The 144179-nt window shown below is 46.5% G+C and overlaps 1 protein-coding gene across 1 annotated transcript; it reads right to left on the bottom strand.

Annotated features, from left to right (window-relative positions):
- Nucleotides 1-4177: 4177 nt before the first annotated feature.
- GABRA3 (gamma-aminobutyric acid type A receptor subunit alpha3) lies at nt 4178-117232 on the bottom strand. The gene is made up of 9 exons (XM_065411006.1): nt 117144-117232; nt 109256-109377; nt 56076-56143; nt 39022-39242; nt 28281-28363; nt 22251-22394; nt 19742-19894; nt 14802-15013; nt 4178-4510 (listed from the first exon to the last, which is right to left on the bottom strand). Exons 1-9 carry the CDS (start codon nt 117230-117232, stop codon nt 4178-4180), a joined length of 1425 nt encoding a protein of 474 aa, XP_065267078.1.
- Between the last annotated feature and the right edge of the window lie 26947 nt (nt 117233-144179).

Genomic DNA, 144179 nt, shown 5'->3' on the forward strand with positions numbered 1-144179 from the left:
GCACTACCATAATAAGCATGACTGCTAATAATCTATAAGCTAGTGTTAAGCACAGGCCTTATCTGGGGTTCCTTTAGAAAGGTAAATTGATGAACAATCTAGTGTTAACTGGAAGGACATGTCCTAATCTCAGCCTCCAATAGAAAAGAGCATTCTCTGTTCCCTGATGTCAGCTGGCAGGGAGTGTTAAACCATTTATTTATAACTATTTTTCCAAAACGCTTCCTTACTTGGAAGCAAAACTACAAATCCTGTTTGTTTTGTTGTTTTTTTAACCAAAGGATGCTGGTCTCTCTGCCTCCAGCTGGCATTCTGCAGCGCACATCAGTGCCAGGTTTTGGTGGGAACGCACTTGGCTTTTGCTTAGTGTTAACACACACGCGGGAAGTGAGCAATTTATCAGGCAGACATCTAAAATCTAAGAGTAACATGGTGGGGTGACCCATTATCACTTCACCATCACTAGCCACCTCTGTAAGAATAACCGCCCCAGAGTGAGAAAACAAGGGGTTGAAAGGCTTCATGCTAGATATGGGCATGAAACACACTCTGAAGGCTAAGGGTGAGACAGATGAGAACATCCATGTTGAATGAGAGTTTCCAAAAATCACCTTAAGAAAACACTCACTCAGAGAAACATCAAGGGCCTCTCCCATCTCTTACCTTGCCTAAGGCTTGGGCCTGGCCCAAATGTGGATAGAAGAGTTCCAAGGAATAGCCAGGCTGTGGCCCTGATAACTCAATAGGCAGCACACTTCCCTGCGTGTCAGTTCGGAATCAGTGTCCCAGTTAGGGGTAGGGGAGGTGAGGGATCACTCTACTGCTGGCCGCGGCATTTTTCAGAAGCCGTGTAGGGGCTAATGAGAGCTGCTGGCAGTTTTCGGTTGGTTTAACCTAGATGTTTGCTTTATAAATAATTTAGCGAGAGTTATAATAAACAGACATCAAAGAATATTTCCAGGAAGCAGGACTGTCAGCAGCAAGAACACGCCTAGTGAGACATTGGACAAAGGGATCTGTGCTTCCCATGGCGGAGCGGCTGAAGGGGATGAATGCGCATATCCAGTTGGAGCATGTTGCTTATCACTACTGAGGTCATTGTGACATTGCAGGGCCCATGTTTAAGTTTGCATTCGATAGAATACCTTTTGTAAACACCTGATATTCTTTAGTTACCATTTTATTGCATTTGCTTTCATAGGGTTTCTATTTCACTCACTTAGCTTGACTATGATAGCGACATGACTATTTTATGACATTCACTTTGTCTTGGCTAGTTAAGAAAATGACCTGGAAATACTTTCCAAAACACCCAACCAACCCTTGGCAAAGGGCTGCCCCCTGGTGGCCATGAAAGAGCCTGTCAGCAGTTAGCCCTTGTGGTGTTAGTCACGGAGTTTGGGGCAGAGATAATGTTAGCTCCAGGGGTGTTAAAATAGCAGTGCTTGGAATACTTAACGGTGTCAGTGCCCGGGGGGTTAGAGTAGCCTGTTTGCCACAGGGCTGGCTTTAGTGGTATATGGTAATTTAGAAAAAGGGTGTTTGTGACAGCAATGGTGTTAGAACACAGTGGTGTCAGAGTAGAGGAGGTTGCAAAAGCTGTGGGGTTAGCCCCTACATCCTGGCAAATTCCAACACTGGAAGGCCCTCTGCAGCCTCCCTGGTGTACCCTAGTTATCTTCACCTTTTCATTGTTTGTCATTGATGTAAAGTGACACAGCTGCCGTACCCCACCTCAGCGTCACTTCCTGCAGCGGCAGGTGAGGCGAGCCCTTGCTGGGAGCTGAGTCAGCTCTCTGGTATGACAGGCATTGAGGAAATGTCACATGCGTTCGGGGTCTGTGTGCTCCTCACTCGCCCCTGAGCGGAGGGGAGCACAAGCCTGTGGATGTCAGATTATCCCACATCTGCCTACTGTGGGGTTCTTGCACCTTTCTCTGGGGCTGGGAACAGTCAGAGACAGGATAGTGGAGCAGATGGAGCATGGGTTTGATCTAGTCTGGCCACTCCTAGGCTCCTGTCCCAGTGGCTGTGAGAGGACAGCCAGTGCAATGTTGCCATTGAGTCAGTGGAGGGATAAGAAGCTGTGGGAGCATGTCTGTGTAATAAGAGCTCATCCACATGAGTAACGGTTGCACAGTCTAGTCCTAAATTCCCTGTGCTTCCCTGCTTTGATCCTGCAGTCCCCGTGAATATTGCAGGAGGGCATGTACTGTTCTTAATAATCAATTAAGCCTTTGCCCACCAAGGGTGAAATTGATCTCTGAGGGCCAGCACCAGGCCAATGCACCATTTAAGTCCCACTGGTGCTAGTGCCCTGCACAGGTGTCTATTTCACCTGAAATGCACATGGGTGTACACAGAAAGGAGGCCACATGATGCTCGCAGGCAGTGAGCCGGGCTGCCAGCAGCCTCCTCGCAGAAGCCACATGACTGCATGGGGGCAGATGAAGGTGACACCAAAGAATCAGCACTGGCTGGGGGCAGGAGGGTGTACCAGATGCAGCATGTAATTCCCGATGTCTGGGCAGTGTGTCCGTATGTCCAGACTAGTGGGAAAGGGGACGGGAGGAGGAAAGGACAGCTGGGATCCCAGCATATCGGCACAACTGTTGGGAAAGGTGCGGCTGGCCCTGGCTGGTGGGAGGGGGTAAGAGCCTCTCTCAAAGGGAGCAGCCTGGGGATTCAGGTCTGGTTCTGACCTCGCTGGCCAAACTCCACTGGCTTCAATAGAGTCACTCCTGATTTACACGGGTCACAACTCCTTGTAGCCCCTGCCCCCAAGTCAGGATCTCCTCTCCCTCTTGTAAGGAGAGAGTCTTATTCTTTCATAGCCAAGGGCCAACATTGCCACTGCACTAGGGCTCCACCTTATCAGAGCAAAGATGCTTCCTGGGCCGGGCTCCAGTGGGACTGCACATCTTGGTGCCATGCTGCTGCTAACACTAAGGCCCTGTCCAGTTCCAGACACCTCCCTTGTCATGTTTCACCCTTAGACGGCGAGGTCTGTAAAAGCTTGTAGCTGGTGGCAGGAGAAAGGATGATTTTGGAGGAATGGGAGTGGGGAGGGGAAAAGTTAATGAAGAGGAGGAAGAGATGGAGGCAAGGAGATTGGAACAATAGGAAAAAAATAAAGCCACCCATCAGTCCACCCATTCCCTTCCAGCTTATAACTTTCCAAGGATTTGGAAACCTCTCCTCAGCTTCTGGTGCTCCTCAGGGAGGTCAATCACTGATTCACCCTGAGGACACTTATGTGTCTCTCTGTCTAATGGAAAGCACCATATGAAGTGCCCACTGGAGGCACGAATAACTAATGTTCTGCTTGTTTTCACTCCATTAGGAGAGGGTGGTAGAACTGCAGTGGAAGAGGATACTCTGACAGGGTGCTCGGTTCTGCCCAGAGAGAGGGAAGGTGGATGGAAGGCAGATGGTTGGGCGAAGATGGAGAATTGGCAGCCCTGAAGATGTCTACATGACACTGCAGCCAGTTACATGACAGCTACGGCCTCACCCATTGCGTTCAAACATGAAAGCTGCATGTGGCAGCTGACTATGGTAACACAGAGGTTGCCTTGCAGTGGAGGCTATGCAGCTCCCTCAACAGCTCACAAACCAGTCGCTGCTCTAAGAATAAAGCTACTGCAAAGAATAACACAGTAAGTCAGCCCAACTGGCAGGATGTCCACAGAGGTCATTGCATCCTTGAAGTCCCTATGCTTCCATGAGTCTCTAAGCAATAGGGATCCACAAAACCAGGGCAGTCTATCACAGGGTGGGAGTGAGGTTGAAAAACACACCAGCCAGCCTCAGTAAAGCTTAGCATGGAATGAAAACAGCATGCAAGCAGCTTTCATTTCACAGGGAGTGGAGGGGGAGAGACATGGGCCGGGGGGGGGGGGGGGGGGGGAGAACAGGACATCAGACCCACGATGTTAGAGGCACACTTTTTTTTCTAATCCTTTTTTATCATCAACAGCAAAAAATAAACTAAAATAAACCAAAAAGGAGTTAAATAAATATCACAGTTTTGTTTACATTAAAAATGTTCTAATAATAATCAAAATAGGTCAAATTAATATTATTAATAATAATAAATCAAACAAAGAAGAAGAAGAAAGCCCCGGAGAATTCCTGCCTGGATGGCATTCACAGATGGAAGGTTTGTGTGGCTGGGTTATTGTTTGGGGATCATGCCCTTGATGGCTGACTCCCGGTTTACATACGTGGCCCAGTAGACAAGGTTGAAAATGGCGAAGAGGACGGGAAAGACAATGCGTGACATCTTGTCCACCTTGCTGACGCTGTTGTAGGTCTTCTTGCTTTCCGGGGGCTTCTCCTCCACGCGGGGGCCTTTGGGAGGCATGGTGGCAGTGGCGGTGGCAGTGGCGGCAGCACTCTTGGAGATGGTGGGCAGGCCAGGATCCTTGGCGATGTTGAGGGCGTACGTCGTACCCACAATGTTGTAGGTGTTGTTGGCTTTCTTGGCCAGTGCCACCGGCTCTTTTTTCTAGGGAAGGGGGAAAATCTGTATCAGATCATGTAAAAGTGTAAGGAGAACATTCCCCCTCTCAACTGGCAGCTGTGTGGGTGGCAGCCGTACTACGACCCAAAGGAAAAGACGGTGGGGGGAGAAGACTAGTGTTCAGAAGCCTCGTCATCCCTGCTCTACTTGGACTGCTGGAGATGGGGAAGATAGCGTTCTGGATTCTCCTCTTGCTTACACCAGTTGGAAACAGGAGTCACCCCCTAGAAGTACAGCACACAGTGCCTAGCACTATGGGGTCATGGGACTCCTACATGCTACCGCGATACAAATAACCACCAAAGGTCAGGTGCTCAGTGCAGTGGTATCCCCTTAGCATTGCTCCAGTAGCACAATGGACACATAGCCAACATGCTGGCTCTGCTTGAATCCCTCCCTCTTCCATGTAGGTAAAACCAGCACCTGACGCTATGGGGAGGCACTTTTGTCTCCACCTCATCTGGGCTGAATCTTGCTCTGGCACATGTGAGGAGTCACACGGTAACCGTGGTGTATGTGGGAGGAGAATCAGACCCAATGAGCTCAGAGTCCTGGGAAAGAGCTCAAACAAACTATCTACCCCTGCTTCCTGGCTCATGTTGTGGTGAGGAGCATCACTGATATGGATTAGGGGTTGCCACGTGTTTGTATTTGTCCGGTGGGACAAAGTGAATTACCTTGAGATACCGGGTTATATCATCGCGACCTTTGTGTCTTCATGTCAGGATGCCTGTAACCATGCATGATGACACTGGATCGTGGTGCCATGATGCAACACCACGTGCTGCCTCCATGCCTCAAGGGCAGGTCATCCACCCTTTGCACTGCTGCGCTGCACAATATAATGTCATGAGGATCCAAATACGTCCAAGGGACCTTTTAAAGTGCCTCATGAGCTAGGCTGGCAGGATGAAGGACAGACCCTGGCAATCAGGCTGGCCCATGGATTTTGGGATGGTGGGCATGGCAGTCCCAGCACTGAGGGAAGTTTCCATCTCACCCTCCTGTCTAGGGAGTGCTGCTACTAGGTGAAACAAATCCAGGGAGATATATGCACCTTCCCCACACATATCCCCTCTTACCAGTCATTAGGCTTATATGACAACCAAACTGCTAGCAGAGTGAGCTGATGGGAAGGGAACTTTCTGCAGCACGTGAAGAAGCTAAATTGGCTGTGGGTTGGTCACGCTGCATGAAGTAGAGATGCAAAATGGACAACGTTGATGGCAGGTGGATGGCAGGCTCAGGTTTACCAATGGTGGAAATGGAGTGTATGTGTGTGTGGTGGGGGGGATTTGGGCTAGGAAAGGGGATAGAAGAGGAGATTGGATGTCTCGAGGATGAGACCAGACCCAGCGAAGGAAATCTGGTACGTATTACACAAGCTGACCTCATTCACGTAATGAAAAGCACAGGAAGACTCTGACAAATCGCCCATACATCCCACTCTACGCTCATTGCAGTTGCCACAGAGCAGATCCAGGTGCCAGAGGTGCAAGATGTGGCATCCTAGGGATTTATGCTCACAATGACACATAGGTGCAACGAGTGTTTGCAGCCTTAATGTGGACAACAGTTGCTAGCAGCAACTGCTTTACGAGGGGGAAAGCATTTCACAGATGTGCCTGCTATACCATGTAGGCAGCACTGCCGAACATTCTCTGGCTATGGCTGGAACAGACCAGCCGGAGCTGCTAGGACAACAGCCTGGGAGGCAAGAGCCACAAGAGAGGCACTAACCCACTGCGTAATCCCAGATCAAACCACTCTACTTGCTTGTGACTCAGTCACACCTGGCATGAAGGTCTGTAAAAGCAGAAACATCATTGCAATCCCTATGCTGCACCAGTGCTGAATAAACAGCCTGCCCAGTGGGAAGCCAGCCTTTGTGCCCAGTGGGAAGCCTGTAGGATTCTATTCAGCCCCAGCCTCCAGCCTGGTGAATTCGTATCAATCACTATCTTTAGGTATGGAGGGAGGGCTATCAGGCAATGGGAGCCCAATTCATCCCCCGCGTCCTCCATTAACTTCACTAGATTTCCACCAGGGACACAGCTGACCCTCTCACTGTATATCCCTGTCAAACATGGACATAATAGCCAGAGTGCTGACTGAATAATGTGATGCCATCAGAGCTTTGAACATCACATTACATCACCCACCTTTTCCAAGTGCCTGGCCTTTGAAGTGCCTGTCAGCAGAGCTGGCCCACCTCTTCATTGTGCATAGCACTAGTACAAACTTAGTTCCTTTTTTGGTTCACAAATTGTTCACTGAGCCAACCCGGCTTATCGCCTGGATGTTTTTCCTACTTCCTTTGACTGCTCACCATCCACTGTCCATGATTTGTCAGCTAAGTCACATTTGTCAGCTAAGTTCCTGCTCATAGGCTGGATGACTGCAACTTTTTAAACTGAAGGAGCCTCAACAAACCCACTGCACTTTCTGCTATGAATGTTCAAGACAAATATTAACCTTTGCTAAAGTCTGTGAAACCTTCAGGATGCATGGGTATTTCCAGGAAGATACTGCCAACTTCAAAAAACATGTCAACAACAAATATTAAGACCACAAGCATCAGAGCGAACCTGACTCAGTGATTATATTTGCAAAGGTTTTTTTCCCCAATTGCTTGTGCTCCGAAGGCGGCACGGTACAGCCAATCAAGCCCCTTCACTCCCATATGTACCTGGCTATGGCCATTAACCCTGCATCTCCCTCTCCTGCTAAGGGAAGATTCAGCAGTGTTCTTGCAATCTCCCGTACTAAAATGTGTCATTAATCAGATAGGGTGAAATAAAGCTCCAGTGGCTGGGTTTTGTGAAGGTCACTTAGCAGAGGCTGGGATAGGCCACCCCAGAACAGCAACACAGTCCTTTTCTAGCCGCTCTTCAACCTGTAGACTGCAATGGCGGCAGCTGCTCTTCTGCAACCCCTAGACTGGTTGGTAGGGCATGGTCCATATCCAAAGCTCCTCTGCATGCAAACTTAGTTGCAGGCACCCTCCTGCAGTACCTGGGGCATGGAGACTCCCCCACCTGTCTACTCTTTCTGCAGCCTCACAGTGCTGCTGAAGCACAGGTGAATTTTACCCCTAGTCAGTTACCTCAGGAAAATTTGACAGTCCACAATGCATGTTCAGTGGGATGCTACAGGCAGCAGCTGATCATTCTTTAAACCCGTATCCAATCAATACATTAAGTGATGGCAGTTCCAATAATAACTCCTGCAATTGCACAAATAGAACTGCAAGTGACAAAGTGCAAAGACTGATGAGACTAATGATCAGGCCACGATTGTAGTATTTTATTGAGAAGGTGGTAAGGATTGCTATTGTCTTCAGTGGTTAACTGAGCAACTGATTAATGATCAATTAATTTGATCAGAGGCATGATTAATTGTACATCCTCAAAGAAGGTGAGTTGTGTGAGCACGTTGCTAGCCATCAAGAGATACATAAAGGTTTGAAAATGTTTTACCATTTAAACACTACATATACTGTGATTACTTCTTACTGTAGCTACAGGGTGTAGTAAGATTATTAATACATAATAATGGATTGAAAGAATAGATCAATTACTGCTTGCAGAATTCTACTGAAAGTGCACTATGTTTTATTTTATTGTTAATCAGCCATGTTACTGACTGGAGATGAATGAGAGACGGCAACTGACATGACATTTCTCAGCCTGGACAGTGTTTCCCTCCAAGAGGTGACCTTGCCAGCCTGGTGTAAGCATGTGAAAAGCTGCTTGGCATCTTTTACTACTGGCACTCGCTATAACGAAGACATTGTAGCTAGTGAACTCACTCACTGAAGTGAGTGCCTTCCCGTTGGCTTCAATGGGCTTTGGATCAGGCCCTTAAGCCCTAAGGAAGGCAGGAAGTGCAGGAATGCTTGAAGCCTAATAGCCTTTGACTTTCAACTGCTTGGGAATGTGGTGTGTGATGACGCTTAGAGCGGTAAGGCTGTGCACACATTGTAATGAGTTTCCGAGGGTACCCTGGTAACCGAGGCTCAGAAGCTCAAGAAATCAGACTCTTGAGAGATTGGCACACATGGTCTGTCCTTAGGTTCCCTGGGCTGTGTTTTATATAGTTGATGATTCATGCAAGATTTCAACAAGGAAAAACATGTTTATTACAATCCGATACAAACCAGTCCTCTGACCTCCCGGCGTGTTTATTTGTGTGGGATTCCCTTTGCTAGCGAAATAGAAAGGAAAAGTGGAAAATCAAAAAGAGCAGAAAAACAACCCAGGTCCTTTAAAACCAGAACAGGTCTCACCATTGGGAGAGAATGTGCTGTCACCCTCCATCATTCATCACAAAGCTGACTTTACACACTGCATTCCTAATGGAGGAAATGCCGGGAAAGCTAGCGTGACAAGACATACATTTCTAGTGCATTATAGACCTCTCATCACATCATGTTCTTGAGACAAGCTTCCCTCCTCCCCCCGCCGTACACACACACACACTGGTTGGCAATGAGATTTTTGCTGAATCTGATTCTGTCTATATATAGCTGAGCCTTCTCCTTTGAGAAGCCATGACCCAGGAGAGGTGGATTTCATCCCCCACTCTGCCATTGACTTTCACTTACCTTCTCTGTGTCCCAGTTTCCCAGTCAGATAGTGATACCTACCTACCTCATAGAGGGCTGGGAGGATTAGTTCACTGCCATTTGTAAAGCACGTTTGGATCTTGGGCTGTGCTAAAGAAATGCAAAGGATCTGTCTTCTGCCATTATTTATAGATAGGGTATTTGTATGTTGTAGAACGTGGTTTGATTGCTCCCTGAAACATTTTCAGTTCAGGAAATTTTCAATCTTGGGTTTGGAAGGGCACAGTGGACTCTACTGCTTCAGCTATGCAGTGGGAAGAGGGTTGGAGGAGGGGCTACAGAGTTGGCATGAGGAGTGGATCAGAAGGGAAAATGTTTTCTGGAACAGTGGCTGGTGTGTTTCGAATGATAGGGCTCGCACACACTGGAGACTGGATCCCATACAATGAGGGTGTTGAATGTAGCACAGACAGGTGGCCAGGTAGCAAGTACTGAACAGGACAGGGAGCACAGAGAAATGCAACCTTGCATTAATGAGAATGACGCATGGCCACCAAGGGACTCCTGCCTATTAGCAAAAATGTAGCTAAGCACCTCATTCGTATGATGAGGATCATATTTATGTCCATGTGGCCTCTGACACGCTTATTCTTCATTGTCATCCATCCCACTCTTTCTTCACCCTGCATACCTGTAGGGGAGCAGATAGGCCAGGGGCCTCCAGCTTGCTTTTTCTCAAGGCAGAAGGCTTTGTTCAGTGCTTAACCCCCCTCGTGCCCATGTGTAGCCTCTCCTTTTGTTTGTGCTGGATGGAGCACAAAACCTTTGCAGGATCAAGGCCCGAAAGCAGGCAGGGCTGAGAGAAGGATGCAGCTAACCAGCTGGAGAAGGGAGAAGGAAGAGGCATGGCCAAGGAACTGCAAGTGGGCTATATCAATGGGCCTATGAAGTGAAGCCAATTTTAGGGCTAAAAGGAGCCAACGGGCAACAATGACTACCCAAGGTACAAGATAATGGAGACTTGGGCCTGAGGACAGCAAGTAGGTACGGGTGAGAGAGCTCAGCAAGCTCTTGTTTGCTCTCGGGGGGATGGGGAGAAGCAACTAGTAGAGATGGGCCCGAGCCATTAAGTTTGGATCTGGCGCATAACTTTCTCAAGGTTTGGCAGTGATCCGACTGGGGATTTGGTACCAGACCATCTCCTCTGGTGAGGGTGAGAACAAAATGAATGCACTGCGTACAGTAACAAAGGGGAAAGAAGAAACCATTCCCATATAAACCATTTTCAATATTTGAGTTTGCAGACTTGCTTTATGTGATGTTCACTGGTGAGCAGATGAGGCACACAAATCCCGCGTCATTCACTCACTCACTCACACACTGTTCATATCATTGGTCTCACAAACACAAGGGAGGGAACGAAGATCAGAGACTGAGTGAAAGAGTTTTGCTTATTTTTTGGGAATGTTCTTTGGTGACATTCACCCAGAGAAGACAGGAAGGAGAAGAAGCTGCCTGAGCTCAACCTCACAAGTGATTAGAACCATGGCCTGAGGACCAGATGAGAAAGGAGCGATATCCTCTCACCGCCTGACATGGGACTTTACACTGCTGCGTTTCCAGGTGTCTGGCTGCAGCTACTCCAATTGGGAGCTGTTTTGCTCCCAGACATTCAGGTGAGTGCAGAGCAGGCAAGGAGACAGAACTAAGTGCTGATGATTGTACAGACAATGATGCCATTGCAGGGAAGTGGCAGGTAGGCAGGCCCAGAGGACGATCCCCTGAAGATGCCCCACCCTCAGGGAGGGACATTGTTTCTGGGTGGGACAATCATTGGCAATTTTCATTCTCACAAGTTTGGCGGCCTTTCCAGAGTCTGGTGACAAAGGCCCATTAGAAGTGATCTCTCTGGATGCCAGTTGCAAAGATCACCATAAAGGTGGCCTGCATAGATTCCAGCGGTGACAATCTCACTGCAGTTGGTCCCTTGGGATTACAGTGTGGTCAGAATCCTCTCTAAGGCAGCCAATCTACCCATGAGTGGTGGGGAATCCCCTCAGACGTGGCACCTCCCTTCAGAGGCTGCATCACCAGAGTCCAGTAGCAACGCTCCCCTTAGATGCAAGCCATCTCCTTTCCAGCGACGAGGTTCTCTCACCACAGAGGCAGTCCCTCCAGGTTCCATTCGGGGGGACCTCCTTAGTGGGACCACTCTGGGGATTCCTGCGGTGAAGTGGATTGTCATGAAACCATTCATCTTTCATGAGCACCTCATCCTTTTCTCCTCTCTAATTTATTGCTGCATTCCAGCACACCACTGGAGATTGCTCTTCAAAATTGATCCCCTGCCCTCAAACAAAATAATGTCACTGGGCACCAGAGACCACTCTCCAGTTTGATCTATAGCCCCAGGTCCGTGGCAGCAGCTCTAACCTTGTGAAATAGAGCTACTGCAAGAAATTCTTTGATCCAACAGGGCGCAGCACACACCCCTCCCTCTTAGGAAGCAACTAGCGATGGTGAGACACAAAAGGCTTATCGGAGCTTTGGTTCCAAGAAGCATTAGTCAAACCATATCAGGATGTGGGCTGGGGCTGGGTGACTTTCTCATGAGATCTGTGGTGCTTCCTGATTTTGCTTGGATGTGAATTGCAAATAATGCAGCATTTCGGCATTTCCTAGGTAGGGCCCAACACAGATACCCTGTAGCTGGGCTGTAAATTACTGGACAGATGAAGGGTGAGGAAAAGGGGAAATAACACACCAGCAGAATGCACCACAATGTGCCTGGTCCTCTAGATCTTTGGCGGCTGTAGTGAGAGGGCAGATGTCCAGGTGGGGGAGGTCAGCAAGTTAGCAGATTCTACCGAAGTCCTGAAAAAGCAGGATGACTCCACGAAGTCAAGACACCCAGTCACCCTAATTGATGGGTTGTGTGGGAGAAGTTGCTGCTGGCCATGCCATAGATAAAGAGAGGATTTTAGCCTCAAGGGCTGTTAATCTGGCCCCTTTCACAAGTGCTAATAGTTACATCTTTTCTTCTTCTTCTTCTCCCTCATCAGGGACTGGGGCACTGGGTAAGCATCCACTACCTTCATTGGGCCGAGGCAGCTCTAGGGTTCACTTGCTTACCATCTTTGACACAATCCACCCACTGCTTCCTCAGCTTTCCTTCCGGTCTCTTTCCTATCCCCACTCCTGACATCCTGCCTTCACCAGGTCCTCTTCATTCATCTTCTGTATGAGACCAAACTAGCAAAGTCAAGCTTCCTGGAGTCTGTCAGCTACATCAAGGCCTCTGACTTCCACCCTAAAGCTTTCATTTCACAACCTGTCTCTTTGTGTAACTCCTTTTATTGTGCAAAGGCATCTCATGGTAAACACCTATAGGCGTTGAACCTGCTGCCTCTTTACTGCCCAGGCTTCTGCACCATACAGCACTGTGGGTGCACCATTGATCTAGACAACTGGGCTTTTAGTAAACAAGGGTGAATAACAAACCCTCTGGTTTCAGGGACAGCTTTCCAAAGACCAGAGCTCAGCTTGGGCATATCACTTGGGTATATCACTGTTAGTTTTACTGCTGGTACAAATACTTCTAACATTGCCAACATCCAGTCTTAAGCCAGTAGGGTGTTTTTGTTTTTTGTGGGTGTTTTTTTTCCAGATTCAACCACCTAACTTGTCATTTGTTTCAAGATCAGCTCATTGAAGGCTGAAACTGAGCCAGCGAGGAATCATCATGACACTCTGCCTGGAAACATGTCAGCAGGATAGAAAAGCAGAACAAACATGGGGATGTAGCTAATTCCCAAGCCCCATGAGCCCACCACTCTTCCTGGTGTGCTCTTTTAATAGTTGGTGTTAGACATGGTGGGAAAGAGAATAGAACATACGTCGGAGATGGAAGGAATCTGGTCAGCTTTCCTGATCTGTAACATGACCAGAAGTGGGTGAAGCTCATAAGGATGGATAAGCACCAGGTAGGTAAGCACCCAGAAATTTGGATGTTTATCTGACCGTCTTGAGCTGCAAATCTCACAGGAAAGGTTCCCCTTGTAAGATTTTGGGTACTTCATGTATCCGCACTGCATTACTGCAAGGACAAGATTTTTCATAGTATCTTCGTGCTATTTTAGCACCTCTGATTCAAAGAGAGCAACTCAGAAATAAAGGAGTTTAAAAAAAAAAAAAAGTTAACTGAAGGTTTTTTTTGTTTTTTTGTTTTTATTTAACTTCTGGAGTCATTTGAGCTGGGTTTGGTTTAAGTGATGGGTGAAGGGCCATATCTGTCCTTATTTTATCCACTCTGTTCTGCCCATTCCTAAATATGACCCAACCAATTTAGGATCTGATCCGACAGCCACTGATGTCAATTGGAGTCATTCAATTGACTTCACTGGGTCTTTAATCTTTATGGGCCAAATTCAGCCCTATCGTGTGAGGTTGATCTCAATGGCGTCGCACCTGCTTCCATCAGGTCTCAATTGGCCTTACAGAACCACTCTGCTAGGCCATCTCTTTTGAAGTGCAGACTCAATCTGTAGCATCACACTGGTGTAAAAAAGATCCAAGGACCCAGAAGAGGCAGGGAATCAACATTAGAGGTAACGAGGGCTGGGCTTGCTATGGCAGGGCTGATGTTGGCTCTAGTTCTTTAATCTGCCCCCCATTTGCATGTTGCCCCCCTCTTTGACCTTGTTTGCAATGCTGCTGCTCAGTCAAAATCAAAGGACTGAACTACTGAATTCCCTCTCCCCAGATCTTCTTTCAGTGATGCAAGATATTTGCACACGGTCCCTCAACAGTTCCAAGCAGCACATCATGCAAAAAAAAAAAAAAAAGTGCTCCAGAACCAAGAACAAGGACAAAGCTGATTTTGAAATTGATTCAATAAATATAAACAAGGGAGCAGCGTGCAACAAGCAATTCCTCTGACCAGCCCCAATTAGATCAGCATGGTGGGAGGAGGGTGTCAACGAAGGCCAGCGATGGCTGCCACAAAGGAAGCTGTCAGAGAAGCTGATCCGAAGCCAGAAGAGAAAACCTGGGTGATACCCACTTATTTTCCGCCAGTTGCTGCTTCGGATCACTCTCTACCCCCCCAGTGTAGCCATCTGCCAATGGCTGAGGGTAACACAGAGCACCTGTTAAAATCACCCTCCCTCTGATATGCCTGCTCTACACTGGGGGGAAAGCATGGGGCATCCACCGTGACAGGTGGTGAGGGAGCAAGAAGCGTGAGGCTGGCGGCTTCTCTTCTTCAATGGGGCCAGCATCCCACCAAGCACCTGGCTTTGGGACTTTATGCTCGCGCATCAGGGCAGCAACATGGTGCAAAATGCAGCAGGCAGTCAGCAAAGGAAGAGAGAAATTGAACCACACAGAGACGTGCACAGATGCAACCAGAGAGAGACAGACACACATACATGAGCGCACACACGCACAGAGGGAGGGACAGATGGAGACATGAGTGTTGTAGGGGTTTTTTCCCAGCTAACGATAAAGACAATATATTGCACCAGCCCTTTCTCCTTCCACCCCCAAGAACCGCTCCAGTCAAGACCTGAATTGATGACCCCAGTGAATAGCATCCAGCCTACTGGAATGTGCCGGGCTGCATGTTACCCACTCCTGGTCCCAATGCAGCTCTCTCGTGGGACGTTTCTTTGCCCTCCCGTGCTCCCTGGCCTTGCCTACAGGACTCACCTTCATCTCCTGGGCCTCCAGCACCTTCTTGCCATCCCAGGCCCAGCTCCGCTTGGTGAAGTAGTTGACAGTGGCAAACTCGATCAGCGCAGAAAACACAAAGGCGTAACAGACGGCTATGAACCAATCCATGGCCGTCGCGTACGCCACTTTCGGTAAGGAGTTTCTGGCGCTGATGCTCAGTGTGGTCATGGTGAGAACGGTGGTGACACCTGCGGGAACAAAGCAGGAGAGGACAGTGCTGTCAAAACATGCAACCATGTTTGTGTGCCTGGTCAATGAGCTCTCTCTTCCCACTCTCTCTTTGACCTCCCAGGAAGAGATGCCATCACACCCATGGACCAAATGCACCAAAGGCGCAGGTAGGGCCAGTCCCATTGATTTCACTGGGCCTGTGCCCACTTACCTCAGTAATGAGTTTGGCCAGATGCGGGATTCAGGAGGCCTGAGTTCCATTCCTGGCTCTGCTACTGGCCTTCTGGGTGACCTTGGGCACGTCACTTCACCGCTCTGTGCCTCAGTTTCCCCTCACATATCTTGTCTACTTAGGATGGCAAACTTTACGAGGCAGGGCTGATCTCACTATGTGTTTGTACAGAGTCTAGTACACTGGTGCTTCTGGTTGCTACCATATAAAATAGCAAACAGTGGTAGCAGTGGTAAGGTGAAGCCAGACAGGCAGATCTAACTGGACATTTGTGAAGGAGCTGCTATTAGGACATTTAAAATTGTGTTTTGTGGAGTATTAATACATATCTGTCTGTGCTCCCCTCCTTAATTCCTCCCACAAGAAAATAACTAACACTTAAGACTTATACAATCTTTTCCATCTGCTGACCTCAAAGAACCTTACAAAGGTGGGTGAACACAATTAACCCCATTTTACAGATGGGGAAACCGAGGCATGGAGTGGTGAAGTGTATTGCCCAAGATCACACAGAATGTCTCTGGCAGAGCTGGGAATAGAGTCCAGGTATCTGGACTTACAGGCTGGAGCTCTCACCACTGGACCACGCTATCAAGAATTTTTGCAATTATTCATTGCAAAATGGCCTTTTAAACAAATGACATTCTTCATGAAAAATTGTTAACAGTGTCAAAGCTTTTCAATTCATGTGACAACTCATGTCTTTTTCAAGTTCAATACGGCAACCTGTATTTCTTTTGTGGACACAGAATATCTCAGAAGTATCCCTAGCATACCATACCACTTCAACACGACAAATAAATATGCGTTTATGGTATTAGTGGAGTTTAGTGACCAGCCTGGAGAGTGGGCTCCCCTCCACAGCATGCAAGTTAGACATGGTTGGGAATTTGCCAATGAAACTTTTTTTTTCCCATCAGAAAACACTGATTAATTGAAACCGACACTGTTCCTGAGAAAGGCTGTGTTCCAATACATTTTTTGACTCAAAAATTCGTTTTTAAAAAAGTTTTGAAATTGTCAGAAGATTTCATTTTGATGTTTCCGAAATGAAAAGCTCTGGTTTTCCGGTTCAAAATAAGATTTCATTTTGAAATGTAAGCCATTTACATTTTTTTTTATACATATAGTTTTTATAAAATGGCAAAATTGAAATGAAATGTTTCAAAATTATTGAAACCTGAACAGAAAGGCTTTTTGCATTTTCAGTTTACAAAGATTTTCTGGATTTTGACTTTGTCCTGATTCAGGATGGGTTTTTTTATTTTTATTTTTAGATCTTGAAACTTTTTATGGGACAGGAAAAAACATTTCCCATCCAACTCTAATACAAGGCTACCCCACAGCTCCCTGCCCATCTGCCTCAAGCATGATCTGCAAAGAGGAACTCTGAAGGGATGCATCTCCATGGTCTGTTCAGTTTTGGCCTCCCTTCTTAGACTGCAAATACGGGTGCCAGCTCTGGGGCACCTGCCCCTGGGAAACTGGACTGAGATCAACCAATTCATTTCACACAGGCCAGCACACATGGAGATCTGGACCAGCAACCTGAAAGTGAAAGACTCCGTATCCTATTATCCATTCTCAGAGCCTCCAGCTTCCCATACATGTGCATTACCAGGAAATTAAACAGTTTTCCCCACTTCACTTTTCTGATATCACCCATCCGGGGAGGAAATTTCTACATTTCAAAGTTTTCTTTGCTTTGGACTCTTATAAATGGACCCACTTTTCTTTTCTTTTCTTTTCTTTTCTTTTCTTTTCTTTCAATTGCCAGATGTTCACTATTTAATGTTTTTATCAAGAACGTTATTGAAATCCTTCATCTATTAGAAACCTGGTGCGAGGCAAACGAACAAGGTCAAAAACTTGGTTGAAAGGGTTTCTGCTATTACTGAGTGTGACAATAGTTACTGTCTTCCCCACACCTCACTCAATCTAAGGTCACTATCACCTGCCATCATAGGTAGAAGATTAAAATATCATGGGGGACGGAGGGGCTGGTCCAGCTCTATCCCAGCCCAGTGCACAGGGCAGATCCAGGGGGTGGGGAGTGGGATGCTGGAGAGCAGGCCTGCCCCGAACTCACCCCAGCAGAGATGGCTCCACTCCTGTCCCATGGGGCTGGACCCAGGGGATGGAGAGTGAGCCCTCCCACCCTGCATTCATCCTGGCTCCATCCTGTCCCACGGTCTGGGCCCAGGGATTGGAGAACGAGCCTGGGCAGCGGCGGCTCCATTCTGACCTTTGGTGCTGGCCTGGGCCAGGCTCCTGCTCCGGCCAGTTGGCTCTCACCACTAGGGGAAGGCTCAAGGCGCCCCCTGCAGCATCACATGGCATGCATCGGGACTGTGACTGCAGAGATGGGCATGTGCACGGGGGCAGCCAGGCAGTTGGTGAGATGGTGAGGTGGATAGATTTTGGGGGGCTGAGCCCCCTCTAGCTCTAGCAGACTGCCACCTACACCTGTCATGCTTAAATGGAGCCCTCTCTAATACCAGCAATGTTGTAGAGGGAATGAGGAAACCCTGGTCTCAGGCCTTGGCAAGTAAGTGAAGGAGGAATTCATTTTAAAACAGTTTGTTAATATATTTGTAACTCTGGCCCGACCTTCTGCCTCTGACAGCGAAGTGAAAAGATATTGTGTAAAGAAACCAAAATAATTACAAACAATTTAAGGCTCAGTCCTATTGACTCAGCCCAGGGATCAGCACATGCACAGGTCGGACCAGGAGCGTAATCTGCAGTACAAGCTGTGTATGCAGACCCATAGCCCTCTTCCCCATAGACACCTGTTACATCCCGCAGCCAGTTCTGTGTAACTGGCTTATCAGTATCTAGATTCTTGTTATTACTCAGGAGAGCTGATCCGGAATTTGTTGACAGACAGTTTTTTGCTGAAGAATACTGATACTTTGAAACCCAAACTGTTTCCGTGAAACAGGGTCAGTTTCGATGAATGCACTGACTTGAAAAATTTGGGGGGGAAAAGTGTCAATATTGTCGAAATGGAAAATTTCAGTTTTTTGTGTTGAAAATCTTTTCATTGTTAAAAGAGGGAAAAGGTCAGAACTGAAACAAAACGTTTTGAAATTAACAAAACAAAACATTTTGACTGACCCAAATTGATTTTTTAAAACATTTTTGGTTCATGAAAATTGTCAGTATTCTGAGTTTTCATCCCCGTTGGGAGGAGAAAACTTTTTATGTCTTGAAAATCTTCATGGGAGGAGAAAACTGTTTGCTGCCCTGCTCTATTACTCAGCACTGATTTGGCATCACTTGGGGTTTTCTCACTGATTCCAATGGCTGCATTATGGGCTATTCTGAGGAACACTAATGGTGTGTAGGGTGCTGTGGGAAACACAGGGGAAGGAATGGAGCTCACAATCTAAATCAGTCATATTTCCAGTAAAAAACACTCCCCACCAAGCACAGTAAAATCTATTAAATAGCAGAGACAACAGAATGTTCTGTTTACGTGAGGGGCCACTGGACAATCAAATTACATTAATTTCTGCTGGGTTCTGCCAACAGATCAACAACATCCATGATCAGTCAGAGAGCTAACAGTGTTATCCAGGGCACCTGAACTCGGCCCACTGCCCAGAGAAAACCAGCAGCAATGCTGTCTCCAAGTTGCACCTAGGCCTCAGTCCTGACTAGAGGGAACACAAGGCTGAAGGTAGATTCTGCTAGCATTGTAAACCTTCTCAATGACCTTCCCCATGGAGGGCAGGTTTTAACCCAAGTGCTAGCTCCTAGGCTCACGGATTTCAGGTAACGACTGGCTAGCTACAGAAGAAAGGCTCCGACACCTGCTCCTTACTCATCCTGACTTCCTTCTTGCTTCTCAGCCATCCTCATCCTGTTCTGAGTTGCCTCCCTCCTTGCCTCTCCTGTTCTCAAGGTGCCTCTTTCCCCCTTGTGTCCCATGTGGCGCATAGACATAAGCGGTTAGGCTGATTAGAATCCAGGCCGGCAGTGCTTCGGAGATCAGGATTCTGGTTACTTCAACCTTGCTGCTTGCCCGCCAGATAGGCATTAATAAGAGGTTTGAGGAAGGATAAAACCCCCATCACGAACATTACTCCTTAGAAGTTAAAATGAGAGGTGGCAACAGACACAACATATGCCTGCCTATGCCCCCGGGGCTGGCATGCTTCAGCAGAGGGCAACGGTTCACGTGAATCCAAAGCACCTATTAATAGGTGAGAGAGAACAGACTTCACCGATCCCCAGCACTGCTCAGCAGCCCTGCACACTAAACTGATCCCCAAGCAGAGGGCTAGGGATACTTCGGAGATATGCTGTGTCCACAAAAGAAATACAAGGATCACAAATGAGACCTTCAGGTAGCACAGGGAGGAGCACCAGACAGATTAGAAGACACTGGCAGGCAGACAGACAGGTGTGCTGCCATCCCCTTCAGTACTATGGTTACCTAAGCAGCCATGGTTGCTCTTCCACTGAAATCCCTCACCCATCAGCATACTGCATGTCAGAAACTCACCGAATACAGTCCGGGCGGGAACAGACTCCCTGTTAAGCCAGAAGGAAACCTGTGATAGGATGACTGTCATAATGCAGGGCAGGTACGTCTGGATCACAAAGTACCCAATCTTCCGCTTGAGGTGAAAGTGCGTGGTCATGACGACATATTCCCCTGGAGGGACAGCAGGTTAGAGCAGAAAGCAGCAGAACAATTGTTACTTGCCAGGCCTGACCCAATAAATCCTCAGTCCAGATCTCACAGTAGCATTTTTATCCCCAGAGGGCATGAGTCGTGTGAACGTCCCGGTCCTGTAGGGCTGTATCACCTGATATGGCAGCATGTGTATAAATTACCATATGATGTATTATGATACCTCATGATAAAGTAGATCATACCACAATGGCATGAAACTGGTATATGTTTGTTGCAATACAAAATTGGGGTCTATGTCACTCTTGTATACAAACATAGAGATTGCTTTGTACAAACAGAGATTGCTTTGCATGTGGGTAGGTGGACGTTGGTGAGAACTGTCATCAGCCAGAGAAGTGATATAAAGATCCAAGCACTAGAGCCCCTTTCCTCAGGACTTGACAAAATGAAAGCAAACCAACTGAAAACCACTGAGCAACAATCTCCAGTGGCTTTCCCTGCTTCACCCAGCCCAGAAAGAGAGAAGACACACCCCTCCCACCTGCTTCTCTTCTGAACCAGCTTCCACTCAATTTTATACTCCCCCCCTCCCACGCAGCCATGTGATAGGAAGGGCCCAGTAACCCTTTACAGACTGCATCACCTTTACCTTGTCACAGTAGGAGTCTGGTACTCTCTATGGTTTGACAAAAGACGTTATGATCTGTCAATACCCAACTCCTCCCCCGTATCATTCATCTGGAAGATCGGGACAGGATGCTGGTCGTTCAAGGCCTGGGGTGTGAGCCAGTGAATTATGTCTATTTGCCATCTCTATTTTCCGTCCCCTCCCTCTGCCCCAGTGCTCAGGGTAATGCTGAAGCCTTCAGTTTGGCTTCATCACTGCTGGAACACGGTGTCCTTTTGTTTCGACTCTAGCTCTGTTAAGCCATTATGCATTGGTGTCTTTTGCAAATTTCATACCATTTCAGCCTGTTACTTTGTTATTATTTTTACTACAACTTGAGGGCAGAACTAGATTGAATATTATAACATTTAGTTCTCTGGACTCCCCACATGTCCTCAAGGGAGGTGATATGAGCTGTTAAAGACGGATACAATTAACATCAAGTGCAACAGAGAGGAAATATCCTAGAACTACTGGCGCACACACACACAGAAGGAGAAAGTTAGAAGAGACACACGTGGGGTAACTGCAGCTCTCTGTACCTGAATTCACAGAGGAAAGGGAGGAGCGGCAGATGGGGAGAGAGAGAGATGATTAGTATTGGTCATTAAACAGAAAACATTTGTTTGGGACACTCTTCTACAACTGATGTCATATTTGCCGAAGAAAATTCAGTGAAAATCAGAGTGAGCAACATCGGCATGGTGGCCTCTCTTCACCCATGACATTCTTCTGGGAGACTGAAAGTTCAGCCAATTCAACTGCACCCCCAGGTGATGAGAAGCAGCTGGGCAAGGCGAGAGAGTTCCAAAGGCACACGTGGCTGTTAGCTGTCTGAATTGGTTTTCAATGGGAGTGGGCAGAACGACGCCTGTCTGCCAATGGAAGTGAATGGCAGTTGGGCACCTAACTGCCATTTGTGCCTATGAAAACCTCCCCTGACACTTTCTCTCCTGCTCCATTGCCCAACAGAATATGAGCAGGTGTCTCTGCTGCTGCAGATGCTGTGTGGTACCTCATAGTGTGGATATGCTCCATCTACAAACACCCCAGCATAGGGAGATAAGCTCTGCAATGCTGGGGTAGGGTCCTGAAAAACCTGGATATATTCTATCCCCCAGTCTTCCTAGCTAGGCATTTTTATGGCACTCGGCACAATGGTACCTGAACACCAGCATCGTGTTATGGAGCTCTCCTTCATAGCATGGACATGCTGTGTCCACTCGAACAGCTGAGTGTCACATTAGGTGACCCTGTGCAGCTGGAGATTCCGTCCATCATAACCTAGGAATGTTCCCTCTCCCACCAGGCCAGCTTGTTCTTACGGGCTGCTGTGCTGCTTATCCTTCAAAACCTCCCTCTCCTCTGTCCAACAACAAGAACACAGCGTGGTGTTAAGGAGTGTTGTGATGCCCATGCATAGCCTGGACTGCTAGAATGGCTCCATCTCCCATCACCCCAGCTTGGATCTAAGGCTACTGTGATGCTGGCCATGCTATCCTTGGATATGATCCACTGCCTGCAAGTGTCACTGGTATCACTAGAAGTTCTGCCTTTGACTGAGATACCCCCTGTGGCTCCCATTTACTTTGCAGGCATGATGGATCCAACCACGACAAAAATATACATTCAAATCACATGGGAACACCCCACCTGACAGCGCACACAGCTCTTATGTCCACTTCCAGCCCCACCTCACTCCAGTACCTGTACTGGATCGGACTGTCTCTGTTCCGACCACATGGCCCAGGAGGTCATACTGATTCAGGCGAGATCCACCTTTGGCCACTTCCACTGATTTATCCTTCCCCAGCGTCCAGGAGTAGATCACCTCTGTCTTTGTGTAGGCATCTGCAGAGGAAGAGGAGGAAGGAGGTCATGCTTCTGACCAGCCTAAAACATATCAAAGATTTGGGGCCACATTCAGCCCCAGTGCGTCTTCAGAGGAGCCACAGCAAATAATATGGCCAGCTATGTCTAACCACCAAGACGACTTTAGAAACAGTTAATCATATAACCAAAGTCAGGGCTGCCTGCTGTATGTTTAGAGTTTAGGGAGGGGTCGAAGGACACTTTAAGGGGCAGCGCACTCCCCTTTAACATTCTGGCCTACCTGGCAGTGACTTGTCATTTCTGAACACATTGGAACATGTGTTCTCTCTGCTCTAGCATCTGCCTCAGATATCGGTTGGGCTGCGTCAGAAACAGAATCTGGATCTGGCAGACCTGGGTTTCCCAAATCACAGCTATTCTGCATACAGAAGCTCCTTTGCTCCTAACTCCGTCCATGCTTTTGAAAATCTGCCCCCTTTATTGAATGAGGCCCATGCCACCATACAAATGGCATGGACATTCTCCTCAAAGAGCTTCTGAGCTTCCTCCCTCTCCTCAGTCCTCCATCTTCCCTCCCCAGGCAGGCAGCTGAGCAATCAACTGGGCTCTACTCTGTCCTCTGTAGTGCTCAGCCTCCATGTAGTGCACACCTTCAACCCTCCCACCCCATTCATAAACATACTCACGTTCACACCATCCCCACCTGCACTCCCCCCTTACACTTGCACGCACAAACACCCCCACTCACACTTATACATACTCACATGCTTGCTTTCTCACTATTTCCGACACCGCAGCATTCAAAAATCATGAGTCAGGCTCCAAAGAACCATGAGATTGTCTTAAAAATCATGAGATTATACACAAAACAATACATTTTGGATTCTTTGCATTTGCCCTCTGGGGCGGGAGTGTTTTGAGAGTCACATTTTCAAGATTTTCACCTCAATCAGGTGGACTAGAAATGGCCTTATTGTAAAAAAATTATAGCTGAGGTTTTTTGCAAAATCACAGGACTCCAGGAGCTGGCACTTGAAGAAAAACACCAAATATCATGAGACTTGCAATATGCTGATAACTCTGCTCTCTTTTAACCTCCCACCTCCTTTCCCCCTGCAGTAAGCCAGCGAGTCCCCCAGCTCAGCAGGGGAATTGCTAGCTGTTTCACTGGAGGGTAAAGAGAAGTGGAGTCCCATGTACCTCACTGCCACCTGCTTCTCTTCCCCCACTAGGGAAAGAACTTGCAGCTCAAGTCTATCTCAAATCCCTGTCCCATCAAAAAAGACAGCTAATGGGCCTGAGTTCTCCTGGAAGTACAGCAGGGGTGGGGGGAGGTTGCAGACAATGAGGTGCATACCTTCAGACAGCTCCAAGGCACAGTCTGTGACGCAAGTTCCCTGACATGAGTGTTCAGAACCAGGGACCTTCCCAGCTAGCCAGAGGCCATTAGCTGTACCATAAGGGCTAGATGGCAAGATTCCTGCTTTAATCCACCGCTGACTGCAGCTCCCTGCAGTGATCACGTCCACCGTAGAAGCCTGCTAAACAGATGCTGGGAAAGGACACTGACAAGAGATTTTTAACTCTTCCCCTTTCCCTAGATTTCCCTAACAAGACCCAAAATGAGACCAGGATATTTTTCTCCAGGATCGATGATGGGTCAAATTCCAGCCTGTGAAGTTTTGTGGGACATTGTGGGTTGAAACTTCAATGATTTGTCTAATTAAAAAAGAAAAGCCATAACTGCATTTTCGCTTTTGGCAAACCTGTTAAGTGTTAAGGAATAAAAGGTGATTTTGATGAATGGGCGACGTTTCTCTGTGCATAACGGTGCTGTGTAAGCACTTCCAGTGCAGCTCGGCTAATGCATCTTCAACCTGACCGGCAGCGCTCTGCTTTTCCAAGCCTGCCCTTCTCCCACCTCTGCCAGTGCACCGGCATCCTGATCTGTAGCAACCCCTTTTATTCCAGTCCTGGATCCCCACAGTCAATGCACCTTAACCTTAGACTAGAAACCCTCCTGTTATTTCAGTGCTAGACATCCACACCCCCCCCTCCGTGTTATCCTGCATGCAAATAAGGTTGTCAACACTATAACAGTTGTCCTCTGGGACAAAGGCATTCCTTGTGTCGTGTAGCAGTGGCACAGATATTTTGGGTCCGTTTAAAGCCCTGAAGATATTTCTGGTCTGTTTAATATCTTCTTTGCACAATGTGGGGCAGCCCAGTCCAAATCAGGACCGTTAAGTGGCACAGCTCCTGTGGCATCCTCTGCTTCCCTAGTCTTGGGTGTCCCCGGCATAGATGTCCTACTTTGAGCCAGACTGCATGGTATTTTTCTGGTGTGTGTGATGCTGGCAGACCAGGTGCCAGCTCATGCCATGTCTCAACGGATCACTGACAAACACATGGCTGAAATCGGCCTGGCTCACCTGTGTGCTAGTGTTGTTAAAACAGGTGTTAGAGTTATAAGAATGTGTTTAGTGTTTAGACTTTATTGAATGCTTGTAAATTGCTGCATGCATTAATCTCATCTACAACATATATCCCCATATTGTAAGGCAATATTTGAGCCATTGTGTTGTAAGCCTCTGTGACTGTGTAAATCATCAGGCAGGAGACAGACATTAACCAGTGTGAAGCGCTGGTCTCCAACAGAAGGTGTTAAGTCCTGCCCAACAGGAAAGGTCCATGGACACCAGACAGACTATTGTGGAACATTAAAGAGGACCAAAGATGTTTGTTTTGCCCTTCCCCCCCATAAAGATGAGTCATGCAAATAGATTCCTCCTGTCAGCTGTGTTTGTCACTAAGAGCACAAATGAGGAGAGAGATAAAAACCTCTAACAAGACGGAACAGGATCTCTCTGCTGCTTGGACTCTTGGGGACAAGGTTTACTAGGCATAAGCTAGAGATCCCTAGCGTTTAGCCTGGGTTAGCCCTAAAGGTCACAAAGAGCTTGCTTATTATAGAAGCATCTATTACTTTTTGAAACTTAAGATTGTAACTCATTTGTGTTTATATATTTACCTGCTTTAACCTTGTAAATAACTCTCTTGTTTCCTTTTCCTATTTAATAAATCTTTATATATTGAGAGACAAGGTGGGTGACATTGGGCAAACTTTTGTTGGGGAGAGCGACAAGCTTTTGAGCTTACACAGAGCTCTTCTTTAGTTCTGGGAAACATACTCAGAGAGTAGTAGAGCAGGGGTGGGCAAACTTTTTGGCCTAAGGGCCATATCTGGGTATGGAAATGGTATGGCAGGCCATGTATGCCCAGTGGGGTGGGGGAAAGACTCTATGGGGTGTAGCATGGCGGGCTCTATAAGGGATGTTACCGAGGTGGAGGGAGGGGGGACTCATGGGGTGTGGCGCGGGGGTGGGGTGGAGGGCTCTACGGGGGTGTTACCGGGAACTGCTAGGGGCCCTGCCGGCAGTGACACCAAGACAGCTGCACCAGGCACTGCCACGGGCGGAGGCACCGTAGCTGGGACGGGTGTGGCCCCTGGCCGGTTTCGAGGCTCTCAAGCGTGGAGCTGTAGGAGACTGGGAGGGGATTGGGCGCACTGCCGTGTAGCGGGGGGCTGCCATGTAGGGGCGGGCTTCCAATCCCGGAAACAGCGTGGTGAAGTCGCGCCTGCGCAGTATGGCTCTGCGTGCTGGAAGTTGGTGCTCATCAAGGGAATTGTGAGTCGGGGGCTGGGGAGCGCTGGGTGGGTGGAGTAGGGCAAGCCCCCGACCCCGCTCCCTGGTGGGAGCTCAAGGGCTGGATAAAAACATCTGATGGGCCAGAAGCAGCCCGCGGGCCGTAGTTTGCCCACCCCTGTAGTAGAGTGTCCTGTGAGTACATTTCTCAGACTTGAAGAAGAGCTCTGAGTAAACTCGAAAGCTTGTCACTCACCCCAACAGAAGTTGGTCCAATAAAAGATATCACCTCACCCACCTTGTCTCTACAACAATACTGCATACAACAAATCTTTATACAGTTTATTATAGGATTGGCTATGAGACAGGTTAAGATTTTGTCATGGTTATTTTTAGTAAAAGTCAGGGACAGGTCATGGGAAATAAACAAAAATTCACGGAAGCCCATGACCTATCCCTGACTTCTACTAAAAATAACTGTGACAAAATGGAGCTGACAGGGGGGATGAGAGTTTGAGCCCTGCTGTGGGAGGGGCGGGGGGAGTCCGGCACCTGCCACCTCTGCAGCTGACAGCTTCAGGGTCCCCCCCACTGCCCGTGGCAGCTGAGAGCTGTAGAACTCACAACCAGTTTGAGGATTGTGCCCTGATTCCTAACAGTCTGCCCTGAGCTTGGCACTCATGCTCTTGAGTCACTGCAGCATGGCATGACAATGTGCACATACATCTCCTAGGGAGCACGGCGACACCTTCAAACTCATTTCACTTCTAGTCCTTGGAACAATGTGCACACAGGGGTTGGTTGGTTGGTGAAAAGTGAAAGCTGCTGTGCAAAGCTTGGCTCCCTGCTTTCGAGGGAGCGCTCTGCCCTGCAGCCACTGGGAAGGCTGCCACCGCTAAGAAGTGGCATAGGAACAAGAGATTGGCAATGATCCATCCAGCTTGCCAGGATCCTCAGAAACCTGAGCTGAGTTCTGCTGAGTCTTTAAAGAATATTTCTGGTGAGTTAAAGGGACACTGCAGAAGCCCTTTAAGCCTCAGATCTGACTAAGCCTAAACTCCTTACAACTACGTGGTGACCAGCTTCCTGGTCTGTGGGGGGATTTGCTGAGGGTGCACTCCTCATGGCGGTATAGGTGAGGTTTTGATGCCATTCTATTGAAAGTATGAGCCGTGTGCTCAGACACTGTACTGATGAGTGCCGTATGGATACTGATCATAATCACGGCCACTTTTACAAGCTCTCAGCTTCTTATTTCAACACTCCCATCATTCAGATACTGAAATATTAAAAAAAAACAAAAATGACACTCCGCCACCGCGGGGGCCTGTCAAAAATGTGTGCGAGAGTCTCCTTCCTCTGCCCTCTCTCTCCAGGCCTGCGATGGGATCTGAGCTGCAGAGCGGATTCCAGGCTTTGCTAGTGTAGGAGCAGATGCAGGGTTAGCTACCCTTGCCCAGAGCAAGCTGCTCTTCCTCTGGGACTCTTTTCTCCTGGAGTGTCCATCCAGGACACTGTTTTGCTTAGTTGGGAATAGGTAACCCTCAAAGGTTAAAGTAGATTGAACCAGACGGGCAGCTCTCTGCTCACTAGGCAAGCAGGTGGTGGCTATGTGTAGAGCTGTGCAGAGGAAGGTGATTCTGTTTCATGGAGGATTTAGATATTTCAGAATTTGGTTTTGTTCTGATTGGGAATGAAAACAACCAATTTCAGAATTCTCCGCAAGAGGGAACAGAGCCCCAGCTCCAGGACAGCTCAGCTGGCAGGTACTTTGGAGCTGGGGACCCTGCCAAAGAGCCCCGAGTCTGACAGCTTGGGAGTTCAATAGTTCAATAAATCCTATGGACAAAGGTTTCATCAGAGAAATGCCACCAGCTCCAGCTCTGTGGGACAGAGAGCTGTGGGGGGAGCACTGCTTACCCAAGCCAGAGAGAGGTGAGTGAAGCTGTTTGTCCCCGTACTAGCTTGGTAACCTTACAGTGAGACCCAGGGTCACTTACCCATCCCTGGAGTCCAAATTACCTGCAGATGCACACACACAGCTCCTATGGACCACAGTGGGAACTGCTGCACAGCACAGTTTGATTTCATTATATGGAGCACCTGGCAAATGTGTGGGCGCTGTATGATTAATAATAATGCCATCTAAAATACCTGACTGAAGGGTTCCATTAAATAAATAAGCTACCAGCATATGGGCACACAAAACTGTACTGTGTGCCCTTCCCCCTTTAAGAAGGTTGAACTAGGCACTTACAGCTCCCAAATTTCAGCGGGCAGGCATGCACGTCCATTGGGAAGTCCTCCAGGTGCATGGGGCACTCAGCATGAATGGTTAACCTACAAGACAAACATAGGTCGTCATTGTAAATGCTCATCTGCTAAGGATCCAGCATGGAGCTGCTGCTGCATATCCACCAAAGTCTACACAGTTTTAAAATGCTGACTACTAGCAGATCTCTTGGCAGCAGGGCCTTGGGTATGAAGAGAACAGGTTGCACTCAATTCTTGCCACCTTCCCCATTTTGCAAACTGAGTCCTACTGGCCAAGTTCACCTTTATCCACTAATTGCCATCTAGAAAATCTATCAAAATCCTGTACATTTGTTTGCCTATGCATTATGTGCAGAGAGATCATTAACACCTCGTTCTAGCAATGCCAGGGGTTGCATCATGGACCTTATTGCAAAGCTGATGGATTATACATTCAGAGTCTCCACATGCTATATGGTTACTAGGGTTAGACAAACCATCAAAGCACTTCAGAGAGTAAAAGCCTGGGAAGAACTGGGCACAGCTCTTCATTACCTTCCTGAGCTCCCTGGAATCCAGGGCAATGTGCCTTCTACTACAGCAGGGTACAATGTACGCCCCTAAGCATGCCGGCCAGACGGACTGGCTGATGAAGTAGGGGTATCTTTAGGCCACAGTTCCACTTCTTCCTACTCCCTTATGGCCCCCCGAGAGGGTGCAGAGATACAGACCCTGCACTTTGGGAAGGGCAGCGACTGTGATTGTGTCTTGCTGCTGTGCAGAGGAGGGGATTGTGTGTCAGGGACTCCTCGAGTGCACTCCCCCACTCTCTCCACACACACATCCTTGTGAATCCATGGAGCAGCAGGACATAATGTGGTCCTATCATCATTTCACCTCCACATTAACATGCAGCTGATTCAAGGGTGGGGCACAGCAACCATTATAACAGCACCAATGACACTAAAGTACTTGGGGCACACATGGAGGGGACTGATAATAAAAGGATTCAAGAAAGTGTTTTTATTCAGTCTAGAAGCTTATGCTCATTGTTGAACTATTGCAACTGGTGGTGAAAGTCTGCAGCTGTTTAATATACACAGAAGGGAGCCAGAACAGAAGGGGCTTTAGAGACACCAAATAACACTGTTGAGAATTCAGATGGTCAAGAAAGGTTCCTATGGCTTCGCTAGAAGGCATGGCTGATGGACACTGCAGGTAATGGAGCTAGACCAAGGCTAACGTTGTCTTAAGAAGAACCTAGATCACAAAGACTAGCTGAACATTTTCCATTGCAATATTTTTTGATGAAGAATGGCTTTCACCAAACTGGAATTTTTCACCAAAACAAAATGTACTTGTTCATTGAAAATGTTCAGGTTTTTGTAAAAAAACAAAACAAAACAAACAAACAAAACCAAAGAACCCTGAAAAGTTTTTGTCTTTCAGATACCAAAAAGAAAAAAATATAATTTGGGAGTTTTAGACAAAACCCCAAAAAATTCAAAGAAAATTTCTGATGAAAATGGAAAAAAAAAAAAAAGATTTTGTTGAAATTTTGTGTAGGACAAAAATAAACTTTTCTCAAGCAGGTTTGCAGGTCATTGTTGTGAAGCAAACCAGAAACAATGCACTTGGGAACCACTAGATCCAGGTATATGGATCTACTGAGGTCGACACAATTGATCAGTTTCTGGTACGACATTCCCTCGGCAGCCTCACTGAAATCACTGGGATAGAGTGACCAAATGTCCCGATTTTATAGGGACAATCCCAAAATTCAGGCTTTGTCTTATATAGGCACCAATTACCCCCCCCCCATCCTGATTTTTCACACTTGCCATCTGGTCACCCTACACTAAGATTGCATGGAGTGTATGTTTGTGCAACATTATTGTGAGTCAGTAGATGGAGCTGCTACAGATAGCACTGAGTTCTGTTCAACTGAATATAAAAGTGGATAGGTCTTGCAGAAATGCTTATTGTCAGCTAGCTGTTCACTGAACAAATTTTGTTAGAAAATTGCTCTGATGCAACGTGTTGTCATGTTTGTCCTGCCGGGTTAGCAAATAAATCTTGTAGTGTTGGAACTGGATATCACTTCCAGTTAGAGGGGTCTGGTGACTTTATAATTCCCACAAATCCTCACACTCCCATCATCTAGAAACACACACTATAAGAACAACACATTCTCTAAACTTTACAGGTCCCTACTTCTGCAATTCTTCTGATTGCCTTTCTATAGATTCTTGCAAGGCCCAAGAGGCAAGAGAAATGTAAGTCTGGCACTTTTAACAACATGCCTTTTTGCTTTTATGCCTTTCACAATCCCATGTCTGAATGAAATGCAGATTTATATTTTTCTTGTAATTATATCCACAGGACCTAACAGGCTGTGCAGAGCTGCCATTCCCAGTTCCTGCTCCACCTCCCAACCCCCATGCTGTAGAGGAAGGGGCAAGAACAGGGAGTGGCAGGGAAGGGCCATGGCTAGAGGCCAGGGCACATTGGGCATACAATCCCTGTAGGACTGCTGCCAGCTGGGCCCAGACTGGTGCAGAGAACCCACTCTCCTGGGCAGGGTAGTTCTTAGTGAGGGCCTTTAACTTGTTAGGCAAATGACTGAAGTATAGTGAAGAGTAATTTCCTTCTGTGACAGTTAATGGGAAAGGCAAACAGGACCGCTTGTACCCTACATTGGCCTGCTAGCGTCCCAAAGTCTCTCTCATCTCCACCCCCGTGTTCCAGTTCTACACCACTTTCTCTTCATGTAACAGGAGCACGTTTTCACTTGTATGTTTCTTCAGCAACTACGGATACTGGGGCACTTCTGCCAGTTTCCGTGATCCTATTTACATTATTGATATTAATCCTATATGGAGCATGGGAGACTTGTTTTTGTGCCCTACACACAGATGTGAGCAGGGCTATAAAACACCAGCTCTCTCACTAGGGACAGGTCCTGCATATTTACTGTGCACCCGACTGAATCCTGTATTCCCAGTGGGGATCGGTTAAATGGAAGTCAATGGGACTAGTCATGTAATGGCTCCCCTTTGGGAGTGAGGGGCTCCCAATCCAGCCCACAGCTGGTGAGGTGCTTCATACTCCTGGCTGAGTGTGATCTGCTGCCCAGGCCTCTCTGACCCCAGCTCCGGCTTTTTGGCCTGGTACAGAAATATTGAGCGATTTGAAGTAACATCCCCAAGCAACAAAACCACACATGCTGCCCCCAGTTTGCTGATGTCCTCTTCACTCCTCATGCGCGGACTGGACAACAGGGCACGTAGGCAGAGGTATCTTTCAGTGCCTGATCCAAAACTCACTGACATCAATGGAAATACTGCCATGGGCTCTGTATCTGGTCTGATGTTTGCAGTCCATTTCCTTCGTTGGGTTCACATACTAACACTGCATGCACTACTTATTCCAGCTTCAGTTCCTATGTCTTAATTCTAGATTTCTGATCCCAAATACAAAAGGCAGACAAGCTCCCAAAATGATTGGGGACGAACACCCAGAAAATCAGATACACTTGCTACTTCTCTTTGGTTTCTTAAGTGAAGCGTCTCTCTCTCAGCTACAAATTTGTTTGGGGAACTTAGCATTTTGTTAGCTCTTCTGTCAGGTCTGCATAGTTCTTATCACTCCGTCCTTGAGGGAGACATATGTCTTTCTGGGCTTCAAATGTCTCTTCTCCAGCTAGAATGGATTTTTTTTGGTAACACCCTTCAATGTTATTGGCATAAAAATACTGTTGGGACCTTGATGCATGCATGGGACTGTTGGTGCATGAACTTCAAACTTCCTCGCTGTTTTCATCCATGTGGAAATTGCCCGTTTTACCATCCATGGCCTGTTTTACCCTTTCTTTTAGCCGTCTTCTTCGGCCCAGATCCTTCTTGCTTCACTGATGACCTTATCATTTCAAAAGTACCCCAGCGAGTTGATTCCAAAGTCATCCCGCCCAAAGGATAAACTCTCATCATTAGTGCTTTTCTAATAAGCCAAATCTGCCTTTTTAATTAACTATACTGGGCAAGATGCTCAGCTGCCATCAGTGTCCCCTGGGAGTGGCTGAGTCACGGAGGGTACAAAGATGCTGGTTACAGACCCCAGATTTTGGGGTCCCTGCCACCATGGTCCTAGTGTACTTTAGAGCAGCACCAAGGCAGTCTCTCCCACAGCTGCACCTTATCATTAGCAATGACAGTATCCACCTGGCCCTCAGCCTCAAACTCCTCAATCTGGCTGCCCATAGATCAGAGCAATCAGTCTTTTTGACTTGGGTGTGAAGGATCCAGCACAAAGTGTTCCACATCTGTAGGTGGAATCAGTATTGTTGGTCTCTGGACACTTCCGATCTGCTTGACCTTGTCTGCATCTGTCTCTGTGTATCACAGATGTTTGCATGCCTCTGGGCATTCTGCACAAGCCAGAATGGCCAGAGACGGCTGCCATGGCCACTTCATGTGAAATTGCAAATGTATGGAACGGATGGAATTTCAAGCTCAAAGAGAATTTTACTAGCTGATACCAAACCAAAAGGAGCCCATCCCCCTCACCACAAAACAACAGCTTCTCCCCATCCCATAAACTGGGGGAATATGGGGGTCCCTGAAATTATACAGAAAACTAAACATTGAGGTCTTGAAAAACCATGGGAAATGAAATGGCTAAAATGTTCAGGCAAAATCTCACCTGAAACTTTTCAGCTTTTTCAACCAGCCAAAAAGTTAATGCCTCAGAACATGACCAATGGTAGCATTTTCTCGCTGTAGGGAAAAGGGGAATAGGCCTTAGAACTCTCTCTCTCACACGCAAGGGCACACAGGGGCAGGCATGTGCTCTCTCTCACACACACATGCATTCTCACACATTCTCACACACACATATTCTCACATGCAACTGTATGTGCTTTCACATACTTTCTCTCTCTCTCACACACACACACACACACACACACACACACACACACACTGTGCTCTTCCACGTACACACACTCCATGGCTTTCACACATGTGATCTCTCTCACACACACTTCCTCTCTCTTGCACACGTGTGTGCACACTCTCACACATGTGATCTCTCGCTCTCTCATACCCCAGCATGCTCACTCTCTCATCCTGCTGTGCACTAATTAGCTAAAATATTGATGTGGACTCTGAAATCAATCACAGCTCAGGAGGGGAGACATCCCTCCCTTTCCCCTCTCCCCCCAGATGGCCTCTCCTGCTGAGCCCTGTTCCTGGCCCAAGGACTCTTCAGGACCATATGCTTTGCCTAATGAAATGTCAAAATGTCAGACTAAGAGGAATATGTCTCATTTCTCAGGCAATTACCACAGCCTCTGCAGCACTTGTGCAAAAAGACTTGTTGCAGAGCTATCCATATTTACAGCAACACTACAGCGAGCAGAGACGACAGTCCTAGCTCAGAGGTGCAATGCCATCTTGGGGCTCAGATAGTTTAGCTGTGAAATATCCCTACGAATCCCAAACAGCACATGATGATTGGCTGAGGTACCTCTGACCTGGCCCTGGGCAAATAACGGATTTTTCAGTTCAGTGACAGAAATGAAAACCCTGGGGAAAAATTCATTTTGGGTCAACCTGAAATAAACATTTTTTCAATTTTTTTCACCACAATGAAAAATGGATTTTTTTTTGTTTAGGGTCAAATAATATGTTTAATTTAACTCAAAACAGGATATTTCATTTTATTTTGTTTTTTTTTTAAATCCTTTGTTTTGTTTTTAAATAAAATGAACTAGGTTTCACAACAAAACCTCATTTCACAACAAAGAGCTGAAACGTTCTGTTTCAAAAATGTTGCACTGAAATGTTTTGATGTAAAAAAAAAAAGTCTTTTTTTTTCTTGGCTGAAACTATTCACTGAATCTGACCCAAACTCATAAACAGTTTCAGTCAACTCAAAACTGCAGTTTTCAGCAAATAAATTATTGGTCCAAAACATTTCACCCAGCTCTAGTTGATCTCATAATCCTACCATTCTACCCTCTAATCAGTAATCTTCTCTGTCCCACCCACCTACAATACACTTTTTGTTTATAGTGGTCTTGAAATCACCCTGCAAGCTCTAAGTTTTCTCCTCTCCTGCTCCACCCCCAGCAGGAACAATCTGACAAAAATTAGACACACAGAAAGAAATTATGTTTTCCTTCATACAATCAGTTGAGTTCCTTTAAACAGCTAAATCCAATGGCAAGAAGTGTGTATCAGGCTAAATACACCTCTCTGGGGCTGATGGTACTACAAACCACTTCAGCTTCAGTTCTCATGGTTACCATGAGATTATCAAAACCTTTGATGTGTCATTATCGCTCATGCAGTTACCTGTGTAGTGCTAGCGGATGAGCTATAGACTCATTCCAATTTCTTGGAGTTAAATGTGATAATCCCTTGGTCTATATATGGCACAAAAGCATTATAGAACCCTGTACAGCACCAGAGACTCTGTTTATGCCAGTTATATCATGTTGGCTTTGTCCTTTCCTATACCTCACTTTGCTGTCCCAGGCTATTCCTTAATAATCACAGGTAGGCTGAACAGGTGGGGTTCAGCTCTGAGTTGGGTTTAGGCTCCAGTCTGGGGTTTGGGTTCGAGGCTGAGTCACTTCTAGGATTCAGAGTTTGGATCTGCCAGCACTGAAATCTCATTATTTGTTTTCAGGAAATTTCATCCCCAAATGGCAGTATTTCAGCCCAAGATGGGGATCAGCTGGTCTTATGAGATTTCTGCCATCTAAGACTCGTCCTTGCAACAGTTCAGCTGCACACAAACTGAGCAGGAAAATAGGCCTCTTCTGCTTTTGGATCCAACATGGAAGCTTAATTGTAGAGACAAATTTGGCTCTTGGGACTCAGATCTCAGGCTTAATGTTCCAGCTTTTGGTCCCTCTCTGTTAATAACAACTATGGAATCTGTGACACCTTTAGCAAGGGCAGAACTCAGGCTGTGTCTATGGTGAGCTTTCTCTGTAACTTCCTCACTGTTCCACCACCAATGGTAGCCACAACAGTTTACTAGTTTTGAGTCAATGTACACATGCAGTCCCTTTGAAGACAAGGGAGCTGCACGTATTTCACTAAGGAGATAATTTGGTCCCCTGAACCTTTATTGCTTGAAGATGGTGCCTGAAAACAAAAGAGCCCAGCTTGCCTTTCAGGTCCCCAGTTGAGTTTGCAGGGCTGGCAATCAAAGAAAACATCTTTTCCCGTTTACCTGAGCACATATAATTTGGAAATCACAGAAACAATACATGTGTAAACCCCACAATGCCTTTTTTGAGTTGCTTTGCAGAGCAGAAGGGCTCTTTAAGGGCTAGGTTCTCAAAGTGTTGTGCTCTATGCACAGAATTAGGCATGTGATATTTTCATACATTTTAAGGCCAGGAGGAGGAATCATTATGATCATCTAGGCTGACCTGAATAAAACAGCCCACAGATTTCACCCTGACGTTTCTGCATCAAGCCCATTGCTTCTGGCTGAGCTATTTTCACACCCTGTGCAGATCCACATACACTCGTTAGTCAATCTGGGCTCCAGAGCTACATTTGGACTGTGGGATGCTGAATGTGGCTTTTGTGAGCTACATGCACCTGAGACTTGCTCTACAAACTGCGGCTGGCCTCAGACAAGACAGCAGAGGGAGCACTGCATAACAGGACTAAAGCCCCTGTGTTCTACTGCTGTTCCTCCAAGCAGGTGGGAAAGTAGGGAACGGTAACACTGATCACTATAACTCAGCAGCCAGGAAGAGGAGAACAGAGAGAGGAGATATTTGTGCTGGAGCCGGGAAGGCCATAAAACAATAGATGCGATGCCCTGACACCGTGTGCTGATGTCTGCTTTGTGACGCTGCGTGAGAAGGTTGCGTTGTGATGCTATGATATCTCTGGATACTAAGCTGCAGTTGGTTTGCGCAGTTCAGTGATGAAGGGGCCTCTCTCCAGGAGCTATGAATACTGTCACACGATGCTGGATGCATGTGTCAGAATTGCTGTTCCAGCAGAGCGGCTACAGATGAATGCAAACTCTTGGCGAAGAGAAGTTTGGTTTCCTAACAGTATAAATAGCAGTGGAAATGCCTCTATTTGCTTATTTTAGCATTTGATGCCTCTAGGGGGCTGGACTAGGAGGGACCCACTGCAAGCTTAGGGAGGAGGGATAGCTCAGTGGTTTGAGCATTGGCCTGTTAAACCCAGAGTTGTGAGTTTAATTCTTGAGGGGGGCCACTTAGGGATCTGGGGCAAAATCAGTACTTGGTCCTGCTAGTGAAGGCAGGGGGCTGGACTCAATGACCTTTCAAGGTCTCTTCTAGTTCTAGGGAGATAGGATATCTCCATTTATATATATATATATATAAAAAAGAAGGCAGTATCTCATGTGTCCAATTGCATAGTGCCATACTGAGCTTGACTGAACACATTGAGTAGAGGGAGTGCAGAGTGACACCTTCCCAAGGGAGCTCAGAGAGGTACAATCAGTTCCCAGCCTCCCCACTGCATAGGTCTGGGGATGTGTGCATGCACCACCATGCTATCAGGACTGTGCAGCCCCATCCCCTCTAGTGTGACTAGGCTGGGCCAGTTCTGAGGGGGGGAGGGGATCAGGGCATGGATCTGCCCCCTCACTGCTCCTTTTAGAAAGCTGCACACACCTGGGGGTCATGGAAAGAGCCGTCTCTGCACCCCTAAGGGGCAGGATGCATGAGGTGAGGGGAGGCTCCTTACACTGGCCCTGATTCTGAGCACCCCTACAAAGGTGCTGTCACAAATCCAGTCTGGCCCACAGCAGGTATTTCCTTTGGGGCCATGGGGAAGAAGTCATGTTAGATACATATGGGACAAAAAGCCATGCTGAATTTCTGGAAATGGGGCAAACCCTGAGGTAGTAGGCTTGAAATGGGCACTTTCCTACACAGAGCACTGGCCATTTCTTTGTTACTAGAGCTGTGTGGAAAACAGATTTGCTATTTCATAGGAAATTCTGCGATATCGGCCTTTTCGTGTATTATGAAATGGAACCCAAAACATTCTCACAATTCCCTTGGAAATAAAATTCCATTTCTTCGTTTGCTGGTGGTTGATTGCAATGCTTCGTTTTGAGAAAATCAAAACATTTCAATCCAATTTCAACTGTGATTAATCATGTTATATTATACAAATTGGAAACAATACGTCATTTTGAAATGAAAAATCAAATCGTTCTGTTTCAGAAGGGACACTGCCCCTAAGAAGTGCAGAGGCTGCTCTTTCACCCTTATCACAGTGTTCTGTTCTGATTAGTTTTTACAAATGAAATTTCATCAAAACTGACATTTCGATTTCAATGAAATGGCATTGTCAGTTGGAAAATTTCCAACCTGCTGTGTTTGTTACCCTGTTCTTTCTAAACTTTTCGACTACATTGTCCAGGGTCATCTCTTACAAAGCCTCCAACTTCAGCGTGACCCGCTGCAGCCAAAGTTCCAAGCCAGATGTTCAAGCAATGCTACTTTCATAAAGAGTTGGAATGACTTTGCAGTGACTAACTCAGCTGGATGTGGAAAGTTTGGATTGCAGCAGAGCTACTGGCGGGATCTCGGCTATGGGCTGCTTTTGGTATCCAGTGCCAGGCGGTCTCTTGGGAGTAAATCCTGAGAGATGGTGAACCACTGCAGGGATTCAGCATCTCTCAGGATGTGGGGTCTTTGCTTTGGGCCAGATCTGTTGGATCATTCATTGTGGTGGCTTGTCGCTCTCTTCTCTTATATCCTTGTAATAGACTATTTGAGGCCAACTATTTTTCAATCTTTGGGCTCTGATGACCCTTGGGCTTCATTCTTATGGCCTCTCATTCCACTTCCATGTAGATACTCTACACATCTATAACTCCTTATCAGCGTTTTCAGATTCCCTTCATCTCTGTGTTCCATGTTGTCTTGTGATGTCTCAAGCTGGGTGCAAGCTAACCTTTAATTAATGCAGAAAAATCCAGAAATGATTTTGGGGGGTCCTATTACTCATTCTCCCAGGCATGTAGAGACAACAAATGCATTCAAGATAGCGAGGCACTCAGATACTTATGATAATGGAGGCCAGATAAATACCTAAGACAGACAGATATGATCCCTTCTGACCTTCAAGTCTATGAGTCTATGAGATTGATCTTTCTCTTACTTGCATTAATTTAAAACCAGTGTAACTCCACTGAGTACAATGGAATCACTCCTGATTTAAAGTGAGTGCAGTATAGTGTAAATGCAACTTCCATCCTGATGCAGCAGCACTTTATACTCACTTTTCACAGGTTTAAATGAGTCCACAGTGGTGTGAGGCAGTGGAGCATCAAGCCCAGTATTTTCACCTCTTTACTCAGGGACACCCTGTCATTTAGCCTCTGTGCCTCAGTTTCCTCATTGGAAACAGGAGCATATTGATCCTGAGAGACCTACGTCCCAGGACCGCAGTGAGGATTAATGAATGTTTGAAACGTGCTACCGAAATGTTAAGCATTGTTTTCCAGTTGTAGGCGTGATAGCTTGTTGACACTATGCAGATTAATCTGCAGCTCAACTGTCAAGAGATTAAACTCATTTTGGTCCTTAAAAAGTGGGAAGCTTGCACAGCCCTGGACAGAGCATGCCATAGGATCACCTCAGCTTGGGCCCCGCCAGGGCCTAGGGCTTTCGCAGAACCATGGGCTCAGGTTCTGTCCATGCCCAGGAGAGGCACACCTACCTCATGGTGTACAGAAGGGTGCCATTGTCCACCAGGCGCAGCAGCTTGTTGGGTGTGGTCATGTTGTGGGCCACTGATTTCTTGCCATTGTGAAAGAAGGTGTCAGGAGTCCAGATCTTACTGGCCAGCAAGTTGTTAAGGGGGAGGACCTTCATGGGGCCATCAAACTTAAGCCGCTCATCTCTCCAGGACTGCCGGAAAAATACATCAATGGTGTATTCCTAGGGAGAGAGAGGAGAGCAAATCAGACCTGATTTTATCTAGTTCTTCATTGCAAGCCACCCCGTAAGCTCCAGAGAATGAAAACTGCTCCCTTCATTGAGTGCAATGGGGTTTTGGGTGCACTGCACTCATGACTGTGGACTGGAGTGGCATTTCAATCATTGGAGTGGGAACAAGAGGTATTTAGCAGGGTGACATTCTCCAGGATTGATAAGACCCTAAGGTAAGCTTGAATTGCTACCTCTGGTATAATGACTTTACATGAATACCCCATAGTATTCATCTACATCTTTCATCTCAAAGTGCCCTATACACTGTACATATGCCATTGGGATCATACACCAACCAATGAAATGCAACCACCCCTAGGGTGGCACTGCTCAGCCATTCTGTATCAGCAACATTGCATAGCAGTTTCAGGATAACAGGAAGCAGAGGATGCAACTGACACCACAGGCAGATCCTAATGATTTCAACTCATGTGCTTAAATATGGATTCAGATGCCTAACTTTATGCAACCATGTTTGAAACATCAGGACAATACTCTAAGTCACTTTCAGTCCTAAATTGTTTTGCAGTGCTGCCAAGCACCATCAAACAGCTACCACTTTTCACCCCAGAGGTGGCTGCATTTCAGTGATGTGTGTAACGGTTCCCACATATGAAAGGTCAGGACTCGGGGATCCTGCAGGCATGCCATTAGCACTGAATTAATAATATAGAAATCAATTTTATTCACTGGGAGAACAGAAATGAACTTTCCCAAGAACGAGGAACCCAGAAATGCAGGAAATGTGTTTAAACCTGGATAAAATTAGAATTAGGATAGGGCACATGGGGCCAAATTAATCTTGGTGTAAGTCTTTTTGAAACCAGTGGGGTTACACTAAGGCTGAATTTGGCCCCTTAGAGGCTTGGGCTCAGGTCTTCAGCTGAAGTAAATTGATTAGAGCTGAGTGAAATTTGTCACACACTTTTTTCGTTGAAAAATTCAGATTTGGTGACACCAAAATGTTTCATAAATTTCTGTCAGTTTTGCCAAATTTTTCATTTGCGGAAAAACGTTCTGAAAAGAACAAAATGTTTCATTTTGACATTTTCAAAATGCAACTTTCCAATTTTTTCAGTTTAAAATGACTTTTCATCCTTTAATTTTTAAAATAAAGTTCAAAAACATTTTAAAATGGTGGAAGCAAAACATTTCATTCACACAAAAACAATTTTTTTCCAGCTTTTCACTTCACCCATAATTTTCAGTCCAACCTGAAATGATTTTTTTTCTGACTTTTTGAAATTGCCAACAAACTGAAAAATCTGTTATTTGTCCAGCTCTAAAATTGATGTTATTCCATTACAATCAATGGAATGATGTGGATCTACTACAGCTGTGTGTCTATGCCTTCATTTTTTTCTTATGCTGAATCAAACAAAACTCTGACACATGACATCATAGAATCATAGAATCATAGAATATCAGTGTTGGAAGGGACCTCAGGAGGTCATCTAGTCCAAGCCTCTGCTCAAAGCAGGACCAATTCCCAACTAAATCATCCCAGCCAGGGCTTTGTCAAGCCGGGCCTTAAAAACCTCCAAGGAAGGAGACTCCACCACCTCCCTAGGTAACGCATTCCAGTGCTTCACCACCCTCCTAGTGAAATAGTGTTTCCTAATATCCAACCTAGACCTCCCCCACTGCAACTTGAGACCATTGCTCCTTGTTCTGTCATCTGCCACCATTGAGAACAGCCGAGTTCCATCCTCTTTGGAACCCCCCTTCAGGTAGTTGAAGGCTGCTATCAAATCCCCCCTCATTCTTCTCTTCTGGAGACTAAACAATCCCAGTTCCCTCAGCCTCTCCTCATAAGTCATGCGCTCCAGACCCCTAATCATTTTTGTTGCCCTCCGCTGGACTCTTTCCAATTTTTCCACATCCTTCTTGTAGTGTGGGGCCCAAAACTGGACACAGTACTCCAGATGAGGCCTCACCAATGTCGAATAAAGGGGAACGATCACGTCCCTCGATCTGCTGGCAATGCCCCTACTTATACAGCCCAAAATGCCGTTAGCCTTCTTGGCAACAAGAGCACACTGTTGACTCATATCCAGCTTCTCGTCCACTGTGACCCCTAGGTCCTTTTCTGCAGAACTGCAACCTAGCCATTCAGTCCCTAGTCTGTAGCTGTGCATGGGATTCTTCCGTCCTAAGTGCATGACTCTGCACTTGTCCTTGTTGAACCTCATCAGGTTTCTTTTGGCCCAATCCTCTAATTTGTCTAGGTCCCTCTGTATCCGATCCCTACCCTCTAGTGTATCTACCACGCCTCCTAGTTTAGTGTCATCGGCAAACTTGCTGAGAGTGCAGTCCACACCATCCTCCAGATCATTAATAAAGATATTAAACAAAACCGGCCCCAGGACCGACCCTTGGGGCACTCCGCTTGAAACTGGCTGCCAACTAGACATGGAGCCATTGATCACTACCCGTTGAGCCCGACGATCTAGCCAGCTTTCTATCCACCTTACAGTCCATTCATCCAGCCCATACTTCTTTAACTTGGCAGCAAGAATACTGTGGGAGACCGTATCAAAAGCTTCGCTAAAGTCAAGGAATAACACATCCACTGCTTTCCCCTCATCCACAGAGCCAGTTATCTCCTTATAGAAGGCAATTAGGTTAGTCAGGCACGACTTCCCCTTGGTGAATCCATGCTGACTGTTCCTGATCACTTTCCTCTCCTCTAAGTGTTTCATAATTGATTCCTTGAGGACCTGCTCCATGATTTTTCCAGGGACTGAGGTGAGGCTGACTGGCCTGTAGTTCCCTGGATCCTCCTTCTTCCCTTTTTTAAAGATGGGCACTACATTAGCCTTTTTCCAGTCATCCGGGACCTCCCCCGATCGCCATGAGTTTTCAAAAATAATGGCTAATGGCTCTGCAATCTCATCCGCCAACTCCTTTAGCACCCTCGGATGCAGCGCATCCGGCCCCATGGACTTGTGCACATCCAGTTTTTCTAAATAGTCCCGAACCACTTCTTTCTCCACAGAGGGCTGGTCACCTTCTCCCCATATTGTGCTGCCCAGTGCAGCAGTCTGGGAGCTGACCTTGTTTGTGAAGACAGAGGCAAAAAAAGCATTGAGTACATTAGCTTTTTCCACATCCTCGGTCACTAGGTTGCCTCCCTCATTCAGTAAGGGGCCCACACTTTCCTTGACTTTCTTCTTGTTGCTAACATACCTGAAGAAACCCTTCTTGTTACTCTTAACATCTCTTGCTAGCTGCAACTCCAAGTGTGATTTGGCCTTCCTGATTTCACTCCTGCATGCCTGAGCAATATTTTTATACTCCTCCCTGGTCATTTGTCCAATCTTCCACTTCTTGTAAGCTTCTTCTTTGCGTTTAAGATCATCTTCGTCCAGATGCTGCTGACCACAAGGTATAAATTCCTAGCATCAAATTCTGCCCTGCTGTATGAGGAATGCAATCCAAGCTAAACAAACAGGAACACAAGAGTGTGCCAGGCCAGGGGCATTTGTTCCCATGATTTCTCCTCTCTGAAATCCCCTGTACATTTTAACCCGCAGTTTGTAGTTTGACCGTGGTCCCTTTGGGAGCCTGTAAACAACCATCTTTAACAGAGAGTGCAGCAATCTCTCTCCAAGGCCCCCTGAATGATTCTTTGGCAGCGTGGGGACAAGAGGCCCAGCAACAAGTACAGTGAAACAAAGCCCTCTGCTCCTTGCCATGTCAGGAGAGAAAGAGTCCTTGTCAGAGGGAGAAGAGAAATCTAGTTCAGGACCTTCACTCTGATGAACAATTTCCAAACTACACCACAGAGAACACAAACTCAGCTCCTCCTTTTCTCCTTCTGTACTAAGAGTCTTATCCTCAGAAGAAGAGAAACCATGGCCAGGGTCTCTTTCCTCTGGCCCCCAGTGTTCTTCCCATGTGAGCGCAGTCCCCCAGTTCAGATTCACCTCCTCCCAGTGCCTGCACCTACACACCATTCCAGGTGAACCAAGAATTGTAGGTCACATTCTTCTCCATCCAGGGCTGTGACTAAAATCTATGCCAGAGAACCACAGAAACATGGCTCAGGTTCTTCTCCGCTGCAGGGCCCCTCTCCAGAGTCTCATCTTTGTTCCAGTTAACAAGCTGAGGGACAGCTGGAATACCCAATATCTGACATTAGTGTGGACCTTATCAGCCAATGCTTTTCATGTTGAATAGCTCGTGAGGCTGGAGTCCCCTCGCCCCCACACGTCAGACAGAAGCAAACAACACTCCTCTGTAGTTAGTAATCAGCTGCTCTCCGCTCTCAACAGCAAACATTATTTGCCTCACCTCCCAGATCCCTCATCATCATTATAATCTGTCTGAATCTGGATGCACAAGGCAGACTTTCAATTGCAGATAATGATGGCTGGGTACGCACAGGGGCTGGATCATCAGACAGATGCCAATGTGGAAGGAGTGACTTCCTCACTTTTCTATCTAAGATAGGAAAACAATCCTGAGAAAGGTGCAAGTTCATCCTCCTTTCCCTGTGTGGTTCTCTCTTGAACACCCATTTCAAAGTGTGCTCAGCACCAGAATTGCACGCAGTAGCACATCTGCTATGTATGGGCAAAATCTATGGAACTAAAGCATACAAGGGGAGAGAAAATTTATTATTCTTTAACTGTCTTTCTAATTTTAAATTCATTTTGTCAAATCACACAGCGGAGAATAGTTTCCTCTTTTCAATACCTCATATTTCTTCTTCACAGTTCATTATCCATGCTCCCTTAATCAAATATGCTCCACCTTGGAAGTAATTATCAGATACTCCCTAAGGGCTGGGATTGCTGAATATATTATTGGTCTTTGGTGCGGTGTGAAAGAGAACAAGATGGATAGTGAGAACTCAGATGAGATTAATACTCTCAGCTAGAGTGACATTAACTTAACTTTTAACCCTGCCGGGAGTGGTCCTTCCAAAGCAAGGCAGACTCCTCTGATGGGGGGAGGCATCAAAATGAAATTCAGAGATTTAATTCTCCTCTAATCCTCTGATCACCAGTGCTAATAGTCTGTGGGGGGGCCCGCTGGTAGAGCAGCAGGAGAGATGTCCGTGGCTGAATGAACATGGAGAATGAAATCCTCTAGGGTCCAGAGGTTTGGAGGAAGGTTGTTTCAGGACACTGATCCTGCCCAAGCCTGCTTGGATTCAATTCTTGTCCCCCTGCTAGGGAGAACCTTCAAGCCAAAGTGAGCATCCAGCAGTGTGGGGAAATCCAAGACGAAATGACACTCAGAGATGAGGCACACACCAGGGTGTCGGTCCCCACTAATGATGCCAGCATGTAATTTAAAAATAAACACAAACTACCAAATCCTCTTTTTGTGCAATACAAGCTGCAAGAAATGCTTTTGAGAAAGCTCACTATTAATTATGCTCCAGAGTTCTGTTTTAATTAGAAGACAAACTGTTGAGGGAATATAAACCTAGATTCACTCCTCAGGCCTTTTCATTAATAATTTTCCTTAAACATATCAGAATATGCCAGTCAGTTCACTTGTTTTCTCTGTCTCGCTTACCCTGTATATTTGTTTCAGGCACTTAGAGCAGTTTGGTGAAGGAAAGGGGATGATCCGCCCCACTTACATAGGGTCAGAATCTGACACTCTTACTAAGTAACTTACTCCATGAGTAGTCACATTGAAGAAAGCGGGGTGGGTTATGAAGAAAGATGCTACTCAAGATGAATAAGGGAGGCAGAATCATGTTGTAGGAAGCTCTTGCTCTTTTTGTGGTACTCCCCAATTTGCTTCCCTTTGCACTCACTGAAAAAACCCACAAAACACCCTCACTTCATCAGGCAGGAAAAAAAGGATTAAAAGACATGATTCATGCTCCTCTAAATCAAAAGAACGAGCAGGTGTCTGAAGTCACGCAGCCTCTTTTTGATGGGAAGCGGCACAACATGTCCCAGCAATTGGAGATACAATAAGGTGTCATTGGACCACATTAGAAAATACTTTTGGTTTCCATGGACTTCCTTCTGGTGGGTAAACATGTCTCTCCTCCCCTGTCCCTTCCATTCACTTGGAAGTCGCAAATGGCTATGCTGAGCAATGAAACATAGGGAGAAATTCTGCTCCCTACCCCCACACTGATGTCAATGAAAAATACTCATCAAGTTCAATAGGGCCAGGATTTCACCTTTTGGCCCATGTCTACACAGGGATAAAAAACCCGCCGCATGGCCACAGCTGTCCAAGCCAGGATCAGCTAACTCGGGTTCGTGGGGCTCGGGCTCTGGAGCTGAAAAATCTTTGTGTAGATTTGTGCAAAGCCTCCAGCCCAAGCCCAAAAGACTCTACATAATAATTTTTAGCCCTGCAGCCCGAGCCCCGCTAGCCTGAGACAACTGACCTGGGCCAGCTGCAGCTATGCTGAGTGTCTTTTAGCCCTGTATAGACGTACCCGTAGTGTGCAAAATAGAGCTGTGTGAATAACTGATTTTTTTGTTTTGTGAGCAGTTCTGAAAAATAATAATAATAAACAAGAAATAATTTTGGGTCGGCATAAAATGAAACATTTTCAAGTGTTTTTGTTGAACCAAGAAGTTGAAAAAAATTCATTTCAAGACGAATGAAATGTTTTGTTTGACCCAAACCAAAATGTTCTGTTTCAATTTGAGCATTTTTTTCAATATGTCTACATTCTGGAAATTTTGAAACAAAAAAGTTGTTCTGAACTGAGAAATTGAAATGATTCATTTTGATAATGTTGAAATCTTTTGACATTTGTAGACTGTTTTTTGTTGGTGCTTTTTTCTCAACATGAACAATTCAACAAAACTGACATGAATTTGCAAAACGTTTTGGTGTTAACAAATCTGCATTTGTCACTGAAAAAGAGCTTTGGTTGAAAACCTTCACCCAGCTCTAGGACAAAGGATACTGACAGAAATTCCTTCACAGATTACACTGGTCTATAATTTTTGAGAAGTCGTCTGCTTCAGAGATAAAATGTGCTATTTATTATGTATTTTGATGTGCTGAATTCAAATATGACAATTAAAACAACTGATTGGCTACTGTTTCTAAGATATTTAAGTTTTTACATTTTATGTCTATGTATATTGTGTAGATAGTAGAATTTTAATCATAAATTGTAAACCTAGGTCTTTTCATGTGTTTATGGTTGCTTTACATGATAATATTTCACCTGTCCTGTTTATGTAACACTTTAAAAATCAGCCAAAGGGTTATATAAATAAAATTTATTATGAAACAAAAGGCAAAAAACTATTCTGTACATAGTTTAGTCCTATTCAGTGTCTACTCGGCGCTTCTTGGCTTGTCTCTTGTATTCATTAAATGGAGCATCTCTTGTCACTGTCCAGCAATAGTCTGCAAGCATTGATGGGCTCCATTTGCCCTGATAGCGTTTCTCCATTGTTGCAATGTCCTGGTGAAATCGCTCGCCGTGCTCGTCGCTCACTGCTCCACAGTTCGGTGGAAAAAAATCTAGATGAGAGTGCAAAAAATTTATCTTTAGTGACATGTTGCAACCAAGGCTTTTGTATGCCTTGAGGAGGTTTTCCACCAACAACCTGTAGTTGTCTGCCTTGTTGTTTCCGAGAAAATTTATTGCCACTAACTGGAAGGCTTTCCATGCCGTCTTTTCCTTGCCACGCAGTGCATGGTCAAATGCATCATCTCGAAGAAGTTCACGAATCTGAGGACCAACAAAGACACCTTCCTTTATCTTAGCTTCACTTAACCTTGGAAATTTTCCACGGAGGTACTTGAAAGCTGCTTGTGTTTTGTCAATGGCCTTGACAAAGTTCTTCATCAGACCCAGCTTGATGTGTAAGGGTGGTAACAAAATCTTCCTTGATTCAACAAGTGGTGGATGCTGAACACTTTTCCTCCCAGGTTCCAATGACTGTCGGAGTGGCCAATCTTTCTTGATGTAGTGGGAATCTCTTGCATGACTATCCCATTCGCAGAGAAAACAGCAGTACTTTGTGTATCCAGTCTGCAGACCAAGCAAGAGAGCAACAACCTTCAAATCGCCACAAAGCTGCCACTGATGTTGGTCATAGTTTATGCACCTCAAAAGTTGTTTCATGTTGTCATAGGTTTCCTTCCTATGGACTGCATGACCAACTGGAATTGATGGCAAAACATTGCCATTATGCAGTAAAACAGCTTTAAGACTCGTCTTCGATGAATCAATGAACAGTCTCCACTCATCTGGATCATGAACGATGTTGAGGGCTGCCATCACACCATCGATGTTGTTGCAGGCTACAAGATCACCTTCCATGAAGAAGAATGGGACAAGATCCTTTTGACGGTCACGGAACATGGAAACCCGAACATCACCTGCCAGGAGATTCCACTGCTGTAGTCTGGAGCCCAACAGCTCTGCCTTACTCTTGGGTAGTTCCAAATCCCTGACAAGGTCATTCAGTTCACCTTGTGTTATGAGATGTGGTTCAGAGGAGGAGGATGGGAGAAAATGTGGGTCCTGTGACATTGATGGTTCAGGACCAGAAGTTTCATCCTCTTCCTCTTCCTCATCTGACTCAAGTGAGAATGATTCTGGTGCATCAGGAACCGGCAGTCCTTCTCCGTGGGGTACTGGGCGTATAGCTGATGGAATGTTTGGATAATGCACAGTCCACTTTTTCTTCTTTGACACACCTTTCCCAACTGGAGGCACCATGCAGAAGTAACAATTGCTGGTATGATCTGTTGGCTCTCTCCAAATCATTGGCACTGCAAAAGGCATAGATTTCCTTTTCCTGTTCAACCACTGGCGAAGATTTGTTGCACAAGTGTTGCAGCATATGTGTGGGGCCCACCTCTTGTCCTGATCTCCAATTTTGCAGCCAAAATAAAGGTGATAGGCTTTCTTAACCATAGTGGTTATACTGCGTTTTTGTGATGCTGTCATAACTATAAAAGGAAGGGTAACAGCTCTCTGTGTACAGTACTAAAATCCCTCCTGGTCAGAGACTCCAAAATCCTTTTACCTGTAAAGGGTTAAGAAGCTCGGGTAACCTGGCTGACACCTGACCCAGAGGACCAATGAGGGGACAAGATACTTTCAAATCTTGGGGGGGGAAAGGCTTTTGTGTGTGTCCTTTGTTTAAGGGGTTGTTCGCTCTTGGGACTGAGAGGGACCAGACATCAATCCAGGTTCTCCCCATCTTTCTAAACAAGTCTCTCTTATTTCAAAATTGTAAGTAAAAGCCAGGCAAGGCGTCTTAGATTTACTTTGTTTTCTCAGCTTGTAAATGTACCTTTTACTAGAGTGCTTTTCTTGTTTGCTATACTTTGAACCTAAGACAGAGGGGATTCCTCTGAGCTCTTTAAGTTTGATTACCCTGTAAAGTTATTTTCCATACTGATTTTGCAGAGATGATTTTTACCTTTTGCTTTAATTAAAAGCCTTCTTTTTAAGAACCTGATTGATTTCTCCTTGTTTTAAGATCCAAAGGGGGTTTGGATCTGTATTCACCAGGAGTTGGTGAAAGGAAGGAGGGGGGAAGGGTCAATTTCTCCTTGTTTAAGATCCAAGCAGTTTGGATCTGTATTCACCAGGGAATTGGTGAAAGGTTTCTCAAGGCTTCCCAGGGAGGGAATCCATCGAGAATGGTGGCAGCGGGACCAGAGCTAAGCTGGTAGATAAGCTTAGCAGTTTTCATGCAGGCCCCTACATTTGTACCCTAAAGTTCAAAGTAGGGATACAGCCTTGACATGGTGGCACAGCGGTGGGATCGTTTTAAACCCAAAAGCCAGTAAGAGATTTTTTTTTCCTTCTAGCTGCTTGGAGAGCAGAGCTGAAGGTAGATGCATATCTTATCTCTCCTTGCCTGAAGGCAGAGGTGTTAAGTTTTTTTAACAAGGTCCTTTGTTAAGAGAAGGGTTCAATGAATGAGCAAACAACTGGTAAAGATAATTTACAAGCTGAATTGTGTTTTTTTTCTTTTTACATCCTCGGGAGTAGCTTGTTAGAAAGTCTCTGTTAACTCAGCAGCACTCAGCAGGAGCCTGAGCTAAATACATCCCAGTTTCAGTCAACTGCAGAGGGTGAGACCCAGCACAAGAAAACCAGGAAAATGACTACCAGTGAAGCAGCTAGCAAACTAGAACTGGCCAGACTAGAAGCAGAAGAAAATGAGAAAAAACATCAGAGACTACTTCAAATTAAAAAACTCGAGGAGAAAGCCAAACAGGAGGCCCATGAAAGAGAAGAAAAAGCCAAACAGGAGGCCCATGAAAGAGAGGAGAAAGCCAAAGAGGAGGCCCACAAGAGAGAGATGGAGCTGGAAAAAGCCAAAGAGGAGGCGAGAGAAAAAGAAAGGAAGCATGAACTGGAAGCAGCAAGTGCTAAGCAGGATGCATCAGACCATCCTAACAATTCCTCTCCAAGTACCACTTCCCATCCCAGGAAATTCCCCACCTACAAGGCAGGCGATGATACTGAGGCCTTCTTAGAAAATTTTGAAAGGGCCTGCCTTGGATACGACATCCCTCCAACCCAGTACATGGTAGAGCTGAGGCCGCAGCTCAGTGGACCCTTAGCAGAAGTGGCGGCTGAAATGCCTAAGGAACACATGAACAGTTATGAACTTTTTAAAAACAAGGCCAGACTCAGAATGGGGCTAACACCCGAGCATGCCCGTCAGCGGTTCAGAGCCCTAAGGTGGAAACCAGATGTGTCATTTACCCGGCATGCCTATCACATTGACAAAAATTGTGATGCCTGGGTATCAGGAGCAAATGTTAAATCTTTGGAAGATCTGCTTTCCCTAGTAAAAATGGAGCAGTTTTTAGAGGGTGTTCCTGAGGAAATAGAAAGGTACATCCTAGATGGGAAGCCCAAAACTGTAACCGAGGCGGGGGAGATTGGAGCCAAATGGGTGGAGGTGACAGAAAAGAAAAAAGCTAGTAGCAGTTGGAGCGAATATCAGAAGGGGCAAGCCGAAACAAAACCTTATCACCGGGGACAACCCAAGACCCCACCCACATCCCAAGGGAAACCCCAGACGCCTTCTCACCCCACCACACCAGTCTCCAGCAACCAACATCGCCCCGGTGATACCTTAGCAGGGCGATGTTTTAAATGTAATGAACTGGGGCACATAAAGGCTCACTGCCCCAAGAACCCCAACCGATTACAGTTCATTACACCCCAATCACACCAAAGAACCCCAGACCCAGATGCCTCTCTCATACCCTCGGAGCGAAGGGAAACCTTGAGAGTGGGCGGAAAGAAGGTTATCGCTTGGAGGGACACTGGGGCACAAGTGTCAACTATCCACCAATCCCTAGTGGACCCCAAACTCATCAACCCGGAGGCTACAGTGACAATTCAACCCTTTGTGTCACAGTCTGTAACCTTGCCTACAGCCAAGTTGCATGTCCAGTACAAGGGCTGGTCAGGAATGTGGACTTTTGCAGTCTATGACAATTATCCCATTCCCATGCTGCTGGGGGAAGACTTGGCCAACCACGTGAAGCTAGCCAAGAGGGTGGGAATAGTCACCCGCAGCCAGGCTAAGCAAGCTTTCACCCCCATCCCTGTTCCTGAGCCGTCCACCAGGACCCCGTCTGTGTTACCGGAGACCCAAAAACAGGTGGTGGATCCGGATCCCCTGCCAACGACTGCAACAGCCGTAGTGGATCCAATCCCAGAGACCCAGCCAAAGCCAGTCCCAGAACCGGAACTGGCAACGCAACCAGCACCAGAACCATTGCCAGCACTGAGTCCAGCGCTTGCAACCCCGTCTACAACTCCAATGCCAGAGGGCACCAGCGAGCCTAAACTGGCGGAAGCAGCAGATAACCCTACCCAAGAGGCTCAGCCAGAGCCTGAAATACCACATAGTGCACCAGCGAACAGCGGTTCACAGTCAATGGAAAAAGCCCCAGCACCTGCATCGCTTCCAGAGGGACCAAGCCCCAGTCCACAGTCCAAGGAGGAACTGATGTCTCCAGCATCAAGGGAACAGTTCCAGGCCGAGCAGGAAGCAGATGACAGCCTTCAAAAAGCTTGGGCAGCGGCACGGAGCACCCCACCGCCTCTCAGCTCTTCTAACCGATCCCGGTTTGTTGTAGAAAAAGGACTTTTATACAAGGAGACTCTTTCTGGTGGGCACCAGGAAGACTGGCATCCTCAAAGACAGCTGGTAGTTCCCACTAAGTATCGGGTAAAGCTCTTGAGCTTAGCCCATGATCATCCCAGTGGCCATTCTGGGGTGAACAGAACCAAAGACCGGTTGGGGAAGTCCTTCCACTGGGAGGGAATGGGCAAGGACGTTGCTAATTATGTCCGGTCTTGTGAGGTGTGCCAACGAGTGGGAAAGCCCCAAGACCAGGTTAAAGCCCCTCTCCAGCCACTACCCATAATTGAGGTCCCATTTCAGCGAGTAGCTGTGGATATTCTGGGTCCTTTCCCAAAGAAGACACCCAGAGGAAAGCAGTACGTACTGACTTTCATGGATTTTGCTACCCGATGGCCGGAAGCTGTACCCTTAAGCAACACCAAGACTAAAAGTGTGTGCCAGGCATTAGCAGACATTTTTGCCAGGGTAGGGTGGCCCTCCGACATACTTACAGATTCGGGAACTAATTTCCTGGCAGGGAACATGAAAAACCTGTGGAAAGCTCATGGGGTGAATCACTTGGTTGCCACCCCTCATCACCATCAAACCAATGGTCTGGTGGAGAGGTTTAATGGAACTTTGGGGGCCATGATACGTAAATTCGTAAATGAACACTCCAATGATTGGGACCTAGTGTTGCAGCAGTTGCTTTTTGCCTACAGGGCTGTACCACATCCCAGTTTAGGGTTTTCACCATTTGAACTTGTGTATGGCCGCGAGGTTAAGGGGCCATTACAGTTGGTGAAGCAGCAATGGGAGGGGTTTACGCCTTCTCCAGGAACTAACATTCTAGACTTTGTAAGCAACCTACAAAACACCCTCCGACACTCTTTAGCCCTTGCTAAAGGAAACCTAAAGGATGCTCAGGAAGAGCAAAAGGCCTGGTATGATAAACATTCCAGAGAACGGTCCTTCAAAGTAGGAGACCAAGTCATGGTCTTAAAGGCGCTCCAGGCCCATAAAATGGAAGCGTCGTGGGAAGGACCATTCACGGTCCAGGAGCGCCTAGGAGCTGTTAACTATCTCATAGCCTCCCCCACCTCCAACATAAAGCCTAAGGTATACCATGTTAATTCTCTTAAGCCCTTTTATTCTAGAGAATTAAACGTTTGCCAGTTTACAGCCCAGGAAACTGATGACGCGGAGTGGCCTGCAGGTGTCTACTATGAAGGAAAAAGGAATGGTGGCGTGGAAGAGGTGAACCTCTCCACGACCCTGGGACGTCTGCAGCGACAGCAGATCAAGGAGCTGTGCACAAGCTTTGCACCGATTTTCTCAGCCACTCCAGGACGGACCGAACGGGCATACCACTCCATTGACACAGGTAATGCTCACCCAATTAGAACCCCACCCTACCGGGAGTCACCTCATGCCCAAGCGGCTATACAAAGGGAGATCCAGGACATGCTACAGATGGGTATAATCCGCCCCTCTACCAGTGCATGGGCATCTCCAGTGGTTCTAGTTCCCAAACCAGATGGGGAAATACGCTTTTGCGTGGACTACCGTAAGCTAAATGCTGTAACTCGTCCTGACAACTATCCAATGCCACGCACAGATGAGCTATTGGAAAAATTGGGACATGCCCAATTCATCTCTACTTTAGACTTAACCAAAGGGTACTGGCAAGTACCACTAGATGAACCCGCTAAGGAAAGGTCAGCCTTCGTCACCCAGGCAGGGGTGTATGAATTCAATGTACTCCCTTTCGGGTTGCGAAATGCACCCGCCACCTTCCAAAGACTTGTCGATGGTCTCCTAGCAGGATTGGGAGAATCTGCAGTTGCCTACCTCGATGATGTGGCCATTTTTTCTGATTCATGGACAGAACACCTGGAGCACCTGAAAAAAGTCTTCGAGCGCATCCGGCAGGCAGGACTAACTGTTAAGGCTAAAAAGTGTCAAATAGGCCAAAACAGAGTGACGTACCTGGGGCACCAGGTGGGTCAAGGAACTATAAATCCCCTACAGGCCAAAGTGGATGCTATCCAAAAGTGGCCGGTTCCAAAGTCAAAGAAACAGGTCCAATCCTTCTTAGGCTTGGCCGGATATTATAGGCGATTTGTACCACACTACAGCCAAATCGCCGCCCCGCTGACAGACCTAACCAGAAAGAAACAGCCAAATGCAGTTCAGTGGACTGATAAGTGTCAAAAGGCCTTTAACCAGCTTAAGGCAACACTCATGTCTGACCCTGTGCTAAGGGCCCCAGACTTTGACAAACCGTTCCTAGTAACCACAGATGCTTCCGAGCGAGGCGTGGGAGCAGTTTTAATGCAGGAAGGACCAGATCAAGAATTCCATCCTGTCGTGTTTCTCAGCAAGAAACTGTCTGAGAGGGAAAGCCACTGGTCAATCAGCGAAAAGGAATGCTACGCCATTGTGTACGCGCTAGAAAAGCTACGCCCATATGTTTGGGGACGGCGTTTCCAACTACAAACAGACCATGCTGCGCTACAGTGGCTTCATACCGCCAAGGGAAATAACAAAAAACTTCTTCGGTGGAGTTTAGCTCTCCAAGATTTTGATTTTGAAATACAACACATTTCGGGAGCTTCTAACAAAGTGGCTGATGCACTCTCCCGGGAAAGTTTCCCAGAGTTAACTGGTTAACAATTGTTTTTGAAATGAAACATATTGTTAGTTTTTATATAATCAGTAGTATGTCTAAAGGTACGTGTGTCTTATTAACTCTGTTTTCTCCTAGAGCTCCAGGAAAGAAATCACAGCCAGTGTGGAACCAAACGTCCAACACTATCTGTGATTTGGGGGGCGTGTCATAACTATAAAAGGAAGGGTAACAGCTCTCTGTGTACAGTACTAAAATCCCTCCTGGTCAGAGACTCCAAAATCCTTTTACCTGTAAAGGGTTAAGAAGCTCGGGTAACCTGGCTGACACCTGACCCAGAGGACCAATGAGGGGACAAGATACTTTCAAATCTTGGGGGGGGAAAGGCTTTTGTGTGTGTCCTTTGTTTAAGGGGTTGTTCGCTCTTGGGACTGAGAGGGACCAGACATCAATCCAGGTTCTCCCCATCTTTCTAAACAAGTCTCTCTTATTTCAAAATTGTAAGTAAAAGCCAGGCAAGGCGTCTTAGATTTACTTTGTTTTCTCAGCTTGTAAATGTACCTTTTACTAGAGTGCTTTTCTTGTTTGCTATACTTTGAACCTAAGACAGAGGGGATTCCTCTGAGCTCTTTAAGTTTGATTACCCTGTAAAGTTATTTTCCATACTGATTTTGCAGAGATGATTTTTACCTTTTGCTTTAATTAAAAGCCTTCTTTTTAAGAACCTGATTGATTTCTCCTTGTTTTAAGATCCAAAGGGGGTTTGGATCTGTATTCACCAGGAGTTGGTGAAAGGAAGGAGGGGGGAAGGGTCAATTTCTCCTTGTTTAAGATCCAAGCAGTTTGGATCTGTATTCACCAGGGAATTGGTGAAAGGTTTCTCAAGGCTTCCCAGGGAGGGAATCCATCGAGAATGGTGGCAGCGGGACCAGAGCTAAGCTGGTAGATAAGCTTAGCAGTTTTCATGCAGGCCCCTACATTTGTACCCTAAAGTTCAAAGTAGGGATACAGCCTTGACAGATGCAAAAGTCACTTCACCACAAACATAGCAGAAGTTATCTGCACTGTTCACACACGTACGAGGCATCTCTGCTCACTTTGGCTAAACAGAAATGTGTCCCTTTGCAAAATCAAACACTGACAAATAAGAGAGCACGACACTGTATGATTTCTAGAGCTGATATAGGGCAATTTGTTCAGCAGAGTGATGTAAGCTTCGTTATGATTGCATCATCCATGACTTCTAGGAATAACATGATGCAATTCATATCATGTATGATGCAATACCAGCTTCAGATTGCATCATTCATTGTTTTGCCTAAAAAGCGAGTACTGTCCAAACCCAGTCATAGATTTATTCATAGATCCAGTCAAAGATGTATTTTAGTCATTTCTGGTTTAAATTGAGATCCCTTCCCTTTATAACTCACTTATCCTCCGCCATTCCCAAGTCAAGGGTCATATATACTGACCCAATAGCATATCTTGAAAACTAGAGCCAATCAACAATTTTAAGCATCATTTTCATTCTCAGTGACCCAGAATTAGTAAAGTTGGACTACATTTATTTCAGAAGCATTTTGGCTGTAGAGCAGTATTGTACCTGGATTTAGAGTAATGCCAATTATTATGTTTGGTGGATTTCCAAAAACCAAAATGAAATTGAGAAGGAGAAATGAAACCAAAATAGAGTCTTTTTCTGAACTTCTATTGCAACTGCTTTCTGTGCTAAGCTCCCACCAAAAGCAACAGAATGGGATTTCTTGATATTTGTTACTGAGGAATGAGACCTCATCTAGTTCTGTGATTTATGCTGTACGAATTTATGCTTCCTGAATTACTGTGACCGTTGCCCTCTTGAAGATATCTCCAGCTCCCTATCTGCTGGCTGCCACTATTGCAAATGACAAATAACAATGCACACTACCCAGATTTTATGCCTGAGCAGAAATTTCACAGGCAACCTGGATAGATTTCTTGCCACATTGTTTCCGTAGTTCATACTTTTGTCCAATTAACCTGGTACAAGAAGAACAATGCACACTCCCAGTGTCCCAGAGTCAGACTTCTGTGATCTACAGCACCTACCATGTCTGTGTCTGAGACAGGGCCGAAACTCGTCACATAAATGTCTGTCTTGACTTCAGTTACGCTGTCTGGGAAAAATAAGAGAGAAAAGTAATTAGAGAAGTATTTTCATTTGCATATAAATGATTTTAGCATTTCATTGTGTTTTGTTTTTTCATACCAGATGCCTCCCTGCTGTAGTGTTGAATTGTCATCACCATCATGTTGTGAACAATGGCCAATTTTATAATTCATAATAGGGCAAATTCACCTCTGGGACAGCTCCATTGACTTCCACAGAGTTACACCAAGAATGGATAGATCCTAGTACATTCTGACAGTGCATATTTACATAATGTACACAGTCACACAATGCACAATTTTCTATGGTTCTATCCATCTTAAATATAGAGGTAAATCCTGATGTTATGATGTCTAATCCAAAATCCCTTTGTATTTGCCAGCCTGATCAGTAGGCCATTGAATTTCTCCCCAGTTTTAAGAAACCCTGGTTTTGTTAAAGTTTTGGGTTTCTTTGACTGTGCAAGAATCAATATTTGGATTGCCTTTCACTCTCATCACATTTGCTGTTTTCCTACTTGTCTCTTTCACGAAGAATGATAGCTCTCGAAAAGCTAGTATTGACCCGTCTGCTATAATCTCCTAGCTGCCAGACTCTACTACCTGTATTGATGCCAAGTAACGTCTTATTCCAGGAATAGCCCAAAATCATTGGGAGGCCCCAACTCAGGAAAGTGCTTTAGGACGTGCTTATCTTGAAGCACTTGTTTAAGTCCCATTGTCTTCAATGGGAGTAAAGCACGTGTTTAAAGTTAAGCATGTGCTAAAGTGCTTGAAGCCAGATGTAGTGGGGTGGTCACCCGCTCCTGCCTTAAAAGGCTTAAAACAGCCCGGGGAGAGGGCTGTGGCAGGGAAGGAAAAGCAGGGCTGATTGGGGAAAGCAACCTCAGCTGGGGGCCACGCCCCAATCAGGCCGAGTTGGCTTAATGAGGGCCCAGCTGGCCCTTATAAGAGGGCTGGGGCCAGGAGCCAGAGACAGACTCTCTCTAGCTTTGAGAGGGAGGGACCTGGCTGCAGGGAGCTGAGAGAAGGTACCTGGAGTGGAGCAGGGCTGGGGGAAGGCCAAGGGAGCTAGGGAGCTCCGGCCTGGAAACCCCCCCAGGCTGCAGCCTAGTGGAAGGACAATTAGGTACTGGAGTTGCAGGGGGCAGCCCACGGGTAGGCAGAGGCAGCCGGTCCAACCCCCCCTTGCCTATGATGAGTGGCTTTTACACTGCAGTCTGCCCCAGTGAGCGGGGGCTAGAGGGTGACTGGCAGTAGACCATGACTGAGGCAAGGTGGGGATAGAGGGTTGGGGGTTCCCCTGGGTGGGGAGACCCTGAGACTGGGGGGGTATTGCCAGGGGGCAGCACCCCAAAGACAAGAGGCACCGGGTCCTGGGAGGGACACGGGCGCCAGCGGCAGTGGGACACCAGCCTGCAGAGGGTGCTCCAGAGGCTAGAAATGCTAATTCCCTGAGATGACCAGCAGGAGGCGCCGCTGCGGTGAGTCGCGTGCTGCGATACCAGGTCAGAGTTAAGTACTGTTCAATGTGAATAATAATAATAGTAGCTAGCTCTTATACAGCACTTTTCATCAGTAGATCTCCAAGCGCTTTACAAAGGTATTCTCGTTTTATAGATGGGGAAACCAAGGCACAGAATGAAGATGTGACTTGCCCAAGGTCACCCAGCATGTCAGTATCAGAGCCAGGCCTCCTGGGTCCTAGTTCAGTGCTCTACTCACTAGGTATCTCATAGAAATGTGGCCAGATCTGGCCCCTAGAATGGAAGACTTCCATTAACAGATGTTAGTCTAGTCCTAAATTGATTATGTGCTCTCACTTCGTTTGAATGAGACTAGATGTCCAGAATGGTACCTCCTGATAGAATTGTCCATTTGAAGCCACTAAGAGAGATTCCTGGCTTCATCTAAGTACCTAGCATTGGCCGCTGTTGTAGATGTGATCCTGGAGTAGAAGATGGTCCATTGATCAATTCAGTTATGGAAATTCCTCTGTTCTCAGAGGGATAGTTTGTCACGTTTCAATTTATTTTGCAGCATTATGAGGCTCCATTCTGCAGTTCAAAGTTTTGCAACTAAAGTAAGATAATGCATTCTGGCAGGGTTTTCTCCTTAATGGGTAAAATATAGTATACATGTCTCTAGTTATTATGATTGGAGAGCTTCCGAGGCAGCCTGTGGCTGATATTGTTGTGCTATATATGTAACCCTTGATCTTGTCTTGATGCTGTAAAAGAAGGTTAAAGAGAAATATATGTGCAGTACACTTTCTGAAGTACACAGTAGTCAATTAGGCATTTTTCTAAGCAAAGCAAGTTACTTTTGTAATACTTAGAGGCTCGGGGTATCTCTCCGTGTCCTTCCAAGCAGGACCCAAAATGAGACACATAGCAGGGAAGAAAGTTCTAATGTTCTAAGGTTCTTTTCTTTAACATGCACTACTTTTTCTCCCTCTTCCCTTTCAGCATTCCTGACATCCATAATTTACAGCACTAATCACCATGCTGAGATTCAGGTCCAGCCATGGTCCCTGTGGTCTGCAGAATTAAATATTTTGAGGCTCAGACAGAAATGGGTTGAGATGTTGCAAGGGAAGGTGGGTCAGCGAGAGGATCTGTATTTCACGAAGCGACCTGCAGGACTCAAGTGTTGGAGAACTGGCACAGGAATTGACGAGCAGATGATAGCAGGCTTGTGGGGGGTAGAGAAAACTTTGGTACATGCTTTTGAATGATCTTGGTGGCTTTATTTCTAAGCTCGCGTTGGGCACAGTCCCAAGGAAGATGACTGGTGTATTTTTTGCAGACCCTTCTTAGTAAGGTTAGTTTCAGCATAACTGAAACTCCCACTGTCTCCATACCAAGCTTAGCAATGAGGCCTCTGTAACAGAAATAGCTGAAGAGTGGCTGGGCCTAGGAAGTTGTGAGGGGGAAAAAACAAACAAAACAAACTTGGATGGATCTGACCTGATCCAGGGTCTCAGTGAATGCAGCCTATTGTAAACTGTCCAGTCCCTAGACTCTATGGTCCCTTTGCTCCTGCAGGATATAGCAAATCTCACTGAATTCAGTGGGATTTAGGCATACCCTGCATTAGGAGAATACGGCCCAGGATTTTTCTCATCTGGACATTGGCATGTGCTTATCCATTGAGACCTGCAAACCTAGGATGAAAGTGCACATCCAGTAACAAACTTGCCAGGTTACTAAGAGGAGGACAGACAGAACAGCTCACCTCCCTACCCTGCTGATGACTCATTCACACACTCTGATAGAGAGAGCGCAAGTAAGGACTGTCGCATGACAGGACCTCACAGTGCAGTGAAAAACAAAGCCATGCACATGATGTACTGGGACAGAGGCTGTTGGATCCAAGTGGATGGGACCATTTGGTAATATAAGCTCCCAAGGGCAATGGGTTTTCCCTGGTCTAGTATGTACTTATTCCTTCCCGTCTCCTTGCATAAATGATACTTCTTAATATAATATATAGACAGCTGCAATCACAGTGTGACAATGTATTGGACAGTCCGTAACTGCATCATGTCAAAGACTGCACAGTGAATCATAATCGAGAAAGCCAGTGTCAGCCATCAGGATGTCCAGCAGTCACCATTCATCCAAGTGTCCATTTAATTAAAACAGTCACAGTCACAGGGATGTTCTGGAAACCACAGGTCAAATGGCCTCAGGAAAAGGGCTGGGCAATGGCCTCAAGCTGTAGCCAAGACTTGCTTGGTGCAGTTGAGGAGGGGAGGGGACAAAGGTGGCTGTAAATATCGCCACCTTTGTGTCCCCCTGTTCCTGGGACTGAATGGGGACCAGACCAGTTACCAAGGCTACCTCTAAACTAGGCCCAGTTGCCTGTAGCCCAAAGGGGCTGTTGTTGCAGCTGGGGTCATCAGGGCAGAGGGACACCATAACCATTCAGCCTCTCTCTCAGGAATGAACCTTGCATATTCTGGCCAAATCCTCTTCCAGTCTTTTTGTCTGTTACAGGCCAGCATCACATTACCTTCGACAAGAGCATGATGATTGCATCTTCCACTGCCCATGCTTCCACCTTGGTCCAAAGATCACAGTAGGTCACATCTTACCACCCACACAGAGCTCTGGGGCAGCACCTTGCTTCATCCACTGTGCCCCCTAAACCAGAGAAGCCAATTTATCCTGTAGATCCTCTACATCTAGACTATCTTGGCCATTCACCCTCATGACATGGCCCTGAGAGCCCCCCCACCCGTTTCTAGAAAAGCCAGACACACCCCTCTACTCCAACAGACTTGGGCACAAATTCCACTCTGCTTGATGTAAACGCTACCGAATTCAACGGAGTCACTCCACACCAATACATCTTGCATCTCGGCAGGGGGTTGGACTTGATGACCCTTGCAGTCCCTTCTAATCCTATGGCTCTATGATTCTACGATCAGCACAAACAGTGCTCTGTAGGGGATAAGGGGACTTCAGACAGTGGATCCCAGAGTCATAGAATTGCCAGCCTCAGTTGCTCCTCTTCTGGGCCATTCATCCTCCAAGCCTCCTCTGTGTGACAGCACCCAGAGAGACCCCATGCGGCTGGGCTTGCAGGCATGCTGGCTTCCACAAACCCTGCCCCCATGAACCCGTGTGCCTGGGGGACATCCCTGGTCATATAGGAGAGGCAGAATCTGACTCTCCTTTGAATTAGAAGGATTTCCACAAAAAATAGCTGCTGCCCTCATACAAATTCCAGTTGAGCTGTGAAAGTTGTAACTAACAAAAGCACAAGCAGATCACAGCAAACTACAGTCTTTGGGATTAAGGCCATTCATGATCCTAGCAATATTATGCCACCCAACGACTTCTGCAATGCATTGCTTATAGCACTGTATGAGTTCACTGGCTCTGTGGCAGGGTGGATAAAAATCAATGATTTTTTTTTAAAATAAAAAAATGGATTTTTTTATTTAAATTGGATTTTTTTGATAAAATGCTTTTTGATTAAAAAACCTATCTAAAGATAGTTTTAATTAAGATACATTATAGTTCAAAGATATCTCATCATGGAATAGGGATTATAAATTCTAATTCTATAGTATGAGACAATATATTTATGTAATGTTTAAGAAAAGTTTTGTAAATGAGTTCCAATAGTTCATAGATTAGGGACCCAATCTTATGGGGTTCCACAGGCTTCTGTATAGATTATTTAGGTTAATCTTGCTATCTACCCAATGGGACTCAGTGCTCAGTCTAGAAGATAACATCAGAGATGCTTAGTTTTTCAGTTCTCAAACTGTGGATTTGTGTCTCCAGAGGTAACTGCTTGTTAACAGCAAAAATGTTTTTAAATAAATAATATATAGAGGTGAGAAATAACAGCCCTCAACTCTATTGTCCCTCTGCAAATTTGTGTACACAGAGTCAATCCCTTACCTCTCTCTAAAAGTGCAAAGTTTCAGAAAGTTCAATGAATAGAAGATTGTTGGGGGTGTAATAGATCTGGACAAGGAGAAGAAGTCTGGAGATAAATGTGAGAAGCGATGGTCATATGCTTTTTTGTTAAAATATTATATGTTTGCTGTTGAAGAAAAAAAATCCAGAATACTTAACGTTGTTGTTTTAGTTAAATAAAACAATTTAAATGTCCGTCTGGTGATGTTCTCCTCCTAATACAGCATGGCAAGAAAATCCTCCAAATATTAATGATTAACCTGTTGAATTGGAGATAGTTGATCTCCCAATGATTTCATAAATATCTGCTTCAATTACCTTTGGTAAATGAAATAACCAAACAATCATTCATTTTCTGATATAGCTGTAAAACTAATCTGAATAGTTTTCAAAATCACTGTTTAAAAATGTATAGTATGTACCTTCTAAAAATGAAACCTACATCTATCTCTGAGTTGTGAAGAATGTGTATTAAGGTTACAACAACCAACAAGAATGCACTTTTATGTAGAAAACCATGAGTAAATCGAGTCTTCCTGACAAGTGATTTAAATCATGATTTAAATCAATCTGATTTAAATCAAATCCACCCTGCTCTGTGGTAATGATACATTCTCTCCCTAGCAGAATCCTACAGATATTTAGATTGGAAAAGCAAATATCAGGAACACATTGCACCTGTTTTTACCGGGGCAGAAAGCAAAGAGCAGCCTTTTCTATTTCAATCCAAAATACAATGCAGAGTAGCCTGGCTAATTCTCCCCTTCCTAATCTGCAGACCTGATCATTCGCCCATGGAAATCTGGCCATCTCGCCACACATCCCAGCAAATATTTAATAGCTGAGTGCTGGATCACGGACACTTCAGCGCTTTCACCAAATCTGCTGCAGAACATTAAATAACACTTGGTTCTTCTCTAACATCTTCCCGCCGAGCCTCTCAAAGCTGGTTGCACACAGGGCCGGCTCCAGGCACCAGACGAGGAAGCACATTCTAAGGGGCAGCATTGCGGCTATTCTTTTTTTTTTTGCTTCAGCAGTCCTGCTGCCCCCCCCCCCTTTTTTTTTTTTTGCTTGGGGCAGCAAAAAAGCTAGAGCTGGCCCTGGTTGCACACATTCATGAATGAAGCCTTGCAGTCCCCTTGGAGGCAGGTTAGTATTATGATCCCCATTTTACAGATAGGTAAACAAAGAGAAAGAGACTTGCACAAGGTCACTTAGGAAGCTGGCAGTTGACCAGGGAATAGAACTCAAGAGAGCCAAGTTCTTAGCCCACGTTTCTCCAGTGTAGGACGTACGGTGCACTGTGATGCAGTGCAATTTATTAATTAACACTAGTATTGATACTGCAGTAGCACCTAGAGGCTCCAATCAGGGATCTGGGCTTTGTAGTGCTAGGCGCTGTACAGACACAAAATAGAGACACAGTCCCTTTCCTAAAGAAGCTAATGACTAGATGTAACAGGTGGCTGTAATAAACAAATGGGGAGGGATGGCGGAAAGGGGAGAATGAGGCAACTACAATAAGTATCTGAGCAACACACACTCTGCATGCTGGGTCTATGCTGATTCCGGGTCTGTGTATCTAGGACAGAGTCATTAACCTGTAGGGTGACCAGACATCCCGATATTATCGGGACGGTCCCGATTTTAGGGGACTTGTCCCGCGTCCTGACCTTACATCGGTCGGGACGCCCTTTGTCCTGATATCAGGGACCCTTTAGACCACAGCTGCGGCGCCGCTGCTTACCGCTTCCTGGGGCAGCTCCTGGCGCCCGCCCGCCGGCAGGAGCGCCGCGTGCTGCAGAGGTGGGGCTTGAAGGCTCCAGGAGTGGGCAGAGAGCCCTCCGCCCCCCCCCCCCACCCGACCCAACCCGACCCGACCCGCAACCCTAGGAGCCAGAGGGACTAGCCTGCCGGATGCTTCCCGGGACAGGAGCCGCCCCAGGTGAGCACTGCCGGGACTCCCCATCTCGCCCCCTGGCAGGTCCCTCTGGCTCTTAGGGTGGGGGGGGCTCTGCGTGCTGCTGGCGCCTGTAAGCCCTGCTCTGCAGTTCCGGCAGCTCCCATTGGCGCTTTTCCCGGCCAATGGGAGCCACGGAGCTCGCGCTTGTGGCGGGCACAGCATGTGGAGAGTCTGGAGACTCCCCTCGCCGCTCTCACCCAGAGACCTCCCAGCTGGGCTGGTGAGTTCGGCCAGGGAAGGGGGCAGGGTGTGAGTGTCTGGGAGGTGTGTGGGGGGTGCTGGGCTGTGAGGGTGTGGAGGGTGCTGGGCAGTGGGGGAGGTTTGTGTGTTTTGGGGTGCTAGACAGTGGGGGCCTGTTGGGGGGTGCTGGGCAGTGGGGGAGATCTGTGTGTGTCAGGGCGCTGGGCAGTGCGGGTCATTGTGTAGTTGTGGTGGTGGGGCTGTGGGGAAGGGCAGAGGGAGGGAGGGAGGGGAAATCTTTGTGTATTGGGAAACTAGTGAGTGGGGGGTTCTGTGTGGGGTGCCGGGCAGCTGTGGTAGGGCTGTGGGCAGGGGGGCGCTGGGCGGGGTGTGTGTGCACAGCACTGTGGATTTGTAGTGGAAGGGTTGTAGGGGGCTCTGGGCATAGTGGATCCAGGGGGCGCTGGGCAGGGGAGCTTTGTGGTGCAGCATGGGCCCACCCCCAACAGGAAGGGACACGCTGGTAGCACAGGGCTGGTAGCACAGGGCAGTGTGCCTCTGGCTCCGGTCGGGGCTGTGCACCTGTGTCTGTCTGTCTTCCCTCCTCCCTCCCCCCCACTCGACCAATGTGTCCTGATATTTCACTCTTGCGATCTGGTCACCCTATTAATCTGGAAGGGGAAGCAGTGTTTTCGAGCAACTAGGGCACTAGCCTGGAGTCTGGAGAGCTCCCTTCTACTCTTGCCTCTGCTGCATGACCTTGAGTAGTTGCTTTCCTTCAGTCTTGTCATGAGCCTTCTGCAGCAGAAAACTTCTGCTATGTTCATACAGCACCCAGCACAATGAGGTACCTGTTCCCAGATTGGCATCTCTTCATGCTACTGTCATACAAATAAGAAATAATAATATTAATCAATACACCCATTTTCATGATAGATTATTAACACTGAATACCAATTGGCAAAGCATTCTGTGCATGAACACATTCAGATTGTTTTAAGCCCTTTGAGGCAAGGACTGTCATTGACATGTTTGTACAGCACCTAGCACAATGGGGACCAAGGCCATAACCAGGTTAGGTACTGCTGTATTATAAAGTGTTTAATAAAGGGAATATACCACTGCAGCCGGGCTCTTGAACAATCCACTGATATTTATTGTCACCCTTTGCACCCTGGTGGAAAGCCAGGAAATTCTGTAGACAAGCTAAACAGATCCTTCGGTGCTTGGGATTCCAGTGGGGGGGGTAGGGGAAGGGGGTGTTCTCATTTGTTAATGGTGATTGGGAGGGAAGGAAGGAGCCAGACTCATCCTACCCAGGTACTGCAGTGTTAGTTAACCAGCGGCTTATGGTGCACAGTGAGGCCAGTCGTGACGTCAGAAATGGATATATGTAGGTGCCCTCAGTAGCCATTTGCAGCAGTCAGGAAAGATCATGGCATAGATCAGGTAATGTCCACCCCCACCCCTGAGGAGCTGCCACTGAGCATAAGCCTCTCTTCTCCCACACTTTCCACTTCCCATGGTAGTGAGCACAGATCTTGGACTCACCCTGCCCAGGACTCCTGCACTGAATGTCGTGAGCACTCAGCACAGCTCAGGGTCTGTGGCAGAACAATGAATTGAACACAAGGTCTTCCAAGATTCTGGCTAGTTCCCTAATCACTGCACCATCCTTCCTTGCCAAAGAGTGTATTCCCTGGTCTGGGTGTACTTGTGTTTCTAATGCCATCTGGAGAAATTTTGCAGGCAGAAGCAATGAATGCACTGCAGGCTGAGCAGAGGCGCTCCCCTCCCCCCCCCACACACACCTAGCGCAGAAAAGTATTCATTAACTCACCCCTCCTCACCAGGCAATGCTGCTTGGCTCCTGTTGCAAAAATCCCCCAGAGCTGGGGCAGATCTTCAATGAAAATGTAAAACAGAGGCCAGAGCATCCCTTCCCCAAGCATTACCCCCTGTTATTCCCAATACCTGCTCCTCTTCAAAAACTACCGTCCCCCTCTCCAAGAAATTCCCAAGCCAGATCTACCCTGCTTGCAAAGATAATAAATGGCCATATTCACTTGGCAGCGAGGACTGAATTCTTCTCCCACTGATTCCAACAAGCAGAACATTGACAGTAGCATTATCGAGGGCACCGCAGGGCTTCCATGCCACAGCATTTGTGGGACATGCCTCATATAAGGGACCAAAGGCCCATTTGCTCTCTACTCCTGGCTGTTGCTGCTGTGCATCACCTAGACTATGAACGATCCAGTCCCTGCCTCTTTTCCTTGCTGGCTCCCATCCTTTGTGCTGCAGACAGAGCCAGCCTGCCACCCCCTCACCACCCACTCATTCCTGAAATCTCCCATTTAAGTGCTCACGACTCCCTGGGCAAGCGAGGGGGTGTATATTATTTACAAAATGACTGAGTGCTATTTTTATTTGCTTCTCAGAAGCACTAGCTGCAGCTGAGCTGGAATACAAATTACCCTGTCTCAATTCCTCTCCCTTCTCTGGCTGTCTGCTGTGGGACTGCCTCTACAAGTGATTAGGGGAGGGAGGGAGGGAGGGAAGTAAGAAGGCTGTTATTAAAAATTCAGCTGTAATCACCAACTGTTATTTATTTAAGAATCTCAGCCCTAATATAATCTGCTGGTATGTTTGTGTGTCAGTTTGTGGATGCTGCGCTGTGATGTGCTGTAGCAGGAGTAATGCAGTGCTGGGGGATCCCAGAGGCTGGGCTGCATTCTAGCAGAGATGATGCAGTCGTGTCTCATTGTGGGGTGTTCCCGATGGTGTACTGTAATAAAACGGGGAGTGAGGCAGTCGGGGCTTAGTACAGGAGCTTTCCGAGTATTGTGCCAATATAGTGGAGGTTACACAGTCTTGCTTCTGTGCTGGGGTGTTCCGGATGCTGTGCGGTTATACTGCAGTGGTGATGCACAGCTGCAAAGTGCTGAGGGGGTCCCAGGTGCCATGCTCATAGACTCTAAGGCCAGAAGGGACCAACATGGATCATCTAGCCCGACCTCCTGCACCTCGCAGGCCACAGAACCTCACCTACACCTGAAACAGACCCCTAACCTCTGGCTGAATTACTGAAGTCCTCAAATTATGATTTAAAGACTTCAAGTTACAGAGAATTCATCATTTACACTGGTTTAAACCTGCAAGTGACCCATGCCCCATGCTTCAGAGGAAGGTGAAAAATCCTCAAGGTTTCTACCAATCTGACTCAGGAGAAAATTCCTTCCTGACCCCAAATATGGCAATCACTGAGCATGTGGGCAAGACCCACCAGGCAGACACTTGGGAAAGAATTCTCTGTAGTAACTCAGAGCCCTTCCCAGCTAGTGCCCCATCTCCAGCAGTTGGGGATTTTTGCTACTAGCAGTCACCAATGGGCCACAGGCCATTGTAGGGAGTCCGATTGTATCATCCCCTCCATACACTTATCAGCTCAGTCTTGAAGCCAGTTAGGGTTTTTTTTGCCTCCACTGCTCCCTTTGGAAGGCTGAGCTATATTGGAGGTTAGGCAGTCATTCTCAATGCTAGAGGTTCCTGGATCCTTTGCTGTATTACGGCAGAGGTAAAAGTGTCATGTCTAAATGCCAGGAGCTTCTGGGTGGTAGGTGCTGTGCTGTAAGCCAGCAATGTCAGAGGAAGGATGGGCTTGTGGTTTAAAGCACCAGCCAGGGACTGAATTAAATTATTGACTCCAGTCTTCATGTGTAATTTTGGACACACAAGTCACTTAGACTCCCGATGCCTCAGTTTTAAAATGAGACAACAATACTACCCTATCTCCGAAGGGTTTTGTGAGGTTAGCTGCATTGATGTTTCTGAGGTGGGCAGGGTCAACAGAGATAGGCGAATAGAAGTGCCAACAGAGAGAGATGCAGTTTTATCCCAATCCTGGAAGTAGCCATGTGCTGTGAACTGTATCGGTGGGTCCTGGCTACAGTCATGTCTAGAGCTCACCAACATATTTTGTCTCTGACAGAAATGTCTCAATAAAAAGCATTTTTCAGGGCTCTGGAATTGTTTGTGAATTCAGGTCAAATTTGACAAATAGTGAGTCATAAAAACCTAGAAAAAAAAAGAGTTTCGACATGACATTTTGTTTTCAAATTTGGCCAATTAAAAAAATTAAGTAAGGTGAAAAACACCTGAAAACTGCTAAATTTAAACAAAAAAAAACAAAAAAAAAATTGTTTCGTGTTGACACAAAAAATATTTTGGTTCATTCAATGGAATATTTTTAGTTTTTTTATTTGACTATAAGTTTTTTTAAAAAATTGGTTTCAGTTCAAAGTGGATTATTCCCCCCTGGATTTTTCTGTTCTGTTGCAGAACCAAAATAATCCATTATTCACTGTGATGTGCTCGCGTCTCAGTGCTGGAGCTCTCAGATGCTGTGCTATGATCTAGCAGAGGGAATGCAGTTGTGTCTCGGTGCTGGGGGTTCCTGGGAGCTGTATTATGATCTAGCAGAGGGAATGCAGCTGAGTCTCAGTGCAGTAGGTTCTCAGATGCTGTGCAGTGATATAGCAGACGGGATGTAGTGGGAGGTTAGTGCTAGGGGCTCCTGGGTGCTCTGCTGTGATGATATAGCAAGGGGACACCGTAGTGTCTCACAGCAGCAGATTCTCAGATGCTGTGCTGTGATATAGCAGAGGCTTCTTTCTCCCTGAGAGTTGTGTCTACTTTGCTCTTCTTTTTGCAATTAGTTTAAACACAACACACTGAGCAGAGTCTGGGCTGAAAACTTTAAATTCCTGCCACCTCCCAAGTCCCTGCCATCATCAGATGGATGAAAGTACCTAAGTACTAGAAGGTAATTTCTACAGCTGCGCACAGAGGCTTTATGGCTCTCTCATTCTTCATTTTCTCAGCTTCTCGTTTTGGGGATTTAATTTCTTTCCAATTTTAGCCCTAGGAACAAAAGAGGAATAGAAATGTCTTTTCCTTCTGCGACCTTTGCTGCCGCCCCAGGAGAACTGCCTTCGATTAATGTGCCTGAGGCTTAACAGAGCTGGGACTGTGCAACAAAGAGTACTTGAAACACGGCAGTGCTCTCCTGAAGGGGGAGGAGCACTGTAGTCCCCTCATCAAGAAGCTCCACCCTCAGGTTCCTCCCTTCTCATTCCAGAGATCAAATCCCACCTCCCCAATTTGCTCTCCAAGCCCCCTTCATCACAGGGACCATCTGGCTAAGATCCAGTGCAGCACCAGTTGTTGTCTCTGACAGACCTTTTCTCTGGGTAGCAGGGGGTCCTGTCAGTTTCAGCAGGGCAATGGACTGCACCACGCAGACATGAAATCCCACTACATCTTTAATACCACACAATAGTGACCGAGCCTACCCATTGCAAGCAGGAGTCTCCACTCTCCAGCCCCTTTTGGTCCTGAGCAGGTCCTTGTATGGTGTGCAGCAGGGAACCGGGGCTTGATTCTCTACTCCTGAGGGAATTCTGCACCAAAAACTTAAAAATTCTGTGCCAAAAAAATAAAAATTCTTCACACAATATTTTAAAATTCTGCAAAATTTATTTATCAAATAAATGTGGAAGCTCCACCATGGCATTGGGGAGCACAGGCCACTGGCTGCACAGAGGTGGGAGATCACTGTGCAGCTCCCCCTCCGGGACATAGACTCAGTGGTGAGGCTGCACCCAACCCTGACACAGCGCAAGGACTGGGCCTGCCCCAGAAACACCCCAGGGCCCTGGCCCTCTATGCCAGGTGCACCAGGTGTGGGCAGGCAGGCTCAGCAAGGCAGGATCCAAGTGTGGAGGGGCTTAGTAGGAGGGGGGAATCCATGTGTGGGCTGAGAGTGTTCTGTGTGGGGCAATCTGGGTGCAGGCGACTCAGTGGGAGATCCTGGTGCATGAGGGGGGATCTGGATGCACTTGGGTTTGTTGGGGGGCTCTTGGTGCAATGGGACTCTGCAGGGGGGTCCAGGTGCAGGTAGTTGGGGCTCAACAGGAGGGGTGTGTGAGGGGGATAGAGCTCAGCAGGGGGGTCTGGGTGTGGGGGGATCAGTGGTGGGGTCCAGATGCTGCAGGAGTGGGGCTCAGTGGGGTGGAGATCCAGGTGCAGCTGGTTGGGGCTCAGTATGGTGGGGATCTGGGTGCAGGTGGCTCGTTGGGGTGGTGCAGGGGGAGTGGGGTTCGTTGGGGGGTTCTGGGTGCGGGGAAGGAGGTGAGGGTTAGTGGGGGGGTCTGGGTACATGGGGGTCTGGATGCACGGGGGTTGGGTGGATGGGGGAGCAGCTCCATGTACAGTGATCCCTCCCCCTGCAGCTGAGGAGCGATGGGTGCAGGAAGCGTGCAAGGGTGAGTTTGCAGAACTTTCTACAGCCGGGGAAGAAATCTGGGGGTGAGATGCCATGCAGGGGAAGAGGAAGTCCCATCCTCCCCAGCCCAGCCGGGACTAGCAGCTGAGCCCGGTGCAGGGTAGGAGCCATCAGCCGGGTCTTCCCCAGTCCTTCCCCCTGCCCCACAGTGATTTACCTCTCTGCTGGCAGCCCTGGGCACCTTACTGCTGGGGAGGGTCTGTGCTCTTGTGGCTTCCTTTTGCTTCCCCATCAGAAAGTCATTTTTCTGCAGGGAAGCAAAGAAATCTGCGGGAGTCATAAATTCTGAAGATGCGCAGTGGTGCAGAATTCCCCTAGGAGTAATACTCATCATACTAATGAGGGGCTAAGCCAGCACTCCCCTAGCTGGAATTACTCCAGCATTCCCTGGTTCTTCTGTGCTTCCACTCCTGCTCATTCCTTCCTGTCTTGAGCACATATGCACCATACTCTGCCCCTGAGCTCAGCATGAGCAAACTCTCTGTGACTTTATCACATCCCTAGTTACTCAAGCAACCAAACCCCTTTTGTTAACAAGGAATTCTCTCCCGCAACACACTGCCCTGGTCCTCCTCTCCTGGCACCACTACCGGCTCAGCCCCATCTCCGTCAAGTAGGGAGCAAGCCAAATGCCAGGTGTAGGCTGGGAATTACGCCTCACACACTAAATCCAAAAATAGGACAACACAATCCCTGCAAACTCTGTTGTCTCCAGCCAAATGAACCACATTGCTATCCAAGATATACTGGGCCAGATTTATCCCTGGCACAGCTCCCTTAGAGTCTCTGGAGTTAGCGGGGACCCATCCTGTTTTTTTCTTTCATTGGAGTTAGAGCTTCATTAACAGCCCAGGTGACCAAAGTGCACAGATCACCCACTGAACAACTACATGTAAACTCTCTCCAACAGCATGGGCCTCAGCAATGACCAGGAAGGAACCACTCCAGGCCAGAGGGTGCCCACCAGGGTCTCAATAGTGCAGGCCATTTGGGGCCAATTTGCTGGTTCAAACACTTGCCCAATAAGGAAATGGATGGAGACCAACAGTGGCCCTCACATAAGCCACCAGATGGCCATGACTTTCCGTTCCTGCCAGCCTGACCTGGGTTTCAGAAGGTAACCTAGGAGTGGAATCCCTGGGGCTGTTTCATTCCCCCAGCCTGTGGTTCTGGAATCAGGACCGCTGGCAAGAATGCTCCCCTCCCAAGTTAGAAGGGTGCAGCTTTTACTAGCAATGAGGGAGGAAAGAAAGGGATGGGTGAGAGAACCCTGCGAATGGAGGAGGACTGGTCCGTGTTACAGTAGAGAAGAGACAGGGCTGGTCTGGAATGAATACAAAGGGGGTTCTCTATTGAGGCTACTGGACACAGCCAGACCCTGTGGTCTCTCTAGTTCACTAATGCAATCCCACAGGGCCACCCTGAGGCCTGGCACTACAGTATTAATAGAGGAAGAGGAAACAGGAGCAAAGGAGGCGATGAAAGAGTAATGCAAAGGTGACCTGATAATCTAGTGTCACTAAAGAATACACCAAGCCAGAATGACAGAAACAGGAATGCCTCCCTCCCAGGTCTCTTCTAGGAACAACAAAGCCTTGCTGTCTCCCTGACTACTGCTCTGTGCTGCGGGACAGTGCAGACCTCTGAGGCTGTTGCTTTTGCTTGGGAGCAGCAATGCAGAAGAAATCATCTTGCAGAACAAGGCTCATCAAGACTGGCCTTGCCACACTGGGCCATCAACTCCAGACATCCAATCCCAAGAAAACCCATGTGCTGTTGCTGGTGGGAAAAAAGAGACCAGAAGAGCATCCCCTGCCAGCACAGTCCAAGGCGCAGGGGCTGGGGACGGGCGGGGGTGAAGAGAGGAAAGCTGCTGCTGCCTCCTCCAGCATCAAATCTGCATCTAAGAGAGTGAGAGAGACAAGGGCCAGGAGCTCAGGCACATCTTAACAGCTCTCAGCAAAGCCGCTTTTCTCCTCTCGACTGGTTTTGACTTGGGGATGTTTCTTGTTTTCTTTCATTGCATGTCCGCCTGTGACAGACACAATGTGTTTTCATAGTGACTAGCGGGAGAGAGCACAGTCCAGGGGACAGAGGGGAAGAAGAGAGCTTTTCCTCTCTCCATTTCATTCACGCCCTGGGAGGAAGGGCTTTTGTTAAGAATGAGCCACTGGGAGCAGGGAAAGACACTCCATAAACAATAAGGACCTGAAAGGAAAGGGGCTTGGGAATCATTTCGGAGCTGGGGGCCAGATCCTCAGCTGGGATACACTAGCTCAGCTCCATTGACTTCAGCATTCACCAGCTGATCAACAAACACCGTATAATTAAAGAGTTTCTGAAAACCCATGCAGGGCAGCAGAGGAAAAGGCACATTATTCTAGAAGCGATTCCACGTCACAGGACATTTTCTCCCCTTGTAGACAGAATGTCAACAGAAATCATTTCAGACAAGCACTCGTAAAGGTCTTTTGGCCACATATGTATACAGACAGGTTAGCAAGTGACCACATGCATGCAGCTTCAGGAGCAGCACTCACCACCTTTCCCTCCAGAAACACAGGCCTCTGCCACTAAACTAATTAAAATCAATAAACTAAATAAAATTAATAACTAACTCTTAAATAGCCCGTTTCATCACAAGATCTCAAAGCACTTTGCAAAAGAGGGCAAATTCATTATCCCCATTTCACAGCGGGGAAACTCAGGCACAGAGCAGGCACAGCCAAAATGTTCATACTTGTGTTTCTACAGTCAATGGGTTAAATAAGTGGCCTGGTTTTCAGAAGTCAATGGGAGTTTCAGTGGCTCAACATCAGCAGATTCTGACATTGAGTAGCACCTTGCTCCACAAGTGGCCCCATTAACTGCAGTGGGCCACTTACAGAATATGGTATATTCAGAATTTGGCCTAAAGCAACTTGCCCAAGCTCACACAGACAGTCTTCTCTTTGAATGTCAAGTTACTTATTTAAGAGCCTAGACTATGGAGGTTAGCCTCAAAGGTCAGGCACACAAGTTTGAAAATTTTGGCTTATATTTATTTGTCAAAAGCATACTGTAGTGTGTGCGCACACGAGAGAGAATATCTTAAATATAGTTTGAACATTATAAAATGTGGGTATTGTTGTTGGCATCCTTTCGTCTACGAGAGATGGTGGAAACTGCAGCCTGTGATGTAGATGGTTTGCAATGTCTCATGTGACTGAATAGTCCAATCCGAGATTTGCATGATCTTTGGCAGTTATTGCAAATGTATGTATCTTGGTTGGGAACTGCTTGCTTCCTATGGGCTCTTTTCTCTTCAAGCTGTAGGAGCCACCTCCTTTATGATTTTTAAATATACAATGTGCCACTTTACAAAAAAGGGACAATTTGATATAATGCTCAACATATTTTATATTATAGCCCATTGTAAATGGATGCACAATAAATTTGAACGTATATATAATACGTGAATAATTCTGCCATTAAATAAATCATGAGAGCACCCTCATCTTGAATACTGTGTTCAGTTCTGGTCGCCCATCGCTGCAAAAATGTTTCCAAAATAGAAGAGGTCCAGAAAGAGACAGCAAAATGACTGGGGGCACAGAAAAACTTCAACACGAGGTGAGAGTGAAAGGACTGGGGCCTTTTCATTTAGAGATGATGGCAGAGGTCTATGAAATAATGAACAGTAAGGAGATGGTAGATTGGAGCACTTGTATTTATTTTTTCTCATAATATTTACGAATAAAGGGACATTCCATACCATTGAAAGGAATACAAACACAATATATAGTTAACCTGTGAAACTCCATGCCACAAGATAACACAAGGTCAAGAAAAGGATGGATGTTTAAGTGGACAATGAGAACAATCCACAGTAACATTAGATAGGATCAAAATAAAAGGACAGAAGCCTCCTTGTTTCATGGTATAAGCCAACCACTAACTCACTGCAGTTAGGAAGAAAATTCTTCTATGAGCAGGTTATTACACTACAAGGTTTCTTGCATGTTCCTTTGAAACAGCTAGTGCTGGCCCCTGCCAGAGACGATATATATGACTAGATGGGCCACTGGTATGATGGGGCCTCTGAGCCCAGGCATAATCTCCTGCACCTGATGCTGCTGCAGCACACTGGAGGGAAATGACACTTGTCCCTGTCAAGGTGTATTATCCCCCACTACCCCATCTCCTATCAGGATCCATGATTGGTTCATGACATTGTATATGTAACCCTTCTGCCCCTCTGAGTTGGCAGCAACAAGGGCCGGGTTCAGTATCTAGGGGTTCCGTTTCAATAACGCGATGCAAAACCGGCTCGAGCCCCCACCCAGTGACCTGGGACAATTACATACCACCCCCAGGGTGCCTCTAGGAGGCAATACTTCCCCTCTCGCAAGCACGGAGTCTGAGTATAGCAAAAGCCTTTTAATAAAGGAGGTTTCAGAGTAGCAGCCGTGTTAGTCTGTATCCGCAAAAATAACAGGAGTACTTGTGGCACCTTAGAGACTAACAAATTTATTAGAGCATAAGCTTTCATGGGCTACAACCCACTTCTTCGGATGCATCCGAAGAAGTGGGTTGTAGCCCACGAAAGCTTATGCTCTAATAAATTTGTTAGTCTCTAAGGTGCCACAAGTACTCCTGTTATTTTTAATAAAGGAGGGAAACAATGTGGCATTATGTTGGGGAAACACCACAAACAGGATTCATAACACAAACCATGAGCAAAAGACCCACCTCCAAGTAAGTTTGGCAGTGTCCTTTTCCCCTCAGGGTCTTAAGTCCAATCACCCCAAAGTCCAACAACCCAAAAGTCTCTGTCCCTGGTCAGTGCCACCCCAGAGTTCAAAAGTTTATCTGCAGAGTTTCCCCCCCCCCCAGCCTGGGTGGAAATGGGTGGGGCACACGGGGTGTTAAGGGGCACCTTTCGTGGTCTGAGGCCGACTGCCCCGCCTCTCCGTGGAGTTCTGCTGCAGCCTTCACCACGAATGGCTCCGCTCTACCAGCCGTGCCGCTCTGCTCCACCAGCCATCCCATGAACCACTCCAGCTGCCCCCCCCCAAACTGCTCAGCTCACTGTTCCACAAACCGCTCCACTCTGCCGGCTGCTTAGCAATATATCTTCAGGCTCTCCCACTAGTTAACACAGCACTCAGTGATCTCAGCTCAGCAACTTTAGCTCTTTTAGTGATTTCAGCTTGTAGTAGGGGAGCCCCAGTGCTGGTGCACTATTGGCCCAAAGCAAATTCAGCTCAGCAATCTCTAGCTAGACTCCTAATTGAAGCAAAATTAGCTCTGCTATGCAACAGTGGAGAGAGAAATGCAATTGGTGTTCCAGGCCCCCAAAAGGGGTTCATACCATCAGGTACAGATACCTGTCCCCAACCTCTCTCAATTCACTGGGTTTTGGAACCCATGTCCCTTGTCTAGCGAATGCTACTTAGGTGATGGTGAGACCCTCTGTCATAAACAGTTTCATTGTCCTTGATTCACATAATCAGGGTAACAACACTTTATTCCTCCTGCCCCAATAACAGAGAAACTGGGGATCACACAGCAGCCAAAGTGACCATTTTGGGCTGCCGTGGGCTCATGCTAGGTGGGGTGGGTGTGCCTATGCAAACAAGATCAGCCCTTGAAGTTCTTTTCCACACTCGCCACAATTCACCACCAGATGTCAGGGTAGAGCTCATCCTGACTCTGCTTACATCTACAAACAATACAAATCTATTTAAGGAAGTTAGGTGCCAAATCCCATTGACTAACCCCATTAACTGGCGGCAATAGTAGACTGTTAACCTCTCAGTGGACTAGTCACAAGAGGAGAATTCAATTTAAGAGGGAGGTTGTGGAATCCCTGCCATTGGAGGTCTTTAAGAGCAGGTTAGACAATCACCTGTCCAGATAATACTTAGGACTATCTTGAGAGCAGGGGACTGGACTAGATGACCTCTCGGGGTCCCTTCCAGTCCTACAATGCTATGAAGAGCGGAAGCATGATTCAATAGTTAGGGTGCTAGCCTGGGGTTTGGAGACACCCAGGTTCAGTTCCTTGCACAGCAAAAAACTTCTTGTGGACCCTTGGGCAGATCACTTAGCCTCTCCGTGCTTCACTTCCCCATTTGTAACCTGGGGACAATAGTACTGCCTAGCCTCACATTAACAATGCATTAAAAATTGTGAAGTGCTCAGATACTACAGCAAGAGGGGCCATAAAAGTACCTTTGATAGATAGTGTGTTGGGGACTGTAAGTGTGGGGGGTTGCAAATGCACTTATTGCACTGGGTTTGGGCAATCTGTCCTCTTAAGTACTCTAGAGTATATTAAAACACACAGTGATAAAGGAAGCAATATAATGAATGAAATAAATATCATGCTCTAGTAAAGTCGGGGCTAGTGAAAGCCTTAGGGTATTATCAAGGAGAACCTTGCATCAGATTGCCCTCTAATTGCATTGAAAGATTTGTCTTTAACCATTTGTCTAATGCAGTTTTGTTTTGGCTAGTCAATAGCTTCCTGAAATAGTATCCTTGTCTGTTTTCTAAGGCTGCAGATTTCATTCTCCTCGTTCTGGATCATGGATCTGACTCCATACTAGTTATGGTTCCAGTGACTTCCAAAGACTTGAGACCAGAAACTCACATATAAAAGAGTGGCTGCCGGTCTCCCCAAAAATCAGATCTGTACATCCAAACACCAAGAGGCCCAATGTCTCTCACCAGAGGCCAGTTTATCATCTATCAATTGCAGAGAAAATTCCTTCACGCTGCCAGCATTATAACTGTACTGTCAGTTCCAGCAAAGTTGCATGATGGGCTGGCTGAGATAATTAATCACTTCCTTCTCCCTGGTGCAATGGCATGTCACTGTCTAGAATTAGGTGTCCTCCAGCCAGACTGGAAGAGAGCCATCAGGACTGTAAACCTAGATATGCATATGGCACCATTTCCTGCCTTGTTCTTTACTCCAACCTGGAAGGCTCAGCATAAAAGAAGCAGGAGTTAAAAAGACTTCCAGGAAGCATCTCGAGAGATGCCCGACAATGATGTTGGTTACACTGAATGAGAGAGTTCAGCATGTTCTACAATTATGTGTCTTTAATTTTTCAGCCCAGATAAAGTAAAGCAATATCTGTCAAATCCCTCCAAGGGACAGTCTGCTGCTGTGCTCATTTCACTCAGTGTAGTGAAGGTTTCAGAGTGGTAGCTGTGTTAGTCTGTATCTGCAAATAGAACAAGGAGTCCTTGTGGCACCTTAGAGACTAACAAATTTATTTGGGCATAAGCTTTCATGGGCTAGAACCCACTTCATCAGATGTAGTGCAGGTTATAGAATGGGAAGCCCTTTGCTTACCGTACACAGACCATGACATTTACATACATTTAATTACAGCTGGTATTCCAGTGCCTTTTGCTAGAACTGATCTCACTGATAAAAAGTGACCATGTCAGCTTGCAAGCCAAGGGTCAGAGTAAGTGTTTGGTTGGGCGTTGCAAAGGAGTATAGATGCCGAATATGTATAATCACTAGGACTGGGATCTCACCAGATATTACATGCTATGTAGGGTCAGTGCTTGGATGAGAAACAACTAAAGAAACCCCCAGGTGCTCCATGATGTGCAGAGAGGCCCAAGTCTCAAGGATCAGATACTGATTTGAATTTCCCCCGGATTTGGGACATACTGGATGTAGTGTTTTGACTGGGGCTAATCTACTGTAGGAAGTAGAATAGACAATGCAGTAGGTTTGGTTTAGGTTCTGAATTAATATTGCACCAGTGCACCAGTTTGGTGCTAACAGGTACTATGCTCCTGGATGTGCCGTACTTTGGATGAGAAGTAAAACTGTGGCCATTAGTGGTTCTATAGCACTATTCATAATTACATTCAACCTCTCTAACCATGCTACTCCCTTCCCAGCAGTTTCAATTGCATAGGATAGCCTTGACTTCCTGTCCAAAACCACTGTGTGGTGAAGCGGTGCACAATTACACTGCTCCTCAGTTCCACTTGAGCCAGGGATTATAAATATACAGGGTGAAACGTTGCTCACACAAAAATCAATGGGAAAACTCTCATTGATTTAAATGAGGCCAGGATTTCACCCGTCTAACCCATGGTGGTGCGGTGTGTTCCTATTTTATCTGGACGAGATTGGGATGGGAAGAAGAGCTGGGTCTAGCCTATAGAACTCATTCCTGGCAGAGACAATATTGACTGCAGTCCTCACCAGAACAGATGACGCAAAACTGGGAGGTGTTGCCGATATGGAGGAGGATCAGAATATCAGACAAGATGATCTGGGTGACCTTGAAAACTGGAGTAATAGAAATGGGATGAAATTTAATAGTGCAAAGTGCAAGGTCATGTACTTAGGGACTAAGAAGAAGAATTTTTGCTATAAACTGGGAATTTATCAGTTGGAAGAGACAGAGGAGGAGAAGGACATAGGTGTATTGGTTGATCACAGGATGATTATGAGCTGCCAATGTGATGCAGCCGTGAAAATGGCTAATGCAGTCCTAGGATGCATCAGGCGAGGTATTTCCAGAAGAGACAGGGAAGTGTTATTGCCGTTTTACAAGGCATTGGTGAGACCTCATTTGGAATGCTGTGTGCAGTTCTGGTCTCCCATGTTTAAGAAAGATGAATTCAAACTGGAACAGGTGCAGAGAAGAGCTATTGGGATGATCCGAGGAATGGAAAACCAACCTTTTGAGAGGAGTCTCAAAGAGCATGGCTTGTTTAGCCTAGCCAAGCGAAGGCTGAGGGGAGATATGATTGCTCTTTATAAATACATCAGAGGGATAAATATCAGGGAGAGAGAGGAGTTATTTAAGTTAAGTGCCAATGTGGACACAAGAACAAATGGATATAAATTGGCCATCAACAAGATTAGGCTTGAAATTAGAGGAAGGTTTCTAACCATCAGAGGAGTGAAATTGTGGAACAGCCTTCCCAGGGGAGCAGTGGGGCAAAAAAACCTAACTGGCTTCAAGACTGAGCTTGATAAGTTTATGGAGGGGATGGTATGAGGAGACTGCCTACAATGGCATGTAGCCGGCCTGCAACTGCTATCAGCAAATGTCTCCAACAGCCGGTGCTGGGACACTAGAAGGGGAGGGCTCTGAGTTACTACAGAGAATTCTTTCCTAGGTGTCTGCCTGGTGGGTCTTGCCTACATGCTCAGGGTCTAACTGAGCGCCCTATTTTGGGTTGGGAAGGAATTTCCCCCCTGGTAGGATCGGCAGAGACCCTGGGTTTTTTTGCCTTCCTCTGTAGCACAGGGCACAGGTCACTTGCAGGTTTAAACTAGTGTAAATGGTGGATTCTCTGAAACTTGAAGGCTTTAAATCATGGTTTGAGGACTGCAGTAACTCAGCCAGAGGTTAGGGGTCAATTGCAGGAGTCAGTGGGCAAGGTTCTGTGGCCTGCAATGTGTGGGAGGTCAGACTGAATGATCATGGTGACCCCTTCTGACCTTAAAGTCCATGAGTCTAACTAAACATTAACCTCAGTTATTTGATTTAGTTTCCCTCCCTGTTACTAACACACACACACACACACACACACACACACACACACACACACACTTTTATTATTAAACATTTATAATGCAGTAGCATCTAATTGCCACAATCAAGTTGGCCCCATTGCACTAGGTGTTGTACAAACAAATAATGAATGACAATCCTTGTCCCAAAGGAGCATTCAGTCTATAAGACAAGACATAACTGGTGGCTAAGACAAGCAAGTGAGCTGGTGTGGAGTGGGGAGACAGGCTAACAAATAAATATAACAAGATGTACATAGTTCACAACAGACATATCACACGCATCTTCAGTTGCTCAGACCCACAGACAAGTACACACCTGCAAACATGAAACAAACCCTATAGACTAGTCAAGTTATTTCTGCTACAGGCTGGAAAGGAAGAAAGAAAAAAGTGGTTTGAGCATTGGCCTGCTAAACCCAGGGTTGTGAGTTCAATCCTTGAGGGGGCCATTTAGGGAACTGGGATAAAAAAATCTGTCTGGGGATTGGTCCTGCTTTGAGCAGGGGGTTGGACTAGATGATCTCCTGAGGTCCCTTCCAACCCTGATATTCTATGATTCTATTGTAGTTTCTATTTAAAATGCTTAGGAGACCCTCAGATATTATAGGGATTAAGGGGACAAGGCATGTGTGTGTGTGTGTATATATATATATATTTAAAGTTTGTACAGGGATTTGAGATCCTTCAGTAATGGGATAAAAAGTGCTATATAGATCTAGGATATTTATTATAAAGACAACCAGAAAGTGCTTGAGTATAAAATAACATACAGTGGAACCTCAGATTTACAAACACCAGAGTTACAAACTGACTGGTCAACCACACACCTCATTTGGAACCAGAAGTACGCAATCAGGCAGCAGCAGAGACCAAAAAAACAAAACCAAAAAGCAAATACAGTACAGAACTGTGTTAAATGTAAACTACTAAAAAAATAAAGGGAAAGTTTTTAAAAAAGATTTGACAAGGTAAGGAAACTGCTTCTGTGCTTATTTCATTTAAATTAAGATGGTTAAAGCAGCATTTTTCTTCTGCCTAGTAATGTTTCAAAGCTGCATTAAGTCAATGTTCAGTGAAAACTTGTGAGTTATGAACATTTCAGAGTTATGAACAACCTCCATTCCCGAGGTGTTCGTAATGCTGAGGTTCTTCTATACACCATCATATTAAATATTAAAGTTCTGCCTCTGATGATTAATCTGGAGTAAAGGCAGGATGGGAACTGGTTTATGACACCCCTTTCATTGAGGGCCAGGCAGCTATTGTCTCAAATGGTGTTATTGCTAAAACATGCCAATTGCAACGAAAAGCTTTAAACCATCTGAGAATTCAGAGGGCTGGATTCTTAGCCAGTGTAAATAGACACAGCTCTACTGGTGACAAGGGAGCTACACTGATCTACAGTGCTGAGAACCTGGCCCAAGGATTCTGCAAGCATTCAGCTGGCTGCAATAGACAGCTTTCCTTTTAATCGTGGTCTGAAGGCTAGTGGTGAAATATCAGATCACACTTAATACTTTATGAGTTACCTCCTAACCTGCCCGTAATACAGACTGGGTCTGGTTCTGTGACCTCCCGACGACCTGTGATCCTGGTGACGCATTTGGAGTAGACACTGATATTGATGTTTATCTGATGGCACACCCTCATGGAACTACTTACGCATGCCTGAATACCCTGGCTGCTCATCATGTACCCATCCAGGAGATACTACGTCAGCACGAATCAGACACTGGACTGCTGACTTCATAGCGTCTCCTCTTCACACAATGTGCGCTGGTAGCTCAGCTGAGAGAGAACTATTATACTGTGTCTAAGCAGAACTGCTGCATGCACAACAGCAATACACCTAGGGAGCAGTCAATTCACCTCTATCACCCTTTCAATAATGTGGTTTGTTCTTCCAACCAAACTATTGCATTGGGAATCATAGGATCAGCTACCTCCCTCAGTAAGGACTGTGGGGTTCAGCCTATCACCAGTAACCCCCCACTTAAAGAGCATACATAGTTATTTATCAGCTAGGAACCCAATCTGTATGGCACCTTCACTAAACAGTTATAGTTTAAAGACTGGCTCTGCTAATCAGCTCTGAGAGAACCATCTCAACCTGGCAGCTGTCATATTCCAGCACATACGCTAGTCAGTTCACCAAACTCCCTGCTGACCAACGGGAACATGCACTTGGAGCTATAAGTAACTATCCCTATACCACAGGCAACTGTTTGGTGGTTGTCAATAATACTGGTCTAGGATGTTGAGAAAAATGGGTGCAGTTTTCCTTTGCAGCAAAGTTCACATGGTGAGAAGTTATATCACCCTGCAGAAACTGTGCACTGTCTAAAAGTAATTAAATTCCAAGCGGCATCCCTGAGCCTTGGGTTGGGTTGCACTGCTCTAGTATCTCCTGCGGGCTATATGGAAACCCAATGTCAGAGACAACAGCCAATTTCCACCTAGCTTTAACACTGGTTTAACAATCAGAAGACAAACTTAACTGTAATATTTTACATTAAATTGCCAAGGCAGTCTCCCAGGAAGGAACTTTTGACCCTATCTGGAGGAGGAGAGCCCAACACAAATTATTTACTATTTGAGACTCATTAATACAGAGAAAATGACTGAAAAAGATTGTAAAGCCAAAAAGCAAATGGGAAAATGCACATGAATATCAAGCACAGAAGAATGCCATCCTGTTTATTGGATGTTACCAGAGGGGGAGAGGAAGCCAGTAATAACAATAGAGAGAGCAATGTGGTCTGGGCATAGCACTGTGAGCCTGGAACTCCTGAGTCTTAACTCTAGCACTGACTCACGTCTCAGTTTCCCCATCTACACTTTAGTCCTAACTCACAACAGCCCTGCTATATCACATCACTGGGCCTCTCTTGCTAACCTGCTGCCATTTGTGCTGAATTTTGCCAAACTACGCAGTAACTGTGTAATGTGCATACAGGAATTGCCATACAAATCTGATCAGTCGGCCATCTAATCCACTATCCCATCTGACAGAGGCCAGTACCAGCTACTTCAGAGGAAGGTACAAGAAACCCTGCAATAGACAGCTATGTGATAACTTGCCCCCCGGTTTCTTCCTAACCCCTCTTCATTAGTGGTTGGCCAACAGCCTGAAGCATGAGGATTTATATCCCTTCTAAAAGGGTTTTTATATTCCTTCTAACGTGGGTTTTATCCGAGCTAATGATACTGTGCATGTTCTCATTATCCATATGTGGTTTATGCAGGGGGCACTGTAATGCTTTCAGTATTAATTTTCCACCCTACTCCTTATGGATCCTAACATTTTGCTTGCCTTTTTGACTGCTGCTGCTGCACACTGAGCAGAGGTTTTTTTTGAACAGTACATAGTTGCGCTGGTCGTTTTCCATGAGCAGTCACCATTAATTTAGAACTCAGCAATGTTTATGAGTAGTACAAATTAGTCTTTCCAACATGCATTTGTCGGCAGTCAGTTTCCTCCGACATCGGATTTCCCATTCATTTACCTTGGTTAGGTCCCTCTGAAGTTCCTCACAGCCTTCTCTGGCATTGACTAATTTGAATCATTGTGTATCACCTACAAATGTTGACACCTCACAGCTCACCCTGTTTTCTAGATCATTGATCACTGGATATCTGTGGCATTCCACTGTTAACCTTTTGCCATTTGAAAACTGAACCTTTACTCCTACTTTTTGTTTTCTGTCTTGTTTTCACTTGGACTATTCATCAGTAGGTCTCCAGAAAGACAAGGTGAAAATATTCATGGAGGCAGTGTTACCTAGTGAATAGAGCATTAGACTGGGACTCAAGAGACCTGGATTCTATTCCTCACTTGGCAACTGGCCTGATGGGTGACCTCAAACAAGTCACTTCCCTCCCCATCCCTCAGTTTCTCTATCTGTAAAATGGGATAATGATACTGACCTTCTCAGTAAAGCACTTTGTGATCTACTGATGAAAGGTACTAAATGAGAGACAGGTATTAATTATTATTATTATTATTATTACTAAACTCTCACATCACCTACTCGCCAATATGGATTTCCATACCCACCTAGACAAGTCCTTGGCTAACAAACATGGCCAGTTCATCTGAACCTGTTAAAGCATAACCAGGTAGTCCAAATTTCAAAACTATTATGAATTATGAAAACATACACAGAAGACCAAACCCATTTACAATCGGCTCAGTTCAAGCTCAGCATCTTTCATTCTATGCAATTTCAGGCCTATTCTGAGTATAGGACGGTTCTTTGTTTACTGCAGTCATGTGAGGCGGTAAATGCTCACTTTTCAATGGTGCCCACTACATCTGCCAGCAAGAAACATGAGTTATGATAACTCTGCAATCAGCCATAGTCAGAGAGCAGATGCCTGCAAATGTAATTTTTAATTTCCTTTGCTGGGGATAATGTTTCCTTGTCTTAGAGATGTTGCGTTCCAGTTGTCATGGCAACTTTCTGGTTCCATTTGGGATGTCATTTTTCACCACATCTCTTCAAAACAAGACCACCTCTTGTCAGAACTTTTAGAGAAAACTTCTCAGATACTGCTTCATTGCCATGTTTCTCTGCTCAGTCACAGCCTGCTAAGGAGAAAGCTGTCTCCAGAAATATGTTGGCTGCCAAGCTGCCTTTTCTCAGCTTCTCTTTCCAGCCAGCACTCTTATTTTTTCTGCCACATGCATATTAGCCAGCACCTGCTCTTTTTTTCTTTCCCCTTCTGTTCCTCTTCCGCCTCCTCCCCCCCTTAAAGTAATTGTAGTGTGAGAAGTGATTGTTCAAGTTGTCATGATATCCACACCTGGTTTGTTTCTGATTGGCACAGACACCATTAAATCTGTGCCTTTTCACAAGGGCAAAATGTGGCTGCTAGACCTGATCCTGTAACAACAGCTGATGGACCCGCCAAGGTCCTAAGTACTCTACTCAGCCTTAGCCCTGTTTTTTTAGGGAGGCTGTGCACTGCTACTCCTTTACACACAGACCCTTCAGCTGCTGCAGGGAATGCCTGCTGGGGCTGCATAACCAGATTTCATAGGAACCAAAACACCTTGGGATCTGTGTTCGCTTATCAGGGGATTTCCTTTTGGTTTGTCTTAGAGAGCCATTTATGGGTCTGACCATGCTTCCATCATCCAGAATTCAACATATTGCAAGGAGGACTGCCCTGAGATCCACCTGGCATAGGGGGATGTTAGCAAGTCAGTTACAGACCTCACTCACAATCTACATCAACTACATCCCCAACCTCAAACCCTTAGGCGGCTCTAGCTTAGGCCAGCTGTCTACAGCCCCTATGGGATCATATGCCACTGGAGAGTCGGAAAGCACAGCTGTGCTCTGCTCTACCTCCACCCCACCTCGACTTTTCCCCTGCTGCAGGGGGAGCAGGGGAACAGTTCAAGTAAAAAGCCAGCATAGCTGGGTCTTATATGCTAAGCACTGACTAAGGCAATTCTAGCCTGGGCAGGAAGGGCCAGGATCCACAAGGACAATGCAAAGGGACCAGAACAGGGGGAGACAATCAGGCCCAAGGTCTTGCATTCTTTTGGCCCCATAAATGGTTTCACAGTTCAGTGCAACTGCACCTGGGCTCCCTTTCTGTGGTCCCTTGAGGGCAACCACCCTAGGCTCCCAGTTCCTCAGCCATCATCCCTCTTGAGTAGATACCTGTGTCTCTCTCCCTCCTGACTATGGTTCTTCCAGGTTGCACAGTTCCCTGCCTATGCTGTGATAGCCCCAGCAAGCCAGACTGCATAAATTGGCCAGCATCTGTGCTTTGCTTTTTCTCCCAAGACTATGAATAGAGTAATGGCCCAAAGTTTATAAATTACCTCTCAGCTCTTTCTAAGCAAGCACATTTATGAGGAGAGACTGTAGGCTAGATGAGCTAGTGATCCCTTCTGGCCTTGAACTCTATGACTCTGTAACAGGTGATCAGCAGACAATGGCCCTGTCCTCAGGGCATAGCTGCAAAAGGCTCGGTTTTGCACTACGGAATTTGCACTCACCTCTGCCTAGATATTCTCCAGGAAAACCACTTCACAGTCTTGATTCCAAGAGTCTATTCTTTTCTGGCCCCTTGTTCAATATAGGCCTTTGAACCCCCAGATCTCACCTCTGTCACATCTTCCCCCTCAAGAGATTACATACAACCCTTGCGCACAATAATACATAAACCATTAATTTGATACAATGGACCCCAAAGAAACTTAAACTTAATTCAACAAGGTCTCCCAAGGATATTGCAGGAAATTGCCATACGTCTCACAAAGAGATCCTTGCAGCAGTGAAAACCCCACTCAAAGAAACAGAACTACTGGAATCATACCACCAAACTTCTTTGGAAGTAGGGACCATGTCTGGTTCTATGTCTGCACAGTGCACAGGGAGCTGAATAGGATGGGGGCCTCTGAAAGCTACTAAAATATTTATCTTAAAAAGTGACCATGGACCACACAACATACAAATTGAGCATACCTCATCGATTCAGTGACAGTTACATATCCTCCCCATCCCATAGAGAATGTTTCCTTAACCTGGGATCCAGCAAGACACATGGGCTCAGGTTGCGTGGTACCACTGATGCCAGACTTCATATCAATGGAATCACCCGACCAGCCATTAATCAGACATCATCCATAGGCATTTTTACTGAAAAGTCTCAGCCAATTAGTGAAGTATATGGCGGGCCACGTGCTTCCATAACATGAGATAAATATTCATGGCAACAGCTTTGGAGGGAGCGAGACTTGGTCTTTGTCTACCCACAGTAGCGGTATCAACTTAAACAAAAGGTGTGGGTTTAAACCAGTTTAACTAAACTGGTAGAGAAGGCCGTGTGGAGACTTATTTCAATTTAAAAGGGGCTTATTTTGGTTTACCTTAAGTCAGTTAGGAATCAGTTTAAGCTAAACTGAAATAAGCCCCTTTTAAACTGAAAATACACCCATCTTAAACCGAAATCTAAGTGTCCACATAAGAGTTTGCTGGTTTAGCTAAAATGGGGGGTTTAAATTATTTCAGTTAAACTGGTGCTATTTGTTTATGCCTTAACATACAGCTCAGCTGGCCCTTGCACAAAGAACCTCTTGAATGCATACTGGATGAGACTCACAAGCTCTGTGCTGCATTGGCCCTGAAAAGTGCCCTGGAGCAATCTTTTGCCATCCAGCCAGCAGCACCTTGGCAAGGATGGTGTCTGTCTTGGGAAATGCTCTAAGTCAGTGGTTCTCAAAGCTGGTCTGCCGCTTATTCAGGGAAAGCCCCTGGTGGGCCGGGCCGGTTTGTTTACCTGCCGTGTCTGCAGGTTCGGCCGATTGCGGCTTCCACTGGCCTTGGTTTGCCGCTCCAGGCCAATGGGGGCTGCGGGAAGCGGCGCGGGCCGAGGAATGTGCTGGCCGCCCTTCCCGCAGCCCCCATTGGCCTGGAGTGGTGAACCGCGGCCAGTGGGAGCCATGATCGGCTGAACCTGCGGACGTGGCAGGTAAAAATACCGGCCCAGCCCGCCAGGAGCTTTCCCTGAACAAGCGGCGGACCGGCTTTGAGAACCACTGCTCTAAGATTCCAGAGCCAGCTCCTCAGCTCGTGTAAATTGGTGTAGCTCCATTGACTTCAACAGGGCAATGTTGATTTATACCAGCTGAGAATCTGGTCACCATTTTTAATATGAGAGTGACCTCAGTGTAAGACTGTGGCATGGTTCAAATGGCAAAAAAACAAATAAAAATCCTCCAATCTTCGGAAGTTTCCTTCCTCAGCATTTATTCCAAAGGGTTACACTCAGGTTCTCAACAAGAAAAGGACATAGTTTAATACACCAGCAAAGAAATCAAATAAAGCCCGCACATTTGGGTACAAACTGGTCCCATGATCACTGGGCATGAAGCCCGACCTTCCCACAGATGTTCTTCCTCTTCTGTCTCCTTCTTATAGACCGTACCCTTGAGCATCTGGAATGGCAATTGAGAATTACCCCTTGCTTGCCAGCAACCAGCTAATGTGCCCACACCTTGTCCCATAGAAAAGTGGTTCTCAAAGCCGGTCCACCGTTTGTTCAGGGAAAGCCCCTGGTGGGGCGGGCTGGTTTGTTTACCTGCCGCGTCCGCAGGTTCGGCCGATCGCGGCTCCCACTGGCCGCGGTTCACCACTCCAGGCCAATGGGGGCTGTGGGAAGGGCGGCCAGCACATCCCTCAGCCCGCATCGCTTCCCGCAGACCCCATTGGCCTGGAGCAGCGAACCGCGGCCAGTGGGAGCCGCGATCGGCCGAACCTGCGGACGCGGCAGGTAAACAAACCGGCCCGGCCCACCAGGGGCTTTCCCTGAACAAGCGGCGGACCGGCTTTGAGAATCACTGCCACATAGAACACATATCGAGGATCCTTATTTGAGTTCTCCTTCTGAAGGCAGCAACTAGCAACCAGATGGACAGACATTAAATCTGACACATGGATGAAATTCAGCAGTAAGCCCACATCCAGATAGCCCCTATCACTGAGCGCTATTATAGCCTCTAACTTCTTCATTGTTAACTGGAGCGGTGAGGAGCTGCAGCTTCTAAAGCAGCAATGCAGGGCAATTTAATCATGGCTAAAACTCCCGTCATGTTATCCTCATCAATACCCATCCCTTGAAAGAGGCTGCTTTCAAAATCAAGTGCCTCATCATTTTGCCTTTGTCATTAACACAAACTGACTTGTTTTCATCATTAAAGCCTCAACCTCATTCCTATGCACTTTCTCCCTACAGCGCTCAGATCTCTGGGCAGGATTTGCTCCCCCGTTTGCTTTTCAGTGTTTTAATGACATGAAGGTTGTGACTAGCCCTGCAGAGGCACACAAAGGGAGGGGGTGGGGAGAGGCTGCAAACAGGCTTTTCCACCCCTTTTGCCTGGGTGCACGGAGCTAGTCACAATCACATCCCTTGTGCACGAAGCCTGTGTGAAGATAATGCTCCAGTGGTGCCAGGAGCCACTCTGGCTAGTTCTCCCAGGCCAGGAACAATACCTCTAGTTCCGCTCCCACAGGGACAATGCTCCTGTATAACACATGGGCACCGCTCAGTGATTAGAGCCCACTGAAATCACACACAAACAGTTGTTTGGTTCGATCATATTCATTACTAGTAATCTGCAAACTTCCATCTGGGTTTTTGGTCTCTCTCACACACACACACACACACACACACACACACACACGCACGCCCAGCCTGACTCTTCGTTTCCTCCCTCTATCAAAACAGGAATCCTGGACCTCAATGATTATTCTCCCCATAGACAGCCAGTAAACCTGCCTGTCTGAAAGTAGTGCTAGACATATGATACCGTACTAGATGGTGTCATTCTTTTAGTTTACTTTCTCTTGGATGCAGGTCAGACAACTAATGTCATCTCCAAAATCCTGGATGTAAAAACATAAAGCTTAATTGCCTTGAACAGGGCCTTTTCTATTGGCTTCAACAGAAGGGCCATAAATATTAATACATCTATAATTAGCCCCTTTAAATTATACATACAAAATTAAACCTCTTCCCGGGAATAAATCAGTCAGGATACGATGTGGGTTTTTTGCATCTATATCAAAATACCAACATAATAACTAGAGTTTTCAAGGAGAACGATGGAAGGAGGTTAAAATATTTTAATATGGTTTGAACGTTCAGGTAGGTTGCACAAGATTAGGCAGATCACTGTGTAACTGTTATCCTCATTTTCCCTCCTATTGTTCATTTAATGTACCGATTGAATCTTGTCAAAGTAAATTCTAGGTTCTTTGAGGCATGCAGATCATGTCACCTTATATTTTTGTATTGTGCCCAGCAAATAAGGGCCAGCCGACTGTATTGTGTCTGATCCTGATTGGGGCCTCGAGCCATTATTAGAATATAAATAATAAAAGTAATGCCCATTAAACAAACTGCCAATACCTTCATCATCTCTCCTCTATAGTCTGAAATGAGAAGGCCACATCTGCAGTCTGTTCATGCCAAAGCAATCTCTCGTGTAGTTAAAAGCCTTCTTGTATGAGAATCACATCCGCTTTCCTGATCTGCAAGTTAATTATATGTAGCTTCCCTTGCCAAAGTAGACTTAATGTTATTAACATTACATGACATAAAGGGAACTGATCAGGAAGCCTCTCTCACAGCAATTCAAAATAAGTGCGCGGGGAGGGCGGGGGGGAAGAGAATCAGATTTTACACTTTTTTCTTTAACTGTTCCACGTGAAGGGAGAGATGATCTTCTCCCAGAAACAGCAGGTGTTCCAGAATTCTCAGACTCACCTGCCAAAAAGAATTAAGGCCCTGATCCTGCAAAGACTTATGCACATAACTTTATGCACGTGTGTAGTCTATTCAATCTCTTTGACATAAATGGGACTATCACACGCATAAAGTGAAGCATATGTGTGCACATTTTTGCAGGATCATGGCTGTGATATTGGAGACTGTACCTTTATCTTAAGGACTGAGCTTTCCAGACAGAGCATCATAAGAATATAGTGAACTGATTTCTGACCGCCACAGCCACCTTAATTTGCAAAAGCGATCTCTGAAAGTGTGCAGAAACCTGCATTTGGGTGAGCAAATGGCAATGTATGTGTGAATCCCTGATTTGCATACTAAATGCCTGTAAGTGAGCAAATGTGTGGGCATGGGTAGAACTGTGAATGGACAAGATGCACACGCAGTACTGTGTACACAGTAACTAGATCCACTTCTGAACATTTGTTCCAAAATGTTCAAGAGAGGAATCAATCCCATCAATCCTATCAATGCATCCTTCTCTCCAGCCTCCAGATCCTGACTACTCTGTTCAGCAGTCCAGCCTTTATTGCCCAAGTGCTCACTAATTCTTAGTGGATCTTATCAGCTTCCTAAAGCTCAGATGGGTAAATAAGATGGCTTCCTTCTTGCCTTTCAGTAGTTCCTGTAGAGGACACTGGCACCTTTCTCCTTTCTAAAGTGCTGCTCCTTTCTCGGTGTCCTTTCTCAAAATCCTCCTTTCTCAAATCCTCTCCTGCTGAAGTTTCTCTTATTAGAATTTCAGGCAATCCAGTCTGGAAATATCTGGAATGACTTTTGCATAGCTGGAATATTTTCTCTGAAATTTTCAGAACCAATTTGTTTCACAGCAGGTTTATAGAACTACACTCATTTTCCAAGTCTGCATGCTCACTATTCTGGTTTAAATTATGTTCTGCCAAAGAATAAAGTGAACAGGATGTCCTTTCCTTGACACATAAATTACAAACAATCTCTCCTCTATTGTCCACACTGGCATGTCCCATTCCCCTCACCCCTCCACTTGCTTCTTTCTCAATCACTATGGATAATATCACCCTCCTGCTTGTCAGTCAAGCCTGTAATCTAGGTGTCATCTTTGATTTGGACCTCTCTCTAGGCCCTCACACCTAGGCTATATCTAAGTCTTGCAGATTCTAACATATGGCCTTTCCTACCCATCCACACAGCTAAAACTCTCATCATCATCTTGATTATGGCAACATCCTTTTCTCTGGCCTTGACAAATGCAGCCAATTCAGAATGCTGCTGCAAAGGTCATTTCCCTAGCCTGTGGCTTTGACCATGTCACCCCTCTCTTTGCATCCCTCCACTGACCACCCCTCCTCTATGGTATCAAACAAGCTATCAGTCTTCGCTTTCAAGGCCCTTTATGGTCAATCCCCACCCTGCCTATCATCTCTCATGTATTATCAAAAGGTCGGATTCCATCTCCAATCAGCCCATGAGGCCAGCCTCCATTACCCACTTGCTACATTTTCAAACAAGCACCTTTGTGCTTTCTCCTGGGCTGTCCCTCACACTTGGGAGGTGCTCTCTGTAAACATCTGCCAAGCCACTTCATTGTTCTCCTTAAAGCTCTTTGCCGTGATGCCTACAAAAAACGTGGCAGCAGTTAGGTTGCTGGCATGCTCAGACCACTGCCTGTCATGCTCACCGATTTTGCCTCAGTGTTTCCTTGTACTCCCAGTCATATCCATTCATTTTGTCTTGTCTTATACCTTGATTGCAAGCACTCTGGGAAAGGAACAGTCTTTTTGTTCTGTGTTTGTACAGCACCTAGCACAATGGGGTCCAAAACTCCCATTGACATCAGTGGGGCCAGGATTTTCCCCATAATTAGATTACTAGGTCAAGAGTCCCAGTGTAATAGAAACTTTAGAGCCTTGCAGGCCTGGGATCCTTTCAGAACCTAAGAAAATCCAACACGCCCCATGTCATAACTATAAAGGGAAGGGTAACAGCTCTCCTGTGTACAGTACTATAAAACCCCTCCTGGCCAGAGACTCCAAAATCCTTTTACCTGTAAAGGGTTAAGAAGCTTGGGTAACCTGGCTGACACCTGACCCAAAGGACCAATAAGGGGACAAGATACTTTCAAATCTTGGGGGGGGAAAGCCTTTTGTTTGTGCTCTTTGTTTAGGGGGTTGTTCGCTCTTGGGACTGAGAGGGACCAGACATCAATCCAGGTTCTCCCCATCTTCCTAAACAAGTCTCTCATATTTCAAACTTGTAAGTAAAAAGCCAGGCAAGGCGTCTTAGTATTACTTTGTTTTCTCAACTTGTAAATGTACCTTTTACTAGAATGTTTATCTTTGTTTGCTGTACTTTGAACCTGAGACTAGAGGGGGGTCCTCTGAGCTCTTTAAGTTTGATTACCCTGTAAAGTTATTTTCCATACTGATTTTACAGAGATGATTTTTACCTTTTTCTTTAATTAAAAGCCTTCTTTTTAAGAACCTGATTGATTTTTCCTTGTTTTTAGATCCAAGGGAGTTGGATCTGTATTCACCAGGAGTTGGTGAAAGGAAGGAGGGGGGAAGGGTCAATTTCTCCTTGTTTTAAGATCCAAGGGGTTTGGATCTGTATTCACCAGGAGTTGGTGAAAGGAAGGAGGGGGGAAGGGTCAATTTCTCCTTGTTTTAAGATCCAAGGGGCTTGGATCTGTATTCACCAGGGAATTGGTGAAAGGTTTCTCAAAGCTTCCCAGGGAAGGAAATTAGCTTGTGGGAATGGTGGCAGCGGACCAGATCTAAGCTGGTAGTTAAGCTTAGAAGTCCTCATGCAGGCCCCCACACTTGTACCCTAAAGTTCAAAGTGGGGATACAGCCTTGACACCCCATTTTTTATGTAATGAAACATAAATATCCCTTACACTAATGAGACAATGTTCCAGGCCTTAACATGGGTCCGAATCACAAAATGGTCCCAATTATAGTCGCAATTACAGTAGCCAAGGAATTTACCCCTTGTCAATCACCACATAAATTATCTGTAGGGCCTGACTAGTTCTATAGGTGGCTGAATTATATTTGCCAGAGTAATTAGTCACAATTCTGTCTCTCAACTGATAAAATATTTGCAAGGCACAATGTCAGGGCTTAAAGTCAGAGGGGACCACCAGATCATCTCATCTGACCACCTGTTTGTCACAGGCCACCAGCACTACCCAGCCACCTCTACTCAAAGCTCAGCAATCAGAGCTGGACCACAGTATTAAAACCCTCAGGAGACTAACCCATTGTGTGGCACAGGCAGAGAACGAGAGACACTGAGGTGCACCAATACCCAAGGCCGCTGCAAATGTTTCATTATTCGATCTGATCTACCTCCAGAAGCTTTCCAGAATGCCAATGAACTAACTAAATTTGATTTCAAACTCAAGTGGGGAAGGCCAGGAGGTATGGAAGCGGCTCAGGGAAAGGCAGCAAGGTGCAGGAAATGGACCTTGGCTGGTCTGTAAAGGGTCCCTGAGCCAGCCACTGTGGGAGTGGCACTGTGAGGCAGTGAAGCAGAAGAGTGGCTGAGACTGATGCAGAGCAGGAACCTTGATGCACTGCCCCACAGAACGTGAAATCACAATAGTGACCTAGCCGGAGGGCTGAGACATGAAGAGGACAGCTGCAGCTCCTGAGAGTGAGAAAGAGGCTGCAGAGGAGAAACTGATGGGGTGAAACCACTGGAAGAGGCGTTGGCCTGACCAAGCTAATCCCCAAAACTGTCCGGAGGCAGCGCCGTCCAGCAGTGAGTGGAGCGAGCCACCCACAACAGAAACTTAGAATACAACCATTTGTAACTCACCACAGTGCCTGCTACCATTAATTGCTCACTTCAAACCCTTTGTGCCAGGGCTGTCTTTAGGCGTATGCGGCTGCATAGGGCACCCAAAAATTTGGGGCATCATTCCCCTCGCTGGCCGCGGCTGGAATCCTCTCTTCTGTGGCTCCTCCCCTGCACTGGGCCGGCGGGCTTCTCCCCACCCTCAACCCCGCCCCCACCCTCATTCACTCCTCAGCCAGCTAAGGGCTCCAGCCTCCGGCTCTGCCGCCCCAGCCCCGGGGAGCCCAGAGCAGCGCGGCCAGTCACTGGCGGCCAGGGGCGGCTCCAGGCACCAGCGCACCAAGCGCGTGCCTGGGGCAGCAAGCCGCGGGGGGCGGCCTGCCGGTCGCCATGAGGGCGGCACTCAGGCTGCCTTCGGTGGCATGCCTGCAGGAGGTCCGCCAGTCCCGCGTTTTCGGTGGCAATTCGGTGGCGGGTATGCCGAAGGCGTGGGACCGGCGGACCTCCCGCAGGCATGCCGCTGAAAGCCGCCTGACTGCCGTGCTTGGGGCAGCAAAATACATAGAGCCGCCCCTGCTGCTGGCACAGTGGCCCGGCCCACCGCCACCTGGAGTGGAGTCCCTCCCTGGACCCTCCTTGCCTGCGCTTCTCAGTCTCCGGTGCGGGCCAGGCCAGGACCAGGGCCAGGCCAGGAGGAGCGAAACTTCCATGTGAGTCAGCGGGGGGGGAGGGATAAGCGGGGAGGGAGCCGGGCCGAACGGGGTAGGGAAGGGAACTTAAAGTGTCTCACACTTCCCTAACACACACACACACACACACACACACACACACACACACACACACACACACACACAGACTGGCTCTCACATCCACATACACTCTACCTCTCACGAGTCACAGTCCCCCAACACTGTCTCTCTCACACACACTGTCTCTCTCGCTCTCTCTCTCTATCTCACACACACACTCTCTCTCTCTCACACGCGCGCACACACACACACACACACACACACACTTGTATTATTGTTGCTCTTATTACTGCTTAGTACTTCCTGTCAAAATGCTCGTGGTGAGCCAGGAGTGGCTAGGGGCTGCATGGCAAGATGCAGCCCCCATGTGACAGCGCGAAGCCTGTCTTGAGCCACTGCATCAGCATCTGCTGTGTACGAAGCTCAGTGTGTGTCAGCAATGGGGGCGGGGATTCTGGGGGTCTGCGGGTAGGGGTGGTAGTTGTGCCCCCTCGACACACTGGGGTCAGTGGCGCTGGCTGGTGACCGCCTTCAGTGGAGCATAGGGGCACCAGTTTAATAATACTGCGTAGGGCCCCATAAATCCTAAGGACGGCCCTGCTTCGTGCATTACAATCTGACCCCCCAATTGCCCACTTCATTTGAAATGACTGCCTCCCACATACTGCCCCTTCTGTTTCACACTCTGTATTTAGCTTGTATTTAGCTCAGGCACACTGCTTCCTTCCCCAGACCTGAAAAAGAGCTCCATGTAGCCTGAAAGCTTGTACAGCAGTTGGTCCAATAAAATACATTACCTCACTTCCCATGTCTCTGCTATACTTTAAACGTATGTTTAAGTGTTTTCCTGAACCCATCACCCAATGAAGTCCAAGGAAAGCTTGCATGATTTAATTGGGCATTGGATTAGGAATCTGGGATGGACCCCTCTCTAGGTTACATGTACACCAGGAGTAATGTGTCCCTATCCCAAACAAGCACCAGATTTCGCCCATTCCTACAGTTCTGGTGGCTGGTTAGGTAATTGCCATGGCAGGTAGTCCCTGTGGAAATCCCAGAGGTACATAACTCAGGCTTAGTTTCCTATTTGAATGTGATGTATTTAGGCAAGAAACTGCTTTCAGAGTGAAAGCTGTTGGGGGTAGGGACACCGGCATTTGTTCCATTTTCTATTGTACAGTGCCATGAGAGCTCTGTTGTAGGAGGGAGAGCTGTAAGGCTTACCCAAGGTGTATATGCTCCCTTGAATATTCCAGGGGATATACCCCAAGCCCTGTTTTACACTGAAAGTTATTAGCCTGATTTCACAATGGATTTCTAATACCTTTGGCATGTGTATGTTCTTTCTGCAACTTTGATCTACTCGTGTTGCTCTAAGCAAATTTAGAACTTATTTAAGACGGGACTTTTGGCCTTAGGCATAGCCATCAGCTCTGCCTTTCTCACATGCCTTGGGAGTTGTAGACAGACCAAACCTCATCATGCAAAACTGCCACTTTCCATATGACATGGGCTCTAAACAAAAGCACTATGGTGAACAGCTGCAAAAGAGGTAGTGGCAAGGTCTGTGTATCTCCATTGGTAATGCTACCTTCAGAGAAAGCTACTCATGGGTAAGCCAGCTTTTTCTACTACTGATTGTAGATTCAAAGGCCAAAAGGGACCACTATGATCCTCTAGTCTGATCTCCTGTATAGCACAGGCCAAAGAACCTCACCCAGGGATTCCAGTATCAAGCCCATATCTTGTGATTGCATTAGAGCATTTTTTTTAGGAAGACACCCACCCCTGATTTAAAGACCCCATAGGATGGAGATTCTGTCATGGTCCTCGATAAGTTCTTCCACTAGTTAAGTACTGTCACTGTTACAAATGTGTGCCTTATTTCTAGCCTGGATTGGTCTTCCAGCTCTTGGATCTTGTTATGCCTTTGTCTGCAAAGACAAAGGAGCAATAAACTATCAGAAACCTTCTCCTCATGTAGACACCTATAGACTGTGGTTGCATGACACAAAGCTTTGCCAGGAGATAGATTTAGACTATGGAATTTACAGCCACAAGAAAGATGAAATGAAAGGTCATTTAAAATAAATCTAAAAAACTCTCCTCTTGGATTTCCTCTTCCCTCAGTAAATTCTTCATATACACACAACATGCACACTCACCCATAAACTCTATAAACTATTAATCCAGCTAGTTCTCCTACAGGCTGGGAAGGTAGAAATTGTTATTGCTGCATCTATTTTTAAATACTTGAGGGCAATATTCAGATATTGTTTATGATGACGGGGGCCAGACAAGTGAATAGATTCAATAGATTTGGTACATCTTTAATCCACAAATGCAGCCTGTGTTCATAGATTATTTGCCAAACTCCCAAAATGTAAAGCAGGGTCCCTATTGGTCTGAAAGGTAAATACAAGAGAGTGCTGGTAAGACAATTCTCCAGCATTAAATTATAATTCTATAAAGGAGTCTCAAGGAGACTGAAATATTTTCTTTTGGAGTCAAAGACAAGATATGCATTTTCTTAAGAAAGAGGGTCAAATTCCACCCTGGAGTAACCAATCCCAGGCATCAATTCAGACCACAAACTAAAAAAAAAAAGTTAGGATGGGGGGGTAAGACTATAGAAATAATATGTTCTGTGCTAACAGGCTGTCCTCACACATGGGAACTTGTAGCATAAAACACAAGGTGGACGGGGAGAGAAATCCCCATGCTCTGTACAGATAGGGGAAGACCGGGATAATGTTACAACACAGACACACACTGAATGCCTTCATGACACTACGGTGAGAAAGCAGTGTTTGTAAGCTTAAGGACTCTGTGTCACCACATTTCCAGTCTCATCTGGGTAGCCTAGGCACAAGATTCCGGTGCTGCTGTAGAACGGAATGAACCTTGACTTGCCCCTCAAGTTTCAATCCTAGATCAAGGAGATATGTGATAGGACAATCAAGTGCCAATGACTTATGGCCACAGGATGCCTTAGTATGTCCATGTGCAATGGAATAAAAGGCTGGGAGGGCTTTTGAAGGTGCTTTGTCCACTCCAGATGGAACTTAAAGGCCCTCTTTAGATCCAACTTCTGCTGCAGGAACAGCATGAAGGCAAGATACTGAGCAAACAATTACACAGCAGAAGGCTGAACTCTGGCACCACCTTAGAAAGGGACTTCAAGGGAGGACTTCAAATCCCCTTGTTCTTATAAACTGCAGCATAGGTTGCATCAGTCGCTACAGCCCAGAGATGGCTGATGGTATAGGCTGAAGATGTACATCTAAAAATCAGGGAACTCTCTGGGTCTGCTACTAGGAAAACAAGCTTTTTAGTAAAGTACTTGCACTCAATTTAACCTTAAAGCTCAGAGGGGCGTTCATCAAAAAACAACAACAACAACACAGGGTTTCCTAGCTGGAGGTTTCAGATGTACCAAATACCTCATACTCTGGACTATTAAAGTCTAGGCAGAAATCTTGTACAGATTCCAGAGAATCTGAAACTGCAGCTACATGGACTTTCAGAAGCAATGTCCAGAGTGATAAATGCAGAAGGTGCTTATGCCACTGCTTTTGCTCAAACTTCTTCTGAAAACCCTGACCGGAGCAAAGGGAGAAGAAGGGAGGGTGGCAAATGCTGCTGCAGGGATTCAGTCATACACACCCATGCTTATGTAGTGGTCTAAGGTGGAAAGTCTCGGATTATTCTGCCAAGAGGGGAATGGAGAACCTGCCTTTCCCCTGTGGCCCCCCAGTGGTTTATAAAGCAGCTGAAATCTGAGCAGAGACATGAAATGAGACTTTGAATGTATAGTAGGGTTGCTCAGGATCCAGAATTTCCAGTCCGTTGAAAGTTTTGACATTTAAAAAAAAGTTCGGAATTGAAATGAAAAGCTGAAATTTTGAAAACGCCCGTGAAATGAAAATTGCAACAATTTTTTAGTTGAGATCATCAAGATGAAACCATTTAGGACTTTTGAATTTTATTTAAAATATATCAATTATATTATTACATGAAATATTTTACTATAAAAGTAGAAATGAAACATTGATTTTCCCATCTGAAAGTTTCATAGACATTTACATGTTCCCATTGAACATTTCAATTTCAACAAAATTGCATTTTTTAAATGGAAAACTTCCATAAAAAAAAATCAACCACACTAGCCTTCACCTGTCCCAACCCCTTCTTGTCTATGCTCACACAGGCACAGCGTAGATGCCTAAATACCTTTGAGGATCTGGGCCATAATGACTAACATGTCCTCGGCTGAAGGAGACCAGGATAAATTGATGCATTGACATGCACCAACATTTTGACATTGAAGGTCCCAGTGCAACATTGTGATTCAAAGGAATTAAGGCAACCATGGGTGGAGAGTGCACCAAGACTCAAGTTCTCCATGCATCAACATTTGAGTCAATGCAATACAGATGGGATGACTTCAGTGCTAAGTAACAGAGGGTCCTGTGGCACCTTTAAGACTAACAGAAATATTGGGAGCATAAGCTTTCGTGGGTAAGAACCTCACTTCTTCAGATGCAAGTGAAGAAGTGAGGTTCTTACCCACGAAAGCTTATGCTCCCAATACTTCTGTTAGTCTTAAAGGTGCCACAGGACCCTCTGTTGCTTTTTACAGATTCAGACTAACACGGCTACCCCTCTGATACTTCAGTGCTAAGTGTTATCAGCAGAAGGGTATCTTGGTTGTTTTTGAGACATCCTGACAAACTACAGCTGAATATTTTTAAAAAGAAACAGTGCACTGTGTGTGGGGGTGAGGGATACACCCAATCAATGAAGCAAAACTTTAACTTTAATGAACTTTGCTTATTAAAGAACAAAGGACTATGGAGCTGCTTCTGGGAAAAATAATAGAATGAGGACATATAGACCATGAAAGCATGTTCAACACCAGACAGACGGATGAAATCTAAATATCCAGCCCAAATCCTAATGAAATCAATGGGAGTCTTTTTCTTGACTTCTGTGGGTACTGGATCACATTCCTAATGACCAAGCTACACATCACTCTTCTGCTGCTTTGAGATCCACTGACAGAATTGACCTTAGCAATAGCACATTCAGTAGCTTATCTTACATCCACAGCATATTCTAAAGCTCTTAGGTGTGGGAGAAACATAGGAGCTGCTATCATGTAAAATGCACTGCAATAGACCTGGGCTTTTTTATTTGTCTCCTCTTTAATACAGAACCCCACGTAGCACAAAAAAATAACTAGGGACAAAATACCTACCCAGATTATTTAAAGTTACCTTTAAAGCTGGGAATATAAAATCCCTCCTGTTCTTCAGGAAGAGAATGTGTTTCTTACAGGAATTTAGTGTTATTCATCAGGCAGGGCAGGAAAAATGTTGTAAAAGTGTTGAATGTGGAAAGTGGCAGGACTGTGCAGAGATAACCCTCATGGATAGAAGTCTGAAGCAGACAGAGTAACAGAAGCTGATCTTGTGTTATCTCAAAGTCCCTCTCTCTCCTTCAGAGATCTTCCACAAAATCCTAAAATCATCCAAAGCGATTTTCTCAAGGGATCACGAGGCTCAACTCCAAGCCAAGATTTTGGAACTCCCTCCCAAAGATGATTATGGTCAGACCTGTGATACCTCTTCCTCTCAGCATTTCCCAAGGAACAAAATGGTGGGGAATGAGGTGGTAAGGTCAAAAGTAACAATCTGAGGTTAAACCAACAGCAGGACCAAGAGCTGACCTCAGCATGGCCAGATTAAAGCATAGACACTATATGCCCTTGCATCAGGGCCCAGATTCTGGAGTCACATGATTACAGAATCTGAGCTTCCATTTAAAAAAAGATGAGCCAACTGTAACCAATGCAGTGAAATCTGCCTGAGTCTGCAGACAGCCTGAAACAACAGCTCTGGTCTGTGCCTGGGGGAACTGCCCCCAGAATAACCAATGCAGTGATGTCTTCCTAAGTCTGCAGAGAGCTTGAGTCAATAGCTCTGAGAGGGAGAACTGCCCCATGCTTTGGGGGGCCTTGTCAACACCAGCCCAGCAGAAGACTTTTGTGTGTGGCAGGAGAAGAGGCCAGTGGCCCAGCCACCAACCCAAGCAGATATACCCTAGCTGGTGGGGTAAGTAATGGCTACCTCATGCCTCTCTAGGGGGAGGATAGGAGACCCCTGCTGCCACTCCTGAGGTGGAGAAGGGGTTCCATGCCACTAACTCAGGCTCTGTGGGAGAAGAGGCCCCTGTTCCACTGCAACTCCGACTTGGATGGGTTCATAGCATGGGAGGGTGGGGTCACAACATGACGACTGAGCCACAGGGAGCTGTGTGCCTCAAGCCTTGGATTGCTTTAATCCAATTGTGTGAATCAGGCTCACATTATGGGCCCTGATTATACCTATGTAGGATGGATAACCGACTGCCCCATGTGCATCTCACTGTGCTTTTAATCCTTGCACAATGCTTAGATCCTATGGTGACAAACACTGTACGAAGGCGGATAGACAGACAGGATGGTTGGTCAGTGAGAGTTCCACTAATCAGGTGCTGGGGAGTAGGGTTTGACTGACTCTCCTTAGGAACATGGCTGGAGGCTCCAAAAAGATAATAATTTAAATTGTCTTGTGAGCAATGATGTGACTGCAACTGAGAAAAATAATCAATACTGGCCTATCTGCTGAACATGATACAAAGTGTACTTTCTTTCTTTCTTTCTTTCTTGAAAACTGCTAATTTAGAATTTTAACCCATTTTTTTAAACAACTGCAAACTGCATCGTTTTCTCTCTTGGGGTAAAACTTTTTGCTACTATGATTCTATGGTTCCCGAAAGGCAATTTAAATGAAATAATATCCAGGTCGCACTCAGAAGCCCTTTGGACTGTGCACCAGCCATACGCTGCAGCCTCTGCTCCTCAGAATGCTCCCTGGATACCCTCCTGTTGCATTGTAATACCACCTCAGAACACCCACTGAGTTGTAGTGCATGCACTGTAGCACAGTGTATTTGGGATGGATGGGGGGCCTCGGAAGGCAGGACAGCTTCTGGATGGGGGGAGGAAAGGGCCTTAAGAGATCCCAGAGCTTTTTGTTTTGTGGGGAGGGCTGGGGAAGGAGAGACCTGGGAAGATGCCACAGCTTTTGGTTACAAAGGGGTGGAAGTGGGGCTGATTTTACTATTCAATGAGGTACCTCATTGAGGTTATTTTCAGTAGGATCTCATTTCTGTAGTCTCTCACAGTTGTCCCCACTCTCTGCTTTTGGCCCTGACACACAAATCCCTTCAAATTTTTCCCCACTTATCCCCCTCATTACTCTCACACTAAACCATGATTGGGGACAGTGTGGGTAATGGATTCTCTTTTTTCTCCCACCTCACCTGCACCAACATGGCACAAAGGAAAAGGCCTGGAAATTGGGCCAGAAGACATGCTAGTTGGATCATCCTCAGCTGGTGTAAATCAACATCCCTCTATTGACTTTGGTGTGGCTACATTGATTTACACCGAGATTCTGGTCCCATAAATCCAGAACCTCTGAACCTTTGGAAGTTTGAAATCTGGATCTGAGGTTTATGGTTTGGGCCTATCATTAGGTCTTACTAGACAGTAGCAGATCTCATAGCCACTGTTCTCCTGGAGGATTGTCCTGCAAACTGGAGTCTCCTCATGAATTGGGATCACACCTCAAGCTGTGTGTCCTGTGGGACACAAAAGCTACCTCAGGGAGGGGGCCAAGAAGAGGCCTCCAAAAAACCCAGATCTCTGGGAAGGGGAAGGAAAGGTCTCTGTAGAGCCCCAAACTCTCTGCTGCCGATGTCCTTGAAGCTCCATGACATGATGGAAGAGAAGAAGCATCAACATACCCCCACATTTCTCTGTTGTGGCGCTTGGAAGAGGCCTCAAGATTGTGAGGAAGAAAAAGCCTAGGAATATCCCACACCTCCATGTTGTTGTAGGGAGGGACAGTGGCTCAGGAAATTCCCACAGCTGCAGTCCGTGAGCGGAGGGTAACACGGACCATAAAAACGCTATCACCGTGAGGTTTTTTTCTGCATGGTTGGCCATTATGGCAGATGTCTCCATTCCCTTGGGGTACACTCCATTCCTCCTCTGACTTAATAACCAAGCTGCACTGTGTATCCCAAGGGGAGACATTTTATCTGTTGAAGTTTTGTCTTTATTTTAAAAAATTCTGATCCCATTAAGTAATCTGTTCATGCAGCTATACCTTTGAAAAACAGTTGGAACTTGGAACAGGACTCAGGCCTGTGCCAGATTTGCCCCATAGCATCAGCCTGCTCCCTCTCTGCACTGACAGGGGATGGGATTGGTGCAGAGGGGGCAAGGCAGGGGATACTGGGAGGGGGCAGTAGTAGAGGCTAAGCCTTACATCAGTCATTACACACCTCTCATTGCTGATATAAGCAGCAAAAGCATCTCTTGCAGTCCCACCATATTCTCCTCAATGGGGATTGCCTTGAGGGATCAGGAGATTTGCCAAGGGAGTGGGGGGCTGTTCCCTGGGTGAGCAGGGAAAGGTGCAGCCATGCTGCTCCATGGTACACAGTCCAAGTTCTGCTCTGTGTGCCGAGGGGGGTCGTTGTAGGAACAGCTCACCCAGCACACACCGTAGGGTTTTCACGTCTCCATTTCTTTAAGGGTCACCAAAAATAATAATCAGAGCAGGGTGAGGTCCCCCCACCTCTGTTTTCTCCTCAGTGTGAGGCTCGCTGGGTGGGAAAACTCAGTGCCCCCAGAGCTTGGGCAGCCGGGAGAGTTGAGGTGACCCCCAAAGCTTTTGTGAAGCCCAGTGTGTCCGATTTGCTAACCCTGACTCGCCAGGGCTGTTTGGACCTGCCTTCAGCAGGGAGGCAGGCACGAAGGTGCTCAGAGCTTATCAAATGCTGCTGCCAAGTCAGCCAGCAGGGGCTGCTAGGCCCTTTCTCTCTCTCTCTGCATAGGAACAAGAGTTTTGGAAGCACATTGCCACATCACAGCATCGCTCCTTTCTAAGTCAGCACTCGAGCACTCCCCCATGTCTTTGCTTGTCACACAAAACCACAGTTCAAACTCCAGTCTCCCCTGTGAGAGAACACCAGGCTGCACTCGGCTGAGGTCTGGCGTCCTGGTAGAGTCTGTCTCCCACGGCAATAGTGCTTAATCTTCTCCCGCCATGGTGCCATTCTCAGGGCCTGGCTCAGGAATGCCAGGCTCTTCTGATCAGCCTCAGTTCCATTTTGCTAGAGCAATGCTTCTCTGGCATCCTGGCAAGAGAAACAGCTCTGGCGTGAGAGCTGTTGGAATGGGCCAGAGCAGATGGTAAAAACAGAAGGGATAAGAAAATAAATATAAAAATGGTAGCATGAGGGGAAAAGTTGCCACATCAACATTCTGCTGCTTACATAATCTCTTCCTAAAGCCTGACAAACATTGCTTAGCACCTGGCAGGACATGGGGAAGGCTCCGCAGAACGTGCGAGATGGGCAGCCCCAGCTCTCAGAGCAGCATTCAGCAGAGAGCAGGTGGCTTGCACCCTCATATGCTGTGCTCAGCGCTTGCTGTCCTGGCTAAGTGTTTTCAGATGGATCTCTAAATGTTTGCCGCGAGGTTGTAAATATTTCACAGGACATTAAAAGCAGACTGTGCCATCTCTGCCCGCCTCCCACCCTCTCTCATTTTTCTTGTCTCACACTCTCTCCATCCCTTCTTTTATCCTCCTCCTTTTCACTTCTCTACATTGCTCTTACTTTTGAATTGATCCTTCCATTATTACTTGTTCAGCATCTACACTGTGCTCAGTGCTGTATGAGACCCCAAAAAAGACAGGCCCCAAAGGGATTACAATATGAGTGCCTCTCCATCAGGAAAGCCATTTAGAATCACTCAACCCTTCCCTCCCACCCACGGATTCCTTCCTCCTCCCCCTCCCCATAGATTCCAAGGCCAGAAGGGGTCACTGTGGTCATATAGCCTGCCCCCGGAGCACTCGTGGGACGACTATTAAGCCTCCCCCGGACCTGCTCCGTCTCGACTATTAAGCCCCCCTCTGTGGTTCTCAGGACCACTGCCGCGCTGACCGCGGAGTGGGGTGACACCCGGGCCGCACAGCAAACCGGCCACCAGGTCAACCCATTGAATCCAATGTATAACACAGGCCAGAGAACTGCCCCAAAATAATTCCCAGAGCAGATCTTTTAGAAAAACATCCAAGCTTGATTTAAAAATTATCGCTGATGGAGAAACCACCATGACCCTTGGTGAGTTGTTATAAGGTTAATTACTCACTGTCAAAAATGTACACCTTATTTCCAATCTGAATTTGTCTAGCTTCAACTTCTAGCCATTGGATTGTGTTAGATCTTCCTCTGCTAGACTAAAGAGCCCATTGTTCACATTGTAGATACTTGTACTGTGATTAACTCCCCCTTAACCTTCTTTGTGTTAAACTAAACATATTGAGCTCTCTAAGTCTATCACTATAACGCAGATTTTCTAATCCTTTAATCATTTCATGGCTCTTTTCTGACCCCTCTTCAATTTATCAACTTCCTTCTTGAATTATAGGCACCAGAACTGGACACAGTATTGCAACTGTGATTGCACCAGTGCCAAATATAGAGGTCAAATCTCTCTACTTCTATTCAAGATTCCCATTGATGCATCCCAGAATTGCATTTGCTCTTTTGGCCACAGCGTCACCCAGAGCTCATGTTCAGCTGATTATGAACCGCATCCCCCAAATCTTTTTCAGAGTCACTGCTTCCCAGGATTGAGTCCCTAGGAATATCCTTGTTGTTCTGAAATTGGGGCTGTACCAAGTCACCAGTAGGGTCAGCAACTAAGTCCATCTGGAGCTCTGCTTCCCACCCAAGTTGGCCATTCAAGCTGTACTATGCCTACCCTCTCCTGTCTCTCCTGGGAGTACAAATGGCACCGATGGAGTGACCCCAAGCTTCCATCCATCCCTGTGAATTTGCTTGCATTGTAATTCATGTTATTTTAATGGAAATCTATGCAATGGCAAAGATATCAAGCCGAAATGCCACGGAAGGGTTAAAAGTTCCTCAAGTCCTTCTTCTTCAGCAGCTGCAGTAGCAGCTGGAGAGTTAATTGCCCTAACATCCCAGAGGTTTCGCAGCAGATAGCCTCTCTTAGGGTATTGGCTTTCCAGGGAGTAATGGGTTCGTGTCAGAGCTTTATTTATTATTTCTAAAGATCCATGGGACCACTCAGCACTCTAAGTCACAGCACGGACATGAACCAGGGAAAGCTCAGGCAGGCCCTGTGTGATCTTCCCTTTGCAGCTTTGCCAATGCAACCATGTTTATTTCAGTCCTAGGCTAGCCCACAGCTCTGCAAATGCCCCTCAGTCACAAGCCAGAGGACCCCTGGCTATTCCAGACATTGCCTGAAATAGTGATTGCAGTGGCGTTGGAACAATTTGTATAGTGGGGGTGCTGAGAGCCATTGAACTAAACTGTAAACCTTGTAAATGATGGAAACCACTTCAAGCCAGAGGGGTACAGCAGCACCTTCGGCACCCCTAGTTCTAACCCCCTGGAGTGATTGCCACTTGAACTAAGCTTTTGTGGCATACCCCAGTTTAGAGTGAGACACCAATAAACTCATTCACATGTGGCTCAAGCCAAAATTTGAATTCAGGTCTACAGCAGCAGAAGGTGAATGAACAATCCTGCTAGATCTGGGCCCAGCTATATCTTTGTGCCTGGAGTATGGTAATGAGATTTCGCCCTTTATTAGGGAGTCTGTATTACTTAGGCGTGGCTTTTCAATGGCAGAAATCTGGAGACTGCCCCCGGCCCAACCGTCATTATTTCATTATCACTAGAAACATACAATTAATACTTTGTGCTTTTTAATACCTTCCTTTGGGGGATCTCAAAGCCTCTGTGGGACAGGCAGCATTACCTCTGTTAGTAAAATGGGGAAACTGAGGCAGAGAGGTTGTGATTTGCCCAAGGTCACACGGAGTCAGTGGCAGGGCCGGAAACTGAATCCACATATCCTGACTCCCAGTCACTTGCTAACCATTAGGCAACACCCTCTCCTAGTTATCCTTGACCTTTGCAGCGTTGCTGCATATGATAGCTAGGGACACAATAGGCTCAGCACTGTGTTGTGTGTGAGGATAAATCACACACCCCAGCGCAAACTGTGCAGAGATGATGAAAGCCTCCTCCAGAATGAGGTATGAGGGAGGGAGAAAGGCAAACAGATGAGGGAGGGGATCCCTAAAAATGTCAGGAGGGTTGGTGCGTGCTCTGTAAATGGTGTGGTCCACACAGACGGCAGATTGATATCCCTGAGGTAAGCCAATGTGCTTTCCAAAGCAGCATGCTAGCTACCGGCAGTGCAGTGACTGACTTAAAGGGAAGCAGAACCCTCACACAATCTTGGTCATTAGACCCGAATGGTGCCCCAAGACACCCAGGTTACCCTCTACCCTCCACACAGTGGGATCATTAGTGTCCACCTCTCCAGCCAAAAGAGGCCGGCAGACAGGACTCCTGTATATCACCTCTTCCAAACAGCCACTGGCAGCAGCCCCCAGAGACCCACGCTGCAGTGTCAGCAATGAACTTGAACCCACAGCCTAGCTCAGAGGTGAGAGGGCAGGCTATCCGGACACACACACTGGGAAGCTCAGCCCTAGCTCAGAACCTTATTTCTTACCTTTGCCAGCCCTTCCCCTCTGGTGCAGCTATTAACGAATCCTGCGTGAAGGGAAAGCAGAGGTGAGGGCGGCTTTGTGCAGGGCGTGCCTGTTCTGGCTCAGGCAAAGGCAATTCATTATGTTAACTGTTTTGCTGAAGGACCTAAGCAATATTCCAGAGACATTCCTAGGAAGGTTTTAACTTCTCCAGAACGGGCTCATGGGAGTCCTCTTGTTAATAGTTTGCGCTGGGGATTGGTTTGCTATTGAGCTCAGAACGAAACACAGATGTCCCCTAAGTCCCCTTTCAGATGCAGTTCATTGGAATCGATCCACCCATCAGAGAGGTTTGAGGAAGCAAAGCTATCAGTGGGATTGTGGTTAATTCTGGGGGAGAGAGATGAGCAGTAAAAGCGATAAAACTGATGGATGGCCTATGCAGATATTTTAACCCTTTCCCTCCTGGGCGAAAGAGCCATGCAGCAAGGCAGGTTTTTGAAGGCAGAAGAGCTTGCTGGCATGCACCTGGATTTTGGCTGATCTCTGCCTGAGGTTTCTTTGGAGAGGTGTAGGCATGCAGTAGCAGTGGCGGGGGGGGAGAGGGGAGAAAGGAGTGACAGTTTAGGACTCTGTTAAAAAAGGAGAATCTGGCTGTCTTAAATGAAGAGCAGGGCAGACAGAAGCAAAGAGGGGAGGAGACTGAATGCTGGGTGTTAAGATTAGAAAGCCTCTCCCAGCAGGGAATGGAGCAAGAGCCTCCCACCAGGGGAAGATCACAGCTGCTCTAATCCCAGGCTTTCCCAGCAGAAGTTCCCATAGGAGCAATAGAGTATGGGGAACTCAGGGACTTCACTCTCCACCTCCCCAGCAGGAGGTGCTGTTGGGAGTAGTAAAGTAGTGCGGCTTGCAGGGGAGCCCACAATTACTTCAGTTCCAGACTCTCTCAGGAGTCACTATAAGAAGCTTCCAAAGTACTAGCTGTGGGAGAGATCGCTGCCATTCCAATTCCAGCAGAAGCAGCTGGAAAACGTAGTGCAAGACTGCTCTGTGGGAGAGCTCAGTCACAGCTCCCTAGCTCCAGCTTCTCCTCGCTGTATTGAATGGGATGGGGGCAGTGGCTGTGGGGTGGAGGAACTCTCAGCTGTTCCCTACAGACACAGTGCAATTCAACCTAAACCCATTGCTCTGGTTTCACAAACAAACATTGGTCAGCAACATTCTGGCAACGGCAACCCCCACTTGAGAGGAGCCACCTCCCATGCATCAGTCACATTCCTCCGAAAAAATTCGGATGCAAAGCCTACACAAAGCAAAGGGGAGGAAAGGTAACGAAATCCCCCTGCTCCTACCAAAACACCCATCATGTTTCACTGAATAATCCCATCAAATTACTGGTGTAAGTCTTGTCCCCCTACCCTCCATCCCATCTGTGGTTCTTCCTCATCATGGTCATGCCATAGTCATATTGAGTCCCAGTGAGAGAGGCCTAGCTGAGTAAGACCCAGTGTGAAAAGAATCTCCAAAGTAATTTCTAAATGGGACGTAGACACAGAAGAAATTATTTTGATACTGAAAGCATTTCCTTGACAAAACCCACTGAAGTCAATTGGAAAGAAGGACATCAGTCTGACGTGCAGGTCCCTGGGGCTCACTTGGGTTCTGCTCTATGAAAGCAGATCACAATAATGCCTGCGACGGGTTTGGCTTGGGTTTGTTTCTAGGGTTTCATTTGGCAGAGCCTTGAAGTAGGAGCCCAGGACTGAATGAACTTGAAGACCAAATTCCATTCTCTCCACAGGAGAAGGAGGTCTTCTCTAGGAGGACGCTGGGGTCCATTAGTGTAGGAAGAGAAGCCCACATTGATCGATCTACAGGTCTATTGATAAAGCTATTATAGAAGCTCAGGATATAGGTCAAAGAGAGACCATCTTCCTATCTCACCTCAGGAGAGCAAGGTGGGTTTCTCTCCCACCAGAAGATTGTTGCGGTTATAAAGAACCAGGGAAAAAACAACAGTAGGACTGAATTCCCCCTTTACGCCATGAATGATGTTTGATATTACTCTGGGAGTAAACTTTATAACTCATTTATGAAGCTATGTAGTGAAGGAGAATAAAATCCTCACAGTGCAGACTGACCTCCAAGTCCAGGTCTCAGCCGATTGTCATACCCATCCAACAGCCGGTCCAGAATGCGTGTGAAAATGGTGATATTGTCCTTGCTGTCATCAACAATATCTGGACCGTGCTTCTGAGAAAGCCTGGGGAAAGAAGAGAGAGATAAAAAGGGAAATTGGACTAGAAATCCGCTCTTGATATGCCCTGAGCTCTTGTTTTAAACAAAGATGTTCATTCAGACATGGTCTGCCTCTGCAGGCTTGCGCTGCAGTATGTTTTATGTTTGTCCATAGGATAACGTGTGTAGGAGGCTGATTGCAAGAGACATCACACCTACTCCAGTCCCAGCCTCTTTTCCTTGTAGTCACTGCAGAGGCTGACTGCAGAGATCTCACCGCTACTTTACCCATTTAAAGTTGCTGTACGGGGGTGCTGGCAACTAAAGTGCTAGAATCTCCCATCAACCAGTCACGTGGGGAATGGTTTAGGAGTCCTGATTGGGAGAATCATCTTTCCCTGTTCCAGCATCTCCCACTCAACATCCTAATGGAGAAAGGTTTAGCAGGAGCTAAGGAGACATCACTGTTACTCCAGTCCCAGTTTCTGCCAGTAAGAGACATTTAGCAAAAGATGCAGAAGAACTCAGGGATAGAGGAGCTTACAGGCTCTCCACTTCAGGAGGGGCCATTGCAAAGAATTGGAGATAAGCAAACTACTTTGGATGTGAGGCACTGAACTGTCACTTAAAATCGGAAGTGAATTGTTTCTGAAGTTGGTTGAAATTTTCTCCACTTTGAATTGAATTTCATTCTCACCTGCCTATGTTTCCTGGCTTTGTTCAGAGCACAAATGCTGAAATACCATTTGTATGGAAAGTCTTTTTTCACAGTATTTTCTGGCCCAGGAGCAACCAGGAAAGTATCAACACACATGAACAAGCTTCACCTCACAAGATTTCCAATGCAATTTTGCAAACCTCAGGAGAGATTCAGATAAGCATCCAAATGTTGCAGTCTGAAAATCATGCCCGTGGATTGAATAGAGGTGCTGAGCACCCCAATTCTCATTGGAATCAATTAACTTCTGAAATTCAAGTCACAAACCACTAGATGCCCAACAGTGTAAGGGACAGTGTAATGTAATAATGCTGTGTATAAGGGCATTCCCAGTCATTCGAATCCCAGAAGGAGACATCAGTAGGAACTGTAAGTGGACAGACAATAGACTAAGTGAAGGAGAAAGGAAACGGAAAAAGCTAGAGAAATGCAGAAATTGCAGGAAACATCAAGTTCAGCTACAAGAAGTTGCAAGGAGACAGAAGGAAAGATTAAGAAGCCTGGGCATGCAGCATGATAGATAAAAAAACACAGGAAGGTACAGAGATGAATGGGTGGTTTAGCGGATGAATTGCTAGAAGTGGTGCAGGAGTCTCCTCTGGTGGGGGTTGCAGTCCAGCGCTGACAAATCGATGCATTACTGCTAAACAGAGAAATAAATGACTTGGGAGCAGCAGCTTGATTAAGAGGAGTGAACATGGCAAATGGGAGAGACACCAATGCTGGTAGTGGGGGGTTGTAAATTATACAGGTGCGTTTGCAGAGCAGCACTCCTGGAGCCACTGGAATGGGTATTAGGAGGCTGGTAGAGCAGCTTTGGCAGTATTCCTACCCCATGACTCTGCACATTTAGTTTGTTTTCTCCCTTTCCTTCCCTCTCTTTCTGATTGTTTTCTCTTTTACTCTTAATTTTTCTATTTTTCTTCATTCACTTAAGTGTTGTTTCTTGGGTGCTGCTGCATTAAGGTTGATTTGTAGAATGGGCAGCTTCCCTTTGTGGAGCAGAAAACAAGAGAGAACGTACATTCCCAAACTGCAGACTTCGATTTCGCTTCCTCCTTCCCCAGCGTATTTCTTTTAGGAAGGTGCTAGTGGTGCTGCAGTGGCTAGGAGCTTCCGACATGCCTGTGCTGGACTCTGGCTTGTCAGATGGGTCGTGCATTCATCTCTCTGACAGTTTTGCTAAGCATGCTGGATGAAGTGACCACCAGCTTGGTATAATGATTACTAATCCCTTACCAGCACAGCTAGTTAGTGACAGGACAATCTCACAAGGTTCAGAGGAGCACCCCCAGAGGTCCATAGGCCTATATGAACTTCAGCCAAACTAGGCAGAGATCTTGGCTTAGGAAGCAACAAGATGGGGTCTGTAAGCTCATGAAAACAGGCTCTCATGAGAGACCTGTCATTTGCTGGAAATACAAGAACAGCATCTTCTCAATGTATTTTAGTACTTCTAGTCTGAAGCAAGAAATGCAGAGCCCGGGCAAAATGGAAGAATAATGAGGGGAGGAATGGTGGCTAACATTTTCAAGACCAATTGTGTAGCATGGGGTTTGGTTAAAGGGTCACACTTTATATTACAGATACACTTATAAATAGTTTATAAAGGGCCAATAAATGATAAATAATAGAGCTGGTCAGGAATTTTCCATCTAAATGCATTTTTGTTTTGTTTTGTTTATTTTTTGTGCAAGTGGGGTTGACAGAAAATTCACTTTGTGCAAAATCTAAATTTTCCTGTGAAAAATTTTGATTTGACCAACATTTATTGATTTTGTGTCAGGAAAAATCAAAATGCAATATTTTGTGTAGAGTCAGGTTGACCTGAATCGACACATTTCAGTTTGTTGACCCCAACTGAAATGTTTCATTTCAGATCTGTTTGACATCAGTCTGTGTTTGCTTGTGCTGCTGCATACCTCGTGGAGTATTTGAGTGCCCCAGTTCTCCTCTTTGAGACAGGCTTCCTGGCTAGACTACATCTCCCATGATGCACCACAGTCTCCAGTCTTGTTGAGTTGACATGATGCATCATGGCAGTCACATGACCATGGAATATCAGAGATTTAGTCCAGCCCATAGAAGAGAATGGGACCTGAGGCACTTGAACTACAACTCCTATAAGGCACTGTGGCAGCTGAAAGAGATATAGAGTAATGTCCATCCACACCAAAATGAAATGTTTTGTTCTGGAAAGTCAAAAGGTTTTGTTTTTAATCAGAAATGTCAAAACAAAACATTTCATATAAGTATTTTTGGAGCTTTCCATTCTGTAAAAAAATTAATATATATTGACTTTTTGTACAGATTTGGTACAAAAACAATTTTTAAAATATTGATGGGACAGAAATCTGATTTTCAACTAGGTCTAATAAAGAGCCATTTTTAATAAGTGGGACTGTAATAGTGCAATTGGAATAATGTCCCACAGGTTGCTTAACCATGGGTTTTAACCATCTGTCCCACCTTCTGCTGATGTGCTTATAACCATCTAGAACTCATGAAATGTATATTTGTATCATGCTAACACAGCTATTAATAATTTATTATTACTTTATAAGCTATTTAAAATGTAGCCTTAATATAAAGTGTGACAGGAGAGCAGTTTAAGAGCAGTGCCTGGCAGAGGTTCACTAGTGATCGGCAAACTCATCTTGTCCAATTTTGAACCCATTTTGCTTTGTTTGAGGTTTGGTATTTTGACTCAGACTGGAACACTGTGGAGTTCACATCTCGCTTAGAAGACTATGTGAAAAAGCAGCTCAGCTGGGGATATAAAAATTTCAAAGGAAAGAATCAGGAGCATCTCTATGTGGAACCATATTTGGGGCATCTGCTTGGTCCAGCATAGCTTTGGAGAGGGGCTCGTCTATCCTTAATATAAAGCAAAGGCTGCCCTTTGGCTAGAGAAAAACAATGGGACAAATTGATCCTTCTCCCGCCCCGACCAAGTGGGACTGGAGGGTGCAGAAATAATGAATGAAAGGAGAACTGACAGCAGATGAACAAGACCAACACGTGGCCAACAGAACGTGAGATGATGACATGCATGTGGGGGACAGAGATGGAGTTAGGACCCGAGAATATGCAACGAAGGGGCAATGGAGAGATCTGAAGGGACGCAGGCCAGTTCAGACAGTGCTATCAAGCCTGCAACCAGAAGGGCTGCAAGGTCAGGCAGGAATGCTGGCAGGATGTTTATGGCTCATGCCCTAGCAGTGAGTGGCGTGGAATACAAGCTGCTTCATGTTGACTGACAGCTTAGTGGGACTCCACATGTTTCCCCCTTTATTGTGGTCCTAGCTGAGGCAAATCACAGGTTTCCCATCATCTTGAAAAAGGAACCTCCAGGAGTTATTCCCTGGGCTCTAACTTCCTGCTCAAACCCACACACACCAGTTCTGGGCCCCATTTCCTGTTCCACCCACGCTGGCCCTATGGGGCTGAATGTTCCTCTGCTAGTTAGCATGACTCAGGTGTTTGGGATGGGGATGAAGATAGTTCACTGGACATTTGGCTTTACAGCCATGGAGGCCAAGTGTAGATTTCTCTGAATTGGTCTTGTTGGGCTGAAGAGGTCTGAAACGAGGGGAGGGCAAGAAGTATAAGAGTGTGGCATAATGGCAGGTAGATCAGCGGGACAAGCAGCTAAGTAAGAAGAGGTGACAGACCGTAGGATAATGCCAGGTCAGAGTGAAAGGGAGGAAGATTTGGATCTATGATGTGGGACAAAAGAGCATGGGATAATACCATGTCTGTGTGGGTTGGAGGGGAATTGGGATCTGTAATGAGGCCCAAGACAAGGAGAGAGAGAGGACCAGAATGCAGAAAGGCTGCCTATAGATAGCAAGATTAACAAGCAGGGCCCCTTGCAGGCACAGCACAGGCTGGCTTCCAATGTGGCTCCACAACTATCTACTATCTAAATAACTACTTTCAGCACAACGTAGAAGGACTTCATGACAAATGAATGCCCAGATTCCCAGGTTAGAGACAACAGAAGAACAAGCAGTTCACTTTCATCACCTTAATCTAAATTGCAGTGGCTCTTGCTGCCACCGTTATCACCAGGGGCCTGTCGGTGTTTCCTTTACAATGAAAACCCTTCCCTTTGTGCTGGGTTTATCTTGGGCAGGGAATGGAGACGGAATGAAAGTTCACATTGGCAGTTTACTGCTCCCTATGCACCAGTGACAGCTGTGATGAAAGCACTGAGGTAGTGCAGTTGGAGGAATAGCAACTCAGCAAGTGTTCTGGCTATTGCTCCGAAGCCCATTTACTGTGTCAAAGAACAAAACGAAGCCTTTCTTCGCAGCTTAGAGAGAAGGGGGGTTATTGACTCTCAGGAAGAGTCGAGCAGTTTTTAGAGGGAGATTTTCATGTGCAGTAAGGGAGAAGGAGCCATTTTAGCTTGCGGGTTTAACTGCAGCGAGAGTGTACATGTGTGTGCACAAGGGCACGTATGCGCATGTAGGCATGCGAGCACCTCTCTCTATGTTTACACAAGTGTGTGTGCACATGTACGTATGCGCTTGTAAGAATGGGGCATGGATGTATAAGTGTGCATGGGGGTGTGCTTGAGTATGTGCAAAACAAATATGTATCAGTGCATGTGTACACTTGAGAATGTGTGAGGAGACTGAGTATGCAGAAGTGAAGGCATGTGGCAGGTGTGCACAAGTGTGTGTGTGAGATAAGTGTGAATAAATGTGTCTGCATGCTTCTGTACACACACAAAATCATTAAATCTAGTGGGACCTTATTTCCCTATGCTGAATACGGGACACCTGGTAAAATTACTCGTATTAAAGCCAGTTCAATGGCAATCAGTCAGAACTATGCAGTACAAACGTTCAAATTAACATCAAGTTGACTGAGTCCCCGTTAAAAAGAAACATTGTATAGTTGGATTCTTTTTATTTACCTTCTTATCTTTAAGGCTTTAGGGTTCAGACAGCGAGGGGTAACATACACACCCCTGCCTCCCCGCACACACAAACGGGGAGAAGTGACACACACATACTCCCATACACCTCTCTCACACAGGGGGGTGACCGACTAACCCGACCCTTTCTGCCTGGCATTCTCTGCCCTCCATGCCTGGCTGGGCCCCCAGGATGGACCTGCCTCTCCTAGTACCTGGCACTGCATCTTCCCGAGGCAACGGGATCACATGCCCTGTAGATTTCTGCCATGGATCACACCAGAATGTGGCCATCAGCAGCCTTTCGGCACTGTGCGGAAGGGAAGGGACAGGAGCTGCTTCCAGCTGCAGGGGAGGAAGGGATGACCTGGCCAGTGTCTTTGTAGAGCTCATTCCCCCCCCCCCACACACACACACCATTCCCCCCCCCGGCTGGAAGCAACTTGTCCCTTCCTGCCTGCACAGTGTTGAAAGGCAGCTAACATCTCCAGGCTGCTGTTAGCCACCAACATAACCCAGCCGCCTCCTGTTCCCCGGCTACAGTACAGGCAGGAGAGGGTTAAGTACTAAGGATGCATTGTGCACCAGGGCCCAGGGAACCTGACTGCAGGGGCTTCAGCAAACCCAGCCAGAGAGATGGCTCAGCAGGGGAGGATGCCTGGGGACGGAGCAGCCCCACGCTCCGTGGGGGCAGGACTCAGGACAGGGGAGAGGTGGGTGAAGAGGGTGCTAAGCCCCTGCCCCGGGGGTGCTGTGGAGCCTGCAGGTTTGGGGCATGAACAGGCTAGAAATCGCTTCCCCCCCGTGTGCCACTCCAGAGCTTAGCTGAGGGGCGGAGAGGTTTCCTGTGCCAGTGCTGCATGGGCTTCGGCACATGCAGGGCTCGGCTCCTCCTGGGCAGCGTCCCAGGCCAGAGGGTCTTGGGCTTTCCTGGGGCGCCTGGGGGGGGGGGGGTGAGGAGAGACAGAAAATACGGGACAATTGCCCGTTTTTAAGGAAAAGTCAGGACACCTTAAATACGGGACTGTCCCTTTAAAAACGGGACAACTGGTCACCCTAATTAAATCAAATATTGCTGCCAAAGATGGGTGTAGTATGTGTGTGTATATATATATATATCCATCCAAAGGGATTTTTACTTGGGGATCTCCTTATTCCTCACCACTGCCCACATAGACTGTGCTGTGCTGGGCCTTCCTCTGTTTAAAAGGAAATCATCCCTCCTGACTTTCTGACTGTCAACCACAAGGGGTCACTTGGGAGGCACAGCGGAGTGTTATGCTGCAATTGGGCTACATAATGATCTGATTACAGGTGGCCAATAATGGACAAATGGACTCTCCTTTTCTCTGTTCAGAACAATTTTATGAATGCAAGAAAGCAAGCGAGGTCAGGCAGTAGCATCCCAGATCATGGGCTCCTAGGCAAGTCCAGGAACCACTAACCAAGGCCAAGAACTCCATCCAAGATCAATGCATTTTTTTCATTGTCATTTACACTTGTAACAGTCAAACAGCTGAATCAATTCCGTTTTTCAAATTTTGTGAAATAAATAAATAAATAAATAAATAAAAAGCCTGGAAGCAATCTGCCAAGTTTTAGCCCAGAGCGAATTGCTCATGCGCCAAGTTAGAAAATTGGTTTTTGTCATAAAAGTGCTGACATAACCTTAGCTATAGCAGCTTGAACAATGCTAATGTAATCTCAGTCACTCTCAGCTACAAGGGAGTGAATATTCCAAGGGGGGGGTGGGACTTGTTTTATGTTAAGCTAGAATATTGCATGCAGACAAGGAAAACAGAGACTTGTGCAGCAGCGAAATACTGCATATGAGATGGAGGATGGTGCAATCAGCATCCTGGAAAATATTGCAGAAGACTAAATGAAGCAGGTGCTAGAGAGGGGGACACATGAACCCTATAGCAAGGTTTTGGCAAGGGTGCGGGGAGGGAAGTGGACACTCTTCTGGGTTTATACTGGAATGGTTTCAAGAAAATCCAGGGGTTGCCTTTTTCTAGGTTATATTGGAATACTCCACATGAAGAAAAGTGGGGGTTGGGGACATTACACTGGAATACCCCAAGCAGAGCACACGGAGTCCTCAGTCACCAGTGTTATTAAAACCCCCAGGTTCTTGTCATCTTACCCAGCTTCAGCAGGGAGAGCATACGCCATGAGTAGAATTCCAAGGCTAATGGTACAGAGAGGAACAGTTCCTGGGATGCTCAGCGCCATGTCCTCAAGATGCAGCAATGGAGAGTGGGAGAGTCTCTGAGACCTGCCAGGGTAGGGGGCGGGAGAGTGGAGCAGGGGACAAAGAAAAAGAAAAGAGATTTTACTCACTAGCATGAAAGCTTGTCACCGATTTCCCCAGAAGCTCACAGGTTTATCCACAGTCCCTTCACAGCCAGCCAGGGCTGGGCTTGGGGGTACAGTATAAATGCGGTTACAAGTCCCTTGAGTTTTGAGAAGACCCCAAATCAGTTCATGGCTGTGATGGACAGTGTTACCCCAGCTACCACTGACAGCACTAGCATTGCTGACAACTCCTGCCTCCCAGTTGCCTATAACTAAGCCAGCTCCTATGCGGAGCCACTAGCGAGAGCTTTGGCCACAAGAAGGTGCAGTTGAATAGCATGAGAGGCAGTGGGGTCTAGTAGCCTACAAAAGCACCAGAGCAGGGGACAAAAATCTCAGCTCCCTTTGTGGCCTGGGCAAGTCACAGACAGGCATTTCCACACTTGGGTGCCTAAAATTGGTTACCCAAGTCCAGACGTGCTGAGTCCCTGCAGTGCCCATTGAGGTCAGCACCTCTGACAATCAAGCCACTTAGATGCTAATGCTTCAATACCAAGTTAGGTGACTAACTTAAACCCAGGCTTGACAATTTGGGCCTTAACCTCTCAGTGCCTCAGTTTCTTCATCTGTGGAATACAGAGAAAAACGCTGACCTCGTTCACAGGGCAGCTGTGACTATTAGGGCAGTCAGTGTTTGCAAATACTCAGAGATAAATCTTAAACTCACCAGAATGCAGGCAAAGTCCCCTCACTCCTGGGGGGCTCACATCTCCCTCAATCCCTAAGCTTACTTGGACAACTGCCCCTTGCAAAACTCTAACCACTGGCAGCCAGGCAGGTACCCAAGCACAAGCAGCTTGGCTCCACTTCTGTAACAGGAACTCTAGAGGGGACAGGACCCAACTGAACCTTGCCCCACAAACATACATTTGATATCCAGCAGCAGTAGCGGTCATTATTATTTGTACTGCAACGATATCCTTCATGTTATAGGCACGGTACAAAGATATAGCAATACACAGTCCCTGCCCTGAACAGCTCACAAGCTAAGAAAACAAACAAGTAATTGAGGATGCGGTGGAGGGTACAGTAGATAATCAACCTTCCCCGCCCATCAACATCAGCACTTCCCAAATGGCCTTTGCCCTAGACATTAGCTGCTGGTTGATGTCTTGTAGGAATCATGGTAGAAGTGCATCTTGAAGAGGTGACATTGGAAGGGGAAATGATCAGCGTCCTTATGGATCGGACCGGGGAGCACTATCTGTGACTAAGATGCAGCATGAAAGGAAGCAAGATGGCAGCTTTGGGAGGAGCAGCAAACGGGGTGACGGCTGGTATCATTGGCAGGGGAGAGCGGCTATGAGTGGATAAGCAGGGTGGACAGAGTAGTGGAGAGCCAATTTAGTTTGGGGCCTATGCCAAAGAAGTGTGGATGCCGGTTCCCAGTCTGATAAAGCAGCCACCTGCTTATGGCAGTGGTGCACTAAGCTACCTGCAGGCTCACAGCAGAGAGCCAAGTCCGCATGGGTCTGGCTCTGTGGATGTGGGGAGAACTGAACTGAGGTGGGGGCTCGCTAGGAAGGACAGGAGGACAGCATTAGTATGACAAAGCAGGAGGAGATCTCTGAGCTGCATGCATGCTCCCCCAACCCGCTGCTGATCCCGCCTGCTTCTGAACAATACACTGAGTGGTACCAACTAAGCTCTGAAACAGAATGGGGAGGGCGCTATGTACAGCAGTCGATCCAGGTGGGGTATGGTCCCCTTCTCCCTGCTGGGGAATTCTTTGGAAACACCCAATATTCAGTGCAAGATGCTGCATTCCAAAGTCACTAACCATGAGCTCTACAGAAACACGAGGCCCCCAATCAAAGTAATCTCTGACCGGGGTGTTTTACCAGAGAGGGGTGACTCCATCAGACTAAGGGAAATCTCCCCCCCCCCTGAACACTCCATTTAGTGGTAGAGATTTTGCACCCAGCTCCAAGAGCTTCCTCCACTAAGCACATCGCTAACAGGGGCCTACATGGCACAACAGGTTAACGCCGTTTTGGAGGCCAGAACTCACACCTGACCTGGCTTATGAGTGGAGTGAGAGCAGTGGTCTCAGTTTAGTCACTAATGGACATTTTTTCCTCTCTTACCACCAATATTAGTGACATTTGTGCGGTGGTTCCTGCCTGTTTAATCAGAAATCTAGGGGTCTTATCAAAAGAGGAACTGTGCAATCAGAGCCTCATTTCCAGGTAATTTGGTACTATTGTAGTGAACTGACAGGCCAGGCCTACATGGATACTCTCACATGCTCGCTGCAAGTTGTTGGAGCACGTTCCTTTTGTGTCCAGATGTGACCAGTGCAATTCACATAAGAACATACATAAGAACGGCCATATTGGGTCAGAGCAAAGGTCCAACTAGCCCAGTATCCTGTCTTCCAACAGTGGCCAATACCAGATGCTTCAGAGGGAATGAACAGAACAGGTGATCATCAAGTGATTCATCCGTCACCCATTCCTAGCTTCTAGCAAACAGATGCTAGAGACACTTCAGAGAATGTTTTTGCATCCCTGCCCATCCTGGCTAATAGCCACTGATGGACCTATCCTCCATGAACTGATCTAGTTCTTTTTTGAACCCTGTTATAGTCTTGGCCTTCACAACATCCTCTGGCAAAGAGTTCCACAGGTTCATGTGCATTGTGTGAAGAAATACTTCCTTTTGTTTGTTTTAAACCTGCTACCCATTAATTTCATTTGGTGACCCCTAGTTCTTGTGTTATGAGAAGGAGAAAATAACAACACTTCCTTATTTACTTTTTCCACAGCAGTCATGATTTTATAGACCTCTGTCGTATCCCCACTTAATCATCTCTTTTCCAAGCTGAAAAGTCCCAATCTTATTAATTTCTCCTTATATGGAAGCCGTTCCATACCCCTAATCACTTTTGTTGCCCTTGTCTGTACTTTTTCCAATTCCAATATATCTTTTTTGAGACGGGGCGACCACATCTGTATGCAGTACTCAAGATGTGGGCATAACATGGGTTTAGATAGAGGCAGTATGATATTTTCTATCTTATTATCTATCCCTTTCCTAATGATTCCCAACATTCTGTTCGCTTTTTTGACAGCCGCTGCACATTGAGTGGATGTTTTCAGAGAACTATCAATAATGACTCCAAGATCTCTCTCTTGAGTGGTAACAGCTAATTTAGACCCCATCATTTGATATGGATAGTTGGGATTATGTTTTCCAACGTGCATTACTTTGCATTTATCAACATTGAATTTCATCTGCCATTTTGTTGCCCAGTTACCCAGTTTTGTGAGATCCCTTTTAACTCTTCGCAGTCAGCTTTGGACATAATTTCTCTCTGGTTCCACAGACAAGGCTCTGCACGAGCAACAATTGCTACAGTCTGCTGCTAGTGGTGTTGGCTGATGCAAATAGCTCTCAAAAGATCTCAGCAGCACCAAAGTGACAAAGATTCTTCCCCTTCCATTCAAGTTCCTTCCCACCTCTCTCCCCACCCTCACCCTTGTCACCTCAGGTTTGGGCATTCCCCATTATTGGGGTCATGACCTGCATTTGTCCACATCTGCAAGGCAGCGCATGCCAGAAGTCCAGAGAAAGGCTGGTCTCCCAGTGCTCCATTACTCTAAACCACACTCAGCCTAAGCACATCCAGACAGCAGAAACTTTCAGCATTTTCCATTCATGTCTGAAGACCCATTTTTTCCAAATGGCCACTTTCAGGTGGCTATGCCTAATTTCACCCTGGTAATGACACTGCCAGAAACGGATCAAGTTTGGGCATCAAGGCCTAAGGTATTTTCAATGGCCACTTGGCTGTCCTGCCTCTCTAGTATGTTCAGATTTTACATTAATGCTCAGTTGTATTTTTGTTGTAATGTTACTGCATAGTTAACTGTCTTTCCCCTTTTAGGTCTCTCAATATGCTGAGGCACCTTGGAGTGGCAGTACCAAGTAAGAAGCTGCATACATATAGTTTGTTAGGATGCCTCCACATCACACCGCCTCACATTTGATAATTTCAGTTCAGAGGAGGCCCACTACTGCAACACCAGGTAGAGCTGGCCTTTGAGAACCCAAAAAGCCTGCAGCTGCTGGCACCCCAATTTGGAAGACCAAGAAATGGTTCAGCTTTCAGGTTGTGAAGGCTCAGTTTATTGCCAGTCTGCTGGGGTTTACAGCAACCGGGAAAACATGCTAGCTTCTGTCAAATCAACCAGGACATGAGGCCAGGCCCCATGCAGAAATTCCTGATTTCAGGGATGCAGTATTGCCTTAGCTAGCTCCAAACTGAGATGATAGTTATCCATATTAACATGGAATTAAGTGTGAGCATGCGGTACAAGAGTCAAATACCAGTTCTGTGGAGAGTAGAACTGGATCTGGTCATGAATTTTTCAAGTAGACTGTTGGTGCTCACTGAAGGTTCTCTAGTGTGCTTTAAGGTAGAATCATAGAATATCAGGGTTGGAAGGGACCTCAGAAGGTCATCTAGTCCAACCCCCTGCTCAAAGCAGGACCAATCCCCAGACAGATTTTTGCCCCAAATCCCTAAATAGCCCCCCTCAAGGATTGAACTCACAACCCTGGGTTTAGCAAGCCGATGCTCAAACCACTGAGCTATCCCTCCCCCCAGAACTGGCTAAAACAGTAATGAACACCAACAGGGCCTACATGGACCAATCAATGTGCAGCATGTTAGTGTGCTTTAGAAATCACACCCCTGTAGAGCACATTACCCCATGATATAGACAAGCCCTGAGATGCATTGAGAGCTGTATGAAGACCCATGACTGGAGCAGCTAGGAGCACATCTCATCAGGAATGAGGTACATTAGCTGAACTGAGTGGAGACACAGCTCTGTAATAGCAAGGGCAATGTAGATCATGATTGAGGTGCATCAGCAGAGCAGTTTATGGGCCCAGAACCGAAAGAGCCAGGGGTGTTATAGATCAGAAGTGATGTAGAAGGGTTCCTTGAAGGCTCAGTACAGAAACTAAGAGATATACCCGCAAAAGTAATCCAAGATTTTACAGCCATGATCCCAAATGCTGCAGTAACATCTTTGCAATCTGTAGTGTTTTGGACCTACCCTGGAGAGTTTTTCCTAAAGATGAGCAAAGAAGAAAGTACGTCCTTTCCAGATCAGCTTTGCAAAAAGCTGGTGAATGGCAGGGCAGAGTGGAGGGATGCAGGGAGCCTGATGCAGAGGAGGAAGCCACGCACTAAGGGTCTGTCTATGCTTTGAACTGGGGATGTCATTCTGACTGAGCTAGTGTGTTAAAAATAGAGTAACTGGTGGGGCAAGCAGCAGGAGTGGCTAACCACCCAGAGCACATGGCTAGCATCTTGGATGGGTATGTACTGGAGCCATTAGCCTCTCCTGCCACTTGCACCACTGCAGACACACTATTTGTAGTAAGCTAGCTGGGTTAGAGCTAGCATAGGTATGTCTCCTGCAGCTGGGAATCACAACTCCAGCTCAAAGCGTCAATGGACACATACAAAATGGGAAATGACTGCCTAGGAAGGAGAATTGCAGAAAGGGATCTGGGGGTTCTAGTGGCTCACAAACTAAATAGGAGTCAATAGTGTCACACTGTTGCAAAAAAAGGCAAACATCATTCTGAGATATATTAGCAGGGTGTTGTAAATAAGACACAAAAAGTAATACTTTCACTCTACTCCACACTGATTAGGCCTCAACTGGAATATTGTGTCCAGTTCTGGGTGCCACATTTCAGGAAAGATGTGGACAAATTGGAGAAAGTCCAGAGAAGAGCAACAAAAATGATGAAAGGACTAGAAAACATGACCTATGAGGGGAGATTGAAAAAACTGGGTTTGTTTAGTCTGAAGAAGAAAAGATTGAGGGGGGACATGATAATAGTTTTCAAGTACATAAAAGGTTGTTACAAGGAGGGAGAAAAATTGTTCTCGTTAATCTCTGAGGATAGGACAAGAAGCAATGGCCTTAAATTGCAGCAAGGGAAGTTTAGGTTGGACATTAGGAAAAACTTCCTAACTGTCAGGGTGGTTAAGCACTGGAACAAATTGCCTAGGAAGGTTGTGGAATCTCCATCATTGGAGATTTTAAAGAGCAGATTAGAGAAACATCGGCCAGTGATGGTCTAGACAGTATTTGGTCTGCCATGAGGGCAGGGGACTGGACTCGATGACCTCTTGAGGTCCCTTCCAGACCAAGGATCTATGAATCTATGAATCTAGATAATACTTAGTCCTGCCATGAGTGCAGGGGACTGGACTAGATGACCTCTTGAGGTCCACTCCTGTCCTATGATTTTATGTATCCTAAGACTGGAAAAGTTGTGGGAAGGGGCAGAAAGGAGGATGATGCCAGGTATGTGGAGGAACCAGGGATGTAGCGAACAAAATCTATGGTAATGCAGGCTGGTTCAAGACCATAGTCAGTGAAAGCAAAAGCTGAACTGGATACTAGGATGGTATTAACATTGACCATAGTTACACATCAGTCTACACCAGGAAACTGACTATGGCTCCATCAACTTCCACGCATGCATCCTGTAAAGGGCCCTCATTCAGCAGGATATCTAGACATATGATTAACTTTACAGTCACATACAGTCCTTAAAGTTAGGCACATACTTAAGGACCCTTCTAGCTCAGGGCCATGGTGCTGAAAATAATTTGGACCCATCCACACTAGGGGAAAACTGTCTTCACTACCAATTCAGGTGGATGCTTTGCCAGCAATAGCTCAATTTCCTAGTGCAGACAGTGCCGCTGAGACTACAGGAGATAGCCTGGCACACCACGCAATCTCTCCTTCCTTTCGTTTGTGCTTGATTTTTATTGGGAAAGATGAGGTGGGGGTGGTGGAGTGTGAGCTACAATGAGAGCAGTTTGTGGTCCTCAATCTAGTAAGGCTTTTTCTTAAAGGGAATGGAGAGAGAAACAGGGCCAGATCCTGACAGTCTATCCCATTTGACACGTCTGCATACATTTTCTCTGATGCATTGCTTCAACTGTTGTAAACAAAAGCAGGGGTCATGGGCTGGATTGTTACTGGTGGGCACTGGCTGGCCCCAGGGCAATGATGGGCCAGATCACCCATGTTCTTATATCGACACCCATAAGCATCTGATCACCTCCTATGAGTAAAAATAATGTACAACTCAGCATTCTTTCTCCCTTCCTTGCTGACACAAGGCAAGCTTAGGGGCTCTTTTAAAGCTCCCCATTGTTCCCAAGCCAGATCCATGGGCTATTTGGGATGGTTTGAGTGCATAGGAGCACCCCCGCTGCTCCCCCATGCAAATGGACACTGGCTGGACCCCTTTGAGCACAGGGACTTTGACTGCACCTCTCCTTTTCAGCAACAAAAGGATCAAGCAAAATCTAGCTCTGTGCGAGGCACCCTCTATAAATCCAACAGTGATTGTCTGAATAGACTGTTTAATTAAAAGGATGGCAGGGCTGTGGGGAGGTGATTGGTTAAAGCACCTGTTTTTAACTGACTAGTGATGGGGACGTCAAGGTGCTAGCACCGAGGACCCTCTTTCTGAATGGCTGTGTCTCTCAGGCTGTTTTCATGCAGCGTCTGTAAGGAGGAGATGGTTTATAGTAGACTTTGATCCAGCCTGGAATAAGAAATCCATTCCTGTACAGCAGAGAGCCCTCTAGTAAGCATGAGCAGCCTGAGTGCTCCTGGAGTTCATCCCCACAACATTGTAATGCTAGTAATTCTTGCAGTCTGAATTAACCCTGCATGGCACTGTCCCCACGGGAGGTGCTTAAAAAAAATTGTCTGTTTACCTCAAGCCTTTCATAGAGGAAGGTTCCAGAGAACCTAACAAACTGATCTGCTTATTTTTATTATTACATGCAAGGATCACTTTCCCCACCATGGTAAGAGAGAGAACGTAAGAGCTTCCTTTTCCTCTCACCAGCAGAGGAATCTTTGAACTCACAAACACCTGTGAGATGCACACAGAACAACCCCAACAACTCAAAACACACACAGAGAGAAAACCTGTGGGACTCCCACACATACCTAGGAGGCACAAAGCTTATATATTTATCATCAGGCCTTGCAAAGAATCTGCCACTCAAACCAAGTGTTAGAGACACATGGAAGCTCCCAAGTGTGGTTTCCGCACTACAATACCAATACAAAATACTCACAAAGGAGGAGGCATGTGAGGGGAAAAATAAAAAGACAGGGCAATATGGAAACAAGGATGCTCATTGGATTGAGAGTCGAGCCTCAAACTGGGTCTGTTTATCCACATTCCCCGGTGTGCTGGTGACTGTGATAATTATGAGCAGGGTCCAAACCACCACTGGGTTTAATTCAGCAAAACCAAAAGCCGCTCAACAACCATTTCCCATAAACCAAAACTAATCCCAGTTCCCCCCTCCCCCAGTAATTTCCCTGAAAGTGACTCCAGGTAGAGACTAGTTCACAACCACCACAGCTACAGGCAGGCACACAGACTCAGCCACAAGTGTAACAAGTGTGTGGTCTAACACTAGTCCGACCACACAGCAATTAGAGGCAGACACAGATTCACAACCACTGCAACAGCAGAAAGACTGACTCACAATCACAACAACTGCCAACTCAGACTAACAACCACAACAGCACACACAGTATTGGAAATCTGATGCTGCAGACTATACACATGACTGACAATGCTATTTTTGTAGTAGGAAGAGAGCCTGAGACATAAGCCCTTGTATTAGAGGCCTGAGCTAAAGTAGTAGTCAAAACTTTGCTGATATAAAGCAAAGTTAAGTTGTGAGCAAGAGGCAGGACCTGCTCGCAGAATTTGGCAAGAACAGGGCTGATATTGCAGAAATATACATTCCTAAGTAGTGCTAGGCACAAGAATATATACGTAAACATATTCCAGAAGGGTGGTATCAGAACACTGATACCAACACATTCCCTAAAAATAACAGGAACATGCTGACCCATCCTAAAGATAAGGTCAGTATGACCGTGTAATGAATAAAGATGTACAAGGTGATGGGTGGTAACTGGCTACGTCAGAGGGTGTCAACTAACTACATCAGAGGGCCAGTATGTAACTTGTTTATATTGATGTATAAAATGGAGCCTCAAAGTGTGTGTCTCTGTCTAGCCTAGGGAGGAAAAGAAAGTCCCACTGTCCACTGAGCTAATCCATTGTTACAGGCATACAAGTATTAGTGGTTCGGTAGAGTCTCTGGGATACTAGTACCGTGCTTTGTCAACAATAAACCTGGCTGGGTGCCTTTGTACCTTAACAGATCTTGTGGCCATTGGGTGGTTCGCTCAAAGTCTGCTATGCCAGCTGTCTCCCTGGGACAGCCACAGGGAGAACAGACACACACAGCCAAACATCTGACCACATTGGTGACCCCCGACTACTGATCTGGGAAGTAAAAATTTGTTAGTCTCTAAGGTGCCACAAGTACTCCTGTTATTTTTGAGGATACAGACTAACACGGCTGCTACTCTGAAAGCTGTCCTCTGTAATAATTGCATCCCAGAAACCAAAAACTCCAAAAAATATCAGTATACAGTGAAAAACCCCCAAGCATCAAAAAAAAAAAAAAAAGTGCTTTATAAATAACAAACTGACCAAATACACCTCAATCTACCATATATGAACAATTAATTTGGCAATCGCATAGAAATGGCTGTCAGATAAATTAAACTTGGCTACTATGTAAAAGCAACTGTATTATTGCTTTATTACTGTATTATTGCTGTACTGTTGTATTATTGCTGTACATCATTTATAATGTGCATAACATTGCTAAACTGTTTAACCAACACACAGGTAAAAATCAACAAATGAATGGCAGCAAATAACACGAAGGCAAGAAAAAAAACAAATTGGTAAAAAAATGAAGTTACACAGTAACTATTAATTGGGTAAACAAATTCCCTGGTAGTACCAGTCACAATTTGGGATCAGTAAGGAAGGCACATGTTATTCAAAACAATCTTGTTCAGTGCCTGGGTACCAATACTAAATCCTAACACAACAATATTTAATAAATTGGTTACTGTCCATTCAGTAGGTTATCTGAAAAACAGCATCCATAAAAAACAACTGAATCTATGTCAGCTACTGGTGTAACACTAAGCAATGCAACCAATAAAACAAAAAAGCTGTTCCTGTTTCCTACCCAGTAAAGCTTACCAGAGGGTAACAACCAGCAGTAAGGGTAACCTATAACATGGATGGACAGTACTTTGTAGTAACTAATTACAAAACATTTATATATAAAGGCCTCATTTGTAATGTCACTGCTCCAAATGTCTGTTTTACTTCTCATATACATAGCACTGTGGAACACACTGTAATAATGCCTATCCCAGTATTTGAAAACACTCAGCCTACTACTAATGATAATACAGGTGGTAACTGTAATTGCCCTAATAAAAGCGTATTGCCATCTACAGTACCACAAGGGCCAAACTACAACACCATAATTTTTTAAATTATGCTTAAATATAAGGTGGTGTCATATGTACACACACATACTATACATATATACCCATATACACTACAAATATATGCACCATATCCATATTACTCATGTATAGTAATTATTCAAATGTGCCACCAAGGCTCAATCATAAAACTACATTCCTCAAAGTCCCGGGCCTAACATTTCCAGGTCCACCATAAGGAACTAAAAACAACTGAAAAATAAAACCTGTCCATCGGTCGTCACAAAAAAATGTGCAAACTATGGAACAAATGGGGCATAAATGTATAAATGGTAAATAAGCTACCCACATAACAGTGTTTAGTCCAATGAGTCATCTTCAGTCCATGCATTATGCTTTTCTGAAACAATGGGTAAACATCCTCCTCATAAAAAGACAAAAAGCGGTGGAATGTAGTAGGAAGAGAGCCTGAGACATAAGCCTTTGTATCAGAGGCCTAGTATGAGGCCTGAGCTAAAGTAGTAGTCAAAACTTTGCTGATATAAAGCAAAGTTAAGTTGTGAGCAAGAGGGATGCCTTGCTCACAGAATTTGGCAAGAACAGGGCTGATATTCCAGAAACACACATTCCTAAGTGGTGCTAGGCACAAGAATATATAGGTAAACATATTGCAGAAGGGTGGTACCAGAACACCTCGATACCAACACATTCCCTAAAGATGACAGGAACATGCTAACCCATCCTAAAGATAAGGTCAGGATGACAGTGTAATGAATAGAGATGTACAAGGTGATGGGTGGTATTCAGCTACGTCAGAGGGTGTCAACTAACAATGTCAGAGGGGCAGTATGTAACTTGTTTGCATTGATTTATAAAATGGACCCTCAAATGGAGTGTCTCTGACTAGCCTAGGGAGGAACGGAAAGTCCCTCCATTCACTGAGATGGTCCATTGTTATGCGCATACATGTATTAGTGGCCCGGTAGAGTCTGGGGATATTAATACCGTGCTTCATCAACAATAAACCTGGCTGGGTGCCTTCGTACGTTAACGGATCTTGTGGTCATTGGGTGGTTCGCTCAAGGTCTACTGTGCCAGCTGTCTGCACAAAGCTGGGACAGCACACAGGGAGAACACACACACGCAGCCAAACATCTGACCACAATTATCTATACATAAACGTACATGTAAAACTAACTAGAACCTTTGGCATGCCATGCATCACTAACTGAAACCATGACAATCTTTTGTTGTGATCCTTGCACCTCCCTTCGCATTCCTCATTCCTGTTGCCTTCACTGATGTTATTGAGTCGATAAATAGGTGCTTATTCTTTACCCAAAGAGCTACGTCTTCTATTTGCAAAATGCTATACACACACAGCACTAAACAGATTAATAAAAATATCCATACATGTAACCCACACACCTCCTGGCTGTGGTGTTCTGTCCCCTCTAGTGGCACCAAGGCCACTTAGAGATTAATGAGTCTGCTACAGCCTTCGCTAAGAGCCATGTGACTTTTAGCTCATGCAGTAGAGGCTCATGCATTTAGCTTTAGAGGTCCCGGGTTTGATCCCGTCAATGATTGGACTCTGTCGGTGTTAGATACAGATAGCGATACAGTGTAATGCATACATAGACATTCTATGTACACATACAATGTAAACAGCCATGCCAGCCATGGATACATACATACTGAGATACTATACACCAGTGGTGGGCAACCTGCGGCCCATCAGGATAATCCGCTGGTGGGCCGCCAGACAGTTTGTTTACATTTGCATGGCTGCCCACAGCTCCCAGTGGCCGTGGTTTGCCGTTCCCGGCCAATGGGAGCGGCGGGTGCTGGCCGCTGCTTCCCACAGCTCCCATTGGCCAGGAACGGTGAACCGTGGCCACTGGGAGCTGCATGCGGCCATGCAAATGTAAACAAACTGTCTGGCAGCCCACCAGCAGATTACCCTGACGGGCTGCAAGTTGCCCACCACTGCTATATGCATATACACTGAATACCCAGACTTGGTACATCTGAAATGTACGTATGTGCAAAATGAATATACATTTAGCTCAGAGATATGGGAGCAGGAGAAAGTGATGGTAGTAGTAGGGACTGGAGGAGTATTTGAAAAGCAGGATTATTTACTATGCTATCTGTCTGGGTGTGTAATTATGCCAGGATTCAGTCTGTACATTGTGCTACTTTTTGTAAACATTTGGAAGGAATACACCCACAGATAAAGGGCTGGGCTTTTTTCTTCAGAGCTGAGCTGGAGCAAAACTGAGGAGGAGGAGGACTTGAAAGGAGAGAGAGAGAGAGAGAGAGAGAGAGAGAACACTGAAATAGGAAGAGAGGAAAGGAAAGTGGGGATGCTTAGAAGCAGAATGAAAGTAAGTCTACAAAATGGAGAAGGACGGGGAAAGAAGGAGGGAGTAAAAGAGAAATGCATAGAAAGAAGGGGATTGAGAAAGAATTAAGATGGAAGGAGGGAAGTTTCATGACATATTTGTCAGAAAAGACACAGAACCAAAGAAAAACAGAGCTCCCTAGATGCTGACCTATCTGCAGAATGTACCTGTGCATATACACATACTGCACTTTTTACCATACAGGAAAAAGCAAGAGGAAATTCCAGGAGAGGTGGTGGAATCTGTGTGCCAGAAGGTACCATGTACAGCCCAAGCACCAGCAACTTCTCAGATCTCCATTTGTTAAGAGAATTGGATACCACTGTGCTCACTTGCCTCTCCTGGCTTTGTGTATCAGGAGGGAGGGGGAAAGCAGACACTGGGTATAGTCTGGACAGGCAATCAGGCACTGGGCACGCTCTGAAGGACAGGTAGATAGAAAGTCTGCAGGAACAGCAGCATCGTTTTCAAAACCATTGGAGATCCTTTAGGTTGAAGGCTCCTCCTTTAGGGCAAAGAGGTGGTTAAAAAGCTACATTGAAAGGCCAGGACTGCATCCATAGCACCAGCATCTTCATCCATCTGTAGAGCCACCTCACCCTGACTAATCCCATTGTCTGGAGTAGGCATGTGCTTGTCTCCTGCCTAACTTCTCTCCTCACAATCTAGGACCCTGTTAGTTCTGTCTCTCTCACACTCTTCCTTGAAAAAAATGAAGTGGCTGGGTGATGGATTAAAACAATTGCCCTCTATGTCACCGGATCAACACCAGCCTCAGCGAATTGTGCCCAGAAATCATTACTCACTGGAGGGCCTCAGCCCATTTTCTCTGTCTGAAGACACCACCACACGAGCAGATAGCTGGCAGACTCAGCAGGGAGGCCAAGGATCTAACTGGCCATGGGATTAACTGCTCACTCACCCCTAGGGGTGGTTCCTCCCAGCCGGGTGTACAGAGGCAGCGTGGGGGAAGCTCGCACTGCTGCTGCTCAGACTGTGACTGCTCTGTAGGTAACAGATTTCAGTGTGTAGGCTTGTCAATCCAATGCTTAACAACACTATTACTTTTAACAGGTCTACGTCTCAGAGCCCAGCACCTCAGGGTGCCCAGGTCTGGAACCCCATATCCCCACCTCTGCCAACCCCCCAGCTTCAGAGTCCATTAGGCCTGGCTGGTGGTTGCATTGGTTTCACTCTCTCCTCTTTCCTTCATGCACCATCTCACTCTAGAAACGTGGCTACAAGATTATCCCAGTCCAGAAAGTTTGTATATCCCATTCTTGACCTCACGTCCTACCAATGGCTGCAGTACTTCAAGCCCCGAGGAACCTTCTCTTTCCTCTACCAGGCATGAGATGGTGTATATAGTAGAGCCCTGCAGTGGGTCTGGGATCCTGAAGAACCTGCTGCCATAATAGCAGGAGCCAGTAAAATGTACTTTTTTGCAGGTGGGATTGGGTGGGCAAAAAACAGACTGTGGTAATTTGCAGGAAAACACTAAATCTCTTGTCATTTTGCCACATAAAAATTGTGTCTAATTCTGTTTATTTATATACTATAGTGACCAACCAATTTTGGTGTGTTTTTTTTAGTAGTATGGGAGAATTGGTCTCTCTTGCGAGATCTAAGGTTTTTGCAGATAGGATCAGGATAAAAATCAACCAGAAACAATGCAGGAGTGGATATTGCGTGTTGGGACAGGAGTGAGATTTAAAAAATAGTCCCACTCAGGGCTCTAGTATACAGGACTGCATAATAGTTAATTCCCAGGAACTCTACATATTTTATGCGAATTCCACCAAGCATAAGTGTCCCAGAATGTCCTGTAGCACCTGTATCATGCCAGATCAATGAGAAGCACTATAGTGTAGATGCCTCAGCCTTCGAGGGTTAATCACCTTTGCAACACAGCACTTGTAATAGCTAGGAAACACTGAACCCTTACTACTCGGCACTGTGTTTTGCTCTCTCCCCAGTCCCTTTGCTTGGGCACCTGCACAGATGATGTGCCCCCACCACTTAATCCATACACCCTTCCAAGCATCTCCATTGGGGCTGCAGCAGTCAGCATCCTCCTCTTGAATCAACAAGCTAAGCGGCTGCTCCCAGAGAGCAATCGAAGGGGCTGTCATTTAAGCACACTGACTTTTCATGCAGCTCCCTCAATAGCCCCCTCTTTAAAAAAAAAAAAGGGAAAGAAACTCCTTCGCCAGAGAATCCCTCCAGAGCAAGCAGGGTGGAACCAAAACTAAACTGCAGCCCTGCTCATGCTGAGCAGACTCCAGCTTGCTTCAGTGCCACCAGCATGATTTAACCGGCTCTTTAATACTGCAGACCTGATGCAACTGCCATCAATGCAGGGGAAGTCACTGGAGAAGGTGGTGTAGAAAGGGTTCATTCTAGTCCACAGCTAATTCTCCTCTCAACCCGCACTCCCCTTTGCTGATCTCCAGACCAAGCTGACCCCATTAGCCTATCATCTCTCATTCCCCTCTCCCTCCCTCTATAACAGAGCAGATACCCACAGTGCTGCTCAGCATTTCAGATAAACGCCACAAAAGGCTGCGGGTCTATCAAACAGTTCTTTAGCCTCGCAGGTGTTTGTGTCCACCCATCCAACGAACAAACTGTCTTTACCCAGATCTGCAGTGTACTGAAGAAAAGAATAAAACATCTGTTTGTTTACCCTCTTCTATTGTTGTCCACAGAACAAGCAGCAGCTTGGATTAAAAAAAAACCGTCTAAGCAACAAGGAACAAATGAGGTTTGCACAGGTCTAGAGAAAGAGCTGGGCTTTGTACTTCCCATCAGAAATACCCCCTAGATTCTCAATGTATCTTTACATTCTACTCTCATCACCCATCCACAGACAGACTCATTTGTTTCCCTGGACAAAATTGTTATTTACAACTTTGCTGTACACACCCTGCTTCCAAGCAGAGGTAGCAAGGGGGAATGCAGTAAAAGAGTCTATGTTTCTTTCGATTTCCCTTCTGATGTGGGCAGTGAATGAGAAAGGGTTAAACAAACACTAGCCATTAGTCATTTCCTTTAGGTCCCTCTCAGGCGTGTTGATGGCTATGGAGAGCAAGAGAGATGTATGTGCGCGCAACGGTATATGTGCGTATATAGCTAGATAGTCATTGGCAATAAAGAGGTCGACCTGCCTCCAAGTTAATTAGAAGGAGAATGGTTATAAATAATGAATAGCAATTAATAATAATTGTTCCCATCTCCAGCGACCAACATTTAATCCAGATTAAAAAAAAAAAAGCCAGAGACGCACAGAGCTTGCCATCGCATCTGCAGATTGTAAAGAGGGGAAAAAATAACCCCAAATCCATCGAATTAGAACCCCCTGCTACAAATAAATTCACTGGGACAAAGGAAAAAAAATAGAGAAGCATTTGTATTCCTTACCACGCCACACGACCCCTTCCCCAGAGCTGCCGGGAGAAGAAAAATGAATGAGCTGGAGCGAGTTATGGGATTGTTGACGTTGGGTTTCCTGCTTTCTTTCTTTCCTTCTGTCTTTCGCTCTCCCTTTTTTGTAGGCTTGGGTTTTCAGTTCGCGGCTGTCTGAGCTTGAATGCTCTGCTGTTCCAGCAGTATCTGAATACAGTGGTTGAGCTGAAAGCATTTAAACCTCTGTTGCTTCAATTGAGGCTAAAGTATGGTATTCTTGTATCTGTTACAGGGGAGAGAAGCCCAGAGAGACAGACAGAGAGGGGTATTATTGTAGGGACGGCTGGCTGAGATTCTCCTTTAGCCGTTCTGAGATTGGAGATGAAAGGAGAAAGTCTCCTCCCCACCTGCCTCATTCCCTCCCCTCCCCAGTCTCTGGAGGAGGGTTTAACAGCCCTGTCCGTGCAGATCCCTTCTTCCCGGAGAGCAATGAAACAGAAAATACACAGCAGTGGCACATCAGCCACACACAGGAAAGAGCACAGCGTGGCAGGGACACCCACTCTCCCCCCGCCTCGAAACACTTCAGGTGGAAAAGCCAGTGTCACAAGGTATGGCCCAATGCCCTTTAAGCGTGGGGCACTGTCCTGGCCTGCAGGTGGGCAGCAGGGCCTGCCCGAGCAGAGTCCTTCTCAGGAGGGGAGGGAAGCAGCAGAGGGGGCTGTCAAAGGACTTGGTGCTGATACTTCCTGGTCAAAACAGCTACCTGTTGAGCTGGTAACTCCCAAACGCTATAACCAACATGTAACAGATGGTGCTAAGCCAAGCACTCACTTGCACCCAGGACAAAGCTCCCCACCTCCTCCCATCTTTTAAGCACATTCACTTGGCAGGGGAGCATTCACTATGCTGAATCCACTCAGGCACCGTGGGTGTGAAGTTTTTGCCTTGAACTTGAACGCTGCTTGGGTTCCTATTCCAGTCAGAGACTGGAAAGAAAAGAATCCAGGCAGAAAACAAATGCAGAGAGAAAATCAGGGTTAAAAATGGAGCAGAAAGTGGGCAGAGTGAAAACAAATAGAGACACAAGCAGGGGCGAAGAGACGTTGGATAGATCAAATACGATCTTTGATCAAAACTTGCACTGGCTGAACTCTGAGGGATGGTTCTGTCCTTAATTCATAACACAAGCTCTTAGCTAACTAGAAAGAGGAAGGTTAGTTATCGGTAACTGGAGTTATCCAAGTATATTGCCTCTGAAGATCTACACTCTTGAGACACATGCACCTCCTTACAAGCAGCAGCAGGGACTTCAAGTTGCACACACACACACACACATACACACACACACAAACTCACTGAGCATTTGATATGAGATTATAAACCCAAACACCTCTGCAGATTCCCCACTCCTGGGAGAGCAACTAGGAGTAAAAGCCCCTGTATGAGGGCTGGAAAGCTCCTAATTGGAGAAAGAGGGCTGTCTTCGCATAAAAATCTTCAGACTTAGCGCTTAGCTCAAGAAGCTAATGGGGAATGGAGGGCTACATTGCAGTTTTCAGAGATGGAGACAATTCTCAATCATTCCACAGAAGCTGCCTTAGCATCTAGTAAAATGTTCCTCCATGGGATCTCTCACTGGCACACCCACTTGGTCGTAAACAGGATTGAGTAGAGAGTCTAGTCCACCTAGACAATCTCTTGGAGGTTGACTGTTCACTTGAACATCTCCATAAACACCACCCCCAAAAATCTGGAGGCCAGAGAAAGGTTTTGTCCTATCCAATTAATGGACCAATGCTCTTTTGACATCTGCTTTATGTGCTCTGAACTTCTCCTGGTTAGACACGTGGTTCTGGAAAAGAGACCAGTGGACTATTTGAGATGGCATCCAGAGAGGACTTCAGGGAGAAATTTAGGGTGCAGATTCAGCACCACCTTATCCTTACAGAACATTGTGAAAAGGATTGGCCATAGGCACTTTATCTCACTCACCTCCAGGCTGATATAATGGCTGCTAGGAATGTAGCCTGGGGAACAGGTCACAATGGAAGCACTGGCCCATGATCTCCAAGAGAGGTGCTTGAATCTTGCCAGTACTGAATTCAAGCTTCAAGATGGCGCAGGGCGCCTAGATATGAACCAGACCCTTGAGGAATCTTGTCATGATCAGCTGAAAACAATGAATGATCCCTGGAGTGGAGGGTAATAAGCTGCTAAACCTGCCATATAGAACTTGAGTAGCCAAAGCAAGTGCTGTTTTTAAACAAGGAATTGAGGAAGACCCGTGAGAGTGCTGGTGCTGGATTTACCTGTGCTGGACCAACCCATGGTCAGAGAGAGATCTGCTTGTTCCTCTCACTCACACGAGTTTTGCACAAGTATAACTGAATTGAGTTCCACAAAAGTTATGCCTGAGTTACAGCATGGAGGCAGAATCGGGCCTTTAAGGCTGAGTTTCTGCTACTTGTCTATATGGTAAAGGATCACCATTTAGCACGTGTCTAGTAACAGAATTCTTAGATTCCAAAGGAACTTGGAGTTGTGCCTCAAATGAGCATTCAAGAGCTACAGCTGCCAGGGTGCGAAGACCTGTTATGCTGTTAGAAGGAGTGATTCTGGGCCTGGATAAAGAACCTGCTGCTTCTAAGTCCTGCTTCTAAGAGGGTCAGAGGAATTGAAAAGAAGCACAGTGGTTCTGGTGACATTAGGGAGCAGAGGGATTCGGGAGGCAACATGACGGTTCTGACTCCAGTTCACAAGGAGTGAGTCTGGATCCCTGCCTGGTTTTGAGTACTGGAAAGAGAACTTGGTGCTGTCTTCCAAGGCACACAGCTCCACTGCCCATAGACTGACAATGGTCTTTTCTAATGAAGTGACCAGGGGCCACTCTTGTTGGCTGTGTTCAGACCATCTAGGAGAGATCTGCTTTTCCCAGGCAGAGAACCAAGATGAGGCCTGGCAAAGTGGGCATGAGTCCCAGAGGCCTCACGACATAGGGTGTGGGGGATCAGACACTCCCTTCGGGGCTGAGATAATGAATGGCTATGGTTTGTACTGACAAGCCCTTGGACAGGAGGAAGGAAAGTTTTTATTAACGCTAGCCATAGCACTTGAAGCTCTGTTCTGGATTCCTTAGACTACTCTCAGTTATTGAGATGGGCTTCCCAACCCTTGTTTGAGACATCAATCCCTGGTCCCTGCAACTGGAAGTGGAACACCGCAAAGGACACTTCCTGAGCAACCGTGCCTCCAGACTCTCCACTCCTCATCTGTAAATAACAGGCTGAACTGAAGAGGCCTTATCATTGGCTCATGGACACTCATAGACTAGAAGCCATGAGACCCAGAAACCTCAGAAAGGTGTGATTGTGCCGGAGGTTGCATCCTTAGGGAAGGGGTGGTCTTTCAAGTGCCTGCAAGCAGCCCAAGGGGTTCAGGAACAAGGCCCTGTCCTGAGTAGATGGTAACACTGAGGCCATAAGAACAGCCAGCGATGCTCAGTGCTCAGGTACACCAGGCCCCAGACAGTACCACAGCAGGCTCAGCATGGAGGAGGCCCTAGCTGCGTGTGCTCTCTCAGTTCCAAGCAGACTCACCTGAACCATAGAGAGCATGAATGCTGTGGTGAAGTGGGGTCAGAGACAAGTCTATTCAGAAACAGAAGTGACTTGCGATTTTAAGGGATCATATTCTAAAACATTGCTATTTTTTACTTGCTTTAGCACTGATGAGAAGTGCCTATGTTCCAGCTTTTGAGATCAAAGTCCTCTCAAATCACAGGGCAGGTCCAACGCACGTAATAGCACAAGCTTCCCCAGTGGCCTCCCCCACAGCTTGCCTCTGTCCTGAGTTGCTGACACCACCTCTAAAGGTGAAAGAGGAGCTCATGTCTATGGCCCATTCAATCCTTGGGATTTCTTGAGATTGCCAGCAAACAGGGCCAGTGGAGATGCTGGCTCCAGATGCTGGATGTGGACTGAGATCCACCAGCTTGTCCCATGGGGGCTACTAAACAGCTGCCAGGTACTAACAGCCACTCCCAGATTCGGCCTGGCAACAGCACGAAAAGCTCCATTTCCCTTAACCCATCTCCAGACACTTTCCGTTCTGAGGTTGCTGCACTTTAAAAGTTCCTCATAGACCTAACACTCTTTGTCTCCTGCAAATGGGACCAAGTGCTGGTTCCCTATGCACAGCTAGAGCCAATGGACCATATTTGGGGAGTTACACTGGGGTAGGGAGGGACAGAACAATAGTGTATGGGGACATGTGTGCAGCCACTGCATACACACAACTGCTTGGCAATGGGAGCAACCCCTGCAGCCCCCCAACACTGGGGATTGGGCCAGTGGATCTGCATATTTTACAGACATGCTGGCTGGTAATAAGCGTCTATATAAGAAAAAGTCCCCAAAAATGGGACATCTGGTCACCCTACCCCCAGGCCTTGGGGGTACACTGATTCCACTGCATATTGGGTTATATGAGCCCTTGGCAGGGTGGGTACCTTCGGTCCAGAGCAAAGCCAGGTCCCAAGTGGTCAATCTCTAGGCATCTCTCCCTGTGTTCTGGCTAAATACCAACTCTCTCAGTCTTTGCTCTTAGAGCTTTCCCAGGACAGGCTCCAGAGAACTCCTGCTTCTTAGCTCTGCCCCCTTACCACCCAGCCACGATCTTTCAGCCAGCACTTTGAAAGCATCGAGGAAGGCACTGTTGTGACATAAACGACAGAGGACCCGGGGCTTTGAAAGGTCATTCTTCATCCAAGCAAGCAGAGAAAACCAGCCGACCGACAAAGGAGCCAACTACTCTTGACATCTGGGTGTTTTATGGTGACACATTTAATAAAGACACAAGGGTTGCCCAGAGGTATCACAGCCTGGCTCGGAGATCAATGGGGAGGACGTTATCAGGGAAAGGCTCTGTCTGTGGAAGGAGGAATGTTATCAAGATGTTAACTAGTTGGGAATGTCTGGATCTGGGGCTTCTTCAGAAGGAGGGACACTACTGATCTCTGTGTTACCTGGCTGGGGATGTCATGATTTCAGCCCCCTTGGCAAGAGAATGTGAGACTCCACAGAGCTCAGTGCAACCCCTAGGACATCCATCAAGCTAAGAGTCATGAAAGCACCTTGTGAAACATGCAAGCAACTATCCTTTAATGCTTCCATCAAATGGTTTCTTTTCTTTTTGAATGTAAATCCTCCCCCCCCCCCCCCGCCTTTCTCCTTTACATCTAAGGCAGCTAAATATGAACAGAAACTAAAATCTGGGACAGTGGAAGCTGGGAGAGCGTTTGAGGTGGAACCTTTTTGTTATGTTCTGGGTTATTTCCTGAAGTGATTACAAGATAACTAAGAAAGATCTCTCTGACTTTAAGCAAAGCAGCACAGAAATACATTACAAATAAAAGTAGCTAAGGCCCGATCTAGCAGAGCACTCAAACACATGCTTAAGATTAAGTATGTGAGGTAGTGCCATTGAACTACAGGACTATTCACCCCTGTAAGTGCTTTGTTGGATCAGAGAGTAAGAGTCCCCTCTGATGGTGCAGCCAGAGGGGGAAAGGTGCAGGGTACATAGCACTACTCCAGTACAGCTATGCCTTCACTAGCCCCATTTGCACTACTAGCAGGGGATCTGATGGTGGTAGGGCACAGGCCTTTGTGCAACTGTGCTGCCTAGACCAGCTCTAGATGAGAAATTGTAAGACACCCTGTGCCCCATGTCCACTAACACTGGGGCAGCTGGACCCTGTCCAGCACTGATCACTCCTGTTGCCCAAATATGCAAATCCTGGCTTTCTATGGAATTGTGTCTAAATCATCAGACTGCTACAGAAACAGCCCTGATGTCTAGTACCCAGGGAAGGAGGGGGAAGAGTGAGGGTTGATGTGTGCAGGTGGGGAACAGGTGTATGATCTTTCCCTGCCAAGGGCCACCCGACCCGGTGAAACATCGTTCCCCAGGGGCTCCACACATTGCGGTCCTGTTTCAAGGAGGCAAGACTGCAGAGCCAAGGGCTCTCCGAGCAGAGGCTTGGATACTTTGGCACAGAGGGTGCACTGGAGAGACAGCACTGCAGCACCGGGCGAGGTGCTGCTGCTGTTACCACAGCTGCTAGCTTACTGTGCAAAGAGAGGTGGGCAGAGAGGTACAGAAACCTACCACGCAGCCCTACCCCAAGCCATGGCACTAATGAATGTGGTGCCATCTCCTGGAGAAGGGAGCGCTTTGGGGATCTAGAGACAGGGCCTAGTTCAGTTACACTACGGCCCCTTCACACCATTCCGCCAGCATAGCAGGGCCTGAAAGAGGGTATCATTTCCGCCTGCTTTAAGGGCCCTGGACACGGCCAGAGCAGTGCACAGGAGCCTGCGTGTGAGAATCAGGCCCATACCACTGTGGTTATTTCAAAGAGGGGGGAAATCAATGATGGTGTGAGCCAAAAGCAGCAATCCCGGGTGTAAAGCGCTCTCCCTCCACGCGAGTGTGCTCCTTTCAGACTCGCCGTCCCGTCTCCTTCCCCTCTCATGGGGATCTCCTGCCCCTCTCTCCCACCTCCCTTTGCCCTGGCAGTGCCATTAAAGCAGGGTCCCATTGTCTCCAGTCAGCTCTGCCCCCATGATCATTTGGAAAAGGAGAACTCCCCCGAGTTGCTCAGCACCACCTCAAAGCCACACAGGACCTATCTTTCACTCTGCTTATTCTGTTTCCCTACCACACAAAACTGATGCTACTGCTCCCCCCTCCCCCCACGCCTTTACTCCTTGTTTCCGTATCAGGGGCTGCATTGTCAAAGTCGGCTGCTGCTGAGTGCTTTATTAGCCAGTCTCCATGGCAACTTGTCTACAGCTTAACTCGGAGACCCCTCTCTCTCCACAGCCATAAATCAGCCACCCGACTTTGTGTCCTCCTTCATCATGACACAGGCCAGGGTCACTGTATTCTCTGTGCCTCTGCCAGATTCTCTGTATTCTCTGCAGCCAGATTAGCAAGTACTGCTGGAGCTGTCGCTAGCCACCCTGGCTCTGATCGGTCCTCCACAAAGCTGGAGCGGGAGCCAGGCAGAGAATAGGCTGCATGCATGTCAGAGCTCTTCGTTTGCCTTATACAGAACCATGTGCAGGCAGTAATAACAGGAAACCGGCACAGTGCTGGGCTCTACTTCATCCTTTCAGACACACCATGACCCAGCCATGGCCTCTAAATCCGAACTGGGCATCATCTGGTTGGCCAAGGAAAGAGCGCAGGCAAGCTGTGACATTCCAGTTTCCAGGCAACCTGGAGCCACCGGCTGGAAATTATTTGGTGGTTTTTGCAGGGGCCTATTATCTGCCAGGGAATAGAGGGGCCAAAATGGAGCTCTGAGCCAGCATGGCACAAGCCCCAGGAAAGGAAGGAAGCCAGCCCTTCCCAAACTCAGGTGTGCAGGCAGGATGCAGAGACACATCAGCTGCTGGAGGGGGCCACAGGAATGTTTGGCCTGCTCCTGGTGCAGGATACAGAGACCATGTGTAGGTGTAGGGCAGAGAGACCTTCTCCCTCTTGTACAGGGCACAGAGTCAACACAGCCCCTTCCAAGGCAGAGATACAGCACCAACTGTGTCCAATGGGGCACAGGGTCACCCCCATTCTTTCTCCCCCGAACACAGAGGAATAAAATTATCTCCATTCTGTGTTCCCATCTAGAGCCAGAGTCCTCTTGCTGCAGCCCACAGACAGCAAGTCCTCTCCCTCCTGGTGCAGGGCAGACAAGCCCAGCCCCTGTCAATATGGGGCATAGACCCAGCATGCTGGGTGACACAGAGACAGCCCCTTATCTTTTCCATTGGTATTGGCCAAAGAGACTGTTCCCTTCCTGCGTGTTCTGAGAGACACTGACTGTCCTTCTGAACTGCAAACTCTTCCATCACCTGCATTTGCTGGGGAGAATGAACCAGAGCCAACAATGGCCAGCCTTTCACTCAGCACTTTCACCACCACACAGACAGGTTGGAATTCCAGGATGGGCAGTTCCAGTACAATTTATTCTGGCCACTGAAATTTCCTGATCCTTAAAATGAATACAACACTCTACTTCACTTCCTATATTGAGGCTGTACACGATCATGACTAACATGTTACTTGCAGTCCTTGAGACAAACCGAGAGGCCCCAGCCGACATCAAGCTCCCATGGTGTAGGGAGTGTACAGACACACAGAGATAGACAACCCTTGCCCCACACACATTCACACTCTAAACAGACCAAGCTAACAAAGGGTGTGAGAAAGGAAGTGTTAACCCCATTTTACAGAAGGAGTACTGAGGCAGAGAGACAGCTTCTGGGGCATAGCACGTAAGTGGGGAGTGAGTAGGCAGAATGGACAGAAAATACAGCCCTAGGGAGCTATGGGATGGCACTGGAGGACTATCAAAACCTCGGCTTCAGCTGCATTCCTACTGCAAAGCAGATGGGTTTGAGCCTGCATTACAGCAGCGTTCTGGCTCCAACCTATGCCCCCCAGCTGGCCAAACCAGCTCAAGCATAAGGGATTTGTGTACAGATGGCGGCGGGTTGAGTTAAAACCCAGGTAAGAGCTTGGGGGAAGCCTGAAGTGAAGATATACCCCCAAGTGTCTTGCCCAAGGTCACACAACAAGCCTGTGACAGGGCAGGAACAGAAATTGGATCTGGCAAGTGCTAGACCAGTGCCTTAGCCACACTGCTCTCTTTCCTTTCCAGCCACATTCCCAGAGATGCCTGCATTCTAGAGGAGGATGAAGCAATCCTGACCTAAACGTATAACCCCAAGAGAGACACTTGAGGCTTAGCTGATATATAGATCAACGAACGTTTAAAGCTAATACATCCTCATGTAGCATGTCATGGACCTTTGGAACTGTGGCCCACCACGTCCCCATGGCAAAATGGATAGCTGGAATCATACAATTTTATCGTGCAGCATGAGCAATCTGCAGCAATGGTAGCCAGAGAGTCAAGTCAAAACGCTACACAAAGTATCAAAGATCATCACAAACAGGACAAGTTGAAATGGTTCGAATTTCCAAACTTCAAGCAGTGAGTGAAGCAACAGCATACAACACAGCAGAGAGAGACGGACATTGCATTAGTCCTGCAGCCATATATTGGTTACAAGAAAAAAAAACTGGGGGGAGGATGTGTCAATGTGCCCTCCTCTGATAGTAAAAATAATACCTAACTTTTATATAGCACATTTCCACCAGCGGAAATTTACAGATGGGGAAACAACTTGCCTAAAGTGACCCAGTGGCATAGCCAGGAATAGAACCTAGGTCTCTGGAGTCTCAGTTCAGTGCTCTACCTGCTAGGTTAAACTGCCTCTGCTCTTCTTACAGCTGCATCTTTGACTCCAGTGTTGGTTCAAAAATCATGATGGCCTCCTTGCACAAAAATCATGACATTTTAGAACTGAAGCATTTGGAGTCAGATTTGCAAAATAATTTAAAGGTGCCTACAGATGCATATAGGTGCCTTGTGGGATTTTCAAAAGCCGCTGGGCAGGTTAGATATCTTACTCCCATTGGGATCAATACCTTTGTACGTCTGGCCCTTGGAGTCTTATTTATTTGCCTTCTGGCTTTTGAACCTTCAGGGTTCACATCTGCAAGTTATTCTCTACAGCTATGAAGGCTAGAAACTTATTTGTGTTTTTAAGTGAAAGCAGAGATTCTGGTGTGTTCAGCTGATGCAAGAGTCTGGGCCTTAAAGAAAGGCATAAAATATATGAGACTTAGGATAAAACCACAGGAGTTGACAGCACTGACTGGGGTGAGCATCTGATGTTCCTATAAACTGAAGGCATTGTTCCCAGTCCTCCCTAGCCCAACCGTGCTCTCTTCAGCCCACTGGCTCCCCCAATATGGGAAGGCTGGACTCACTACTTCACCACCATGAGCGCAGCCCTGGACTCCTCCGTTGTTGGGCACCGAGCGATAACCAGCAGCCAGTCCCCAGGATGCCACCAATTTGAGAGTCTGGAGCCCCACCAGCGCTAAGAGCAGCTAATCTGAGACACTGATGAAAGGCTCTGCGATAGCCAGGCATCTCCTGTGATGTCTGTGAGGGGACCCAATAAATAGGTATGGGGTGGGCCACTGGGCACACTGCCTGGGACATGGCATAGTAGGCATTGGCCTGTGGTGGCAGCTCCATCCCCAAACCTGTCCACAGGCAGCAAGCCAGCCATGCTGCGTGGCTGTAATGAGAGCTGTTAGTGGCAAGGAAACTGAATCGCGGTTCGTAAAGACAACAGTTCACTCAGGACTGATACCTGCTACTCTAACAAGGGCTCTAACTAGCCAGGGTGGAGGAGGGGCTGAGGTGTGATGCCACCACAGTTCCCGTGTTTTGGTCCCTGGAAGATTAATATCTTGCCATGTTTGGTAAACTTTACAGGGATAATAGGAAACGGGGGGAGAAAGGGGGGAAGAGAAGCTGCCTAACACTCAGAGTGAATCTCATTAGCTCTAATTAGCTGAAAGGAACCAGCAGAGACCCTGGTAATAAGAGATCCTGATGATATTAAGGTGAACTACAGCAGCAGAAGATGCAATTCAGAGCCCTGGCTCCTGGAG

Source organism: Emys orbicularis, chromosome 9 (genome assembly GCF_028017835.1).
Source record: "Emys orbicularis isolate rEmyOrb1 chromosome 9, rEmyOrb1.hap1, whole genome shotgun sequence".
Lineage (NCBI taxonomy): Eukaryota > Metazoa > Chordata > Testudines > Emydidae > Emys > Emys orbicularis.

Bases quoted from the DNA above. Each gene is read 5' to 3' on its own strand.
- GABRA3 (XM_065411006.1), bottom strand. From the start codon at position 117,232: ATGGCGCTGAGCATCCCAGGAACTGTTCCTCTCTGTACCATTAGCCTT. The intron at 56,144-109,255 runs GTCAGTCTGCAC...TATTTTTCCCAG, and splicing joins GCTGAGACCTGGACTTGGAG to ACAGCGTAACTGAAGTCAAG. The intron at 15,014-19,741 runs GTGAGTTTCTGA...TTGTTCCCGCAG, and splicing joins TCCCGCCCGGACTGTATTCG to GTGTCACCACCGTTCTCACC.